At 51.7% G+C, this 144,179-nt stretch overlaps 1 protein-coding gene and 1 long non-coding RNA gene across 8 annotated transcripts; both read right to left on the minus strand.

Annotated features, from left to right (window-relative positions):
* Positions 1-17,986: 17,986 nt before the first annotated feature.
* On the minus strand, positions 17,987-90,050 carry Galnt2 (polypeptide N-acetylgalactosaminyltransferase 2). The gene is made up of 16 exons (XM_052167294.1): positions 89,956-90,050; positions 68,709-68,799; positions 57,408-57,561; positions 40,220-40,318; positions 39,931-39,998; positions 39,656-39,721; positions 36,036-36,157; positions 34,275-34,362; positions 32,478-32,565; positions 31,926-32,029; positions 30,158-30,284; positions 27,576-27,668; positions 27,296-27,379; positions 25,601-25,727; positions 22,464-22,583; positions 17,987-20,340 (listed from the first exon to the last, which is right to left on the minus strand). Exons 1-16 carry the CDS (start codon positions 90,046-90,048, stop codon positions 20,185-20,187), a joined length of 1,680 nt encoding a protein of 559 aa, XP_052023254.1. The 5' UTR covers positions 90,049-90,050; the 3' UTR covers positions 17,987-20,184.
* Positions 90,051-105,730: 15,680 nt separating this feature from the next.
* On the minus strand, positions 105,731-109,473 carry LOC127672087 (uncharacterized). 7 transcript variants are annotated; one of them, XR_007974832.1, is made up of 6 exons: positions 108,482-109,473; positions 107,723-107,798; positions 106,843-106,899; positions 106,691-106,785; positions 105,844-105,919; positions 105,736-105,767 (listed from the first exon to the last, which is right to left on the minus strand). It is a non-coding gene; the product is annotated as an uncharacterized LOC127672087 (long non-coding RNA). The 7 variants fall into 7 exon arrangements; XR_007974828.1 differs by lacking the exons at positions 106,843-106,899; positions 107,723-107,798 and adding exons at positions 106,558-106,614; positions 107,931-108,131 and having other exon boundaries at positions 105,844-105,957; positions 106,710-106,785; positions 108,339-109,473; XR_007974831.1 differs by lacking the exon at positions 106,843-106,899.
* Between the last annotated feature and the right edge of the window lie 34,706 nt (positions 109,474-144,179).

Consider the following 144,179-nt stretch of genomic DNA (forward strand, 5'->3'; position numbering starts at 1 on the left):
CAGATGCAGAATGTCCTCACTCAGCAGGGGCTCTGCGGCGCTCCTTCAGTCAGTCAGTGAGCTGAGGCGTGGCTGGCAGTATGCTGTCCACGCCTTGTCTCTCTGTCCTCCCTCTCCACAAGCACCCTCGCCTGTGGGGGACCCGCGATGCCACAGGTCATAGGCTCAATTCCAGTTTGTGTTGAAGATAACCTTTACTGTTCCCTTAATCAGATCAGAAGCACTTTTACCACATGGAGAAATATATTTTTAATTTGTGATGCTTTTCTACAAGGTCCACTCTTTCTGAGTTCAGGTGTTTCCAACACTTAGGGAGACTAACGAAGGCAATGACATTTTCTTTTCTGTCCAAAACAAGAAAAATAAAAGTCTATTTAGATGTTGGCTGTTAGTAGATGTGGCTTTGTTTCAAAGGTCAGAGTTAGAAAGCTGTTCCCTCGAACTTGCTTTCCGATTGTGTGACCAGGTACGTGTGAGCTGAACTGTTCTTGGAATTTTTGAACCATTGAACAGTTTATAAAAACAAATCAGTTAGGATTTGATGTGTGAATCTATTTATATACACATATATACACATATATGTATGTATTCATGTATGTGTGTATATATATATGAATGAATGGTAGTAGCAGTTCTGGGTGTAGTTATCCAGCCCCACCCCCATTATTTTTAGCCTTGGTTACCTAAGGTGAACTGTGACCCAAAACTACTAAACGGAAAATTCCAGAAATAAACAATCCGTAAATTGTAAGCTTTTATGATAGCACATTGCTACAATTGTATTTTATCGTTAACTTCTTACTGTGCCTAATTAAACTTTATCACAAGAGTGTGTGTAAGGAAGAAACACAGTGTGTAATTCCGGCACCCACAGAGGGTCTTGGGGCTCAGAAATATGTTCCCTGCTGAGGGATGGATAGGAGCTGCTGAGTCTCCCCCAGACTGTGGTGTGCATCTCAGACCAGCAGGTGACGCTGTTTGTGGCTCTGTGGCCACCTGTACTGTAAATAGTGAGCAGATGGAGCTAGTGGGGGAACTGCAGCCTCTGAGGCAGCTGTGAGTTGAAGAACTTTTCTTTTTTCTAGTGAAGGTCAGAATGACATGCGGTATGGGGTTAGAAAGCCTTCTGGACCTAGACCTTGCCTCAACAGAACTGGTAAGAGGCCAGGCGCTGGCTGTTGTTGAACTCACAGCTTCTCTTGGTCCTCAGGCAGACACCGGCTCTTCAGGAATCAGACAACCCCAGTGACCAGGGAGAGGCCCCTGTGTCAGCTTTCCGTCACCAAGGCAAAAGGCTGGTCCGCTTGATTGGAGGATAGTGTTTATTTAGTTCACACTGCACATTGTGCTAGCACTGGTTCTTTCTGCTTTGGGTTGACAGAATTTCTTGACAAGAGGACAAAGATGTGATATCATGACAGCAAGGAAGGAGGGAAAGAGAAAGGAAAGGAGGGCGGATGGAGTCCAGGTCCCAGGGTCCTCTTAAAGGCCACACCCTGTTCCACTAGACATTCTTTAAGGCTTTTCCACCTCCCCGGAGGTGCCACAGACAGAGGAAGATGTCTTCCAACCCCAGCCTTTGAGAGGACACTGAAGATCCGTATAACGGTGGCCCAGGAATTGAATATCGAGAAAGGCTAAGCACAAGGCCCAAATCCTTCCTGCATATCCCACAAACCACCGCTTCCCCACGCCTGGAAGAATACACGGGGCCATTGACACCTCCATATCTCATGGCCAGTGAGGCTTGTCTCCATTTAAGTATGTTCCTCAGGGGATTTCCTTGTTAACCAGGTACAGAGGTGAAAGAATCACACACTCCAGACCCTCCCATTTCGTCAAGGCTCCTGGCTCTCGGGACCCCAAGCGGCTCAGGCTCTGGGGTTGTAGTGTGAGCTCAGCTCAGACGGTAAAAAAAAAAAAAATCTGTGTATTTGCCCCTTTTCTTTCCAGGTTCAGAATCTGGCTGACAAGAGTCACAGTCTGTGACATTGTCTTCTATGGTCACTGGGTCATCTTTGAATACTTAGATGGGTCATCCTAGGCAAAGACTCCCTGGCTGCTAACCAGGAAGGCCAACCACCAAGACGGAATAATCTGTGTGCAGGAGTCCAGATGAACACTACCCCGACACAAGGCCTGAAGGGTTCAGATCTCTCATCTACAGCCAGGCCATGAGGGACCGCTTCCCCGAAGCCCGGCTCAGCACCTGACCATGCGGGCGCAGGACTGTGTATGAGGCAGTCACCACAAGGGCAGGCGGCACTATGGCCACTTCCTGTGAGGCAGGTGGGACAGACCCCACTTCCTGTGGGCTCATCCAGGGTACAGGTCATGTTCTGTTTGTGTGTGGCCTGCTTGCAGTGGGTTAACACAGTTACGGCCTTGCTGAACATCCAAGAAGGTCACAGTGAACAGGAACTGTTGCTGTTAAAACAATGGCTCGAGAAGAGGATGATTTCATTTCCCAGGGTTCTGCTTTTATATTTTATTACAAGAGAACATAAATATTTGTTTTGTTTTGTTTTGTTTTGTTTTCCAGAGTTTCTCTGTATAGCCCTGGCTGTCCTGGAACTCACTCTGTAGACGAGGCTGGCCTCGAACTCAGAAATCCATCTGCCTCTGCCTCCCAAGTGCTGGTATTACAGCCACCACTGCCCGGCGAACATAAGCATTTTAAGGAGGGCTGGAGAGATGGTGTCTTTGTTAGGGTTTTACTGCTGTGAACAGGCACCATGACCAAGGCAACGCTCATAAGGACATTTAGTTGGCACTCGCTTACGGGTCCAGAGGTTCAGTCCATGATCATCAAGGCAGAAGCACCGCAGCGTGCAGCCAGGCTTGGTGTCAAGAGTTCTACACTGTCATCTGAAGGCCAACCAGCTAGGACTAGGGTCTTAAAGCCCACCCCCACAGTGACACACCTACTCCATCAAGGCCACACCTCCTAATAGTGCCACTCCCTGGGTCAAGCACATACAAACCACCACAGATGACTTCATGGTTAAGAACACTTGTTGCTCTTGTAGAGGACCTGGTCCTAGTTCCCAGCACCCCTAGCTCCACCCTCAGTCTCTAGGCCTCCAGCCTCTGCTTCCTGGTCATCCAGGCAATATTGAGCATAGACTCCTTCTTGGGGTGTGGGCCTCAAATTAGACCAGTCATTGGTTGGCCACTTTTATAAGTTCTGAGCCACCATCACCCTAACACACCTTGCATGAGGGAACGGATTTTAGGTAGAAGATTTTGTGGCTGGGTTGGTGTCCCAATCCCACCACTGGTTAGAGAAGATGGTCTGTTCAGGCTCTAGACCATCCATTACTGGGAGTTCTCACTAGGGTCACCCTCGTGGATTCCAGGAAATTTCCTCTGTACTATGTTTTCACATCACCCCCAAATACCCTCCAGTTCCAGTCTTCCCTGTCCCTCCATCCCCCAACCTGATCCCTCCTGTTCACATCCCAGCCCACCCACAAACTCTCTTCTCTGTCTCCTTCCCAGGCAGATCCATGTGTCCCTTCTTGTTTAGCCTCTCTGGGTCTGTGGACTGTAGCATGATTGACATGTGCTTTACAGCTAATGTCCACGTTTAAGTGACCACAGAGCGTGCTCGTCTTTCTTGGTCTGGGTTACCTCACTCAGGATGATTTTTTCCCCTAATTCCATCCATTTGCCTGCATGTCATTTACCTAATGATAATTTCTTTCTTTCTTATGTTGAGGATGAGTACTACTCCATTGTATAAATGTACCACATTTTCTTTATCCATTCTTCAGTTGAGGGACATCTGTGTTGTTTCTGGCTAATTATGAATAAAGCCACTATGAACCTAGGTGGGCAAGTGTCCTTGTGGTAGGAGGGAATGTCTTTTGGGTATATGCCCAGGAGTGGTATGGCTAGGTCTTGAGGTAGATCGATTCCTAATTTTCTGAGGAACCACCATATTGATCTCCGTAGTGGCTGTACAAGTTCGCTCTCCCGCCAGCAACGGAACAGTGTTTCCCTTGTTCCACATCCTCGCCAGCAGGAGCTGTCATGTGTGTTATTGATTTTAGCCATCCTGACAGGTGTAAGATGGAGTCTCAGAGTTTTGAGTTACATTTTCTGTGGTGGCTAAGGGTGCTGAACATTTATTTCTCTAGGTGTTTCTCAGCCATTTGAGATTCCTCTGTTGAGGATTCTCTCTGTTTAGATCTGTACTCTATTTTTAATTGGATTGTTTGGTTTGTTGATGTCTTATTGTTTTTTTTTGTTTTGTTTTGTTTTTTAATTCTCTGTATATTTTGTCTATCAGCCCTCTATCAGATGTGAAATTGGTGGGAATCTTTTCCTAGTCTGTAGGCTGCCATTTTGTCCTACTGATGGTGTCCTTTGCCTTACAGAAGCGTTTCAGTTTCAAGAGGTCCTGTTTGTAATTGTTGAGCTGAGTGTCTGTGCTGTTGCTGTTCTGTACAGGAAGTTGACAGGAAGTCGTCTTCTGTGCCAATGAGTTCAAGGTTCCCCTCTTTCTCTTCTATCAGGTTCAGTGTATCAGGTTTTATGTTGAGGCTTTTGAAGTACTTGGACTTGCATTTTGTACAGGATGACAAATACGGATCTCTTTGCATTCTTCTACATGCAGACATCAGACCAGCAACATTTATTGACAATGCTTTTCCCCCCATTGTATACTTCTGGCTTCTTTACCAAAATTCAGGTGTCCATAGGTATGCAGGTTTATTTCTGGTTCTTTAATTCTATTCCATTGATCCACCTGCCTGTTTCTGTACCAATACCGTGCAGTTTTTATCAGTATTACTCTGTATGCAGTATAGCTTCAGATCAGAGATGATGATACCTCTGGAAGTTCTATTATTGTACAGAATTGTTTTAACTATCCTGGGCTTTTGTTTTTCCATATGAAGTTATGTATTGTTTGTCCAAGGTCTATAAAGAATTGTGTTGGAATTCTGATGGGATTGCATTGAATCTGTAGATTGCTTTTGGTAAGATGGCCATTTTTGCTGTTAATCCTACTGATCTATGAGCATGGGAGATTTTTCCATCTTCTGATATCTTTTTCAATTTCTTTCTTGAAATCTTTCAAGTTTTTATCAAATAAGTCACTGGGTTGGTCAGTTACACCAAGGTATTTTATATTGTTTGTGGCTGTTGTAAAGGGTATTGTTTCCCTGATTTCTTTCTCAGTCAGTTTATTATTTGTATATAGGAGGGCTACTGATTTTTTGAGTTAATCTTGTATCCAGCCACTTTGCTGAAGGTGATTATCAGCTGTAGGAGTTCTCTGGCAGAATTTTGGATGTTGCTTATATATGCTATCATATCATCTGCAAATAATGATACCATGACTTCTTCCGTTCCAAATTTTATCCCCTTGATCTCCTTCAGTTGTCTTATTGTCCAAGCTGGAACTTCAAGCACTATGTTGAATAAACATGGAGAGAGTGGACAGCTTTTTCTTGTTCCTGATTTTAATGGAATTGCTTTGACTTGTCTCCATTTAATTTGATGTTGGCTAAAGGCTCGCCGTAAATCGCCTTTGTCATGTTTAGGTAGAGTCCTTGTATTCCCTACCTAATCTCTCCACATTTTAACATGAAGGGGTGTTGGGTTTTGTCGAAGGCTTTTTCAGCATCTAATGAAACAGTCATGTGCTTTTCTTTCCTTTGGTTTGTTATATGGTAGATTACATTGACTGTTTTTCATATGAGGAACCATCCCTGCATCTCTAGGATGAAGCCTACTTGGTCATGGTAGATAACCTTTTTGATAAAGTTTCTTCAATTCAGTTTGTGAGATTTTTCTTGAGTATTTTTGCATCTGTGTTCATAAGGGAAATTGGTTTGTAATCTTTCTCCGTTGAATTTTGTGTGGTTTGGGGATCGGGGTGCTGTGGCCTCATAAAATGAACCTGGCAATCTTCCTCCTATTTCTGTTTTGTGGAATAATTTGAAGACTATTGGCATTAGGTCATCTTTGAAAGTCCGGTAGAATTTTGTGCCAAAGTCTTCCAATCTTATGGAGGCATTTTTTCCAACTGAGCTTCCATTTTTACAGATGACTTTGACTTGTGTCAAGTTGACATAAAACCAGCCAACGCAATCACCCTAAGTCTAGCCAAGGAAGGTGTCTCAAGGGAGATGCTGGTAAAGGTGGGCCCTTCTGTCATCTGAATCCTCCTTGACATGGGAACTCACCAGGCTCACCTGTGACCTCATTGCTGGCTGGGTTTTATCATCACCTTGATACAAGCTAGTCTTTTGATAAGAGGGACTCCTAATTAAGAAAATGTCTCTATAAAGTTGGTCTGTAGGCAATCAGTGGGATATTATCTTGATTTAATGGTTGATGTGGGAGGGCCCTGCTCACTGAGAGGGGCACTGCCACCCCTGGGCAGGCGGTCTGGGATAGTCTAAGAAAACAGGCTGAGGTACCCAAAGGGGAGCAAGTCAGTGAGCAGCACTCCTCTGAGGTCTCTGCTTCAAGCTTCTGTCTGCAGGTTCCTGCCTTGGATTCTTGCCCTGACTTCTTTCATGATGAATTGTGATCAGGCCAAGTGAGCTGAAATTAAATTTTTCCTCCCCAAGTTGATTTGGTCATGACGTTATATCACAGCAACAGAAGCACTAAGATAGCTTATATAGTATATTATAATATACTTATATATTATTATATATTATATAACATATAGTATATATACAATAATATATATTAATATTATATATTATATGTTAATATATTATATAATTATATTATATCATATTATGATATATAACATAATGCTATATATTATAATATATACTTATTATGTTATCTTTGGGAAGATAATAAAGAAAAAAAACAGGTGTTACATTTTTCATGAAATTGGTCAGCTACTGTTTCTAATGTGCACCCCACTACATGAGCCATCTGGGCACACCTATACTGATTATAGGGCAGGGGCTGTGGGTCCAGTCAGGTGTCATCAGACTCACAGTAAGTCTGCCGAGTGTAAACCGCTGGGTTCAGGCTTTTTTGTTTTGTTTGAACTGTTCATTGATTCTCTCTGCATTTCACACCCTTGGCCTCAGTCCCCACGCATCTCCCCATCCCTCCAGGTTCACCCTCCACCCGTGCAACCTTCCCTACGATGAAAACAAACATTTTAAAGACCTCACCATGTCACGATGCGTCTCACATACCCTTTCCCCAAACAGCTTCTCTGTGCAAATGTTCACTGCAGTGAGTCATTGGTCTGGTTCCAGGCCTCTGGCTTCTGCCCCACCCATCATTCCTGGATTCTCACTTCTCTCAGATCTCCTGATGTTGCCCTGTGTCATGGAGGTCCTGCAACTTTGGTTCTATAGGAGTGTCTCCTTCATGCAGTGTCACCCCAGTTGATCATAGATGGTGTAGATGTTGGGACGCACCAACTCAGAGCCCTGGATCTGGTGGTAGCTGAGTTGGTCAGTCCGCCAGCTCTCCCATGTCACACCAACCTGAGCAAGCTCTCCAGCAATGCCCCGTGAGGGGCGGGGCCAGCTCGCCTACTGTCGTTCCGGAAGGGCCAGCTCTACTGCCTAGGCGAGGTTTGGGGCTGCTCTCCTGAGTTCTACAGCCGGCACAGGGCGGGGTCCTCTCTGCTCAGCCCTCGCAACATGGCCTAGGCAGTAGCCCTGACTACAGACATCCACATGGCCTTTAGTGGTAACAGCCCCCCGCTGCTGCAGGGCCAGGAACCCCGACTTGGCCCTGAGCAGCAGCTTGGGCCACGACCTCACAGTGGCCTCAGTGGCCGCTCCTCACCACTCTGGGGTTTCCAGGTCTTCCTTCTTCATCACATACTCCGTTCTGCTTCTCTTTCTCGTCCATCTCCCCACACTCATCCTCCTAGTGGCACCCGGGGCTCTGGGCATCTGGGGTCATCTCAGGAGTGCTGTGTCCCACCGTGCCACGTGGAACTGGGCGGTAGTTGCCTCAGGACCCTGGACTCAGTTTTATAGAGGATCAAGTAAATACCCTTTCTATAAATTGCCCTGTGCCATTTGGCTTGGAAGTAGCATTTGGGTCTCCAACTTCAGACTCTAGCATTTGTTATAAAATAGTCCTACAAAATCCCAGGTGCTGAATCAAGTTGTCCCCTGACTGTGGCAGCAAGAAAGGAGGTGACATGAGATAGTCTAAGGGGGATGATGCCCCAAGATGTTAGGCTTACTGAGTGTGAATATTTAGACAACCATTTCTCAATAATGATTTTTCCTGATGAGGAAGATGTTGCCTAGAGGTGGGACACGTTACCTTGGCTCACATCGATACCACAGCTCCTAGCTGCAGCCAGAGAGGAGAGGCATTGTGACCACTATTAATCTCATGACATAACTCTCCTCTGCTGCTTTCATTCATTCAACACTGAAAGCACAGCTGCGGCAGATCACTCTGTGCTGTATAAAGGCTGCCGCGGGGTTCTGTAAGGCTTACCTGGGAACTTACAGGTCCCATAGTTTAACCACACACACACAGGTAATATGTGTTACTATTCAACTTTTAAAAAATGATTTCTTCCTCTTTTTAAATTTTATGTGCATTTGGTGTTTTGCTTGCCTGTGTGCTGTGGGAGGGTGTCGGATCCCCTGGAACCGGAGTTATGAACAGTTGTGAGCTGCCATGCGGGTGCTGGGAATTGAACCTGGATCCTCTTGACCAATGAACCATCTCTCCACCCCCTCCCCCCAGCTCTCTTTTATGAAGGGGATGCTGCACTGTAATATCTTCCAAAGTAAACACCGGCTGTCCTCATGAGACCAGTTGTGCCAGTTTGCAAAAGATCTGCAAAGTTGACTTATCGATGTTCCTGTGTCTCATAAGATTGCTAGATGTTTTTTCAGAATGGAAAAGACCCTTGTCTTAAAATGTAAGCATGTTACAAAGGTTACATAAACTTAAGCAAGTTACATGAGCTATATAAAAGTTGAAGTGTAATATATTAATATCAAACGAGCTTAGATCAATAGAGTTGTTGGGCAACTCTGTAACAATCACAAGGACTGGCTTAAAAGGAAAAAGTTATGTCTAATTAGTTTTAATGCCCAAGCGTTATCTAAATATTACATAGCAGTTAAAGTGTAAGGGGTGACTGACCTGGGTTTCCTGTAACCACACTTGGAGACCATATTAACGAGATTAAAGGGAGACTGTTTTCCACCCTGCCCTCCAAGGTCAAGTAGGTCCCAGGGAACTGTGCAAGCATCTCTCAGAATATTCTGTAACCATGGGAGAGCCGCCCGTTCTCTTGTTTATGGAAGCCATGGAGACCCCACCCCACTCTAGCACAAAACAGGGTCCAGTCTATGAATAGGAAAATCAATATGGAGGAAAATGTTCAAGCCAGGCCTTTGACTTAACTCACCTACATGGAAAAACCGATAAATGGTGAGGGTGGTGGGGGTGGGGTGGGAGTGGGGCTCTAGAGGATCCAGAGGCCAGGGGTGAGAGGGAGGGAATAGATTCTCAACTGGCCTTGATTGATTCTGGCCACTGACATGGTCTTAAACGCCCAGCAGGAATGTCTAATCAAAGGCTGAAATGATTGGCTTGCTGACTTAACAGTCCAGGGGGAATCACAAGGCCAGATATTAGATTTCATTGCAGATGAGATGTTCTAGACAATTATTTTCACTAATGAATGCCTTCATATAACTAAATAGGGGGCACTGTAACCTTGTCTTGGTTCAACACTGCAGCCCAGACATGCAGCCAAGAGAGACAGGCCCACTATTGTTTTAAAATAAGCTAACCAACTGGTAAGGCCAGACAAGACACGTGGATGGTCTTACTTCAAGGATTTATTTGGACTGGCCTTCTTCCAGGACCTCACGGACTGGTTAAGTCCCCGTAAAAACCTTGTTCCAACATAGAGATGATCTATTTCTCTGTGGGGCATCTGAGGAAAGACTCACGGACCCCTCAACTTTCTAGTCATAAGGGGATCTAAGGTCTCTAGAGAAAAGGTGCAACCTGAGTTCTAGGTAAACCCAACAGAGCACCTCAACCACCTTCAAGATTTGGGATCATTGTTCCCTGTACCTGTCTCATAAGAGTCTCCTCTTTCTTGGACCAACACTCCTCCCCTGAGGCGGTGCCCTTTTCAGCAGGCATCACCCCTTCCCCCGACAGCAGTGGCTGTTGACCTCTGAAAAACAGGGATAGAAAGCGTTTGACAGGGAATGTGACAGCAGGTCCCCGAGATTATGCTGGCTCGTTCTCAGGAGACCTTGTGAGAAGAAACAGCTGCAAGGCACCTGGCTGAGTGTCTTAAACAGGATCAACAAAGGATCCTATAAAATGCCCAGCCCATGTCTGGAAAGATGGCTGCTCTTCCAGAGGACCCAACTTCAGCTCCCAGCACCTACCTACATGGTGGCTCACAAACATCTGTAACTCCAACCCCATAGATCTGACTCAGTGTTTTGGCCTCTGTACTAGGCATATGAGATGAACACACACACACACACACACACACACACACACACACACACACACACCACCTGTTGGTATTCTGTCTAAGCTCCACCCCACACTTACCTGGCAACAGCCAGGTATGCCCCGCCCCATAGACCTGGCCCACTATCAAAGGGGCTACTTGCCCCTCCTCTGTCTCATCTCTCTGTCCCTCGTGGGCTCTCCTCCCCTCCCCCCTCCACGTGGTCATGGCCGGCCTCCACTTCTCTACTTATCTACTCTCTATTCTCTACTCTCTCCCTTTCTCCCTCTCTACCTCCACTATACCATTAACTCCATCTTCTGCTCTGAATAAACTCTATTCTATACTATGTCTGTGTGCGTGTGGTCCCTCAGGGGGAAGAGGTGCCCGGGCACAGGCCCACTTAGGCACCCCCTTCCTCCACACCGCCATGCCACACTCTCTAACCCCCCTTCTCTCTTTTTAAGCCCCCTTCAACACCCATACTCATAAAAACATCCCAAGCCAGAGCCCTTCCTATCCAAAGGGATAATGCTAAAGCTGCTCTCTCTGTGCCTTGGACTTCTGTCTTTCCTGGATGTTCATTTCTTTGTCCGTCACACACACACACACACACACACACACACCAGCGCGCTACACCACGAGTCAGGGACACCAGCCCCCTCCTCCTTCCTCCCTCTAGCTCAGATCTCAGGTCTGCAACCTCATCTGTCCTCCACAGGAGTAAAATCAGAGTGGTCCTTGTGTATCAAAGACTTCCTGGGGTAGATACACCCCGAAGGAGAGGAGACCTTGAAGTTAGGTGGGCTGGTGGGATTTGTTTACAAATCCAGAGTCCCAGCCTTCCTACCGTGGTTACTAAGCTCTGGTCATATTTTACAGTGGCATAGGCTTTTGAGGGCTGATTTAGTCCCTTCCATCATTTCTTCCTTCCTTCCTTCCTTCCTTCCTTCCTTCCTTCCTTCCTTCCTTCCTTCCTTCCTTCCTTCCTTCCTTCCTTCCTTCCTTCCTTCCTGTTGTTGTTACAGTGATGTGCTCAAAGCTAGGTCGCTTTGTAAAGTTTAATTTTGGCTCACTATTCCAATGTCAGAGCCCAGGTGTGCCACCTAGTGGTAGTTTGTTGCTGGCAGCATCTGGCCAGTTCCCAGCTGTCCCACGGAGACAAGGGATGGCCTGTAGCCAGTCTTTTTTTTAATAAAAGTTACCAGGATTCAGTCAGGAGCACCACCCTGATGACTTCTCCTAATCCAAATCCCCCTTCCAAAGCCCTGGATGGATGACAGTCAGACTAAAGTCCTGTCTTAAAGCCTCCCAGTGGGTGCTGAATTTCAACACATAGTTAGGCATGGCGGAACACACCTGTCATCCCAGAGCATGCGTGCATGTGTATATTACATGTGTGCATGTGTATGTGGTGAAAGGAATTTTACTTTGTTGTGAGTCTGAGGATAGCCTGGGCTATCCAGGTCAGAAGTAAGACGGGGTGAGGGTACAGAGCACATCCAAGGCACAGCTGGGGCTCATGGGAACACTTGGCAGTGGCTGGCTTGAGATGGAGGACCGCCACAACCTGTCATTAAACAAAGACACTTAGCACCACCGAATCCCAGACCTTGAGGTATACGGATACTCACCAGCAGAGAGGAGAAAACCAGATCTCTCTCTCGACCAGAGTGCTAACAGTAAAAGCTGAGGCTGGGGACACATGGGTTGTCACGCACCGTCACCGGGCTGAGGCACTGTGACAGGTCAGGAGGGAGGTGCTACTTCACAAGCTTTTGTGCCTGGAGCAAACCTTTTGTGACCCTGGCAAATTCGGGGCCAATACCTCTGAGCTGCCCACAGGGACGCTCCTGAGCCCAAAGTGTTGGAAACAGTTCTGCAGGGCAAGAGAGTGCAGAGACCGAGTCTGCTAGCTCGGTGGAAGATGAGTGGGTGTTAGATGATCCCACCACACCCACCCAAGGAGCCCCCCTCGGTGTCTGTACCAGGTGCTAATAATAGGAGGATGTGGCCCCCACAATCAGGTCTGATTCTGTGCAGGCACAGGGAAGCTGGGAGGAGGTGAGGGAGGGTTCCTTTATGTTCTCGTGCAGCCAAGCAGAACGTCTGAAGATCTTGAAAAGGAGTCATGGAGGCCAAATCAAGACTATGGCCTCTAAGGACATTAGAATATAGGTTATCCAAGAATCCTGGCATGGGTGGACTGAACTGGGGCTGGTTGAGGGGCAGGTTTAGGGGCAGGTTTAGGTGCAGTTGTCTAACCTCAAAAGTGTCAGAATAACCAACAGCAACAGATCTGACAGCCTGAACTTACCTGGATCCCATGAGCTCCCAAACCTAGTTTTTTGCTTTTTCTTTCCTGGGACATGTCCCCAGCTCTGGTTGAGGATGTTCCTGGTCTGGCCAGCAGAGGGAAGCAGAACCTCAAGTTACCACAAAACAGACCAAATAGTGTTGTGGTGGACTGGGGTGTGTGGGTAGCTCTGATTAAAGAAGACACAGCCCAACGTAAGACACAACCCCATGTAAGACACAACCCCACGTGAGATCAGCAACAACACAGTTACTGGGACTGACAGGGTGACTGGGCAGGGAAGGGATGACAGAGGGCTGGGACTAACAGAGTCACCAGACAGGGATGGAAGAGGGCTGCAGCGCCTCACAGTCCTTCACCTGGTCACGTGTCTGGATTTGTGAGGTACTGAGATACTTGAGGGGTCCCTAGTGCTATACCATATTTTCCAGTAGAGGATAAGCTCACAGTGTGCATGAAGGACAGTTGGGTCTTGGAGAGGGGGAGAGGTGGTAGGTTGTCCTCCCCCACCCCCAGCTCTAATGGGAGCCCACTGTGGAGAAGAGTAGCAGGGTAGCCTTGTGACTGGGCGAGCTGAGCCAGGATCCCAGGCTCCTAGTGGGGGTGTGAGGATGCTTACAGAAGGCGGGCCATGGAAGGGCCCATGGCACTGGCAAGGGGCTGCCTGAGCCTCCTGTCCTGTCTTCTCCCTCAGCTGCCCTTGCATATGCCCTTCAGGGCGTGGTCACCCCAGTGGCAGCTACAAACCAAAAGGAGGGAGTTGCATTGCGTGGCCAGGAGAGCTGTGGTCATGACCCAGAGGCCTGGTCTGTGATCTCTGGCCTCTGTGAAGCCCAGTGCCACCGTGAGGTTACCACCTGGGTATCAGACAGCTTGTTTGTGTGAGGGGAACTATGTGGTACCCCACCGAGCACAAACTGAGCCTTTCCTAGGGCATGTGGGTGACCGTTAGGATATCCAGAAGGAAGGAACCATTCATCTTCCCAGACACGATCCACCAGTCGTTCCTTCTTGTTCTTGAGTTAACAGTTTGACTCAAGGACATACCAGAGAGACCTGCAGCACGCCCTTCACTCCCGGCCTTGGCTTCTCTGCTTCTTGGGCAATGTTTGTTATCAACATGCTGTTTTTTGAGGTGAGGTCCCAGGCTGATCTGGAAATCATGATGTAACCAAAGATGACCTCCGGATGCCTGATGCACCTGCCTCTGTCTCAAGTTCTGGAATTATCAGTATTTGTCACCAAACCCGCTGATTTTTCAAAATGAGAGAAGTAGTGAAATTCAGTCTGGTGTGTGAGGCCCATCCTGCAGGCCTGAGCAGTTCTTTGGTTTTTGAAGAAACCCTTGACAGAAATGTCTGTCGCTCTGGCATGCTGGGCAGGAGTCCTGCTGTCCTGGCGGGGGAGGGGTGGGGAAGGGTATATGCAAATGTTTCCTGGGTGAAGGGTGGTTCATCATCAGGGTACTGTTTTCCCCACCTCAGGAGCACGAGAGACAATGCCCTAATGAGAGTGACAGAGCTTTGGGAGGGGGACAGAAAACGCTCATCTGCAAAACCACCATCTTAAGGAGTGGCAGAGTGCGTCCTCAGACAGAGAAGCAGGCCCCGCTCATCTCCGTCAGGAAGCTCCACTCTCAGGACCAAACCATTTCTCAAAGGCCTTGCCTTGGGGATGAGGTTTAAACATGTGGATTTAGGGGGGGCATGCAGTTCCTGGCTGATGGCCTCTTCTGGGTCCCTGGTGTGACCTGTCGTGACACAGTGACAGGTATGGTGTCTAACCGGTGCATTCATGGTTGACTCTGGCTCCCAGGCTGAAACCCACCCTTCCGGCTCTAATTCCTCGGGGTCCCCAAGCACATGATGCTAATTACTGATGGATTCCAAACCGATAGGGAGGGGAATAGGAGTCCAGGTGCTGCCCACGCCGCTCCTCAGGAAGCCCCAGAGCCACAAGGTTCTGGAAAGTTCTCTGGCCCTTTCCTACTCCCGACAGCCCTACCTCATCCTTACCTATTCCTTACAGGGGTCTGGCATCTCCTCAGACTTGTCTAAGTTCTTATGAGCTGTTCTTCTGGGGTCCCTGCCACTTAGCACTGCAAGGAATCCTGGCCTGTCTCTACCTCCTGGGCTTACTGCTAGGCTGCGGTCCTCCATGTAGCGAACTTGATTTTGCATTTAGCAATATTTCTGCCTGTCCTTACACCTCTGATGCCTCTGTCTCTGTATGCAGCCTGCTCATTGGGTAAAAGCTGCAAGGTTGTCCAGTTTGCTTAAGAGCATATTCAATAGCGATTCAATGTCTCCAGTGGGAAGTTCATGGGGGTCACAGCTCTGTCTTCGCTCCCTGGAGGGCTATTAGGTGTAACACAGGGTCACAATGCCCTCCTCACCTCTCCCGTGATGCCCCTCTTGCAAATGAGCACAGGGTTCCCATTGTGGACTGGCTTAAGGGGTGGTTCTAGTGTGCAAGGGGCAGGTATAGAGTGCAAGGGGTGGGTATAATATGCAAGGAGTGGGTCTAGTGTGCAAGGGGCAGGTCTAGTGTGCAAAGGGTGGGTCTAATGTGCAAGCCCAAACAAACTGAGGCTTCTTTGTCCCCACTCTCTCCTCAGAATCCCCAAGCCTCCTCTAATGCTCTCCAGCCCTTGAGAGCTGCCATGTCTTAGCTGTTACAAAGGGACTGCTTGCCCTGGTCTCTCCTGGGGGACTGCCATCTTCTCATGACCTTTTGTCACACAGAGCACCACACTGAGCCCTCCCCCGCCCCAGAACAGGCTCAGGCTCAGTCTCGGAGCTGGTGCCTGCCTCATGTGGCCTATGCAAACCACCCAGGTTCATGGCTGGTCTGCTAGAGCTGTCCCAGTGCCGAAACGGGAAAAACATCGTGGGTTGTGACAATTAGAGACAAAAGATCCCCCAGGGCTGGCCAGGCCTAGCCAGTGTCACCGAGGGAACTCCATGTCCCTTTCTGTCCACCCACTCCTGCCTCTCAAGCCTTTCCTTTGTTCCTGAGTGGCACCCAGGTGACATGTGATAACTCAGTGTAAAGACTGGACTCTCTCCCTGCTGTGTCCATAGCCGGAGTTAGGCCCAAGCCCTGCACCTGCTACACACACACTGTAACATGGCCAAGGGATGCTCTCGGTCTCTTCTTAATCCTGGGGTCGTCTTCTCTCTCACCCACCTCACTTTTTATACAGTTCCAAGGTGGAGAGAGGATGACTAACTCTAACCCAGGCCCCTCCCCTGTGCTCCTGGCTTTGTCTGTGGCTGTTCCGAGACCGGCAGAGGAGCCTTTAAATCTCTCCTTGCTCAGCTGCCCACCTGCCTGCAGCACCTGCAGGTGGCACTCACTGGAGTCAGGGATTCCCAGACAGACCACGTTCCATACAGGCAGCTTCTCTGATGGTGGAGATGGAGAGTTCCAGCTCCCCAGAGCTCACCCTTCTGTTCTGCCAGAGCCACAGGATGACTAAATGGTGTCATCTTACAGAGGACAGTTGTTCCCACTTGATCTGTCACTCTCAGGCCAGTTTCTGCTCTTGCACCCAGGCAAGAGAATCTAATTCTCCACAGTGGGTGCTGAGATGCCGGTGTCCTGTCAGCCACAAGGGGGCGCTCATGAGGGCCCTCTGAGCCTCAGACTGGGAGAAGGCACATCCACCTGAGACTATTTTGTTCTATCATGACTGTAGCTTGCAGACAGCCGGCACTGTTTTTCTTTTTTAAAATCGGCTACTTTTATTCCACCCATTATTACAGATTTCCATCCACTCTGCGTCCACTGCGGCTTTGGAATCACACACAATAATAAGGAAACAACACGCTACCTAGCGTGCTGAAAATAAGCAGGTCACTGTGTCTTTGGTGTGACTGGCTGACTTCTTTGTGGCCCACTGCAATGTGTCTTATATTTGAAACCCTCCTGAGAACCCTGAGCGGCGCCCAGCAGGTACCAGAGGTGCCAAGGGTAGGGGGAGGAAGGGGCTTAGTAGGCCAGCAGCTACCATCTCAAAACCATTCTCACGGTTCCATCTATCCTACGGAGGTTCAAACCCTTCCAACATGGGAACCTTTCAAACGGTCCAGGAGGCTGTGTGGCTCAGCAAACAGTTCCTTTTCTAGTCCCTGACAAGGTCACACAAGGGGAGTTGCCCATCTGCTTCCCAAACTCCTGAGACCCACGTCCTGCCTCTAGGCAAGGGGCCTCATCTAGGAGCAGCATGACTCATGGTCAGAGGTGGGACTTGGGAGCAGGCAGTTTGTTCGACACTGAGCTGAAATCCAGTCTCTGTTATGAGACAGTGAGCATGTACATCTGTACTACGTGTAGGTGGCCAGGATCCAAGAGAGCTCTCCTGCTCAAGGGTAACAGGGGCCTTCTGGGACATCCTTTGGCAAGCCAAGGGCTCCTCCCATGACTTGCAAGGCACACGCCTTTCTGGGCCTCACTGAAATACCCAAAGAGAAACCACCCATGGCCACCCCTTCACAAAGCTCAGCACAGCAGTTGGCTCTAAGTCTCACTACCAGAGGGGCCTCCTGACTACCCATCCTGCAACCCTCCTCCTAGATCCCAGGCTAGACCGTTTAGAAATGCAGTTTAGAGTCCCTTCAGATACTCCAAGGTCCCGGGACATTGCCAAGTTTGAAATTACTGCCTTTGTCTCTCAGACAGAGAGACAGATTTTTAGTGTCTCACATAATGAAGTGAACGCAGTGGTCTGAGATGGTTCAGACATTTCCTGGCCTGTCCCTTCAACTGTCTTATCATGATCCAAACTGTAAGACAAGCACTGGTATCTATTTCCCTGGACACCTAGCCCGTCACATGGAGGTGTGGTAGAAGACATGTACAAGGCCAGGATGGGTGGGGGAGCCCCAGATGGCTGCTGGGCAGGAATGTGCGTTTTAAATACTTAAGTCTGGTACCTAGAGAGCGCGGGCCAAGTCTTGAGAGCAGGGTGCACAGGGTCAGGGCAGGTTTAGGCAGCGCATGGCAGGGGCTGCAGGCGTCTGGCACAGCCCAACCGTGCCACGCTGCAAACAGTTGTCATGACTACAGCAGACCCAGGAGGCACAGCATTAGGGATGTGTTTTAAGGGGTCGATGGGAAATGCCAGTGCAGGCAGAAGCAAGACCTTGATCCCAGCCCTCCGCCTGGTCACACACCTTGTAGAGACCAAGAGAGACGGCAGCTGAGCATTATCTATAAAGTATCTTCTCTTTATTTAAGTTAAACAATTTCAAGGATGGTTTCCATCTATAAAATGGACAAAGTACAAGCTCTGTACAGCAGTTTCTTTTTTTTTTCTTAAAAATCAATTGGAAAAAAAATTACCAAACTATATTTTGAATTTGCAAAACGTACTCACAGACACCATCATTTTCCACTTCACGGAGACTCAAGGACCACCACAGAAGACAGCCACCTTTGCCTGTGTGCACCCAGGGCTCCTGGGAGGGTGGGATAGCCCAGATGACTACAAAGCAGTACAAGCTCGGCGAGTCACTTTGGCACACCGTCATGTATGTAAACACGGCTCACCGATGGCCTTGCCCAGACCCCCTCTGCTTGGAGCTGGGTTGAGTTGGCACCCTGGTGGCCAGACAATCAGATGGTACAAAGGTGATGAGGCCACAGGGTGGGGTAGGGTGCACGTGTGTTTGGGACAGCCCATGTTGTCTCACATCTGCGGAGTCACTCTGATAGAAGCAGTGCAAAGGTGTCAGGGTTGGCAGCAGACTCCTGCCTCGGCCTTGACAGCTCTGCACCTGTACCTGGGAGTGACAGTCCCCAGAGCCTACTTTGGAAGGTGGACATGATGGACTTAATTAGGCATGTGGGCACCCTGTTACAATGTATCTTTTGTTGGTTGCTTGGCAGGGGTAAAAAGACAAAGGGTCAGCACCTGGCCAGGCCTTCTCCGAGGTCCGTGGTCATGGTGAGTACACACATGGAGCTCAAGAAGAAACCAGCCGCGCCCCCAGCCACGCCCCCAGCTGCGCCCCCTTCTGGAGCAGGTGGGAGGCCCAGCACGCTGCTGTGGGCCCTCTGAGACACCTGAGATGAGCATGTATGATGCTGACAGCCCACCAGGTGTCACTTCCCGTGTCTAGGTCACCTCTGTGGCTGACACACGCCTAGGACCTCTGTGTGAGCGCACGGGTCTTGTGACCTGAACTCTCCCCACAATTCCTGCAGTAGTGTGAGGGTGTTACCCACACCAGGGCTGTGGACAGGTGGGGTCCGCCCACAGGCTGAAGGGCTGCTCTTCCCTGCGCTGCTGGCAGCTGAGTACTGAAGACCCGACACACAGGGTCTTAAACCACTGAGCCTAGGGATAGCATGTGACAGCTGTCCAGTGTCCCTGGTCTGTCACAAGGCAGTAGGGTCCTGCTGGCTCACATTAGTCAGAAGGTGTGGGGTTGAGTTTTCCTAAAGAAAAGAAATCTAATTTTAAAAGAAAACCCAAAGCAATAGTTGCCAAAAGAGGTGACCTATTTAGGTTTACAGGTGACACTGGGCACAAAGCAGACTTTCTAACCCAGCTGCAATCCCCTCGCTGAAGTTAAAGATGGATGCTTGTGGGTGGGGCCGTGGTTTGGGGGCGCCCCTACTGGAAGAGCAGCATGGGCCAGCTGGTGCGGCTCCAGAGGCAGAGATGCGCCTTTGCTCTGGAAGCGCAGGCCCCTCTGCATGGCTGCGCTGCGGGGCTCGCAAGATGACGTAGGGAAAGCGTAGGGAACGGACCACGATTCTCTTTATATCCATCTATTTAGTGTCCCGCCATAGGAAAGTTCACGTTCAAATACAGCAAGAATGTCGACGGAAGAGGCACGTGGCTGGGAGACCAGCCGAGCCCAGGGACAGACAAGGAAAGGTCAGCTTTGTGGAAATCATTTTTTTTTTCCTTAGACAGGGTCTTGCCTGCCTCAGCCTCCTGAGTGATGGAATTACAGGCACTGGCCACCATGCCTGGTTCACGCACATGATTTTGAACAGGTTAAAAAACAAAAAACCAAAACCACACTGGAGATTGGTGGGTGTTTGCTGTGAGGGCGCGAGGCCCGCTCCCTCTGTCCTCACTATAGACACGATTACTGCTCGTCCACTGGATCCGGCCAGCACTGGGCTGCTCCTCTGCTGGGGTGTGAGCAGAAGGCAGACAGTGGGAGGCAGAGGGTGCCAGCCTTGGGAGGGACCCTCTGTCCCGAGCCCCGGGGGCTCATTTCCTCTTCGGCACAGCTGTCACCCAGCTCATGCCTCACTGAAGACGTAAGACTTTCAGACCATGATGGAACACTGAGGTATATAGTTTTGCGGAAAGTTTCAGAAACATAATTATGTGATCACCACACTGGGCCGGTGTGCGGGTGGACGGCGGGGCCCTCGGGGCCTCTTACTGCTGCAGGTTGAGTGAGAACTTCCACTGCTGTGACAGGGCGGGGCCGCACACCTCCACACTCAGGCCCCCGCTCTTGGCGGTGCGGCTGTCCAGGCACAGGTTGCTGCCCACGTGTCGCAGTTTGGAGTTGCCTTCGATCTGCTCCCACTTCTGCAACAGAGAAGCATGGGGAGGGGGGGGAGTTTAGGGCAGCGCAGGGGCTGCAGGCTACTCTTGGGCACACACCCGATATCTCCACCCGCTTTCTCTCTGCTCCTGAGTCCCCGGGCCGCATCCTTCACATGTCTCTCTTGGAGTGCCTGCTACCGCCACGATGCTCCTCCGAATGCTAGCACACTCGGACCGGCCATAGCCAGCAAGTCCACCAATGCACTGGTGCCATGCACAAAGACCTAACGGCCGCAAGAAGTCCGAGACACCCTGACCCTGTTGTTCAGCAAGCGATAGAAACATCCTAAACATTTACGCTTGCCCCTCAGTCTCCCCACAGCTCCTCTTTCATTAACAGGGTCTGAGGCTCTAATGTTCTATACACGCACTGAGGTTCCTTGGAGTATTTCTGAAAACCCCACTGACACGGTGAAATTAGTGTTTCTCACTCTTGCCCCGCCCTCCCCTTTTGGCCGTGCAAATGCACACATACATGTGCCTGGAAGTTCAATGTTCCCACTGGCCAGATAGCGCCTGCGGTGCCACAGAGGCAGGCCAAGGGGGCAGCAAAGCAGGACCCGAGGCTGATCTGCTGCCAGTGTGTGTGTGCACGCACAGCTCTCTCAGCCCTCGGGATATTCCCCACCTGCTCATCAGATGCCAAGTGTGGAAGTCAGGGGCGGTCACCCTGAGAGGCTCTGCCACCCGCCGCCTCCCTTCCTCCCTCCCGGTCTCCGCTGCTGTCAGTTTTCTGGTGTGCCCTCCATTGTCATGGAAAGCATGCCTAGAGTCTGACAAAGCGTGTGGAGAGAACATACTCTGATTCTGGCTCCTGGGGTGGGGCTGTCTGTCACGTGTCAAAGCATCCATTAGACAGAGGATGCTAAGACAACAATGGAGTCCCTCCCAGCTGTCCCCGGAAGGTGGTCTCGACACTCAGTGTGGTGGGTTTACTGGAGCAGCGCCCTCACATCCCCACAGCTGGGGGCTGGAGTCTGTCCTCGTCACCTAGGACCAGTGCAGCCTTCGTGTCTTAGAAGCTCAGTTTAGGACCAACAGAACATGGGGTGGGCATTTCTATCTCCTCTTCCTTCTTCAGGATTAATAGACCAGATAAAAGTCTTACTTGACCGCCATCTTATGGCCGAAAGGCCTGGCTGTGTTCTAGGTGGGTCCAGGGCACAGTGGCCTTCCTGGTCCAACAGTTACAATCTTATTCTATGGGGTCTGACTCAAGTTATACAACTGCACTAACAGGTGTTTAGAGGGCGAACACAGGGTGGGCTGGGGAGCAGGGACACGGCACTCAGCTATGGGCACGAAGATTTAGGGATGGACTGGGGAGACAGGACCCTTGGCAAACACTTCTCTGACACCTAGGATCTAAATAGGAACCAGATGCTGACTGTGGCCCATACCACTGACTGCTAGGTGGTGGTGGGCAGGGAAGCTGGGCCTGTTTCTGTTTGTGCAGTAAGGCGGACAGAAGGACACTGAGCCGTGGCTCTGGTGGCCCTCGTGTCTCAGTTTCCCCTTACATTTGTCTTCTGGGGAGGGACTGTGGGAAGACGAGCTACACTTCCCTGTGGTGAGTTAGAAGGGACTGTTAAATTGTCTGCACTGTGATTGTTACCCTAGAGTTCAGAGGAGTGGTTTATCCAAGATCCCCAGAGAATATGCCAGACAGAACCAGCTTCCAAGGCTTATAGCAAGCTCTGGTCCATGGAAGATGCAACATACACAGAGGCTCCTCAACTCTTACCAGGGTTAAGACGCTGATCTCACTGGGAGCTTGGAGTAAGCCAAGTGTCACACACACACCCCTGCCCCCCAGTGCTCAGTCATGCAGCCCAAGGCAGCTCTGGGAGCTGAGGAGGTTGCTGTGGCCCTGAACCTCAGGGAAAACATCATAGTATATAACTGCCAGCCATGGAGAAGATCAGAGTCAGAGTCCAAAGTTCACTTTCAGTAGAATACAGTCACTCTGCAGCTAAGTCTCTGTTCACCCAGGCTCACCTCACTAACCATTCAGATTAGAATTTTTGTAAAGTTAAGCAGGAGAACAAGCAATATATCAAGGACGTAATTTCACATAGACCGCTCTGCGGCACCCTCGGACGCACCTGTCTGCTGTCGTTTTCCCGGCAGCCCTGCAGCCTGATGAGCGACCCGGGGGAACGGTCCACCACAGTAAGGCATAGGTCCATGTGCTTCACAGACTTCTCCTTTGTCAAGGCCCATTCCTGGGAAGAGACCACAAGTCAGGGTAAGTCGGAGCCAGCCGGATGCTCCCAGCTGAGGGACAGAGCTATACCTGGCTGCTGGGCTGGCCTTGGTAACCGTTACGTTTTGGTGGGAAGTGCGCTTGCACAGGTGCGCCCTGGCTGGCAGGCCTGTTCTGGGAGGCTGGGGAAGTGCGGGCCTCAGCTGCAGGCCACGCTGACGAGTCCAGCTGTGACTAGCACACTGTGATGTGCAAGTTAGGGATCTGGTCAGTTGATGGCTCTGACCCACAAGTCCTCCTGTATCATTCTGGAATGACTCTGCTTTGGAAACAGACTTATGAATGTAGGTTGAGTCTGTGAAAACTCCACAAATGATACATTGTAGCTTTCGGCAAATACCTACATGGCTGAAGTCTGCAGGAGCCTGCTACTGGTACAAAGTCCTCGGACTCTGCAGGAACCGTTTAGGCATCAACACACAGCATGGCTCCTCCTAACTGGATTCTCGCCATGTGCAGAACTGTCTCAAGCCTTTGCACAAGAGCTGCATAGGTGTGTGTGTGTGTGTGTGTGTGTGTACATGCATTGCAGCAAGAAAATTGGGTCAGAGTGCATTTAAATATCCTTGCCTGTGCTTTTAGCAACCCAAACACATGCATGTGTACACAGAGGACAGGGCTGTCAACTGCATCTTTGAATACCACACAAGATCAGTCTTGGAAGACTGGGGAAGAGAGGAAGTGACACGCTATGAGCGGCAGTGGCCGGGTAGAAGGTCCCATGTATGGCCAGAAGGCAGGGCTTCCTAAAGTCACTTCAGAACCTGATCCTTAAGGGTCTAGCCACCCACACAGGGCCTCCAGGATCCAGAAATGGAGGCCTCAGTGAGCCCAGCATCCCACAGGGGCGCTGAGCTGCCCAGGCCTTGGGGCTTCTATCTCTTCTCTGGCTCCGCGGCCCTCTGTGTCCCTCAGAAGGGAAAACAGAAGGTGCGTGAATGTAGTAGTCTGTGAGGGCTACAGAGACTGCCACAGGCCAGGGGTGATGAGCCAGCTGTCTGCCGACGGCGAGACACTGAAACCCAAACGAGACACAACTCGCACTGCACGGCTGCCACTGGGATGTGAGGGCTCCTGACTCTCTGAGAAGTGCAGAAGGGGTGTGTGTGTGGGGGGGCAGAAAGGTGGGGATAGGGGACTGGAAGGGTAGAAACACTGGGAGTCACGGAAGAGAGAGGGGGCAGAGGTTGGAGAAAGGATCCAGTGAGCCCGGAGGCAGGATGGCCCTGACAACCGACCTTGCTGTCCGCATCCCTGCGGGGAATGGGACTGTTCCTCTGCCGGTGTACATTAGCAGGAAGTTACTCGCAGAGACGCCTGTACTTTGCATCACTGGGGTAGGCCCTTCTGAAATAGGCCTCACTTTCTGTCCACTGTCTGCTTCCAGATTGTGGACACAAGGTGGCCGGCGTCCTCATCCTCCCATGCCCGGATGTACCTCGCGGGACGAGTCAGAAGGACCCTCCTCTCTCAAGCTGGTCTGTCACCACAGTGAAGGGGAGCTTATCTATAATCTGTCTGCTCTATTCAGTGTGTTTCCTTCCAGATGTGCCAGGGTGTGGAGGTGCAACCCGGTGTCCCTGGGCCACAGCTGGAGACACACCTGCTTGTGGACAGGAGAGTCACGGGGACCTCTGAGCACCAAGGGTCTAGACTGTCTTCATAGGACGAGTGTGGGAAGATAGGTCATGGCTGGCCAGGAGGGTCACGTGGATTCTGTGTACTTCGTTATTTTAAAATGGATAACACATGGCCAGGTGGTGGTGGCACACGCCTTTAATCCCAGCACTTGGGAGGCAGAGGCAGGCAGATTTCTGAGTTCGAAGCCAGCCTGGTCTACAAAGTGAGTTCCAGGACAACCAGGGCTACACAGAGAAATCCTGTCTCAAACACACACACACAAATGGATAAAACTTCAGAAACTTGATTTGGCTCAGCAGACAGTAGAGCTGACCAGCTTGTGCTGGTCCTTTAGCAAAATTTGTAAAATATCTAAGAAAAGCTCCTAGGAGCTGCCATCCTTAAAAAAAAGTGTGGCCACTGATTCTTTCATTTCCTACGTGCTGCTGAGGCTTAGCAGGAAACCAGCAGTGCATTGCGCTGCTTAAAGTCAGGAAGGTTGGTCCCTATCCAGGTAGCACCTGACCCAGAAAGCAGAGGGGACTCGGTCATGGCAGAGATACCCGCTGGTGTCACCTATGCCTCTAGGTCCTCTTCAAGCACTGGAATGTCAACCACTAGCCACACATGGCAGCCTGAATTTATATTCAGTAGTTAAATAAGACTGAAGACTTAATTCACATAGGCACATCTTTAAGGGCTCATGTGCGGCAGACAGTGGTGGCTCACACCTTTAATCCCAGCACTCGGGAAGCAGAGGCAGGCGGATTTCTGAGTTCAAGGCTAGCCTGGCCTACAGAGTGAGTTCCAGGACAGCCAGGGCTACACAGAGAAACCCTGTCTCAAACAAGAAGAGCTCATGTGCACAGGTGCCTGCTAGCTGTAGTTCTACAGCATTTCTAGTACTGAGGAGGGGCTCATGGACCCCAGCCGGCCTGTGGGGTGAAGTATCCCTGGGTGAGTGGTATGAACTGTGCCAATCACCAAGTCTGCCAAGGATCAGAATCCAACCCCTGCTGGTCTTCACCACCGGGCCCCTAACCTGAGGAGACTGAAGTTGGGCACGCACTAAGCAGGGACCCATCGGGGACAAACACGGGTGTGAATGCAGGCCCAGCACACGGTAGTGGATTCAGCAGGGATGGCGGAGCTGGCGGGAAGTCGTAGCCTAAACAACTGGTGCTGATGCTACCTACCTCAGTATTTCCCTCCCCAGCGCAGCACAGCCCACAGCAGAGGAGCCCGCAGTTCAAGGTGTCCTTCAGTATCTGCAACATCCCCGCTGGTTCTGAGGCTGCTGGCGGGGCCAGGGCTTTCTATGGAGCCCACAGGGGTCTTCAACTGCTCGCCACCTACCTGGTTTCCTCCAGCGTTGTGACACTCATAAATTCCAACAACTCCATCCGCGAAGTGTCCCAAGGTGTCCAGGCAGTTGGTCCCCTGCTGTAAGGCCCCAAAAGCTATGTCCTGGTGGTCTGGAACCCTGAAAGTCATTCATTGTAAGAGCCAAGGCCACCTCCTCAGCCCCGTGCTTCCTGTTCACCATGGCCTCTGCACAGGGTCTCAGATTAGAAACAGAGGACAGCTTCGTGGCCCCCCCCCCCACACACACACATGATGTGGCCCCAGCCTCTGGATTCCTAACTCTTTAAGACTGTTAAGTGGGCCAGGTTACGATGGCACATGCCTGTAATTCCAGCGTTCAGAAGGCTGAGGGAGGATTTGTGTGAGAGTTTGAGGGTAGCGAGGGGCGGGGCGGGGGGAATTTAAAAAAAAAAAAAACCGCCCTGCAAACCCAGTGGTGGCGCTGGGCCGCTGCGGACTCTCCTGCCCTGTTAGGCCTCAGTCTCGCTCTGGCACCAACACTGGCGGTTACAACCCTGTTGTTCCAGCAGGGTCCTGCAAGATCCTCTCGCTTCCACCCAAATCCCACACGCCAAATGGTCGCCAGCTCTCCGCTATCAGTGGACCCACATTCCAGTAATCAAGTAAATCAAAACTCTTAAGGCTTAATTAGCCAAACAGATTTATGTATCTTATAAACACAATTACAAGATGCTGTAAAAGCCTTATCCCAACATCTCTAATCTTTTAAAAACACCAAAAAAAGTCTGAAGCCATCTTGATTCTTTGACCTCCCATGCGTGTTCCTCTCCCACTCCTAGCTCCGCCCCCTATTTTCCCGTCCAATCACAGACCCTCTCTGCCCTGATGTAATGTTACAGGAAATTTCGTGTAACATTTGAGGCCAGCTTGGGCCACAGAGTGAACCTTCCCCGCCTGGCCCCTCCATCTCAAAACAACGATGGTAAATGGGAGAATTACTAACAAGTTGGACTGTTGGCTGTCCCTTAGAAAGCCACTCATGGGTTACAGCTGGCTCTTCATATTTCTCAACAGACAAGGCCTTGCCCAGTAGGGCCCAGCCTGCGGGATTTGCTAGGTGTCCAGTGTACACAAATGGGGTGTACAGGGGGGTTGGGTGTAGGAAGGGGACAAGAGCCTGGACTCACCCTTGAAAGGCACTGGCTGTGGTCTCCTGATAAAGGGCCATACTCTAAACCCTCAACTGGTTCCCCTGTGTGGAAATGATGAAATGGGAGGGTCCCTCAGGATGAGAACAACCTGTGGCCAGAGGCTGGCTGCTCCTCCACTGAAGCCATTGGTGCCCTCAGGACAGAGCTGCTGCCAGCTTACAGGAAGAGCAGTTGGGGAACAGCTCAGCAGAGGGAGGCTGTCACTCACACTTCAGTAGGAGCTGGGGCGCCATCACTGCTAATGCTACTCTGCACTAAGAAGGCAGGAGCAGCTGTGAGGAGAGGACAGTGTGCTTGTGGGGAGATAGCCTCAGTCTCGCTAGTCCACCTCTTAATAGGGGACAAACCAAATCGGGGGCTTCGGGGTTCTCCCAGGCTCACATGGAGCAAGGGTAACTGCGCAGGGGGCATCTGTGGGGCGGGAGCGTGTGCTCCCCCTAGCGGCCGGCTCCCAGCAAGCATGAAGCCTCTGTGGCCTCCTTGGTCACAAAGTGCACTCAGGCCCAGGACTTACCTCAGCTCCGGGTAGACGTTGTCCAGGTACCACTTGAAGGGCTTGCAGCCCAGCTTTTTCCTGAGCTCCAGCCTGCTCTGAATACTGGAGAAAGAAGATACACTCATTCCTGAATGCTGGGGAGAATAGGGGAGCCTCAGGTGCCGGGGCCGGCTCACCTCCCACCAGGACATGCTGGCACACAATGGAGGCCCCTGGTGACACTGCCAGGTCCCCACTAGGTCAGGGTGGCTATCCCCACCTCTCCCGGGGTCCCCATGAGAGGACGGGCGGCACTCACTTCCCATAGGGCACGTTGCGTGCGGAAGGCACCGCTGCGTAGTAGAAATGTTTGTACTCATCCATCCAGACCTCAGCTGCCCGGCGCGTGTTCCTGTAAACAAAGCCGTCCTGAGCTGTAACTCCCATCCTGTCCCCGGAGTCACCTGTCCCTGTCCATCTGCCAGAGTGTGAGTAAGGACGGTGCCACGGCGTGGTGCAGTCGCAGCCGCCTCAGGGTCCGTGGGAAGTGCTTACCTGAAGCAGCATCACTCAGCATGCGTCAACCCCGAGCAGGACTGACATCCTGCTGCACCTCGGAGAAGGCACTAGTGGAGACCACGGCATGAGACTCTGGCCACCCCAGCCTTCCACAGCGCGCATGGATATGGCACCAGTGGCATGCTGGGAAAGTGAAGTGGGTTCCCCTAACTCCCTCTGCCCCCCCTGTAGATTGGAAACGACTGCATAGAGAAGCGGGAGCCTCTTGCCCCAAGTCTGGGGAGGCCCGCTGTCCTCAGCTCTAGTGAGTAAGGAGAGCTGCGTCCGTGACAGGAAGGGCCACTGTGAGCATGGGTAGCCACAGACCCTCTGCTCAGGTGAGGGGAGACATGGCCCGCCATGCCTTTCCAAGATGAACGAAGCAGGCAGTGGTCACCCTGGAGGTAAATCATTTTCTCTGCAGTAAGGTCTTTTAGATGCCGAACCTGTCACACTGTCTGAGCTGTAATTACTAAATCCATTTCCACCTGAGGCCTCCGTCTTCCCCATAAAGTGACAAATATTCCTGTTGTCCCCGGATGGGGGAGGGGCAGACTGCTGCCATGGAGACAGGATACTGTAAATGTGCTCATCCTTGGGTTCCTGGTGCTAACCCCAGAAATTTACCTCAAGGTTCACAACCAGGACTGACATACATGTGGAAATGCCCTCATTTCAGTTTATAATGGAAAAGCTAGTAGCCCTGTGGGTGGCTGTGGAGCACACCCTCACAGCCGTGTAGGTCTGAGCACGGAGAAGCGCCCAGATGACTGACACAGACCTCTGGTTCCGGAGTGTCTGTGAGGAGCGGACTGATGAGGTCCAGAAGCTGACTGGCCACCTCCCTAGGCAGAGAGAAAATCCGGCCGCAATACTGAGGGGTGGTGAAAGGTAGGGGGTGGAGCCACGCCCACAAGGCCATCCCTGCCCCCCATGTCCCACCTGCCGTGCAGTGAGCAGCCTCTGAACATGACACTACCACCCGCTTCTGTCTAAACAGGTCCAGAAACAGTCAAGTGACCATGGATGGAGCCTGTGACAGCCCGGGATGGCCAAGAAAACCCCACCTCAGCAGCCTGGACTCTTGTGCTGCTTACACAGTGAGCTCTGTGTCCTCAGTTTATCAAACCAGTCCCTCTGCCTGTCCCAATTAGCCCAAGTTCTCGTCCTCATGGTGCTGCCCAAATGAGCGGTCTTAGGGGTTTTGCTGTCTGCTCCCTCAAAGGTCCAATTCCACGCCGTCTGCCCTGTGAGGTCTGACTAACAGGCTTTTGGTTTTTTAAGACAGAGCCTTGCCGGGTGGTGGTGCTGCACACCTTTAATCCCAGGACTTGGGAGGCAGAAACAGGCAGATTTCTGAGTTCGAGGCCAGCCTGGTCTACAGAGTGAGTTCCAGGACAGCCAGGGCTACACAGAGAAACCCTGTCTCAAAAAAAAACAAAAAACAAAAAAACAAAAAAACAAAAAAACCAAAAAATTGAGCCTCACTGTGTAGACTTCAAACTCACAGACATCCACCTGCTTCTGCCTTCTGAGCGTGGGGATAGAAGGCGTGTGCTACAATGTTAGAACTGGAAAAAATTCCCAGGACAAACCGTGTTAGACCAGGACCAGGCAGCCTTCCTGTTTTGGTTTGTTCCCTTACATCTGGTGCCCGTCGGTAATCGATCGGTTAGGAGCCTTGATGTCTTCTGGCTCGAGTGCTGTGTGACCTGCTTTCTGATACGGTTTCCGTGTCTGCTCTCCAGAGCTCAGGCTCAAACTGAGCTGCGTCAGGTGACAGTGAGGGGCAGGAGCCTGAAGCCGTGGCTGGGCCATGGGTCTCTGTTGTCACCAGACTGGAACTGTTCCTCTGCGCCTCATCCTCACCTCTTACCCTTCACTATGTGGGGCATCGGGACGGCCCTTGCCAGGGGTTGACACCTTGAGTCCCAGATGTGTCAGCACCCGGACAGTTAGCCAGCAATGCTGCATCTTATAATAACCCAACAGTGGCACGTTTACTGCAGTACGTGATGGGCGAATGCAACCCTGTTCTTCTAGGCACTGTGAGTGGCGCTGCAGCACAAACCCAGGCTCTCCCTTTGACATATCTGTGAGCACCCCATGGTAGTCTTTCCCTGATGTCCCAGTTAGGATAACTCCAGCTATCACCCTCCCCGGCTGCAACCCCTCCGCCATGATGTCTTCCTGAGACATCTCTCACTGGAATCGCATCTGGCATGCTAGCCACGGTTCCCTTCTTTAGCTGAGGGTAGTGCCTATCAAGGGGCACTGTCCCCACACGATTCCAGGGTCCTCTGAGCAGACAGTAGACATCTGGTCTGGCCTTTTGCTTCTTACCGGGCGAAGACAGTGCCACTGCCACCAGGGAATGTGTAGGGGTGCTGCTTCCGGAACACGTGACCCACACGGCTGCACGGGATGATCTCCAGGCTGCCACCACACTGCCACACTCGGAATGAGATCTCTGATAGGAAGGGGAGTTGGCAACCATCAGAACTCATAGCTGCTGTGCCCATGGTTAGCCACCTACCACGGGGAAACCCAGAGGGCGGGGGTGGGGTGGGGTGTGTGCAGGTGTGCATGCATGCATGTGCGTGCATGCTGCTCCAGAGCAGGACCTGGAGCTTTTATAGAGGAGACACTGGATGCACCCTGGACAGGCCACCTCCACAGCACACCCAACACTGAACATGCATGGAAAAGCACTGTGGGACAAGAGGTCTCCCAACGATGACTCTTGGTGTGAGAGCAGACGCCTCCCAGACTAAGAACACATACATCCCAGCACTGTTGGCTGGAGATGTGTGCACAGACCACGTTCCTCCACGCTACTTCCTGTAAACTGACCGAGTACCAGGTTGTACTGGGCTTCCCTTCATGGAAAAAAGAGTCCCCGACTGTTTCTCTCATGTGTCAGCAGGTCCGGATGTCAACCAAGTTCCCAGGGTACTGACAGGGACAGTCCCCTGCCCTAACCTTAGCAAGACACACAGGAGGCTGGCTATGTCTGTCAGTCTGTGCTCTCAGGTCCCTGAGATGTGGCCACCTGAGACCATGACACACGCTGGCCCACTGGGTGCCTCCAGCCATTGGAACCTTTCAGGTTCCCTACCTCAAAGCCTTTCTCACTCACAAAACTTCTCCCAAGCCCACCCAGGCCCACCGCCGCACTGAAACTCGAAAAGGAGACGGGCTCTCCCGCCCTCCCTTCTCCGCACAGAGCCGGGGCTGGAATCGGCTTTCATCACACTGGGCAGAGCCGTCCTACCAGATGAAACGTCTCCACCAACTTCAGCTTCAAAGGACACATTCACACAACAGGCTAGCTGAAGCTGCTCTTTTAAGCCAACAGAAGCTATCAAAGTCTCTGTCACAAGAAAACCCACTCGAAGTGACAGCGATGTGCTTGCCCTCCTTGTCCTGGCCCCCTCTCCTCCCAGGGCACACCTGCGTAAGGACGAAGGAAACTAAACTCTTGATAGTGAGGGGAGTCAGCTCTGAATGACAAGCACTTGAAATCAAAGGCGTCAGGCGTCGGGAGACAGAACGAGCTAAGTAGGGCCTTTTCATCCATCACGAGGCACTTGAGGCACCTGCCTGTGCAGACCGCCACCCGGAAAGGGCCCGTGTCTCATTTCTGGGCAAACATGGGCCATTAAAAAAATAATTTTAAAAGTGGTGGAGAAGGGTCTGAATACCAGAGCGCATCCATGTGACATGCATGATGGCACGTGACACGCATGATGGCATGTGACATGCATGATGGCATGTGACACGCATGATTGCATTCAGTAGAAACAGCAGCTGCCCGACACCATTAGCATCCTACTGTTAACCAGAGCCGTGCAAATGGCTTATTGCTCAGATTTGGAGGCATGTATTCAGAACCCCCAGGTCAAAGGAGGTGACAGCATCTGGTGTCTGCGGGGATGACCTGACAGGAGGCACATGTCTTACTGCCATCCCCGTGGTCAGGTGTGGGCGCACACACGTAGGAGGTGGTTGTCCACTGAGAGGCTGGCTGCTCTGGGCCTCCCTAGATGCTGACGTGACACCCTGCCTCCCACACTTTACCCTGAGCAGGGCGGGGGCAGGACGCACATACCCAAGTTCTCTCCTCCCCACACATCCATCATCATGTCGTACTTCCCCAGCTCTTCGAAATAGAGCTTGTCCATCACGAAGAGGCCGCCAGCGATCATCGGGGTTCTGAAAAGATGGGGGAACGAGGGCAAGGTTAGACCACACCACAGGCTGGACCTCTGTCCTCTGCTGTCCTCAAGGGGCCTTTCATTCCCCAACTGACCTCTAGTCACCCGTGGGCCCCATAGCGGCTGGGACTCTTGGTTTTTACATGCCCCAGCTTACAAGGTAATCCTAAGAACTGCAGAAGTAACACTGAAGGCCACAGCATAAGGTTCCATTCTGCTACAGATAACATTACACCACAAACAGCAGCCAACACAGACCCAGCAGCGATGCCTTGTAAGTGTCTGAGGAAAAGCTCCTAAATTCCCTCACCGTGTGACCTGGTGGCAGGTACTGGCCTTGAGGAGAGGCCAGGGACCCAGAGGGTGGGAGGCCCAGGGCCCCGCGTCCTAGAAGCGCACTGCAGCAGGGGCTGGAGCCTGGGCTCTCTGCAATAGGCGGCACTTACTTTATAGGGGCAACTGGGTTCCCCTGCCGGGATCTCCTCTGCTCTGGTGTCATGTAATCCCACTTGAACACCAAGTTCCAGTCAAAACCTGCCAGCCCAGAAAAGAACAGCAATAAGAGGGGACAGTCGCTCGCACCTGGCTGTCCCACCCTAGTAGCTGACAGTGAGCACATGTGGATAGAACTCACTGCCAACCAACCAACCAACCAACCAACCAACCAACCAACCAACCAACCAACCAACTGAAATGAGAAAAGAGGGAGCGGGGGAACAGGGAGGAAGTGGGGGAGAACTGGGGGCCTGGTGGGTATGAATCACAGTGAAATCTTCCCAGCCCTCCAAAGCAAACAGAGCTATGAGTTTTTCCTCTAAAAACCCCAAAATACAGGTGTGTCTGTGTGTGGTTACATGCACACGGGTGCTGGTGTCCATGGAGTCAGAAGAGAGAGCTGGAGCCTTTGGAGCTGGAGTTACAGGTCGCCTGATCTGAGTGTTAGGAACTGCACTCTGACTCTGCGAGCCAGCTTTCCTGTCCCTCTAACCTTTTTATATATATATTTTTTTAATTTTGATCTAGGGTATAGCTATATAGCCCAGGTTGGTGTAGAACTTGTAGCAGTTCTCCTGCCTTGGCCCCTGAGTTCTGGGACTGCACACATGTGCCACCATGCCTGGCTGGAATTTTCTAATCTTCAAATGTAAGAACAAGTGTGAAACATGGGGGACTGGTGTCTGTTTGATACCACTGCACCCACGAGGGCTGTGCACACAAGCCAGAGGACCTGGGAACCAGTCAGAGCTAGATGAATCAGAATTGACTCCCAGGACCACAGTGCAGCACGGAGCACCTCTGTGGGACCCATGGTTCTTTAGACCTGGGCCAGGACCTTTAAAACTGCTCCCACAATGACCTAAGATCTTACATGCTGAGTCTCAGGGTGCAGGCCTGTAATCCTAGCAGTGTTCATGAGATGCTAAGGCAGGAAGAGCTTGGGTTCTAGGCTACCTTAGCTCCCTAGACCTCCCTACCCCTTGCCATTTGTGAGTTAGGGGCTAGACTAGGGTACAGTATAACCTGCTCCATCTTGTGTGTGGCAGTGACTCCACAGTAATGTCTAGAAGCACTGGACGCTCAACAATTCTTAAGCGGTGGAGAAGCTGATCCCTGGAGGGGGACCAGGAGGCAACATTTGTAGGCTGTGTGGCCCTACAAGACACTGGTCCATTCACACAAAGGCCACCCAGTGGTGAAGCAGGCTGTGGTTGGGCAGCTGGAGAGGGAGGGCCAGCGTCCAAGCTTGAGCACAAAGGTAGGACTGGTGCCTGGTGGGTGGGCCGGGAGGGGCCAGCAGCAGGGTGGCAAACTGGCAGGCTGGCTGGGCACGTAGGCTACGAGAGGAGGCCTGGCCCTGGCAGAGGACACAGAGACAGGTTCCAGGCCCAGTCAGCCTGTCCTTGGCTCTACCGGGTGTCTCAGGCCCTGCCTCTTGCTGGTCTCACTGGAGCCTCTCAGCCAGTCCACCAGTGGGTAGAGGCTGCTCGGCTCCAGTCCCGGGGTATCCCAGATTCTCCCGGGCTTTAGTAGCAGCTCCGGAAGAGAGGAGGAGGCGGGAGGGAGGGTAGGGAGTCAGGCTGGTATAGCCAGGGAGCAGGGCCAGTCCTTCCTGTGTGGTACCAGCCAGAGCCCACACCACAGAGCTCTGCTTTCTCTGTCACTACTGACATGGGACAGCCACGGGCAAAAGCCCAGCCAGCCAGAACAAGCCAGCAGGCGGACCAATCAAAGCCAACACCTACCACCCTTGAGGTCAGCAGAGGCGCCCACGTACTGGAAGTTGTCCATGTTAATGACATCGATAATGGGGGATACGACCCGGGTCCTGTCCTGAGAGGGACAAAGAAAGAAGAGAGACTTGTCACAACACCAGCAAAGACAGAGCTGCCATCCCAACGGACACCACTGTCCCAAGGTATGCAGGGTGGTGGCATGAGAGGGGACAGCGGACTGGACACTTCCGCTGCCCATTCTCCCAGTCACAGACCCGGGCTGTGCAGTGGCCCTGAGTCCTGAATTTCAACCGTGTGTGGATCTCGGTGTCACAGAACTAAGCTCAGCCGCGTCCTGCCTGTCACCCTCCCATGAGCTGCACCAGGGAAGCTCAGGAATGAACTCACGGCTGAAGTGTCTATACTACAAAGCCAGGAGCAGTTTCTGGGTGCAGGTGGCGTGAGGGGAAGGGGGTGTCATCACCTCACGGCAGCTGACTGGAGTTTCCATTTTGGAACTCAACTCCTCTGTTATTGTTCTGAGCACGGCTTCCTCCCACTGTGGGACTGTGGGGGAGCAAACCTGAGGCCTCCCACCTCCTCCAGCCTTCCTCCTCAGCCCCCTGCCTCATGCGGACTTCGGACTTCGTGAGAGAGAGGGCGGGTGGCCTTTGAGTTCCTTAGAGAATGCTTGTTAGCCGAAGGGCCCGTAAGTTCAGCCACGGGATGAGCAGCGCTCAGAAGCAGTCAGAAGGGCATTACAGAGCCACACCCAGCCTGCTTGCAGGCTGATGGGGAGTCGCGGGCCACGGAGAGCAGAGCAACCCTCCAGCCCACCTCCCTGGCCCCATCAGGCTGGCCTTGGACAGGCGAGATTAGTCCACTTTGCATTCCTTCTGACAAGAAGAGAATCACAGGAGCCCATCCTGCTGGCCCGCTCCCGCCTCAGCTGGCCAAGCTGGGGGTCACATGGCAGGGACAGGGGGGCACCAGAGAGTATGTGAAGGGCCCAGCTGAGGGCTCAGCGGTAACCCTGCCTCCTGTGTGACCCCTGAAGCCCGGTCTCCTCACTTATCAGGTAAGGGAGAGCACCTAGTGTGCCACCCGAGCCCAGGAAGGGCAGAGGTGGGACCTCTAGCAGCCTTTGGTGGCTCAGAACTTTGTGACTTGCCGTTGCCATGTGCTACGGTGGCAGGCGAGCGTCTCATCCTGTTTCCTTCACTGCCCCCAGGGAAGCACTCTCATAGCAGCAAGGAAAGAAAGTCAATAAGACAAAGAGAGGGCAAGAAAAATAACACTGGGCTAAACACAGTACCAGTGTGGACACTTCCGGAAGGCAGAATGTGCCTGAGCACAGCCAAAGGTCACGTGACAAGCCCGCCAGGGCATGCTGCTAGTTTGTTTGCTTCTCTTTTGCTGGCATAGAGCAGCCGGCTAGTCTGTCCTTAACCAGGGCAGAGGAGCAGCACAGCAGCCAACCAGGCCTCCTCCCCGATGGCCCAGCACAAGGCACTCTTGCCAACGGCTATCCTGCTAGCTACATATCTTCCCGTGTGCACAGGTGTGTGTGTGTGTGTGTGTGTGTGTGTGTGTGTGTGTGTGTGTGGCAGGCCACCTGTCTTGCCAGGCTTCTGACAGCTCCACAGAAGCTGTCCTCTTTGGTTGCAGTAAAAGTTCTATACCTATGGGTCATCGTGAAACAATGTCTGGGCATCACATCCTTCCTTAGCGACAAAAAACCCCACAGCCAGTGAGTGTGCGCAGCACACCCTCTGTGGGACGGAGGCTCACCTCAGCAACCCGCTCCAAGAGTGGCTCCAGCCACCGCTCGTTACACTCGCAGTGACTGTCTAGGAAGGTCAGGACCTTGGCCTGGGCAGCGTCGGCGCCCCGAACCCGAGAGCGCATTAGACCTGTGGGGATAATTCAAAGTGCATGAGGGGTGGGAGCTCTACCTGAGAGCGAGCCTGGCACAGCCAGCAGTCCGTGCCCAGTCACAGAGGAGCCGTACATCAGCTCAGCAGTCACTGGGATAGATCCCGGCAGGACCTCTAACTGCTCAACTGGTGAAGGGATAGATAACCTCCCCAAGGCTACTGCCCCTCTTCCTTCATCTAACAGAAGTCACCCTTGTCAAATACCCAGAGGGTGACTCCGAAGCTCCCTGTTGTTACAGCTCCAGGTCCCTGCTTGGCTGGGACAGGAAAGGCACCACTCTACACCGAGAGCTAATGTGCCAGGTCTGGTGCTCCTGCAACCGCATCACAATCAGCTTTGTCTTCAGACAACAGGGCATCATGTCAGACCCCAGTGTGGCTGTGATGCAAAATCAGGGTCCTTTTTGGCCCCATTCTGTACGAACTGCTTGTGATCAGTCACAACAGGTACTTCACGAACAGTCTTATCATCAGCAATGGACTGAGCCTAGAAGACACTCTTCACCTGGGCAGGATGCGGATCCTTACGATGAGAAAGGACGAGTATTTTAAATTCCTTTATATACAAGAAAAATGGATTTTGAATGACTTTTATCAACTGTATTGTACATCAGGGCAAAAAGATGAGATCTCCAACTCCAAGACACCCAAACCCTTGCTCAGGAGACCGCTACCATTGTAGAGCTGAACATAAGTGGGAACTGTCTGAAAGGGCTTCCGAGAAGTCACTCAAAGAGGAACTTGAAGGGATTCGATGCCTGGCCAGACAGTAGGAAGGGCGGAGTGAGGCCCGGGGCTGCATGGCTTCCCTCTCCTCCCAGAGCGCCCTCCCCTCTGCTGCAGCTCAGTCCTTTCAGCTTGAGGTGTCAGCAGACCAAGGGTAGGACTTCTGTTGTGGTTGGAAAGGGAGAGAAGGCCCCCAATCTGGTGACAAGGCCCGGAAGCCTGTGGCTGACAACTCCTGGCTTGGGTGGCCACAGGAGCAGAGCAGCCAAAGGACGGCCATGGCCAGGAGCCGAGAGGCCTTAGCTGCTCTCTGCTCCAGCGGACACAGGGTTTGGGATTTGAGCCTTGCCAAGCAAAGTCTGGAAAACAACACCTCTGCCCTCCTACAGAAATCACAGAAGGATGACAGAACACAACTGTGTGGAAATAAGGGATCTGCCCAAAATGCATGAGTGCAGAGTCCAGAGGAGCACTTTCGTCATGCGGGGATCCAAGTCCTCAGTGTCTGGCTGAGATATTAAGCCCACCCCTCTGCACACAAGCTCACATGTTAAAGCCTTGGTCCCACCTGGTGGTGCCGAGACATGATGGACAGTAAGGCTTCCTTCTCAAACCTGCTGGCACTGTGGCAGACGGAGCTGTAGGGAAGTAGGTAGGGCCCAGCTGGAGGACACCGGTCAGTAGAAGGGCACAACTGCCAAGCCCCATCTCTTCCCTGCTCCCTCGGTGCCATGAGGTGAGCATCCCCGCTCCACTACAGTCTTCTACACCGCGGGGTTGGCCCTGACCTCAGGCCTAGATGACAGGACCAAGACCGAGAGCCCTAAGCTAGAAGTCAGACAAGCCTCTCCCTCTATGTCGATGCTCCTTCCCTCAGCATTCCGTCTCAGGGGAAGAACACAGCTGGTAACTGCACTTCTCTGAATATCCAAGGTTAACCTTCCCCAGAGAAAGATGAACCGATTCAGACTATCTACAAAACATCATCATACACTGAAACATCAAGAAGACGAGGGGGGTGGGGTGGGAGAATGTGGACCACACCCAAGGGGGAAGAAGTCCTCAACTGAAAGTCACCTGAGCTGACTCAGATGTCAGAATTAAGAGATGAAGATTTTCAAATGGCCACGACTGTGTTCGAGAAGTCATGGGAAATGATGGTGTCGATGAGTGAACGGGTGAAAACTTCAGCAGAAGAGTCAAACGGATATTCCAAAACTGAAAAGTGAAACGATCTCCAACGGGAACCTTACTGAGTGATCTTCAAGGCAGAGTGGAGCTGGCAGGAGGGCCCGGGAGCTGGGCACAGTCAACAGAACTAGATCTCCCGGGGAATTGAAACAAAATATAAGGAGTGGAAAGCCTTACGTGTCTGAGGCAACAGGGAGTGGCCCCGAGGACACGATGGCACCGCTTCCTGAGTCTGCGGCATCAAGGTAAGCATCACACGGATGCTGGCCAACTTCAGGCGGGATAAGTGTAACGAGGGCCAGGAGGATCAAATCTGACTGTGGGGACAGGGACTCAGGAGGGCTGCCGGTGCCCAAAGCCTGTCACGTGCAAGGGACAACAGCGCATATTATGACTACGTTCTGAAGGAAACAGCTGGAAAAAAGCATTCTCTGTTCAGAAGATTGAGGTTCTGCTCCCAACACCATGTGCAACTTTAGTTCTAGGGACTCGGGTATTCTAGCCACCGAGGACGGACAGGGACACTCACACACACGCACGCACGCACGCACGCACGCGCGCGCGCACACACACACACACACACACACACACACGAGCGCACGCACACACGCGCACACACACACACACACACACACACACACACGAGCGCATGCACGCATGCGCACACACACACACACGGGAGTTATAGACAGCTGTGAGCTGCCCATAGGTACGGGACTGGAACCTGGGTCTTCTCGGAGAGCAGCCAGTGCTCTCTTGACCGTTGAGCCAGCTCTCAGTCCCACTGGCCTGTCTGCTAAGTACCAAGTTTTCTATCTGACCAAGCATCTCCAGCATATATGACCACTGGATCCTCATCAGATCACTGCTGACCAAGCATCCTATGACCGCCAGATCTTCAGCAGACACTGCTGACCACCAACCACAGTACAAACGATCTGACACTACAGCAGAGGCTCCTCCGCTCTACTGTGACTTGTCTAATGTCCCCACCAATATATTTGCTTAGTACCGACTTGTGACTTTGTACTTGTGACTAGGTTCATGGCCCCTCTTCCAGTGCACGAGCCAATTGGAACAATCTGACTCTGTGTTTCTAGGCCACAAAATTTGTATTTGATTCAGAATAAAGCATTTCTTTTCTTCCCTCTGGAGCAAGAGAGTGTATTGCACTAACACAGAGGCTGGCATGTAATGGTTGGTCTTGACTGTCAACCTGACAGGATTCAGAATCACCATGGAGACCGACATCTGGGTATGTCTGAGAAGAATTTTCTAAGGTCAAAAGTGGATGGTAGCATCTCACGTGCTGGGGGCTCTGGGCTGTGTAAGGGGCCGTGAGCCGAGGCCCACGCTCATCTCTGTCTGCCCGCTGTGGGCCCACTGTGACCAACCGCCCCACGTTCCCGCCACCATGGTGGACTGCATCCCTGGAACTGTGAGCCAAAATAAACACTTTTTTCTTTAAATTGCATTTGTCACACCAATGAGAAAGCACTGCACGAGCACAGACAGACAAGCTGCCTCCCAAGCAGGGAGCGAGAGGGACTTTCTTACCCTCTCTCCGGTCGTTTCTGAGGACCCGCACCTTCTCGATCTTCCCCAAGAGAGCCCCATCCTCAGCTAAGGAGAGAAAAGAGCAGAGAAGAGTGAACACTGACTCTACACAGGGCTCTAGGCTGGAAGGCCACACACTTGGTCACCTAGGCAAAGTCCTTCCCCCAGGGTCTCTGGAGGACGTCTCCTCCCTGCCCTAGGTGCCTGCTCCCCTCCAGACTGCGTTAGGTCACTCCTCTCAGACACCCCAAACCAGGAAGGCTGACGAAACTCACGGTCATTGCTGTAGTCATCCACCAGGATTATCTCCTTGATGAGGTGAGGTGGACTCCTCTTGAGGACACTGAGGAAAGACACAGGGACAGAGCCTTGTAAGGGCTGAGTTCTGTTTGGAGTCTCCTCTCTCTTTTGGTCCCCAGCCTTGGCTAGAGGAGCCAATAGCTACCCCATGCTTGGCAGCTGATGTCCTTGTCTGAAGTCCCAGTTGATGCACCTGAGATGCAGCTGTCATCAGAATCCACAAACACTTCCCATGAGACGCTGGGAAATCTCTGTTGGCCTCACCTGACCACCGTCCGCAGCAGGGCCGACCTGGCTTCATTGTGGAACGTGATCACCACGCTGGTGGCTGGCAGGTCCACTCGCCACTGCTTGCGCTGACACCTGAGGAGGAAGAGAGACGGGCCCTGTGAACAATGAACAATGGACACAGGTGGCAATGACGGATCTTCCCTGCTTGACAAGCAGAACGATTGCCAAGACCGAGAGACTGCGGTTGGCCTGCCAGCTGTGGGAGGCTTTGGCATAGATGGGGCATATGGAAGCAGAAGATACCACCAGGTTCTGCTTACAGACGAGGGAGTTGTGCAAGCTGTATGAAGTGAGAACAGATTTCTAACATGTAAGACACGTGTTCTAAAGCAGCGAAATCCTCCCACTTTCAGACAGACACTCCTCAGCCGCAAGCCTGCCTTAGTTCTCAGCATTTTTTTTTTCTGGGGGACCGACGCCAGCCATTGCTTTTTTTCCTCACCTTGTGCTTTGCCTGCAACAGGCTACATGCTGCTTGGGTGATTGGCTCTCACAGTATCAAAGGACCCCACCACCTGCCGTCCTTCATACTGCCTGCCAGGCCTCCTCCCAGTAACCTGGTAGCAGAGGAGCAGGCTGTGTTCTGGAAGCCGGACTGCAGGAGGGCAGGCACATTAGGACTGTCTCAAGCATAGACAGGGTCTTCAGAACCTAGGCCTTCAAAGGCAGCAAGCCAGTGAAGACCAGTTAAAAGCCATGCTTCTTCCAATGAGGATGCTCAAGTATAACATGGCCAAAGCACCCAGTCAAGTAGGACCCGGATCAGCAGAACTCATGTGAGGACTCTTCCAGGCCACTCTGGGGAAGCTGGCGGAGAGCAGTGTCCCTGACTCTCTACACAATCCCCCTAGGAGGGTGAAGAACTTGTCAGAGCCTTGGGAGACTGTTGGCTGTGTCTGAGTGTAGCCAGAGTCCTGAGTAGCCAACGGTGATGGTGATGTTAGTGACACCAGACTGAGGAGGAGCCCTGCAGAGCAGCCGGGCTGGCAGGGTGTACTGAATCAAGGGCAGAACCCGCAAATCCAGCCCCTGCCCCTGGGACCCTCCTTGTCATCTATCTCTTCAGGTGGCAGAGCCTTCCACGGTTCCATACACTGAAGTCTCAGTTTACCCTGCAGCTCGTCGGATCCCCCGATTAGTATTTATCTTGAATGGAAATTGGTGGGAAAGGCGCCAGTTAGGGCTCAACAGTCAACTGCTGAGCAGTGAGCCAGACGCTGGCACAGCAGCAGGGAGGTGTGGAGAGGGCAGCACTGAGACGAAGCGCTTCCCCAGGACTGATAAGCCCAGCCCTGCAGACTGTGCGCACCAGCAAGAAAAGCAGCACAATTATAAAGCAATTAGGCTGCAATTGCAGAAGGGGCGTCTTTGGTTAATTTTAGTCATTATAGTACGTTCTTTTTAATTAATCACACACACAAAAAAATTGTACAGCAGTTGTTTTTGTGGGGAGTCAGTGACCGAATTCTACAGTTAGCATCTGATCGCGCTGTAGACGAGCCTTCATGGATAAGCCCATTGGTAAACATTAGCAGGAAGGGAGCTTGAAGAAGAATCTATCAAGTTTCAGTTGTAAACAAATCACCAAATGATGTCACTGTCAAGAGGCCGATCTGTAATGCTGTGAGGGGGAGGGCTCCGTGCTCCAGGCTCAGCACCTTCTGGAGCCAGGAGTGACAGAGCCAGCAGACCCTGACTCTCGCAGGGCTGAGTTGAAGGTGAGAAGATAGGGTAGCATTTTTCACTCTCAGATTGCTGGATTCCAGGGCGATCCAATCATGCCCTGGTCTCTCATTTTCCTGCCTCTGCAGGAAGCGCATCTTCCAGGAGCTTTTGGAAGTCTCCTGGGGCTCCAGAAGCATTTGCTGGAACAAGCATGCAGCTGCTTCCCACCATCTTATTAAAACTCCTCTGCATATTCATAAGGCTCTAAGCTCCAGGTCTGGGCGATCAAGAGCATCAGTGGAAGCCCATCCTTAAAGGAAGAGGGGTAACTGGTTCAAGCCGAAGGATCTCACACCCACCCCATGGGTGGATGGGTGGTGTGAGTGTATGCACAGATCCAGACAAGCCTCACACTCAACCCAGATGGGGCCCCGGGGGAACCGCTCTAAAAAGAAAAGCAATTAATATTGCATTTAAAGAGCCTTACTTGGCCTTGTCAGCCACTCTTTGCTGCTCTAGAGGCTGTGGGAGACAGGGTGGCAGCTGCTGTAGTCAGGGTGCTTCTTCCCAGCCAAGCAGGCCTGAGAGCTGACAGCAAGAGAATGCAACAGCTGGATTCTCTTCTCCCAGACACATGTGGAGGCCCACTCTGGGCCTGGTTCACTTAAGGCTCCAAAGACATGGTACTGACATTGTCATTCTGCAAGCTTCCTGTCCATTAAAATGGCAACTTAACAAGCCAGACACATAAAGATATATTCTCTTTCTCTCTCTCTCTCTCTCTCTCTCTCTCTCTCTCTCTCTCTCTCACACACACACACACACACACACAGGAAAACAATATCAAATATACTCAGCAGGTTGTATTTATATACATTTGTGTGTATGTGTGTAAAAATAATGAGAAAGAGGCCATGGATTTGAGAGAGGACATGGGAGGGTTAGGGAAACTACATAAATACAATGTATCCTGCCTCTCCAGGATGCGCCTCCCACTTCACAAACACAAAGGTCTTTCATCCTCTTGGCTTTACTTTTTCTCCAGCAAATCAAAGCTCCCCCTGACTCCCAGGGACAGACAGATGCTACAGACATACAGTGAATGATCCTAAATGCTGTCGGGTCATTTGTAGAGATTACATGTCACTGTGGCCAGTCCTTGACATGGTGTGGCCTTACCAGTCCTGGCATCCATGGCCACACATGGGCCATCACAGGGGTGAAGCTGAGGACACACAGGAAGAAACTGGACAGAACATGTCACACACGTCCTAGCAACAATAAGGTCAGAAGGGTGCTGAGGGTCCCTGGGCTTCTGTGCAGGCAAACTCACCTCACGTGACACTACAGAGGTTTGATAGGACCGCCCCCCAAAGACTCGTGTGTTTGAATATGCTTGGCTGAGGGAGTGGCACTATTAGGAGGTGTGGCCTTGCTGGAGTAGGTGTGGCCTTGTTGGAGGATGTTGTGTCCCTGTGGGGTGGGCTCTGAGGCCCTCCTGGCAGCTACCTGAAAGACAGCAATCTTCTCCCGTTTGCCTTCAGAACAAGATGTAGAACTCTTGGCTCCTTCTCCAGCACCATGCCTGCCTGAATGCTGCCATGTTCCCGCCTTGATGATAATGGAGGGAACCTCTGAGGCTGTAAGCCAGCTCCAGTTAAATGCTGTCCTTATAAGAGCTGCCTTGGTCATGTTGTCTCTTCTCAACAATGGAAACCCCTAATTAAGACAGATGTCAGGACATTAGTAATGTAGCTCTCTGGTTCATATAGGGACAGTGACAAGCACTGGGGGGGGGGAGGGGGGCCTTCACTGTGGTCCTCTCAGCTCACAGGCAACAGTTACCACCCTTTCAGGTCCTTCCCAACCCCCACGGTCAGGGGAGGGAACTGCTACCTCAGCCTTGGTGCTCTGTCACTCCTAGGCATGCTCTGTAACTCATCACACACATAAAAGGCATACATCCTGAGCAACAGTGTATCAACCTCAGTGGACTAGTCACACAGATAAAAGGCGTACAGACACATTCCTGAACAACACTGTATCAAGCTCCGTGGACTCAGCTGATGCAGAGGACACAGAGTCGTTGCTTGCCTGGCAACAGAGCTTTGCCACACAAACCTGCTGTGTTCCATCGTTGCACTGTGGAGGTTCCCACCTAGGAGCAGACACGCCTCCCTTGCTTACTCTCCATTAAGGGGCAAGGAGCACCAGGTAACCCCGTACTGAGTCACTCCAAGCTCTTATCCATTGTGGTCCCCACTGGACGGAGCTTCGCTCGCAGCTGGTCTCATTCCGCTGCAAACCCAAGGTCACGTGACCTCTTAATTCTCACCTTCCGAGAGCTGAGACAGCAGGTGTGTGCTGCTATGCCCAGCTTGTGTCTTCTATTTCTCTAGTGGTTTTGGTAATATTTTCCTAGAGAAATATCCATTCCATTTACATTTCTTTTCATAGACATGTACCCACAATTGTCTTAGCTGCTTTGGGTGTCTCATGTACACACGACCTATCCGAGTTTTCTGGTTTTGTTAAAGATCCTCGGGGTGCATCTGAGACAAGCTGCACACAGTCCTCTGTGTTTTCTCTGGTTTTCTTACTTTGCCTCCCTCCTGCACTTCCTTCTGCTTCAGGGTTATCCTGTGTTTATGCCACCTTGACTTGGAATAGACTAGGCTACCCCATATAAGGAACAAAATTGACCTAAATGAATTTAGTCCTCGTATGGAGATGTGGGGAGTTCTACTCTGCCAAGAGGAATTGGGAACAGGGAGCAGCCCACAAAGACAGTGGGATGTGTCCTGCTCTGTCCTGAGTGGAGGTCTGTTCCTGCTGCTGAGGTGGGAAAATAAGACATCTGGGAGCCCCGTGGCTGCTTCGATTTCTGCCTTTGCTACTCACTTGACCTGTGAGTCTCCACAGCGTGCTAACAGTCAGAAGTCTCAAAAATCCGAAGAACTTTAAGGTAGATCCTTCTGCTTCCCAGCTGGTGCGGGCAATGCAGTGAGGGCTATGAACACCAGAACACTGGGATGCAGGCCCTGAGCAGAGGCGGTAGCTCACTGGAAGCCTGAACCCCTCCCTCTCCCATCCCTTCTGCTGCTCTTCTGACCCACAGTTCCTCTCAGCTGGGGGGAAGACAGGTCTGTCATCTCAGAGGCCGCTGTGGCAATTGATACAATGTTTCCAAAGTGTCTGGAACAGCTATCTAACCTGTTGTGTGGTCCCAGTGCTTGCCAAGCTGGAGCTAGAAACACCTTCCCCACTCCGGAGTTGGCATCCAGGGTGGGCAGCTGCTGGAAGACTACGGACAGCTGACCACCACAGCCTGACCCAGCCAGGGGGTACCAGGCTCACACACGGAGCTGCATCACGTGCAGGTGCCTGGCTCTGCTGAACACTGATTGTAACCTGTAACCTGAACAAGCGGGTCAGGCAAAAATCCCCAGGCTGTCCTGAAGCAGCTAGCTACCCTTAGACTCATTTTTAAAAACTATTTCTAAAGTTTTCATATACACATGTATTTGTGCTAAGTCTGTTTCCCACATACCTCCTCCTCCCTTCCCAAGAGCCTCCTCTGTTCTAACCTAGACAGTTTCATTTCTACCTTCGTGTCATAAATACATACATGATTTTATGTATCTATATAAAGTCTAGGATCCGCAAATGAGAGAAAGCGGGTGATGTCTGTCATTTTGAGATTGGCTTATTCACCTAATATGATTGCATCAATTTTCCTACAAATGGCATGACAGCTACTTCTTTACAGCTGAAGACAATCCCCGTTTCCTTGCCTTTCCCTAAGCTGGTGGCACCTGGCCTGTCTCTGTAACATGGCTGCTGTGACCAGGGCTGCAGTAAATATCAATGTGCAAGAGTGTGTCTGTGTGATCTTGAATGTCCTCTAGGAAAATGCCCCGAGTGGTGGGGCTCAGTCGTCAGAAGATTTGGTTTTGTGGTTTTTCTGAGAGACCTCTACACTGTGTGAAGAGATGCTATTCCCGGCTGAAGCGTACTGCAGAAACAGAGTCCCTGCCTCTGAGCACAGCCAACAGCACACATGGCAGACCTAGCCACAGTCAGATACGCAGCTTGGGCTTGCCGGAAACAGCCCCACCCCATCCCTACCTGGGCTAGATGCATATCTCAAGCTCTGCCCAGCAAAACAGCACAGGCAGCTCCACATTTCCAGGTGGTTGCTATGGAATCTTCTAGAAGCCTAGGTGAACTTCTGAATTAGAAATAGAGGCAGACGTCAAAAAATAGTTAAAAGAACCAAAGTAGCTATTATATAATTCTTGTTTAACCAAAATGTTCTTTAGTGACCCTCCCAACAGCAAGGGCAGGACATCCAGGCCCCAGCTGGCTCCTAGCCAGCCCTGATACATACCCAGACTGCCCTGGGTCTTCTAACGCCAGAGAGAGGAACCCTAAAATACTTAATGATCTTTGCATGCTGCTCTAAATTTAAGCTCCTTAAGGTCTGGCTGCCATGGCCTGCCAAGCCCTACACTCTGGGTTTGTTTGTCTGGTGTCACCATTGTTAACCTAAAACAGCTTTCTCATACCCTGCAGTCCTGGCACCACATACTGCAAACATAAAAGGAGCCAAGTTCAAAACCACAGCACTCATTACCCCACGACTCAAGGTGCAGCCTGCCTCACTGGCTGCCCTGCCTCGGAGCGCTCCGTGCCCTTGGGAGGCCAAGGGTTCAGAAGAAAGCACACACGGGGCGGTAGCCTGGCCCAGCACACTTCAGGCTGGACAGCTGTGAGGCGGTGCCCGCTCACAGGAAGTCTGAACCTGTGTGATCTGCAAGCTGAGCTGTCGCGCGAGGTGGTGAAACTCTTTCATCAGGACCATCACCTACTCTCCACAGCCTTCCATTTTTAACAAAAACTTTGAGACAGTAACAGCCTTAGACAGCGCTGTGGGCTCTTCCTTAATCTCCCTCAGAACAACTCACCAGCAGTGTGCACTTGCCTCTGAGCTGGAGCCATTTCTGGGAGTCAAAGCAAGAACTAACTGTCCTTTAGACCATTCCTCCTAATGGCAGGGCTCTCCCAGGAGTTCAGCTGCAGAGCAGCCAACAGGAACCGCAACACACTCTTGCCTTGCTTGACCAGATGCCGGCTTTTCCTCAGCTGCAGACACCCTCCAACTCCAGCTCCACACATGGGATGGCCCAGTTCTGCCTTCCACAGAGCCACCCATGCCTCCGGTGGCTCCACTCCTCTGGCATCCAAGTGGCTAAGTTCCAGGGCAACCTTCCCAGGAATTGTCTGGGTGAGTGGCTTCTTTCCCTCCCATGCTTATCTCTTCCAGGCCAGACGCCAGAGCCTCAGAGCTCTGGTGGCTCTCCTCCCTACATGGAGCTGATGGGCGAGAGCAGAGTTCTGCCCAGCAGGCCGTCTGGGAACTTCTGACTACAGTCGTGTCTTTGATGTTCTGGTCTTGACACACAGGTCAGCTGACAACTGCAGGCTGTGTCGGATCCTCTGTTTTCAGAGGTAAAGAACAGGCAGGTGTTTAATCCCTAGGTGTGTGGAGGTGGCCGTGAAGCAGAGAGCTGTCACCGTCCATGTTGCGGACAGGACACAAACACTACCCATTTCTTCGGGCAGCACCTGTGAGCTCTTGGCGCTTACCACTAAGCTTGGTGACCAGAGTTCAATCCCTGGGACCCCTGCAGTGGAAGAGCCACCCCCTCAAGCTGTCCTCTGACTTCTGTGCACGCATTAGCATGTGTGCACCTACACACAAATAAAACAGAAAAGACGTAACCAAATTTAAAAAATGTGAAGATGTAATAAGTTAGGGAACAAAACAGGAGGAAGTATAAAACTACTCAGCACCAGTGCAGTTTTAGACTTGTGTGAACAACACTGCAGATGAAAATCTTTCCACACATGCGAGTGTCTATGCAGCGCCTCAGAGGCTAGGAGAGGGCATCGGATACCCTGGAGCCTTGTGAGCCTCCTGACGTGGGCGCTGGGAATGAAATCTGCATCCTCTCAAGAGACATATGTGAGACCTCTGCACTCTGCAGGTTAGAATCTCTGGGAAGATGACTACAGGGCGCTGGAGGGGTGGCTCAGTGATACAGGGCACCGGCTGCTCTCCCAGACGACTGGGGATAAATTCCCAGCACTCATGTGACGGCTCCCAAGCCCACAGCCATGTGGAGGTCCAGTTCCAGGGTATCTGAATGTTGGGCCTACAGTGGCTCAGCCCTCACAGTGGTACACAGACACATGTGTGGGCATGATACCCATACACATAACATTTAAAAAAACCACAAAAAATTAAGATGACTGTAATAATCTATCCCTCAGATCTCAAACAGAAAAGAAAGGGGGTAGGGCAGAGACAAGCATATGTGCGCCTCATTAAAAAACGGGCACAGTTTTATTCTTAGTATTGAACCAGTACTGGTCTAATTACTACTCTTGCTAAAAATGGCAACTAGTTGAGTTATAAGTAGAAAACAAACTCTGTCAATCAACTAGAGGGACAAAATAAAGCAAGGAGCAGCTAGTAAAAAAAAAAATACTGTGTCTACATCCGAGATCCAGGGGTCTACAGGAAGGAGGGGGAGGCCGGGAACATGGAGTCCTTCCCTCGGCTACCCCATGGCTGCCTTGTAAGCAGCGCAGGTTCTCCTCAGGGGCCTTCTGTGTCCTTAGAGCCAAATGAACTTTCACCTTCAGAGCTGATCCAGTCTCAGGTACTCTGAAACAAGATGCAGACTCAGGGTAAAACAGAAAACCTAAACATGCAAGGAAACTAAACGGCAGGGTCGCGCTGCTGTGTCCACTACTGACAAGGCCCAGGCAGAAGAATGGCGACCTTAAGGTCGGGCTGGGCTACAGAATGGGAAATCTAGTGAGCTCTGTTTCAAAATTAAAAGTGAAAATAGGGACTGGAGATGTGGCTCAGCGGGAGAATGCTGGCCTGGTGTGAGCAAACCGTGGCCAAGCCCCAGTACAGTGTAAAAAACAAAAGGAAGGAACTTAAAGCAGCCTGTCCCTGTCACGCAGGCCGAATCGTGTGGCAAAGTGATTATGTTACACAATGGGTAAGTTTACATTCCTTCCCGCATGGCAGATTATGGTGCTGCAGTCGGCTACACAGATGCTCTTAGACATCAGCAGAAGCCTGTGACGACACAGACGCAAGTGTCCAGACGTCAGGAGGATCCAAGTTTCCAGCGCAGCCAACCAGGCTGCTGCAGCAGGTCTGGTCTGCACTGTGAGGCAGCTCTGGGTACTTTAAAACCATGCTAAACACACCCAGGAAACATGTGAGTAAGGAGACGGAGGCTGAGGGCATGGCTCCATCAGTAAAGCACTTCACACAAGCGTGAGAACCTGAGTTCACTTCCCAGAACACAGAGAAACGCCAGGCGCAGGCAGCCCCAGCACTGCAGGGCAGAGGGCAGAGACAGGCAGTTTGAGGAGCTCGAGCTGGCTAGCCTAATCAACGCGCTGCAGGCGAAGCGAGAGACCCCATCTCGACAATAAAGTGGAGAATAATAGAATAATAAAGGAAGAGACCCTGCCTCTGGCCAATCTAAGTTGAACACAGGTATATATGTGCGTGCACAGACACATACATGTGCACATGTGTGCACGCACGCGCACATGTGCGCGTGCGCGCACACACACACACAGTACAGACAGGAAGACATGGCCCTGCAAGCAGGCATGTTCTTGCTGCCCCCACTTGCTTAGCTTAAACAGATCTGATTCTCAGTTCCTTCATCGATACGACACAGGAACAATAATGAGTGCGCCCACTTTCTAAGGCTGCTGTGGGAGCCAAGTGGGAAAAATGTGTGTGATGTTCTTTAGAAACATCTGCAGCACGATCCTCAGCTACAGAGAGCCAGTGGCGGTGATGCCAAGGCCGCAGGTAAGAACATCATGCAGCTGTAACATCTGGCTTCTGAATGGTAAGGGGTGCGGGGAAGAAATCCAAAGACTTAAGTTTAAACTGATAGGAAGAAAATAAAATTCCTACAATTGTGAAGCTGTCGCCTAAACACGCACAAGGTTAAAAGAGGAAAGTCAGAGCAGAACTCCAGACAAGTGGGAAACAGCAATATTTTGGTTATTTTAGAGTAGGCTTAAAAATAGCTGAAACGGTAACACTACACTTCACAAGACAAGAACGCAAGAGACTCAGGCACGCTGCAGCCGAGCTCTCGGTGCTCATGGGGTGGGTATGTGGGAGGATCCTAGGGGGCAGCGGTCCCCCAATGCACAGGTGCTACGGAACTTTCCAGAAAGAGGTGAACGAACATGTATTCACCCCGGATGGAGGACTGGTGGAGAGCCAGAGAGTTCAGAGGTAGGCAACAAGAACTTCCTGAAAGCGATGCAACTGAAGAGATCTCCACCCTCTTCAACTGTTAGCTGCTCATGGAGCTTGGCAAGCTCCCCCAGAGAATATTAAAAGCCCGATCTTGTGAGGGTGAACACAGTGGCTGTGATTTCAAGGTGACGAAGTTCATGTGAGGACCCGAGGGCAGCTCTGCGGAGGGACACACACAAAGTAGTGTAAACAGAACCGAGTGGGTGAGCAGGGCTTCCCCTTCCACTGTGGGCAAACCGAAGACAAATCAGAGCTCTCTCCACAAGGATGAGACAGGAGGGAGGAAAGAAGACCCGCTTCTCCACATGGCGAGAGATGGAAGTTTCAGGACTTCTGGAGACCTCTGCGTAGGCACACAGCACGGTCTTCTGGAAAGAAAGACTCTCCAGACATCTTCAGGTAACAGAAAAGGCCAGCACATGCCAACGTCATGTCACATGTAATCTTAGAGGCCATCAAAAGATTAGCATGACTGAAGTAGTCACAGGTGTGGCTGGTGTTCACGGGAGAAAAGACACACGCCTTCTCCCTCCGGACATTTCAGTCATTTCAGCCATGAAACTGGAGGAGGAAGGCCAGGCGCTGGCCTCACAAAGTCTGACTCAGAAACCTAACTGCAAATGAAGCGGCAGCCTCCATCAGCCTAGAGTGTAGGCCTTACATAGGATAAACGTTGGGACTTTGTCAGAACCAAGCAACACACTGCTCTTTCAAGTTATATTTTCTTTCAAATCAGTGAGCAAAAGACATTATTAAAAAAATATTCACCCAACATGGTCAGCACGAATGAAAGAAAGGGAGTCCTGGTCTACCCCCAGAGAGCTGCAGCATGAGCATAAACTGGGGGCACAAAGCCACGCAGAGTGGACGCTACAGCCACAAAAAGACCCCGGGGACTGCTTCCCACGTGAGGCCTAGAGGCAGATGGGTGCCGGGTTTCCCTGGCAGCGAGCAGCAGCTGGATGGAAGACAAGTCAGGAGGGGCGGCCTTCAGAGGCTGCGAGTGCGTCTTCGCTTTCTGGTGTGGTTTCGTTTTTTTGCTTTTTTAGAAAACACAACAGATGTACCTACTTTAAAGAAAAATACACTCTCAAAATAATTATTTAAGAGGCAGTCTAAGAAACCAGAAGTGTTTAAAGAAAGGAGGACAAAGGGAGTTTGCAACACAAGGCTGTTCCACATGAGATGTGACGATCCAGCTCGGGTCTGCCCGAGAGACATCCAGCAGTGGTGGCGGCTGCCAGCACACTTGTCCCCGATATTGTGTTTGCCGTTATCTTACCCTGATTCCTGTGGGTTGGCACCACTAAGACCAAGCATGAGACAGAAGCAAACCCTCAAGTGAGGACATAGAGCTTCTGCCTGAGGATACCACTGTGTGCCAGCCTCCAGGGAGTGCGTCATGACAGAGGAAACTGGGGTCCTGGGTGGCGAGGCACTCTGCTGGTGGCCAGAGAGCCAGTACCCCAGTCACAGAAACAGCCAGTAGCAGGTAGCCGGCAAGGTAGACCTCAGGGTAACCTCCAAACCACAGCTTTCCTAGTGGCTGTGGCCCCTCTGGAGGTGATGCTGGATGTATCCTTCGTCACTGCTCCGCCTCTTCTTGGCACCTAGTAAGGACCCAGTGCCCCCCTCGGCTACATCACATCAGAAAGAAAGAGCCATGGTGGAGAGCTCTTTGCATGTTTGGTAATAAATTCTGATCTGATCTTAATGCATGAGAAGGGCCTGGAGCGCAGGAGCAGTGGGAGGCCCGTGTGTCTGCGGCGTCCTATCACACACATACCATGTCCTCTCTGCCACCCATGCCAGACACACCAGCCCTGGGAGGAACGAGCAGGCGCATGGGCAAGCCCGGGCACCACGGCTCGTGGCATACATATTCCACAGGAAGTTCGACCCTTCTACCTTCTGCCGCCCTCGCCTGGAGCACACAGCACCCAAGGTGGTGCCAGCCTGGAGTGGAAACCAGCTCCTCTCCAGACAGCAAACCCACAGGGCCTGATCTGTGACCCTCTAGAACAGAAAGACACTTCTCTACCCTGGCAAGCACTGGCGTTCTGTGACTGTGGCACAAATGGCAATACCGGGGACAGGCATGGCATAAATAGAGAGGACAAGCCAATGACCGTACAACATGCCTCTGGAACGTATTTCCCTGTACAAGTGCACAGGTATGCACACACTCATGCACACAGTATACATGTGTATGCACATACCTTCTGGCCACACCAGCTTCCTGTGGTTGATTGGTTGGATACCATTAGGGTAAATGGCTATTATTGTAAAAGTCTGCACTTTTAAATTTTCAGACTGAAGTGGGGGCTCTGGGCAACCATGGGGTCCCATCCCTAAGATCCAGTGTCTCCAGAGCACATGGTTTGCAACAGAGGACGGGATCATTCATTAATCAATGTCCTTGACTATGGTCCAGCAAGAGACGCCATAACACGTGACCAAGCGTGGAATTTAGGCCAAATGGCCCAGAAGGGCCTCATGCTATTCTGCCTACACTATGTGAAGCTTTTCCATCGCAAAGACAAATGAGCAGGGCCTGGCGGTGTATATCTATAAGTCCAGATACTCAGGAGGCAGAGGGTTCCCAAGTTTAAGGCCCGCCTGAGCTATAGAGTGAGTTCAAAAATCAGTCAAGGTAAGTTGGTGAGGCCCTGTCTCAAAATAAAAGGTAAAAAGAGGTCTGGAGGTGAACCCTAGTGAGGGGCACTTGCCTAGCATGTATAAGCCCCCAGGTTCAATTCCAGCATTGCGAACCCGCATTCCCTCAGGGGCTCCTCCGTGACGGCGAAGTGAAGGCTTTCAAATGGGCAGCTGACGGGAGGACAGCCTGGATTGACCTCATTTATCCGGCCAGCCTGCTGAGTCTGTTTTCCCTGCTCTGATTCCCTCAGTAGTAGGCAGGTCATGGTTTCAAAGGTATTTCCTTAAACTGTTTTTCTGTTGATCTGCTGCAGAACGGGCCACTTAGCAATGCAGCTACACAGCATACCCAGGGTCAGTCCTCGAGGTTGGCGTGGCGTGCCACATAAGTCAAGAACAAAGCTTCCCAGAGCACAGCCTGGTCAACTCAAGCTGATTCACACAAGCCGCTGGTCACAGGACAGCAATGACCGACACCGGCGCAGGAGCCAGGGGTTCACAAGCCTTTCTGTATTTCCACAGATGTCCGAGCTTACTGACAGCCAAGGGACAGTCATGGTTATACTGTGACTGCTCTGCAGATAAAAGCCCAGGGCTAGAGGTCATCTCCACCGCGGTCTGAGAGTAACAAGTGACAGAACTACTAACAGAGTCATGCTGTCCGTCCCCACATCTACGCCATTCCATACCATGCTCATGACACTTCTGCTCAGGGTGAAATGCAGGACCTGTGAATTTTCGGCTAAATTAGAATGCTAAAGCAAACACTCAGGTGTTCCTCTGCATTCAGAGACAATAAACTTCTTTGCTCTGGACAAAACTACTCACAGAAGGAGGAAGGCAGAAGGCAGGGAAGGGAAGGGATGCATAAACCGCCTTGGAAGTGCTGGAGAGACTGCGGACAGTCAGATGCAGAGAGAGTAGGGCCGGCCCTCCTGCTGCCCCCACCCACCCTTTACTACCAAGGCAATGGCTTTGTGCAGAGGAGGCCAGGACCCAAATCAGTTGCTGATGACAATGGGACTGAGATTAGGGTGGCAATCCTAGGAGCTGCTTCCTAAAAGAAGAAAGACCTGGAAACTTCAGACCGCTCCCACCCAACAGAAACCCAGCCCGTGGTTCAGTTCTGCATGGCACAAAAGTGATCTGCCTGTTGTCTGCAAAGCATCTCCTCGGGAGATGGAAATCAGGGATAGCCTTCGACTATCTCTGCACCTACTCACGACCAGAATATGGCCATTCTATATGTTCTCTGTCTACAGAAGGATTTCAAGCAGACTTAGTACATGCAGGAGTCACTGAGCAGGAAACAGGTTTACATGGAGACAGGAATAAAAAATAAGAACATAAGAGCGCAGAGGGCCAGTGGGAATGCTGATCAAGAATATGACGAGGGGCTTGGAGGGAGAGGAGGGGCTCATGAGGGCGGCAGAGGGGGTTACAGGCACTCAGACCCTTCAAACCCCAAACAGGCTCAGGTCACAGAAGGCAATTCCACACGTTCTTACAAATTACTAAAACGTAAACACAGAGAAGTATCTTAAAGTGCAGCTGTAAGCAAAGACAAACTGCCCCATAAAGAACAAGTCACAGGGCTGGAGAGATGGCTCAGCGGATAAGAGCACTGGCTGCTCTTCCAAAGGTCATGAGTTCAGTTCCACATGGTGGCTCACAACCATCTGCAATGGGATCCGATGCCCTCTTCTGGTGTGTCTGAACACAGTGACAGTGTACTCACATATACATAAACAAATCTTAAAAAAAATAAATAAAAAGAACAAGTCACAGTCAATCTTCGCTAGGAACAGTGGAAGCACAGTGACTGAGAACAGAGAAAGACGCAGAAGCAACGGCCACCCATCCAAGAGTTCTGTACTCTCAGCTGGTACTGGGGCGCACCTCAGAAAGGAACTGAAACACACCAATAGGATCTACTGCCTTGAGCTGGTGCCAAGAGGAGCCATTCTGAACGATTATGGGACACAGAGGGACAAGAGGCCCAGGCTGGACGGGGAGGCACAAGGAGTAAGGATGGGAAAAAAGGCTTGCTATGAAGGTATTTGCTGAAAGTTCTCTCTCTCTCTCTCTCTCTCTCTCTCTCTCTCTCTGTGTGTGTGTGTGTGTGTGTGTGTATGCACATGTGTATAAGGAAAGATGGGGTGGCGAGGTCAAAATATAACAAGCATTCCCTCAGCTTGAACTCCGCTAGTTTATCAAAGCTGAACCTTAGCTGGTAAGAGAAACACCCAGAGGCGGAGCAGGAGAGGAGGGCACAGCAAGCGGCACACCTTGAGACACCGGCCTTAAACTCAGTTCTCCAGAGCACAACGGCATGTGCAAGAACTAAATGTCCTCCCACAAGACAGAGCTTGGCAGGACAGACAGAGAGAGGTCCAGAAGTGAGGCAGAGGCTCCGTCATACACATCACACAGAAGCTTGAGAATGTGTAGAGGAAGAAAGGCCAACGATGGAGAGACTTCATGTGATATCCCCACCGGAGAGGTGACACCTGCCAACGATAGCACGTTAGGCCAGCAGCACGCACTTAAGACGTTGAAGACCAAGGGTCCTCTGGCTCCTCAGCCACTCTGGGGTTACACTGCCCTCACCCAGGTCTTAAGCCTCACAGTGGAAAATCACGGGTCTCACAGGCCTCAATCTGCGCTGGCGAGCGGGTTCCTGTGGCAGTCCCCTCTTGGCATTAGCCACGTTTACTCGACAGAATAACCGTAGAGTTGGGGCTATGACCAGTCCTGGCCAGGCCCTCTCAGAACATGGCCAATGTTGACGACCCAGGCACAACAAGCATGCCAACACCCAACCAACCTACAACACCCTGCTGGAAGCTAGTGACACCTCAGGAGTGTACAGTCCTCAAGGGATGCAGATGTGAGCTCTGTTCACAGCCAGACCTTCTGAGGGGTTTGTCAGATCTCTCAGAGCGCCGGAGCTGAGCAACCGTGCTGTGCAAACTGAGCAAAGATCATGGCGTCCCTGCTCTAGGAACCTTAGGGAGCTGAAACGAAAGCCTGATGCCTCCCACTGACACCATGAGACGGATTCCCGGGGCTGCCGCGCGTGAGCAGTCAGTGCCTGTCAGGATTTAATTTACCCCAATCCACCCAATAGGGAAAGCCCCCACCACGGCGTCAACACAGCAAAGGAGGCTGACACAGACCGGGCAGAGACCAATCTATCCTGGGAGGAATAATCAAAAATTAGTTTGGACAGTCATTCCAAAAATACTGAAAGAAAATCCATCTGCAGAGTTTGAGGGAATTCTAGAAGCTCACAGGGGAGGCAGCAGCTCAGAACCCAGCCCCATGCCGACAAGCCCCACACCACGCCCTTTCCTGCTCAAAGGAGATGGAGCCACAGTGAGACCTCAGTGGGAGAGCCAGCCAGCACCAGCTGGTGACAAAGCTCAACGATCCCACGGGGCTCAAACTTCGGTCATCTCAAATGGCCAGCTGACATTGTGCCCGGCCGCTGAGCTCTACCCCGAGGCTGGAGCCCCGGATTAGTTACTTTTCTCACTTCTATGATTAAAAGGAAAAGTCTGGCAACGTGAAGAAATTAGGGTGTGCTCTGGCTCGCAGCGCTAAGCGCAGTTTACCATGGCGGGGCAGGCCTGCGGCAGAAACACGAGGTAGCTGCTCACCTAACATCTGTCAGGAAGTGAAGAGAGAGGCTAGCTTCCTGTTTTTATTCGCCCTGGGACCCCAGCTCACACTGGGATGTGAGACATGAGGTGGGACCCACGTCAACTAACAAATACGGCCAGAGCCTCGTCTGTCTCCGAGGTGAAGATATTCCTGTCAGGTTGACAATCCCTGGCCCTTCTGGCTTTCCATCAGCACCCTGTCCAGTGCCTCTGCTGCATCTCTGGGACATAAAGACACCTGTGGGGGAGATGGCCAAGGCTGTGGCCCCCCTTTCCTTGTAAGCAGTAACAGAAGAGTCTCCAGTGTCTGAGAATGCCTTGAGCCGGGCTCGGTGGAGTCAGGGTGCCCCTCCCCCCCCAGTCCTGAGATCCTGAGGAGCGTGCAGACGGCCCTTCTCCACAGTGTCAGGAGTACAGTACTATCTCCTGTCCTCCTGCCTCCTGCCCCCTCCCAGCTCTGCTGAGACTGTAGTTAAATCTCTTCTCTGGTTTCCAGAATATTCCCAACTACAGCTGGCCCAGTAAGAGGAAGTCAGATTTTCTTCCTTCCAAGACTGTGTCAGTGTTTTTTATGAGTGCAGCTTAAAAATCCCAAGAGCCCAGCAAGCACAAGGCCCATCCAGCTTTCTCCTTCTGATTCCTCTGCTGGCCAACAGCCTGCCGCCTCTGCAGACGGCCAAGAGCCATGAGCCCCACTTCAGGATCTTCCCCGCTTTGACCACACACACCACCTGGGTGGGGATCCAAAGCTGCGTGGAGAGGCCCTCCAGCTCTTCACGCGCCCGGAGAGACTTACTGGTCGTGCCGGGTGTCCGGGATGCTCCTGTCCATGTGTAGCTTGTCACTCTCCACCTGATTGAACTTGTTGCGTGCGTAGGGGTCCTGCCCGGAGCGAACCATCGTACCGCCAACATACGCCTCCTGGTTGAAGTCTGGCCACCGGACTTTGCCTGGAAAAAGAGGGGTGGGACAAGTGGGCATGAGACCAGAGTGTCCCCAGAGACGGCAGTAAGTGTTAGGTCGAGCAGCAGTGGCTTTGGCTTGTTCGCAGGATGACGACTGTAATCCAGAGTAGCGAGGGGCCCTGAACATTGTCACATGGAAGCTGAGACTCTGCAAGACAGGAGTGAGAACCTAGAGCTTGGGCTTCATCCAGTGCCCCCAAGACAGAGTTCTCAGTCTGTCTGTCTGTCTACCTTCACGGCGATTTTGGTCATGCCCCCAAAGCATCCCAGGCAGGCAAGGGAAACAATGTGTGTATATAAATAAGTAATGAAGGACTCCACTGTGCAGTGAGGCAGCACCAGGATAACTGTTTGGACTGCTGGCGTCAGAGCAGGGCTACCTGAGATGGTGCTGAGGGTGTTCGGCAGCAGCTGGGGCGCGGGAGTGAGCTGCTCTAGGCCTCCTCCTACAGATGGAGGGTCCAGGTAAGTCAGCAGCTGAGGTGAGCAGTGGGAGGGAAGGTGGGTGCCAGACTCACACCACCCCGCGTGCTGTCTGTTCTTTTAGTTGGTTGGTTTCGAGACGCTCAGGCTCTCCTCAAACTCACTAGGAACTAAGGGCGATGCCCCTGCCACCGTGCCCAGCTCTGACGTCTGTTCTTTGACCTCACTAGAACTGTCACATTCTCCCCTCTTTCCTCCCTGTGAAGAGGGTCCCAAGCTGCTAAGCACCACTGGGCTATGGTCATTCATTGCTCATTCCTGCAACAGCCTGGGCATGCAATACACCTAAAATGTTTCTTCCCCGAATCCCACTGCTGTCAGCAGATCACTAGCCATCAGGAGAGGGGCACATCCTAAGACAGGACATTTGTACAGCCTCCTGTGAGGCCTCCTTAGGAGTACTCTCTGCAGCTGTGAGGATGCCTGGCCCTGTGGAGAAGTGAACTGTGTAGCTGTCAGAAACCCCAGCGTGACAGACAGGACCTAGTCATTCCTCATATGCAGGCCTGCTCTTGGGGAGAAGGCTCTAGAACAGCCTGCCCATCCCCCAGACATTCATCAGTCAGTCTTACTTCAGCTCCTTCCTGTTGGCACTTTCCCTAGAGTCACGAGTCCTATGCCTTCTCTAGGCATGACACGTAGTCATGGAGAGGGTTTTATGTGGTACATCAGACCACGAGGCTGCAGGGCGTCTCACACGCTTGCCTCGGCGTCTCTGAGGCACTGCTCACAGACTGGTATCATGCTGCTCCAAAGGCGCAGATGAGCAAGGCAGGCTCACGTCTGGCCTCACTGAAGTGTTCATGTTCTGAGGATCAGGGAGACAGACTAGGGAGCAGAGAGCTCCACAGAAGTCTGCAGTGAGGTCAGGAGCTCTGTGATACCTTGATCAACGCCATGACGCTCCAGCCGCTCCTCCCCTGGACCATGGCCATCTATCTCAGCTGGACATACAGGTCCACCTTGCTATGAAGTTGGCATGAAGTCACAGGACCGTAAGTATCAATTCCTTTCAGAAGGAACGCCACAGGGGGCTGCAGATGCATTTAGCCGTGACACGGTGACACACATCATGTCAGCCCTCAGAAGCTGAGAGGCGTTCCTACAAATGGCTAGAGCCTCACAGTTAACACTTGTCCTCAGCAGAGGGAGGGAGGGCACAGGTGCAGGCGATGTTTTCATGTGGGTGTGACAGAAAATTGACTTCATCATCTAATAATGGTTCGAAACCCATAATCTGAAAAACACTGGGCTCAGGAATGTTGTAGAAATTGGTCTGTATCATGCAGAATTGTCAGGTTGGAGACTCCTGGGGCAGAGACTGCAGAAAACAGAGCAGAAAAGATAGGCTCCAGCTTGTCTCTCCGTTGGTCTCTACTCCAGCCTGGCCCATCTCCTCTAAGCGAGACCCACACCTGAGCCCAGCCCACACAGACAGGCAGGCAGCCAGGTACAGAGAGCGGAGAACCATGCAGAACAAGTCACGGGCTGGGACAATGAGCGAGTCCTGGTATTTACAGGCCACGTGCACTTCTAACATCTTAAAGTTTTCCATTTGAGAAATTTCAGAATTTTAGAAGTTTCAGAAAAATTATCAATCTTATGATAGGTTAAGAAGAGGATTAAGGAAAAATCTCCAGTCACCAGTCAGTGCCCAACTCCCCGAAGCCCCACCTTGGGCTAACGGAAAATCCTGAGATAATATTCCACAGGATTATTAGGTGCGTGCCCAGACATCGTGAGAACCACGGGGCACGTCACCAGAGCCGGTTGCGGGGCAGGTATCCCCGCCCCCCCCCCCAGGCCAGTGGTGTGAGAGCACGCATCAGCAGGATTGCTTCTCTCAGGTGTGCCCTTCCAGCTGAGCTGTGCGCTGCTGCGGATGTTGAGACAAGCCATAAACATGAGGCGCTGCCGGGAGTGGGGGCACACGCCTTTAGTCCCAGCACTTGGGAGGCAGAGGCAGGTGGAGCTCTGTGAGTCTGAGACCAGCCTGGTCTACAAAAGGAGTCCAGGACAGCCAGGGCTGTTACACACAAAAACCCAGTCTTAGAGAGACGGGGGAGAGGTGTGCTGCAGTGACTTACAGCCTCCGCCTCCAGGAAGGGCGGGCGTGTCCTTACCCAAGCCTCAGGCAGCCCGCAGGGTCCCTGCCTCTCTTCAAACTGTGCACAGCCAGACCTAGGCCACGTTGAAGACCACACCCTCTGAGGAGCACTGGCCCTGAAGTTCCCATCCACTCTGGTATTTCGATCCAGTCTCCCACTCCCTGTAAGGTGGGATGAGAATCCCTTGGTCAGAGCCCTGGCCACCTGGCTCTTCCTGTCAGCATCCTAGGTACCCAACGTGTCACAGACCCTGCCAATCACTGCTTTACTACCATGGTCTCACCCTGGACCAAGCAGCTGAAGCTAAATGTGACTTGGAAGAGCACGGCTTCACACTGGCACTCACTCTCCTGCTGCAGCAGACCAGGAAAGACCGCCAACTGGCAGTAGGGGAGCAGGAAGTCTACGACCAAAGCCTAGGCTCTCCCAGATAAAAACAACTGCCTACACAGACCTGGAAGCTCCTGTAAGGCTGTCCCCAGGTAGGTGGGATGGGGAGGGGTAGCCTTCCTCTCCTGTCCACTCACTGCTGTGCTGGCTCTGATGGCCAATGGAGGCTAACAGTAAGAGGATGCTGGAATGCCCTGCCCTTGCCCATCCTTCCCAATCCACAGATCACAGTCATGGAAACAGCAGCTCGGAGTGAGGAAAGGGTGAGCCTGGACCACCAACTGTCCTTGGAAGACCAGCGATGTGTCCCCGTGGGCCATAAAGAGGTGGCCCTAGGGATGGTGCTGTCAGGAGGACACCCCCACCTTTGTCTTCTAGCCATTCTATGCTAATTCCTGTCCTGGCTGTCTACCCTCAGGCCACCCACAGCTTCCTCTACTCTTTACCCACAATGACTCCCTCAGAGGCCTCCTGACATTCAGACTGCAGGTCTGGCCTGAGTTCCGGACTCCAACTAAATGTCTTAGACGTGGCTGGGCTGCAGAGGCTTCTCCGCTCCAGATCCTCCTGTGGGGCTCATGAGTCACACCTCTGGCTGTGATGCTTGGACTCCCCAGTTCAGGGCAAGGACTTCCCACATCACCTGCCCTTGGCCTGCTACAGAGGAATAGAGGTCCTGGGATGCTATCTACCCAGCTCTGGGCTTGGGTTACCAGGATGGAGGCCTCCTCAGGGCAGAGGAAAGTTGATATCAAGTTTCTAACAATTCATCTACAATCAGGAGGTGCCAGCCTTTACAAGACTCGTATTAATATATGTTAATTTAAAATAATGTAGATTTCTTTGTAAAATTTTTGTTTTTATTAAACCCCATCCTTGAAAGAACAATTGCATCAATCTATGATGAATTTTCACAGAACTGAGATGGCCAGGTGTATGTATGAAACCAGGCACTGAATGACACATGCACTTTAGAGACTTTGGGGAGCAAAGGCGGGGTGCCCCGCACATGCTCCTGAGGATGGGTGCATGCTTGGCCACCACAGGTGTCTGCAATAAACAGGAGCCTGCAAGTCAGGGGCTCTGGGTTTGGCACAGACGTCGACTCCCCAACAGAGGCAGCTCAAGCAAATGCCAGCCCCCTGGACAACCTGTGTGGAGTGGAACTACCTTCTCCTGGGACAGCACAGGAAAGCAAGCAAGGGACAACCCCAGACAGGGGCCTGTGCTCTGAAGACCCTCAACTCCATGGCTGATCTTAAACTGAATATCTCTATGTGGCAGATCGTCACCGTGGGGAACTTCTCTTTCAATAAAGCATCCTAAAATAGCTCATTATTAGGGATGAAAAAGCTGGAAATTCAAAGCAATGAAAAGTACCTCATCAAAAGATCTAAGGAACTGCCAGGTGTTCCAGGAGAGACGCACAGAGCTGGTTGAGAATTACCGATATCGAATGACCAGTTTCACAGCAGTGGACAGGAGGCAGCCGCTCCACATCCATGAGGCTTTTCCCAGCTCCAAACCTTCATGAGTGACTCTCCAAAGAGTCTTCTCTAACTTGTGCAGGGTTCTTTTGCTTGTAGGTTTGTTTTGGGGATGGGGTCTATGTAGCCCAGGCTAGCCTGGAGTCCATTTTCCCTCTTAAGCCCTCTACAGAAGCAGTAACATTTATTCCAGGGTCCTCACTCAACACTGCCTCCACCTACTTCAGTCATCCCCAGAAACCAGTATGCCGAAAACCCTGCTCCCAGAGGACAACCCCTGGGAGCACATCAGAGTGCAGGATCCCTTACTGTGAACATCCTACTTCTGCAGGGACTGTGGCTGTCCCCAGTGTGTGAGTGAGTGGTTCTGGGAGCCTGGTGGCTCCTCAGTTGGGCATTCAGCAGTTGTGGGCAGTAACTGGAAGGAACTGGCCTAACCCCAAAGCTGGTGGACATCAGAAGAAAACAAAATTACAGACCACATTTTTCCATGAACATATGCAAAAGTCCTCAACAAAACATTAGCAAATTAAATCAGGCAATGTACAAAAGAATTCCACTCTATAGGTGGGACTTGAAATCGTTATGCATGGTTGGCTGGACAAATAATAATCAAGGAAGTATATACATAACCACATCAAATGATGCAGAAAAGTCCCCTCACAAAACCCAACACTCCTTCAGGACAGAAACTCCCAGCAAACCAAGTAATGTCTGACACAAATCCACAGCTCAAATATGAGGACTCAACTGTCTCACTGATGAGAAACAAGGCGAGAGGCTCATCCCCTTTCATACTGTACCAAAAATCCTAGTGAATATAGCAAGATGAGAACTGAGAAGAAAAGCTACATGGATGGAAAGAAACAAAACCATCTGTGTTAAAAAAAAAAAAAAAACCAAAGTGCTTATTTGTATATAAAGTATCAAAGAAGCCACAACAAATTATCTAGAGGTGATTTCAGCAAGAGAGTGGTACTAGAGAGAGGTTGTGTCACTGTGTATCAGCACTGAACAAAGTATAAAAAAGAATCACAGTATCATCTACACTGGAACTCCCCAAAAGGAGATCTTCAATTTCAATCTGGACAACTATGCATCAGAGCTGTATGGAGGACACTACGAAGCTTTGATGAAAGATACCAGAGAAAAACGGGGTAAGCAGCCATATCCGCCAAATCTGTGAGCAGGGAGCGCATCTCTGTCAAAAGTTGCAATAATTACGGTTTGGGTAAAATACAGAAATACATTAACTGATCTGAATAAAACTCCAGAAATACACACTCACAGTCAGCTGACTTTTGACAAAGGAAAGATAACAGAGGAAAAGTCCACTGTGGAAAGATGATAAAGCGCAAATTAAGTCAACATTCGTTCAAATTCCTTATATTCTGATGACAGAACTCACGTTCCTGTATGATGAGACAAGTGACAGTTTAAATCAGCATTAATAGACCCCATGAAATGCAAGTCTGCGTTGTTTAATGAATGACAGTATGTCATGGTTAAATATGTCCACTCATCTTTACATTCCTGGTATCTAGGATGAAAAAGAAATCTTTAAATATACATCTGATGTTGGTAATAGCTTCTTTGTATATTTTTCTTTAGAAAACACCTACACATTTAATTTTATCATTTTGCCCCCAAACTACAGATCTGTTCCATTTTTCTAACTTTTTTTTGGAATGGGGAACAACATTAATAAAGATTAGAGACTATTGAAAGGAAACGCTTTGCCTTCCATAATACAAGTAGTAATTGGACCAAAACAACCAACCAGCCAGCCAACCAACCAGCCAACCTATTAACCACCAACCAACCAACCACCCACCAACCAGCCAACCTATCAACCAGCCAACCAGTCATCTAGCTAACATACCAAACAGCCAACCTACCAACCACCAACCTACCAATCAGCCAACCTACCAACCATCAACCTACCAACCAGTCGACCTACCAACCACCAATCTACCAACCACCAATCTACCAACCACCAACCTACCAAACAGCCAACCTACCAACCACCAATCTACCAACCACCAACCTACCAAACAGCCAACCTACCCTAACAGGCATTGGTTGTTTAACCTGAGCACCCAGCAGGCTAACTGAGAGTGGCAGCTTCTTACCCTTCACGCAGCTCACATCCACAGCAGCTCTGCAGACATATGAATACACACATTCTGATGCTGGTAGGCTGTAGCATTCTTCCTGGGGCTGTTATCACTGGGAAGCAGCATAGCTACTGATTTATACACACTGTATCCAACTAGCAACCTACTTAAGGCAGCCATTGCAAGGGAGGGTTTAACTGCAGGGAAGATTTAACACTCTAGAGCCAGACAGCCCGTTTGTGTGTATACACGTATGTATGCATGCATGTGTGTACATAGACAACTACACACATATTCCCACAATCTTCTAATTTTTAGCCCTCCAAAACATTTTTTATTTTGTGCAAACATCTAAACAGTCTATCATTTAAGTCAAAGAGTTTGAATTAAGAAAAGTCATAAAATGGGCTTATATTTATCCAAAAGCATTTCGCATATTACTGTTTTGCCTTATTCTAAACTTTAACATGACTTTTTTTAAAAAAATTATTTTATATATGTGGGTATACTGTAGCTGTCTTCAGACACACCAGAAGAGGGAGTCAGATCCCACTACAGATGGTTGTGAGCCACCATGTGGCTGCTGAGAATCAAACTCAGGGCCTCTGGAAGAGCAGTCAGAGTTACCTGCTGAGCCATCTCCCCAGCTCCCCACCACACCATGATGCTTAAGTATGGGCATCGCATCCCTGATACCGAGAAAAAACTCATCTCTAATGACAAACACAAGTTTTCAGAGAAAAACTGAAGTATCACACTGGATCCCTGCTGTCTGAAACACTGTTTCCATTAGCAGCTTCAAAATGCAGGAATGGGAAGTAAAATGAAGGAGAAAAAACTGCAGCTTACGAACATTAAAACATCCAAAAAGCAATTTCATGTTTTAGAATCAAGAACAGTGGTCCCCCTTGGGGGTTGAACCTCCCTTTCCCTGGAATCAAATATCAGATATCATGGTTATTGGATATTTACATTACAACTTGTAACAGTAGCAAAATTACAGTTATGAAGTAGCAATGAAATAATTTGATGGTTGGGGTCATAGCATTAGGAAGGTTGAAAACCACTGGTCCAAAGCAACTCATCTGGAACTTTAAAGAAATAAGCTTCAGTTTATTCACAGCATCTGGCCCAAGCAGAGTTCGGGGGCCAGGACTCCGCTTGCTGCCGGTCAGATCCACCCGCTAGTCTCTGACGGAAGCCAGTGGTTAAGGACACACTCGTATCTGTCTTCTTCTTCGTGGCAATGGAGACTGAACTGCTTCTAAGGCACCCTCATAACCATTCTGGTTCTCTCGACCCTGGAGAAAGGTGCTTTCAGCGTGCATCCAGTTTAACAAATCTCACGGCTTCAGTCTCCATCCAAGCAAACAAAGCTCTGTACTCACAGACTCAGCGCTGAAGGAGGCAGCACAAGATATTTTATCAGATAAGCTAGGAATTGCTGAAGACGGCTCCTTCGTTGCTTCCTTCACTGGGATTTGAACTAGAGCTACTCAGCTTGACAGCTTCTTCTCGCTGAAGGTCCTCTTCCTTTTCCTCCAGGGTCTCAATGTCATGCCTCTGTCTGTCTGTCTGTCTGTCTGTCTCTTTCCCTTCCTCCCTTCCTTTATTCTGGATGTTCTGGAACTCTCTCTGTAGACCACACTGTCCTTCAATTCAGAGAACAGCTTGGCTCTGCATCCTGAGCGCAGGGGTTGAATGTGTGCACCACCACCACCCAGCAACAGAGTAAACTTTCAACAGCCCACACTCATAACCAGATCAATTCAGGAGTCTAGACGGATACCTCCCATCTTTCACACAAACTAACTCCAAGGGGGCCTTAGACATAAATAAGATTCTAGGAGGCAACACACAAACGCCTCATGTCTACAGACAGCATCATCTCTCCGTCCCTTAGTCTCCTCAGCCACTCTCCAATCCCTGTATCTGAAACTCAGTGTCTAAAACCCTAGGAGACCCCGCCCTGCTGGCCCTCGCTGGGGGCGATGGGGAACACCTTGTCTCGTGACGTTTTCTCTTCTACAATTATAAAACCTCACAGAATCTCCTCCATGGTGGACAATGTCACGGAGGGCCACCCAACCCATGTTCCTAGGCAGGGCTCACGCATTTAGAATCAGCCGCTGCTTGTTCCCTTTGGAACAGAAGCTAGGTTTTGGATTATCAGTATTTATATAGTGGCTTTATTCTCGACTGCTAAAACTCAGAAGCAACCAAGACACCATTCAGCAAGTGAATGCAAAAATAAGCTGTGGTACAGCCAGGCAGTGGACTGCCATCCAATGCTCCAGGCAGTGGACTGTCACCCAGTGCTCCAGGCAGTGGACTGTCACCCAGTGCTCCAGGCAGTGGACTGCCATCCAGTGCTCCAGGCAGTGGACTGCCATCCAGTGCTCCAGGCAGTGGACTGCCATCCAGTGCTCCAGGCAGTGGACTGCCATCCAGTGCTCCAGGCAGTGGACTGCCATCCAGTGCTCCAGGCAGTGGACTGCCATCCAGTGCTCCAGGCAGTGGACTGCCATCCAGTGCTCCAGGCAGTGGACTGCCATCCAGTGCTCCAGGCAGTGGACTGCCATCCAGTGCTCCAGGCAGTGGACTGCCATCCAGTGCTCCAGGCAGTGGACTGCCATCCAGTGCTCCAGGCAGTGGACTGTCATCCAGTGCTCCAGGCAGTGGACTGCCATCCAGTGCTCCAGGCAGTGGACTGCCATCCAGTGCTCCAGGCAGTGGACTGCCATCCAGTGCTCCAGGCAGTGGACTGCCATCCAGTGCTCCAGGCAGTGGACTGCCATCCAGTGCTCCAGGCAGTGGACTGCCATCCAGTGCTCCAGGCAGTGGACTGCCATCCAGTGCTCCAGGCAGTGGACTGCCATCCAGTGCTCCAGCCAGTGGACTGCCATCCAGTGCTCCAGGCAGTGGACTGTCATCCAGTGCTCCAGGCAGTGGACTGTCATCCAGTGCTCCAGGCAGTGGACTGTCATCCAGTGCTCCAGGCAGTGGACTGTCATCCAGTGCTCCAGGCAGTGGACTGCCATCCAGTGCTCCAGCCAGTGGACTGCCATCCAGTGCTCCAGGCAGTGGACTGTCATCCAGTGCTCCAGGCAGTGGACTGTCATCCAGTGCTCCAGGCAGTGGACTGCCATCCAGTGCTCCAGGCAGTGCACTGCCATCCAGTGCTCCAGGCAGTGGACTGTCATCCAATGCTCCAGGCAGTGGACTGCCATCCGGTGCTCCAGGCAGTGGACTGTCATCCAGTGCTCCAGGCAGTGGACTGTCATCCAGTGCTAGAACTTGGCCAGTTAGGGCTGGAGGGGGTGCAGTGGTTACGAGAGCACGTTGTTTTTGCAGAGGACTGGAGCTGAGCTTTCACATCACTTCCTGTGGCTTACAAAACCAAGGGACCTGACACCTTCGTCCTGCCTCTACAGGCCTCCACATACATGTGTACATACAAAATAAAACGAGAAAATAAGCCTAAAGAAAAGAGCATAACTAGCCATAGAAACATGAAGTGACTCGAGGTGCGTATTAGTAAGTGGATGCACCGGTCTGTAGACACGGATCCAATCGTATGCCGTGCCAGAAAAGGCAGTGCAGAACAATAAGATGTGGGACTTGGCAGGGGATGGGAGAGGCAGGGGACCAGGCAGAGCACAGGAGCCTCCAGGACAGTCACTCCACTCTGACACTCAATGGATCTCTGTCACAAGTTTGTCAGAACTCACAGGATGTGGGGCAGATGTCTCGAGCAGATAAGATCACCCATGCAGGCGAAGGGACCGACACGGCAAGTCAGCCAGTCATCCAACGCATGCCAGCAACTCCAGCTCCGCGAAGGGCAGACTGGAGAGTCGCTGGGGCTCGCTGAGAAAACGTAGGCAACTAAGAGAAGACCCCGCCTCAAAGGAACAGGTTGGGAGTGACAGAGGACAATGTTCTCTTCTGACCACTTGCACATGCACTCGCCCTCCTTCCCCATGTGTGCACACACGCATGTGCACACACACATGCACACACACATGCACACACACACACACACACGCACGCACACACTCAGGTGCACACGCACGCACACGCACAGGCACACACAGAGTGTGCCCTACCACCAAGCATGACCCTCACTGTGGACTCTGGTGGTGACCCTGATCTAATGTAGTTCACAGCCCATTCCCATGTCCCACTCTGGTGAGGAGTTACAGACAGGCAGTGAGGAGCCGCGTGTCATGTGAACATTCTGCATCTTTTGCCAACTTTGCTATGAACCTAAAACTCTTTAACAACAACAACAAAAAATCAAGTCAACTTGAAATTTTTTTTATGACCTGGAATTTCAGACCCTGTTGTTTACACTTTACTCTGTTTCTTTTTTTCAGTAAATTCTGCTGACCACACATCAAGGTCCGGACGGGAAACGCCAAAGTGTGTTCTCAGGTCGCATCCAGCATTCACTCTCTGCCCCAAGCCACGGCTCCTAGCACTATAGGGAGACCATTGACAATTAGGAGGGCCTCGAGAGACCAGCTCCAGTTCAGACACGGTACCTGGAGGGAGGGTCTCCACACCCTGTGCCTTCTCGTCTCTGCTGTGGTGAAGGTCCTTCTTTTTAATGGAGTCGATGTCATTCCAGTCACCCTGGAGAAACAAGGACACAGAGTGAGTCATCTGGTTCTGTGGCTCACTCTCAGCTTCTCCACTTCACAGTGGTTTTGCGATGCCATCCCGCTGGGGACCTCAGCAGTGAGCGCTACCACTGTAAGGCAGTCCCCATAATCACCCAGACATCTGGACTATGCTCTAGGGAGAAAGTGTGGGACAATCTCTGCACGGCTCCAGTGAGGACCGTAGCAGCCATGTGCCGAGCACAGCACTGTCGCAGTGGCTGAGTCATGGAACCAGGGCTCCTGGGAAATCTCAAAGGTCTGGGCCCTCTGAGCTCCCAAGACGTCAAAGGGCACATTACTCCTTCTGCTGGCATACCAGGAACTCGAAGGGGACTGCTGGGGAGCCAGCCAAGCTCTGGGGGAATTTATCCCGCCCATCTGGGCAAGTAATCGGCTGTCATTCATCAACATTAAATCAAACTAAACAACAGCCCCACAGTTTAATGCATGTTCTGCCCCCTTCAAGCTGATTGCTCTGAATGAGAAGCATTTCCGTGCATCACCCAAACAGGAGAGCTCCATGGACCCAGCCCTGGGGAAGGCAGCTTCCTGCAGGTGAGGATCCTGGCAGTAGGATCCTTCCCCTTCCCTGGCAGCCCAGCCTGCTCCCCATGTAGCTGTGTGTGCAGTGATGGACGGAAGAAAGATTTCCTCCCAGTGTCCCTTGCTCTGACCGTAATCTGCATTTAAGGGAAGCCACCCTGTTCTCGGCCCCTCCTCTCTCTGCAGCCTTTCCTTCCTCCCTTGGCTTCTGCAGTATAGAGATATGGCTGGTTTATCATGGGAAGGGTGTGTAAGGTGGTGGGATGGGGGAAGTGAGCAGAGGGCGTAGGGGTGGGGAGACGCTAACGATGGGCACTGACCCCCTTGCTCCGAACCACGTTGTGGACGGGCCACCGAGCCAACGCTTCTCCGCCTGCTCGGACTCCCAGCACTCTTTGCTCCACACAGTGACAAATGTTTGAACGTGCATCTGGACCCTATTTACAATTTTTCTCGCAGCCAGAAGATTCTAAAACGAACCTTGTAATCAGCTCTTCTGATTATTGCGTTATAAATAAACTTTCAACCCACCATTGGTGATGATTGTGCAGTGACCCTAGAAACACAGCAGACTGTGGCTTTGCAATGAAGGGAACGATGTTAGAAACTAAAACAGCCAGCTCTGGCCCGGCAGGGCTGCACAGTGCTATCTTTTAATTAAGAGCCCACTTCTATTTCATAGCTGGTTTGTCAGATTTTCTGACTAATAATACTTCCCTCCCACCAGGGCTTCCGACCTCTCCAATACTCTGGCTCCCGGATCAGCGATTTCACCTTGAACAAGATCGAATGTCGAGGCATTCTCCGGAGCTGGTGGCTCCAGTCAAGCCCTGGTCTGTGGCAGTCACAGAATCAACATATTCAGGTCAACTCTCAAAACACACATTCTCCCCACACAGCCTGAGCCTGAGTGTGGGGTGGTAGGCAGGGTCCAGTCAGTGATAATAGGTCGCTACTCACTAAGCTTAAAACTGGGAGGCCAGGGGAGCTGCTGCGAGCCCGTGGCCCGCGTTCCTGCCATTTGGTGGCCTTCACAGTAGCACGTGGCATTCAAGACCCCCAGGTCCTCTGTGGCCCCAGGGACTGTCTCACATCCCTTTGTGTGCCCTCGGCTGTGTGTACCCTCGGCTGTGTGTACCCTCGGCTGTGTGTACCCTCGGCTGTGTGGTGCCCTCGGTGTGGGTGAACGTCTAAGGATGAACGTAGCTATTCACACGCTCTGCCCTCACTGGTCCCGCCATTCCCATGACTGCTTTGAGACTCCTGCATCTACAGAGCTTAACAATCCATCTAGACCAGCAGTACTGTTGAAAATGTCCTAATGCTCCATGTGGTAAAGCCCCGGGCTCAGAGCCCATGGATCTAGGCTGGGGACCAGCGCTGTGCTTCTCCTGCGATGAGGAAGGAAGACAGAGTCTGCCTAGTGGCAGGTCTGTGCTCGTGGGGTGGAGGCAGTAAACACATGGCTTCTGCCATGTTTGTAACGGGCACAAAAATATTCCTCTGGAAGGAAAGAGAAAATAAACAGGCTGTTTTAAATCTCCCCTTTTGAAACACATTTTGCTGGTGTTAAATCATTTCAGCTACGAGACCATATGGTCAGGCACAGAACAAGTCCCCAAAATACTCCCGAATGTTGGGTTCTTCAGTGTCACCTGTCAGCGCCATTTAGACTGTTCAGCAATTATCACCAGGGCTGAGCAGAACAGTGGCACTTGAGTTTATAAAAAGCCGGGTCGCCAGATTCTGAAAGAGGCTTACTCAGATGCCCAAACCCACTGAGGTACCATTCAGTCTGAAGCCAGGCTGTCAGAGCAGAACAGCTCCCAGCTACAGACCACACTGCTCATAGCAAGTTTTTCCACCAAGGGACCCAAAGGGATGCAGGGACTGCCGGTTACTTCTGAGTCCTTGGGGTAGGTGATTCAACCATGGTGGAGCAGAAGAAAACCCACAGGTTCCCCCAGGTGACAGCGCTCCCCCAGGTGACAGGGCTCCCCCAGGTGACAGCGCTCCCCCAGGTGACAGCGCTCCCCCAGGTGACAGCGCTCCCCCAGGTGACAGGGCTCCCCCAGGTGACAGGGCTCCCCCAGGTGACAGGGCTCCCCCAGGTGACAGCGCTCCCCCAGGTGACAGGGCTCCCCAGGTGACAGGGCTCCCCAGGTGACAGGGCTCCCCAGGTGACAGGGCTCCCCCAGGTGACAGGGCTCCCCCAGGTGACAGCGCTCCCCCAGGTGACAGCGCTCCCCCAGGTGACAGGGCAGTGCACCTGTTGCTCACTGGGTCAGAGCCTCACTTTCACTGCTCGCTACTCTTCTCGTTGTTGTGACCAAACACCCAACATGCAGCCACGTAAGGGAAAAGGACTGACTCTGGCTTGTGGTTTTAGCGGATATGGTCCGTCACGGCAGGGGAGGCACAGCTGGGGCAGCCTGTGGCCATGGGAGATGAGAACAGAAGACTGGGGAGCAGACACAGGCCAGAAAGGCTGTGCCACAGCCCCCAGGCCTGCTATAGAGATGTACTTCATCGTCTCCCAAAATTCTTACAACCTCCCAAAGTAGTGCACCAAAACACCCACCGGACCAGACAGCGTGTTTCTAATCTACCGAGAAGGGGGCACCCAGAGTCTGGGAGAGACCCCTAACCCCCACATGAGAATCACACCACATTACAGGTTTCCCCAAGACGGCCTCAGCAACACTGATCCCTCTGCCTCCGAAAGCAATTGGGCTTCCCTTGTGAGTTCAAGGCCTGTCAGGAGCACAGGTTGGATTGAAGATGAGAGGCGCTTCTCCTCCCCATCGCTGGCCGCTGAGGAGCAGCTCAGCACCTGAGGTGGGCTTCACGGATCCCTCGGATCCACAGATCTTCTTAGAAGCTGCTTGCACCGCGTGCACAGTGGAAAGCAGTGGATCTTCCTGGGGACATACGTAGGTCCTGCCGTACAGGGATGGCACTGGGACACATCTGAAGAACAGGAAGAGCCCACCACAGACTCCCCAACCCATGCTGACAGCACTAGAACCTTCACTTGGCTAAGAGCCTGAAGACATGAAGGTGTGAGAGTCAAGAGTTGACAGAGGAAATGAAAACCCAGTTCTGAGACTTGGACTTCATCCCAATGGCTGCTCTTACTCAACCCAACAGCTGGTCTGAAACTCGATCACACTCTCAAGAGCGGAACCTGGCTGGGGTCTGAGAGGTCTCAGACAACCTCGAGATGCTGCTCCACCCAGAGATGCTCACTGCACCAAGCAGCTCGTAGAGCTCTGTCCTGCTCAGGTGTGAGTTAGTGTGCTCTGTACACACTCAGCTGACCACAAGGCACAGAGGCATGTGACGACAAAGGTCATCTGTGTGTTTATCTCACTATGTGTGCTCACGAGAAAGCTGCTGAGAGGTATCAGGAGCACTCGGCCCTCTGGAGCACTGTACCGGTGCTCCACCATGGAACCTCACACACACACACACACACACACACATCTGGCATGATACCCTGCACGCTCAGCACCCATAGGCCATCAAAGCTCTTCTGTCCAAAGGCTCTCGGCTACATGCAAGAGCAATGACTACCAGCAACCCAGTCCGCCGGGAGCAGTCCACTAGGGCTCCTGAGACTCAGTGGGGAAGACTGGACCTATGCTGCTCTGTCTGTCACCTCAGGCGACTGGCTGCACTACTTGAGGATCAAAGGTGCTACAGGTCCTTGGTGCAATGCCACCTTGCTCCCAGTAGAAGCCACCAACTACATAGTGTTTTGTCACAGCCTGGCTTTGTCTGAGTAGATCTGTGGACTGAGTGTGACCTTAAAGAGCATCTCCTGGGGAAGGCTACATGCTAGCTCTAGGTGTCAGGCTACCAGCCCGGGAGCCTGAGGGCAGGAGTTAGACACTAAAAGAAAATGTGGCCTTACACAACCTGAACCCAAATACACACTCCTCATGACTCATTACACCTGGGCGTGTGTTTGGGCAGAGGTAAGTGAATAAACAAGAACTCTGATTAATAAAATACCTACAGCCGGGCAGTGGTGGCTCATGTCTTTACTCCTAGCACTTGGGAGGCAGAGGCAGGCGGATTTCTGAGTTCGGGGCCAGCAGGGTCTACAGAGTGAGTTCCAGGACAGCCAGGGCTACACAGAGAAACCCTGTCTTGAAAAAATGAAAACAAAATCAACACAACAAAATAAGACACCCACATTGGCATCCTATGTATGAAGGAACTGAATGAGAAATACACAGGAATTCCACACAATATTCATAATGTTCTCCAAATCTAAAGTTTTAAAAATTACAAGTAAAATGCTCACACAAAGCATTTCCCTTTTCATAAGGGAAAGTGGCTCCTAGGCCAGTACCTGCCATCTATTTATTTCAGGGGGAGAGAGGTCCTGGACATTCCGAATGGCAGCTCTGAGGGTTCTTGCCCCCAGTCCCCTTTAAGGAAGCGAAGATAGAAATCTCTTGGGAAAATTAGTCAATGTGTCAAGACAGATAAGTCAGCCATAGCAGACATGAGGGAAGAGTCCTGGAGTGACCTATTTCACACTGCATCCCTCCTTCTAAGGGCAGCTGGTGTCCCCTAACCATGGCCAACAACATCTGCAGGAGCCTGGTGTGAGGACAGCACAGGTAAGCGGCTCACATGCAGCATGACCTCACTCTGGATTCTGAGTAGGAGTGTGAGAGCCATGGGAACCAATCCAGCTGTCCTGTTCCCATGGGAACCAATCCAGCTGTCCTGTTCCCAGAGGCAGAGGCAGGGGCCTCAGGATAGAAAGTCAGTGAAGTGTGTGGGCGAACTGGGTGCGACCTGGGTGTGGCATCCACATCCATTCCCTGCCTATAAATGGAGATCCTGCTTGAGCAGCGGTGTGGACCACCCCCTCTTGGCCCTGGTTCTGCTTGTGCTGGGCTTCTGGCTCCAGCCGAAGCAGATCCCCTCACATTACAGAAGGGAAGCATGTCAAGAGCATGACTAGAAAATGTCTTCCACATGAAAGGGAGTGGTTTTTAGCAAATGCTTTTCCCTGTGACTCATACTAGTCGATCACATTTTAAAATAAAGTAAAACTTCCGAACAGATAACAGGAAAGTGGTGGAAAAGCTCAGCAGTCAGAGAGCACTCTACAGTGTACAGCCAAGGATGAGGGTACAGCAGAGGGCAGCAGAGCAGGAGACGGGGCTCCCTGGATGGTGTGTGTCTGTAGCTTGCACATCACTACCTAGCACTTCACACCACGCTGCCTCCTGCCCTATCCACCACCAGAAGTTTGTCTCTGTCCATGTCAGCCTCGAACACCCACAAGGCAGGTCCACTATATCTTGGATGGTCAGGTCACATGAAGCCACCATGAACCCTGGTGGCCCTACAGAAGACACCTTCTTCAGAGTATCCAGGGCTTTCCCTATCAGTGTATCTGGATCAGGGAAGCAGAGTGGCTAGCTCAACACAGCTCTTGGAGCAGAACCAGCATCTTCCAGTTGGGGTCCCAGTTGGGGTCCCAGCTGGGACAAAAGGGGGAGACCTTAGGCTATCACATCTCATCAGCCTCAACTAGCACAGCTAAATCTGCTACCTCACCCTATCTGGTCGCCATTTTACTAAACACAGTCTTCATTCACAATGCATCTGTGGTTTGCTGGCCTCATTTTCCTGATAGTGGAAGTACAAGGTGAGATGTAACAATAAGGCAGCTGCTACAATGTTGCCACAATATAACAGTGAAGTGACTGCTACAATGTAACAATAAGGTACCCACCACGATATGACAATAAGGTAACTGCTACAATGTAACAATAAGGTAACTGCTACAATGTAACAGCAGAAGTAGGATCTACCATACCTGATCCAAAGGCTGCCTCCCTGGAGTGCGGAACCTGCAGTAGCTACCCTGGCTCAGTATTTGCATGTCCCCTAAGGAAAGTGATCAGTGAACCCCAACCCTGAAGACAGGCACAGCTCTTTCTAGGCCCTGAGACTGGGCTTCACTCCCCTCCCAGATCTACTCAAGGGCTTCTGCAGAGTTATCACAATGAACTAATTCCAAACACACATTCGATGCGTAAATACTAAAGCATTACTTATACAAGTAGAGAAGAAACTTAAAATATTCTCCACTAAGCAGTTAATTTATGTTGCACTCCCTTAAGAGGATATTATGCATTCATTAAAAATTATAATGATAAAGACCACATCAAATATGCAAAATGCTTATGTTAAGCAGGAGACCAAATTTTATGTACACAATAAAACAACTATCTAAAAATACACATCCATATGGACCAGCCTGGAATGAGACAGAAAGGCTCATGCTGGCTTAGAATGCTGGGTGGTGTTTCCACTTCTCCAACTCTTCCATGTTCTTAAATCAGTCTCCTGAATAATTTTTAACCGCAGCACAAATATGTCATGGGTAGAATCATAACTCTACATGGTGCTCAGAATCACTGAAGCAGCAGCCGAGCTGGCCAGGCCTGACCTAAGCTGCCAACAGTGCCTGGCTAGACAGCTGTTTGCAGAAATGCTGCAGGTCTGGGCTCTGCTCCTCAGCTGCAGTCCACCCAGTGGCCCAGAATCCAAAGGTCCCCAGGAATTCAGGTGAGTATTCAGAAATATCCCTGCAGCCTAGACTTGAGCAATGCCGTCTGTCTCTACGTCTTTTTGGTAAACACCACTTTCCATATTAAATCTATTTTCTTGAAAAAAACTGGCCAAGGAGAAGCCAAAGTAATCTTGTGAGAATATAGTCATTACCATGAGCACACAGCCATGGCTGGACTAAGCATCAGGGGACCCTGGGCACCAATGTCCTGTGAGCACACAGCTACTGCTGGACTGTTAGGAGAACATCAGACTGTGATGTCTTCATAGGAGGCTGGCCACGTGCACAGAAAGCCAGATGTTCCCACTAGACGCCACATCAGCATTTCGGTGAGACAGAGGACACTGGCCTCCTGAAGCTGAGGCTTCCTGTGGACATCCCACCTGCTGAGGCTCTCAAGCTCTCGGGTGCCCTGAAGTCCGTGATCTTCACACATCTGTAAAGCAGTACCAGCATCCCATTCAAAAGAGAAGAAAACTGAGGCCCAAATGATGGCATTCAGGGCCAACACTGTACACATCACTGAAACGATGGCTGCCTGGGGCAGTCTGCCAGCTCTCTCTGCTCTCAGGGACAGTCCTGGGACAAACTGGCTGACCAGATACATGGTCCCCCTCTGGCACATGCTAGCGTAGGCTGGTCCACAGCTGCTCTGACAGCATAGGGTCCTGGCCATCCCTGCTCATGATTTTCAGAACTTTGGACCTACTCCCTCCAGTCTTAAAGGCCACCTCTGTGGTGGTCACACACGCCACGTTTGATCCTCATGAGGCACCAGAGTGACTCCCTACATGTCGCTTGCTCTTCAGTGAACTTAAGTTCCCTCCCCAGGCCCATAGCTACAGGAGTCGTGTTTTCATCTATGGTGACAAGGGCGTGGGGGAATGACACACATGACAGAATCAGAGGAACGTGGACAAAACCCAAGGAGCAGAAGCCACAGGCCCACACTCTATTGCTCAAATGAAGCCAGGAGCCTCTTACCCACGATCTGATGCCTGGCATTACATCCTGATACCTGTCACGCAGAACACTGGTGTGCAGCCATAGGTTGCAGGGGGTAGAAATGGTCACGGGTTTTTGCCCTCCCTCCCGGGTGAGAAGCTGGATGCGGCCTCGTGGGCACTGTGGCAGACAACAGCTGGCCCTCAAGCACAGGCAGGTCCCAGACCATCAGACTTTTCTAGAGTGAAGGCCAGTGCCACCCACACAGCTTGAGCCGGCAGCTCTGATGTGGCTGCTACGCTCTTCTGTAAATATGGGGACCCAGGAGAGTGAGTGCACATGGAGGCTGATAAGTCTTCCGTGTCGACGCCGTCTCTCATGTAAGAGGCCACCCTGAGCTGCCGGAGTCCAAGCTGTGTTGTGTTGTACTGGCGACCTTGACACCTTCCCTTAGCTTACTCTCTTGCTAGCGAATGCAGATAAAGGCATCACCTAAGACTCCAACAACCTCTAGGTACCACATCTACAATACACCACATGGCAGTAATACCAAGTAATACCCAACTCCAAGGGGAACACTCCTTCTTGTGGCATGGAGGTGAGGGAGACCCATCAGGTTGGTGGTGGTCCTGGGAGACACTGGGCACCTGGTGGGTGAACACTGGATTCTAGAGACATCCACTCAGCCTCCCCCATGTCTTAGAAGGTTGTGCCCTTTCCAGAGGCAGGCATTAGGCTCTGACCATTAGGATCCCATCAAGAGCCAGCCACGCTGGCCACGCCCCATCCAGTGTGTTGTTGTTCAAGAGAGAGGAAGCCAGCCTGCTTACAGGCAGGTAAGTGACCTCACAGTTTCTCTCCAGAATGACTGATATATTTGGCCACCTTCCACGTATAACCATAAGCTCATCACATCGAATAACAGTCTACCTCTTGGGAACCAGAAAGACACTGGGCAGAGTGGCATCCCGAGATCACGGTACCCCATTCCCTGGATGAGGCCTCAGGGACCAATCAAGAAGCAGAGTGATTCCCCCTCTCCCATTAGGGAGTCTGGTGGATCTCAACCTAACCAGATGACATCCCGAAGGGCTTCTTCAGACTGCAGGAAGGCGGAGCAAGAACAAAGAGAGACGCGAAGCAAGCAGAGAAGTTCCCACCAGGCTCACTGAAGTCCTGATTCCTGCCTTTTCCTGATGCTTCTAGTGAGCTCCAGGAAGTACTGAACATTTTGGCCTCAGAGATGGGAAGTCACAGTCACCAGAGAAGAGCAACTGGTGACAGAGTGTGGGCAAGAGTAAAGAGCTCTCGGGTGACAGCTCAGGGCAACAGCCACAGTATGGGGCCTTAGTGCCCCACCCAGATCCAGTGAGGTCAGAGGGTGCCCTGTTTCATCCACTCAGCCCCCACACACAGAGCAGCCCCCTGGCCAGCCTGCCCTGTGGCTCACAGACACCTGTAGGAGAGAGCCTGGCCTCCCAGGCCTGAAGCAAAGGCTGGTCCTCCTCATCCTTCTGTTCACACCTGTGTAACAATCTACCTTGCCCATAGGCTTGCCAACAGGCTGATGGCGGTCCACCTTTATCTGTAGGCAGCTGCAGTTAAAGGACTTCCTAGAAAACAGCAGATGTGGCTGCAGGTGCTGGTTCACAACCTGACTTGGGTATGTATGACCTGGACACCTTGGCAGGCCTCACCCTGTAACCACTGGGAGCTGCCCAATATGGGCAAGGAAGCAGATACTCCCAAGGGAGTTTGCATACATTACCCTCTCTCTACTACACCCAGCCCCAGGACATGCTAGTCTCACACACACACACACACACACACACACACACACACACACACACACACACCACCCAAAGGGGGTTAGGCCTCCCTGCATTTCAAGTCAATAGCCAGCTACCTCCAGTTGTCAGTCACTGTTACACAGCTGCAGGCTGCCCCGGGCACTGTGCTAGTCCACTGTCACAGCCATGCAGCTGCAGGCTGTCCAGGGTACTGTGCTAGCCTCCTCCCGCAACCAGCAGATGGTGCCCTCTTACCCAGCAGAGGGCTTCCATACAAAGGGAGAACTTGATCTCTGAGACAGGGTCTCTTGGTGACTTAGAGCTTGCCCAGCAGGCCAAGCAGATCCCAGCAATGACAAGGATTACAAGCATGAGCCGGCACACCCAGCCTGTTCATACCGGTCCAGGGAGCCCAGCTTCTCTTGCCTGCAGAGCAGGCACTCTACGTACCAGGCCATCTCCTCAGGCCTCGTGATGTTGTGACGGACCAGAATGTTCTGCATGGCCCGGAACCCATCCCCTGGATGTTATTTCTTTGGAACCTGATCTGGGGTTATAAATCCTCTTTCCCTCAGAAATGGAGTTTCATAGAAAACCGTAGGCCTCACAAAGCCATGCTCTGCTCATAACTGGGAGAGTTCTAACAGTCCCACAGAGAAAACTCTGTGTGGCTAAACATATAACATTTTGGGGGAAGGGAGACACTTATCCCCAAATACCAATCTTTTAAAAGTATATGGAACAGTTGAGAATTTATCTTAACCTCTGAACTAAGTCATCCTGAAAAGCTGCCTGCTGGGTTATATTCTAATTTTCAATTTTTGGCAGTGCTGGCAGTGACCCCTGGGAGTGAGAGGCTATGACCTCAGAGGCCTGTGTCCTATGGGTCACAGCAGAAACCAAGATTCTGACTCGAGAGTAGGAATCTGCTGGCACAACCCAACTTCCCTGCAGAACCTCAGGAACCGCACAGTGCTGTCTACACTACAGAGAGAAGCATGCTCCCTCCCCAGGGCCTGCGCTCAAAGCTGGGCAGAACTCCAGCCTGCCCAGAAGGGTCTTTGTGTTAGAAACAAAACCCCAGACAACAGCCCAACCAGCTAAGGCTGCAGGTCTGCACGCTGAGGGTGTAGTCTATGTGGTTCCACTTTAATCTACAACCCAGAAGCTATCACGTGAATCTGGAGATATCCTGAAAGGACCCCAGTCTGAGAGGCTCAGTTTGATCTTTCATAGCTCTGGGCATCCAAGACCTAGGGGTCACAGGGCTGGCTCCTCTGGGGCTGAGAGGTCTGCTCCAGGCCCCTCCCCCTACGCCTGCGGGTGGCCTCGTCCCCATATCCTCTCAGGGCCTCCTCTGTGTGTCCCTGTACCCACGGTGTCCCTTTTATAAGGACACCAGTCACACTGGCTTAGGGCCACCTTAACGACCTCATTGCAACTAGACTTCTTCAAAGACCCTGACACCAAATATAGCCCCATCCTGAGGCCCTGGGGATTAAGACTCTGGCCCACATTTTCATTTGGGAGAATAGTGCATACTGCCCCAGAGATTTTCTTGAGGGAGGGGACAGCGTATGTGAAAAGGAGGCCCCAGGGGCCCCCTTGGCTTGGGCTCCCTTCCCATCCTCAGTGGCTTGATCTTAAAAGGCCTGGCGATTTTGGCTGTGGACCAGCCCTGGGAGGGCAGGTGCAGAGGCCAGCAAGTGCGAGGGACCGCGTCTCTTCTCTGTGTAAGTGCGCCCCCCACAGAGAAGAACATAGCCCCATGTGACTGAGGCTCTCTATCCGTTTGATTTCTGCCAGGGCTGAACAGTGAAGTATTTAAGATGTTCTGGATACAATTTTCAGCTTCAGGATGAGGTGAGTTCTTGGCCCAAGAGCTCCACAGACAGCCACTATTCAGCTCTGAGTCCCAAGAAGCTAATCTGACAGAGACTTATTATTCTCTTCAAATAATGGATGAGAAAGAACCCATTTTGTTGTCTTTAATAAGTTAGACACTCAGGCAGACAGACCACACAATAAATCTGCATACGTGCGTAAGAGGGGCTGGGCACCGGGGCTTTTATTAACGTATCAATTCCAGACACAAGGCAGAGGCCAAGTAAATGCAAACCAAGGCCTCTGGGGAGCCAGGGCCTCTGCCTAACTCAGCCCCTGTGGTTGGCCCTGCTGGGAGGCCCCAAGAACAATGGCTGTAATCCATCTCCCAGGGGTGGGGACCAGCCCAGACAGCCTGAGCTCGTGGGTCTGACAAAAGGAACCTCAGACACAGACTCTGGCGGTGAAGACTCAAGAGAGCAGGCAGGGGGAGAGCAGGCAGGGGGGAGAGCAGGCAGGGGAGGGCTGGAAGGGGCCTTCGCTCTGGTGATTGGTGGGTCTAGAAGTCCTCAGACAAAATGGGATGTTGTTTGTCACAAGGCTAGAACAGCAAGGCCTTTGTAAGGCCTGCTTCTATACGGAACGGGCTGTGGCTCTTTCTGTTTTGTTTTCTTTGGCCCCTTTGATGTGTAGAAATATGTATACAACAGAAGAAGAAAGAAAAGCCAAGTCAAGCCCTTATGGGTTCAAGGATGAGCTTCAAGCTGGACCGGTCCTGTACGCCTTTGTAGGAACATCAGGACAGCCACAGAAACACCCTGTGGTGAAGAACTGACATTGGGGCTTCTGCTGTGTCTGTCCCAGGCAGGGCACAGTATGTTTCTCTTAATTACATCATTTAATTTTAGACCATTTAGAGATTCGAAAGACAGTCAATACTAAGATGCTTCACACATGAAAAGCAGGCACCTTTTCCTCAGCCCAGCGACTGTGGAGGCAGCAGGCACGGAGCAAGAGGGGATGTGCTAAGCCTGATGGGGAGGAAGGTCCAGGAAGAACAAAGAGTCCTCCTGGGGGGTCCGTGGAGTAGCGCCCTGTATCCCTGGAAGGCAGGGGACCTGAGAGACCAGGCCCAGAGACAGACCCACAGGCAAGGGAACCAGATGGCCTGGCTCTGACCACCCATCTCCCTGAACCCTCCAGACTTCCCACCAGACTCACCCATGGAGGACTCTCCTCGCCCACTTTACGCACAGACTGCTCTAGGTTTGCAGTTTCAGGAGCTACTGGGGCTACAACTGTCAACTGGAAAACTTGGCCCGGGCGGGTGTCTGGATGGCAGGTGAGGTTCCTGCCCGACATCAGGTGGAGTGAAGCTGGGGGGGGGGGCATGCCAGAATCAGGGAGCAAGGGAGCAGAGGCCCTGGGAGTGATCCCTCCCAGCCTCTGTTCACAGGAGAAGCCGCCATGAACTATGGACTCTGTTGTCATCCCTGTAGTCAGTGTGGTGGGCACAGGGCCAAGCCAGGAAGCTCTGAGCACATTCTTCCAGGGCCACTTTACAGGAGTTCTGCCTGGTAGGGAGACTGTTGCTTTACCGAGGTACTGTACCACAAGCTGTCTCCATGGCAACCTGTGCTGACATTCCTGAAGTGGGCATCATCTGGAGTCTCCTGGGGCACCAGGGTGGACACACAGACCACTACCCTGTCTCGGATCTAACATGCAGGGCTGTATCAACAGGGTGTGTCAACCAGGATGGACACACAGACTGCCCCCTGTCTCGGATCTAACATGCAGGGCTGTATCAACAGGTGGAAGCCAGGACCTATGAGGCAGTAGGAAGTTCTGTGAGGACTCGGCCCCACTGGTCCTCTATCAGCAAGACATCCTAAAGACCCTGAAAGTTTCAGGGGACAGAGGACTAGAGAGGTTAAAGGATACATACAGGTAGACAGACAGCCTCCAGGACAGGACTACTGCAAGTCACCTAGGCCCTGTACAGGCTCCACAGGGGAGCAGAGCCACCACCTGCTCCCCGATAGCTGCAGAGCCCTGTGGCCACCCTTGGGCAGAGTGCACAGCTCATCACAGCATAACCAGGGCAGATTCCTAGACAAGACGGTCAACACTGCAGGCCAGACTAACCTGAACTCCCATTAATCTTCCTACCTCGGCCTACCGAGTGCTGGGATTACAGGAGCAAGCCGTCACAGGTGACTTCAGGGTGGGGTTTCAGGATCTTGCATTGGCAGGGAAGCCTGCTCAAGGGCACACGTGAGTGGTAGCAAACCCCCAAAGGTGCCCTGCTGGAACACCCCCAAAGGTGCCCTGCTGGGATACCCCAAAGGTGCCCTGCTGGGATACCCCCAAATGTGCCCGCCCTGCTGGAATACCCCCAAAGGTGCCCACCCTGCAGGAACACCCCCAAAGGTGCCCGCCCTGCTGGAACACCCCCAAAGGTGCCCGCCCTGCTAGGATACCCCCAAAGGTGCCCGCCCTGACGTGGAGGAAAGCTGGGCAGTGTTCACGCTCACACACAGCTCTGCTCCAGCGCCTCACCCTGGACAGGAAGTTGCCCCGTGTGCTCATCAGTCACCTTGGGTAAGCATATCTGGGGCCAGGTGCAATGTGTGAGTTCCTGTCACTCACGTGCCATCAGGCTCTCTTTCCAGTCCTCCTAATCAAGGACCTGCAACTGTACCAAACACACCAGACTCCAGCACATGCCCTTCTGGGGCTCGCCCCAGAATCACTACAGAAACAGAAAGCGACTTAGTTCAGAAGTCTCCGCACCTTTGAGGCAAGAAGTTCAGTGGTATGCCAAGGCAGAGTTACCTCTGGAATACATATACTACAGCCTAGGAACAAGATGGCAGCCCTCTCTTCACCTCCGTGTGAGCTAACATGCCAAACCTGACACTTCACCACCCAAGCCAGCCCTGCCAGAAAGAGCGGGGCTCCAGCAAGCGGCAGAGGCAGCTGCAGTCACTGCTGCCACAGAGGAAAGCGCCGTTCACACCCAGGGGGAAGTCACAAGCCTGGGGAAGCAGATGGCGGTGAACACGCATGGGTGAGAGCAGCCGCCACCCCGGGGCTCCACACCGACACCCATGACAGCAAGGGAAAGGAGCAGCAGCCTGTTATCTTATTAGAGTCCAGTTCCAAACAGCAGAGGGGATGCTGTCTTCCCAGTTCCTGGCCGAGGAAAAGGAAAGGGAATGAGCTTATTTTAGCCCAGCGGAGACCCATGAGCTTCCAGGGGTCAACAGGACAGACAGAGCCAAGAGCAGCAGGGACAGACACCGGGCACCGCACTGTCCTGGATCACGGCAGATGCTCAGGCCTTCCCCACTGGCCTCACTCGGTACACGGAAGGGCGCCGGGTGTGCACGCTGGAATAGATTTCCAGAGCACGGGATGAGAGGCATGCAAGTGGGGGGGCAGTGTCCTCGGGGATTAACTCACGCAGAGGCCTCTTTCAAATGAAGAAGAATGAGACTCGGCTGGCAGAGTGCCTGACTAGATGCCTGACCAGAAGCCCCGGGTTCAGGCTCTAGCACGACAGACGTAAGCCGGGAGCAGTGGTGCGCACCTGTGATCCCAGCCTCTCCATGGTAGAGGCAGGAGGATTGCAAGCTCAAAGTCACCGTTGGCTACACAGTGAGAGGCCAGCCTGAGCTACGAGACCCTGGGTCAAAACACATACACACACACACACACACACACACAGAGAGAGAGAGAGAGAGAGAGAGAGAGAGAGAGAGAATGGGCAAGTCTACAGGGAGCTGATGATGCCAGAGAAATGGTCGCCACAGTCGCCGCTCTGTCTGCAGTGACTCTGTCTGCAGTGACTCTGTCTGCAGTGACTCTGTCTGCAGTGACAGCCCTCGGCCTGTGCACCCATACCACAGCCACACAAAAAGGTTGTGGGCACAGAGCTCCGAAATCCGTAGCGGGACACTGAAGTCCAGGCTCAGCAAAGCAGCGGAGGGTTTTAGCATCCCAGGGAATGCTGACTCTCAGAAATTACAAACACACTATACAGGGAAACCCAGGCTGGTTCAGACACCACACACCCGGCTCCACCCATGGAAGCCAAATCTTACATCGCTACCCATACTCAGCAGCTGCCTGGGCTACACTCGCTCTGTGCATCCACTTCATCCATGAGGGGCAGGCCACTCAAGGTTAACCCACCCGTCCCAGCAGTCAATGACAAAGCCAACTGGGAGGTCCCTAACCACTGAACCACACAGTCTCTGCCCAGGAAACGTTGACTCACCTTAAAGACTGATATGTGAGCACTGCATTCAGACCCGTGTGGCACGTGGTTCCATAAGCCCAATCTGGCTAAGGGGCAGTCATAAGAAGAAGAGGCCTTTGCTGAGCTCCCAGACCCCATTGATGGAGTATCCCACTGACAAAGAATACTGTTACACAGACATCTACCTTGCCAGGAGCTGGAGGTGCCTCATGCCTAACATCAGCTTTGAGAAAAACAGACTGTCTCAGTTTGCCTCTTCATCTAGACATTCTCAAGGATGTGCAGAATTTATGACCACAAAACTTGCCTCAGATCTGTTCAGAACCCCAGTGCCCAGCACATATGCTTTTCCCAGTTACAACGTCAGAACCACCTCCCCTCAGCAAACGCAAGTGGGCCCAACCATGCCGGAGTGCAAACCATCTCTATCCACGAGTAAAACCGCCTTTACTGTGATGACTTGGTTCACAGGAGATGCAGGGCACAAGTGTAGGAGAGAGAACTAACTGGTCAGGGGGAGAGGAGACACCCTTGTCTGACTGGTGTCTGCAGAACCTTCTCCCCCAGGCCCCGCCTACAGCAGTGCCTGCCTCCAAGTGCAGCTCACCTCAGGCTGAGCAGGGTGCCCAGGCCGTCCCTGTCTGACAGGCAGAGGACACTGTATAGTTACCCCAGGAAGGCCCAGGAAGACGGGACAATCTGGTGGAAGAAGAGCCAGGCGGTATTGACTGTGGAATTACATATCCCCAGCCCAGTGTCCATTAGCATGCAGAGTGTGCATTTCCACAGCACAGTACTATCCATCCCGAAAAGGAGGCCAATCTGACACATGCTGTGGCAGGTGAACCCTAAAGATGTTGGTCAGCAAAACACTCCTCAAAAAAGGACAGTGTGTCCACCGCATGAGGCTTGCTCAGTCAGAGAGCTCGGAAGGACAAGCAGAGTCCATGGGGGAACCAGAGTAATGACAGAGAGACAAGTATGAGTGTGACCAATGCCAGAAACTGCACACTTAAAGATGGGTGATATGGTCTGTGTGTGCTGTCCCACAACTTACACACATACACACACACACACACACGTGTACATGTATGTGCATGCACACATGCATTCACATACAGTGTGCGTACACACACACAGTGCACCTGTGAACACATGCACACACAGACACATATATACACACAGTGCACTTGTGAACACATGCACACAGACACATGTACACACGCAGTGCACCTGTGAACACATGCACACACAGACACATACACACACACAGTATACCTGAAAGCACGCACACACAAGCACACACATGCATGCACATGCACACATACATACACTCACACAGTATACCTGTGAGCACACAGTGTACCTATGAACGTGCACGCATGCGTTGGTCAGCAAAACACTCCTCAGAAAAGGACAGTGTGTCCACCGCATGAGGCTTGCTCAGTCACAGAGCTGGGAAGGACAAGCAGAGTCCATGGGGGAACCAGAGTAATGACAGAGTGACAAGTATGAGTGTGACCAATGCCAGAAACTGCACACTTAAAGACAGGTGATATGGTCTGTGTGTGCTGTCCCACAACTTACACACACACACACACAAACACACACACAAGCACACCAGAGCTGGATGTACCAGAGCCAGCGCAGTTCACAACCATGCGCCCTAAAGATAATAAGGTCTCTCTTCCTCCAGATGTAATATTCGGTACCCACACTTCTAAGACAAATCAGCTCTTTCCAGTCTCCTGGAGTGGCCTAATTCCTGTTCACTCCAGCTTCTGGAAACCACAGATTCCCCAGGTAGCAAAATCAGAAGCCTCCCCATCCATACTCCAAGACATTCCTGTCCAGCCTGTGGTCTGCCCAGGCACATGCGTATTTCAAGAAAAATTACAACTGCTTGGTGACGTGATCAGAGACAGCAGAGCCTCACATGGGTCTTACTTTTCTCCCTTCGGCACTGTCTTCTGTAAAGGAAGACCTGGGCACTGAACCAGGCGGCGTGAGGGCACACAGCGCTCTAAATTCACCTCAGTTGCTATTCTCAATGACTTACCACTGGGTGACCATGGATGACTATTAGGGCAGGGTTAGAAGGATGCAAAAGGAGAGAGGCTGTGTAACCACAACCAACAGAGTGCAGAGAGGAGGAAGGGAATTGTGATTCATGTGGGAAAGCCCTCACCTGGGACCCGGCCACAGCAGGACACGGTGGGGGGGCGGTGGGGGGGGGGCGGCAGCATTGCTGATTCCAAATCTCTAAAGAACAGGAAGTGCCTTCAAATGGGACACCACAGTCGCTATGTTCCTATTACCCCTGAAGGGCAGAGACCAGTCACAGCTACCTGGGCACTCTGTGCAGAGGTGACGGCCGTGGATGGCATGCCAGAACCAAGCATTGCCAGGATGGAAACAAACATCTGATCCTTGGCTGAACCTCTTGGCCTCACACTGTTTACTGACAGAATATCGTCTACACACACTGCTTTCTCGCAACTGCCTACAATGTGAGCAAAGGATCCACCAGACCTCCCTGTTCCCTGCCCTCCACACAGCCCCCAATCCTCCTTGAGGGCCCACTGAGGAGGAAAACAGCCGAGGACAGGAGGTCTGGGGGAATGGCCTCCTGGGATGGATTAGTCACGTGGTCTCTAAGTGATGCTAGTCTGATGTGTCTTCCTGGTGCCTTCCAACATACAAAGCTATGTATGATGAACCCGTGAATCAGAGTCACAGGCCTCCAGAGCTTAAACTCATGCTGAGTGGATATTTCCACAATGACTAAAACAACCCTGTTCTCACAAACCTCGGTCTCCGTGCTCCGCTCGAAACCTGGGCTGTTTCCCAGCATTGCTGCGTTGCTGAGAAAAGTAGGCTCTCTTTCAACCTGCTTCCACAGCATAGGTCACGGAGGTGAGTGGGTGTATCGCCTCCAGGCCTGGTGCAGCGGGCCATGGACTCCACATCCACTGCCGAGGGGGAGAAGGCTTGGAAGCCTGCGTCATGCTGTGCTGATCCAGCCCAGGTCCTGGCCACATCCTGGCTTGTGAGGCACAGAGGTTGGACAGGGAAGCACAGAGGGAAGACAGCGGGCTTCCCACGGCCACCAGCACACCTCAGACGCAGTGATGGAACCGGGTACTTTCACCCAGTGTCCTCAGCTCGGTGCTGGGAACAGGGGTGACAGACAGGACAGTGCCCAGGAAAATGATGGCAGGGTCTCCCAGGACAGTAACCCCGGCAGCACAGCTAACACTGGGCTCTGCTCCTGCACAAGGTGTCACATGCAAGCAGGGACAAGGAAGGGGGAAGGCAAGGGACGAGTGGGTACACGTTCCTGTGACATCATCACTAAAGAAAAGCCAAGGAGGAAAAGGTGAGAAGGATTCATGAGGGATCAGAATGGGCTGTGTTCTAAATCCCCACGCTCTTCCGGAACTCGGGGGAACAGACGTCTCACTTTTCTTCACGAAAGCCAATAGAAGCTGAACCACACTCAGCCTCGCTCCTGAGCCAGAGGCAGGTTTCCCTTCTCTCTTCCTCAGTGTGGGCTGAGTTATATACAGTACGAGCCCATCCTGAGGGCTGTGGCAGGACAGACGCGGCTGCCCAGGTCGGTCCTGATGCTGCATTGGGAAAAGGAAGACTCCACGGTGCGAGATTCCCATCTACTTGGGAAGATCAGGCTCTCCTCTGGTCACACCCTTGAAGGGACTTGGACAGAGGCCAGCAAGCCTGTGGCCCCAGGGACAAGAGGCACAGCGGGGCACTAGGCCCTGAAGCAGTGGGATATCTCCTGACACTCCCTGCAGACTTCCTGGGGGAAGAACGAGCCCTGCCTGTGTCAGGCTCCCAGGAGGCCTAGCACAGCCAGACAATTAGGAGCCACCCAGGGCCCAGGTGTCTCCAAAACGCTCTGCATGACAACCCCAGCAAAGCCTGGGGACCTCAAAGGAAAAGGGATCAGAAACAAGCCAGGTAGGGAAGGATCTGCCTTTGGTTTGAAAAAAGTTTCCTTTCTAAGAAAGGACCCCAACCCTTCTTGATAGCTGACACTACACCACCACTCCCTTATTTAGGCCCAAGACCTCACCAGCCCTGCCAAACCCCAAGTGGAGACACAGGTAGTCACAGCCTGGCCAGAACCAGCTGGAGGGATCCAGACCTAGTTTTTCAAGCTTTCCCAAGACCCTGTGACCTCTGGGGCAGCGAGAACTGCTTGGGAGCAGGGTTAGCCACAGAGCACCCTCCCTCTCATCAACCAAGCCCTTGCCTCTCTGCACAACCTGCCGCCACCCTGACCAGAGATTCAGGCCCCAACACCCAACCATGGCCCATCCTCTTCCTCTTTGGGTCCTCAAGTCTTCTGACCTGGTCTGCCATTTTGCTGTCTCATGAACTAATGAAGTGACTTGGCCAGGGTCCACCAATCTTGACTTTGAACACACAGGAACCATTGCTGACACATCCATATCTACTTGAATATCAATTCCAAAGTCAGCCATAGTCCCCGGAGGCCCAGCTGCACAGGAGCTCCCACCTGCCTGTCCCACTCTGCTTAGGACCTCCCTATTCAGAGAGGCATGCGACCTGTATGGCTGCCTTTCTAGTAAAAGCCAAATGGCTGTGTCGACTCTGGTCTCCTGAGGTACCTCACCTCACGGTGGGGTTAAATGGCTTCTAGATCCTCCGCAGCTAAGTGCAAGCCCGGTGTTAGCTTAAATTATGGCATCGCAGCAACTCGGGTGCTGATCCCAGGGAAAACAAGAGCAGCCCTGTGATCAAACAGCATTAACGACGACATACACTGCACAGCATACAGAGCACGTGGGAGTCACGTGGTCCCCGGAGCCAACGCAATGAGATTTATTATAGGGTTGAGGGTGGGGGCACTCAAGTGTCTCCAGACAGTTAAGAGGTTTCTAAGTATAAACAACCCTCAGACTGCTGAGGTAGCTTGGATGAGAACTGCTCCACAGGTGCCTATGTTTGATCCTTGGTTCCCATTGGTGGAACTGTGTGGGAAGGTCAGGAGGCGTGGCCTCGTTAGGTGTGGCCTCATTGGGAGGCGTGGCCTCGTTAGAGAGGTGTGTCCCCAGGGGTGGGCTCAGAGGGTCAGCCTAGGCACCAACCCCTACCTCCACTTACCTCCTGGTCGTGGTCCCGACATGTAAGTTCTCGGCTACCGCTCCACTGCCATGCCTGCCTGCCTGCCGCCATGCTTCCTGCCTTGACGGTCATGAACTGTACTACCTTCTGTAACTGTGAGCTCCAAGTCAGATGTTTTCTTTCATAAGCTGCCTTGGTCGTGATTCTATTCCTGTTCACAGGACAGAAAAGTAACTAAGACAACCGTGGTGGACAAAGGCCACCAGACGCCGCTCTGCCCTGACTCCCACTTCACAGGTAGGAATGCAAAGGCCATCCAGACCTGTTCCCTAGGCTCTCACCACATTCTGGGGTTGCAATCACTCCTGTTCTGTGGAATCCCAACAAGCAGCTGGTCTCTGCCCTCAGGCAGCCACAGAGGAAACACCCTTCCGCCAAGCCTTGGGCCAAGGACAGTGTGTGCCTCTTTAAACCCAAGGCTGTGACACCAAGTGATTACACAGTGCAGGAACCTGCCGGTGTTCGGAGTGTGCACTACAGGACTCCTGTGCTCGCGGCTTCCCTCTCAGAGTTCCGTGTCTGTACTCACTGCTAGGTAGGAAGCAGGCAACAGAACGGGAGAGATGGGCCCTGAACAGCAGCAGCCCCGGCATGCCCACACTCAGATTCTGGCTTTGATTCCTGGCGACATCATCTATTTTGAGCATGAGACGAACTTGCTAATTCCAAATGAGCCAGCTTAAAGGCAGACTACAGACGAACAGCAAGCACACTGGGCACAGGGAAGCGCCCCAAACATCCGCACTTCCCAGGGACTTGAGCAGAAGCACAGGACCAGCTCATATGGGCTGCAAGCCTCAGAAAGGGGTCTTGCTGGAGACATCTCCTGATTCCAACACATGCCAGGGTAGGCAGCTGTGACCATGCAAGGCCACTAGCTATCCCTGGGGGCTCCTCATGAGCTGAGAAGATGACTCAGCCGGAAGAGTTTGAATCCCAGAATTCATGAAAAAAAAAAGTCAGGCTGGTGGCCAATGCCTGCCGCCCCAGTGCGGGGAGGTGGAGACAGGCAGATTCCAGAGGCTTGCTGCTCAACACAAGCTCCAGGTCCCAGTGAGACCCTGTCAACAAACAAAGTGGTACTGTCTAGTTCCTCTAGTGTAGAGGAAACCACACCCCTGCTTCCATGTGCATACCCACAGACCCACCCACAGTCAGTGACAGGCACAGAGAAAGGAGCAAGGCGTGGGAAACAGCGGCACCTGTGGCTTAGAACTAACTCCACAGACACTAGAAAGAATTCGGTGGCTGGGCCTTCACCCAAGCAGCTGCAGGGACGGCAAGAAGAGCTGCACGTGTGGGGAGCGTCCGCTCCACTGCGCCGACATCCGCATCGCAGCATGTGCTGGGGCTGCCAGACTCACAGGGCGCCGCAGTGAGGACCTCCGTCTGAACTCATCGACACGACTCCTGTTTCGGGCCACGTAAGCAGTGCTGCAGTACCGAGGAATGAGTTACAGCACCAATAATTCACACCTCAAAAAGGCTCCCACACCCAGCAGCGTGCACGGGGCAGACAACAAATCGTTCTGACGGAGGCTAAACAGAGCGCATCGCCCAGGAACATCACAGCCTGCCCCGAGGAGCTCAAATACATGCCATTCTTCAAAATAGAAGGGCCTTTCATCATGAATTTTAAATCAAACTATTGACAAGCTCCCAGAGACTAAGGAGAGCCTGGCATGTGAGGAGAGGTATTGACACATTGGATCAGCTGGGCAGAGCTCACAGTGGGATGCGAGGGGAGCCTCTCAACCCTGTAGGAGACCCTCTTCCCAAATAGGAGGAGCCTGCAGCCCTGCCTCAATCCTCAACAGGAGGCCTCTGCTTACCAAATCTTCCCAGACTCCTGTACAGTACAAAATAGTTCCATCTACCTTAAGGAGTAGGAGACTACGTCTGCACTCCCACCACCAGGATCTGAACCTGCCATCAAGCTATGGCTGCAGGGATGCCTTGTATGTTGTCCAAAGTTCTGAGGGGCAGAGGGCTGATCTGCAGAGTACCAGACAGTGACCTCTGCTACAGAGAGAACAGCTGCCCCAGGACCTACAATGTGAGAGCCAGAATTATGCCTGTTCAGAGGCCACGCCTTCCACAGCAGGAAGCGCCACTCCTCCTCTAATTAAACACATTTTCCCCCTTCCCAGAGTATACTTCACACCCGCTCCTCTCCAGAGCTCAGGGTTCCCAACTGCTCTCAGCTGGCTTCAGGCATGCAAGCAGCAAACACAGCCCCATCCATCTGACCCTGTACCCTGGGGAGGGCGGAGAGGTCTCTGTTCCTCTTGCTGAACACCTTGCATGCCAACCTGCACCTGAACCAGCGGTTTCATAGCGTGTGAACACCTCCCGCACCAACCTGCACCTGACAAGTGGTTTCATAGCGTGTGTAGGCATGTGACTCCATCTGGTTGAGCACCAGAGAGGCCACCATGCCACCCAGCACCTGCCAGCTTGGTGCCTGAAACAAGGAAGTAGGGAAACAACGAGGAAAGAGAGATGAAACCTCTTCTAGAAGGTGAGCCACGTACGCCCAGCCTTGGAGACACACACACAGAGCAAATGTCAGTGCCAAGAGCAGTTTCTCCATTTAGACTGAAGCTGGGCACCTGGTTCTAAGCTCTGGTGTCATCGGACACTTCGCCCCCTACTCTTTACACCCAAACAGTGTTCTCCAGCTGAGGCAGCTACTGATCCTCTTACTGCTCATCAAAACCCACAACCTTACAAGACCAAGCCCTGGACAGACTCAGGCTTAGGCTCTGTCAGCACATCTGACGCTCCCGATTGGTGTAACAAACACAGCCCAAGACTGAACACAGGACCTTGGCTCAAAGGCTCCTGATCCTGCTCAGCAAGCCCTTCTTCTCCTTATTCCATCTGCCTTCGATTTAAAACATGTTATACTCTCGAACTCTCCAAACCGCTGGCGCTCTCAGAGGGGACCTGCAGACCTTGAGGTAGACTCGAGCAGTGCCTGCTGCTGCTGCTTCAGCTCCTCCTGTGCCGTGTCTTCCTCCATGACACACAGGCTAGAGACTCATACCCAGCAGCTTGCAGGCTCCGTTTGACCTCTGACCCCCTAATGGCTTCTGTCCTTTCCTCCACCGCAGTCCCAGGCTGCCAGCAGACGTGACCAGGGTCAAATGCTCAGGACAGAGAAGGTTGGCTCAGGACACAACAGGTTATGGGTTACAGGCGGATAACCTCAGCCAGGAGGGCAACAGCTAGGAGTCTGGCTGAGAACAGTTCACACGGACAGCAGAAGAGTGATCTCCTAGTGTGGACAGCAGGCTGTGTCTAGCCACCTGGCCCCAGACCTTAACTAGCCTGTCCACCCCCCAACCAAAATAGCCTGGGTACTTGAGAATAGGACCAGACACTCAGACCCACCCGTGTTCTATCCTGTAACAGAGTGAACCCCACCTGATGAGACCTGAGTGCAGACCGCACAACTCTGGCACCACTGTGACTGCAGACACCATTCGAAGACTTCATGCCAAAGGAAGCAGGGGCTTCTGATCACATCCCAGCTCCAAGGACCTGAAGGAACTGAGCGTGTTCTGAACCACTGAGAAGGCATGTCCTCTGAAGAAGGCCACACACTGGCAGCAGGGACGGCTCCTGTCACGTCCCACCATGGTTGCTTCTGAGCATGACTCATGACATGGGCAGAGTTTGGAAGAAGTCCTGCTCACAGTTTTTTCAGCGTCTTCGTGGTATGCAGTATGTGACAAGGAGAAACACTGGCTTGTTACACGGCAGGAGTGACACAGCTGGGGTCATAGCTCCTTTAGCTCTTGGGTGCTGGTGTCTTCCTCTTCCCTGTCTCGTTGTATGAGACAAAGTTAGAAACAGAAATAATGGAAAAAAACTCCAAGAAGTACCTGGCCGGCCTTGGGCTTCATTTGACTCCATCTGAATCAGAGCTTGACAGTATGTGGCTCTGGTGACAGTCACTGTGTTTGTTTGGGTTTTGTTTCGTTTTGTTTGTTGGTTGGTTGGTTTTAGACAGGGTCTCACTATATAAGTTTAGCCAGTCTCGAAGTCATTAGGTTGAGGTCAACATGAGACCAGGTTGGCCTCAAACTCAAGAGTTCAGCCATCCCATGCCTCTCAAATGCTGAGATTAAAGGTGTTTGCCACCACACCCACCTATCTCTGCAGCTTAAAGCTAAGGCAGCTTGTGAGGAGGTCAGAGGATAGGGAGCAGAAATTCTTTCATCATTGAAGACTGGACCACGCAGAGAAGGTCATGGGGGGGGTGCGGGGGCGAGTTCACCGCAGAACCAGAATAACAAAGAAACTATAATGGCATGATGTTTTTATTTTCAGAATGCCCAGTGGTAGGGTTTATGACTTGGTTTCATATCGTGCCTGTCAAGTGTGCAGGCCATTTTCAGAGCTAAGAGTCTAACAAAACTGTGACCACAAGGCTAATGTAGAACAAACCCAAAAATAGCAGTTAAAAAACTTCTGAGAGGCTAGAACACGACGCAGTTGACAGAGCACTTGCCTAGCACGTATGAACCCCTGGGTTCCATTCCCAGCACTGCATAAACAGGGGATGGTGGCAGAAGCTGTAATTCTAGCACTTGGTAGCTGGAAGAAGTAGGATCAGAAGTTCAAAGTCACCCTCAGCTGTAAAGCAAATTCAAGATCAACTTGGGATACAAGACTGGGGTGGGGGCGGGGGGTATATATCTATGACCTGCCATGCAGGAAACGAACACAGCCCTCCTGTTGCTTTATAAACAATGCATTTTTTCCTTCCATAAACAGAAGAAAATCAGGAAAAGAAGTCTATTGAACAAAGTAAGGTTTTGCTGCTGGAGGTCTCCACAGGCCTCCACCATGAGAATGTCACTGGGAAGAAGAAGAAAAGGCAGGACCAGAAGCCAGGGGTGCAATCGACAAGGCTCAGATGTCTGAAGCTCACTGTGTGAGTCACACGCTCAGGCAGGATGGTGTGAGTCATTAATCGTCAGACCCCGGAACGCCGCCCGCAAAGACCCAAGCATCAGCGACGCCCACTGTGGTGAGTCCTAAGCAGTGCACCGTGTTGGTGCCGTCAGCCGTGTGGTGGAAGCTCCCAAGAGAGAGATGGCCCTGAAACTAAAATCGTGGCTACTTCCATCAAAGGCATGTTCATTGTTGGAAAGTCCAAGAGCCATGGACACAGGGCAGTCAAGCTTGGTAACTTCTTTTTGACCAGAAAGTCACAGAGGAAGAAAACAAGCCAAGCCAAACAACTAAAACTCCAACCTGCTCTGAACGGGACAGCATCAGTCAAGACAAGAGGCAGAGCCATGCCCGCAACAGTGTCCTTGGAGATCCACACCTCGGCAAAGGCACACGCTGCCCAGTCCTCTGACTTCATAGCTACCTCCTGACGAGTCGTCCCTGGACACACCTACCCAGCGCAAGCCCAAATGAGCTGCTACCGATGAGAGACATTGAGAGACGTGGGGCATCTCAGCCAACCAAGATGACTGCGAACAACAGCCTATAGAGACAAGATGCCAGGTTCTGGGCACAGATGCCAACACTTAGGAGTGTGGCAGACATAAATATTCATCATATGTGTGCAGAGCCCCCCCCCAACATGCACACGCACACGCACACACACAAGCACATACCGTGGATTCATCGCTTATTCATCAGCATTACCCTCAATACGAATAACAAATTCGTGTTAATAATAGCAGAGACCTTTAAAAATGCTCTGGAGGAAACCACATCCACATGCCCATGCGCACACTCCTGCATGCTGACTGTACAACCATGACTCTCCTACTCTCAAGAGGAAAACTGTGTTAAGAAGTACGGCTAGAGTAAAGGAAAATGAAATCATCGACTTCGCAGGTAAACGGATGTTACCAAGAATGACTGTATTGAGTGAGGCAGCTCAGACTCATAAGGACAAAGGTTACAAGTTCTCTCTCGGCAGAGCTCCTGGCTCCAAATTCTCTGATGTGAGTTCTGGAGTAACTCCAGAAACCAGGAAAGGAGAGCGACCCATTGCCAGGTGGAGGTAGGAGCAAGAGAGGGGACTGGCAGGGTACAGGCGACCTGAGGGGGGAAAGGAGCAGCTCTACTTAGGGAGGAGGGAGACGAATACAGAAGGAGGGGTACAAAAAAAATGACAGCAAGGGTGTCTGAAAAAATTGTAGGGAATCTACCTAAAACACCTAACACCCCTCTTCCTATCCCCCCCCCGTGTGTGTGTGTGTGTATGTGTGTGTGTGTATGTGTGTGTGTGTGTGTAAAATAGTTTACATGAAGTTGTTCCATCTGAGTTGACAATGCTTCTCCCTGGAGCCCAAGATCACCTAACAAAAACCCCAGCAGCAGGCCTTTTACTCCCCGAACATTACAGGCCATTGCTACTGCACCCGAGAAGTGGAAGGTAGGTAAGTCCCTATTGCTGGAGACACCACCACACTTCAGACACAGGGAGCCCTGAACCAGGACTGACCTGAAACAGCCCTCCTTGAGGACTAGTACTCAGGTACCAGAAGGCGCCATGAAAGCTTTTAAAGGGCGGAGCCAACCAACAGTCCTACCCAGCTACAACACACAGAAACCAACAGTCCTACCCAGCTACGACACACAGAAACCAACAGTCCTACCCAGCTACGACACACAGAAACCACAGCTAGCATGGCGCACCGATCCTAAGGAGACAGCAGTGGCATGGATTACCTTGGTAGTAACCAGTAGCTCTTTAAATTGGCTTAAGACCTATTCAGCAAGAGAGAAATCATGCCTAGTGCTGAAAACCTAGCCAACTACCAGAACTAGTGAAGACATGGCTCTTGGAGAACCTGCTACTGTATAACCCATCATAATCCCTTCATACATTCTGAATATTCCTTGTACCCACAGTTAAATATAGTCAGTGTCCTTTACCAAGGAAACTTCTCTGTGTGATAGATGAAGACTATTATAGGAAACCACAACCAATCAAAATGCAGAGTAGTAGAGCCCAGTCCTGATGGATACATACATCTACAATGTAACTTCTGCCTAAGGTTCAAGAATCATTGCAGAAAAGAGGCCAGAAGGACTATAAGAGCCAGGGGAATGGGGACTTTGCTGTGAGGTTGTGTCTCCTAGGAATGTCAGAAGCGACACCCATAGTCTCACCAACAGAACTGCCTGTGCCTGAGCTGACAAGAACAACAGATAAGCTGAAGTGAATGGGGTGGGGCACAGGGCCTCAACCTACACAAAGAACTGTCGGGGATGAGGAAAGCTGAGAGCAGGAGAGACAATCCTCCCCAGGGAGGAGCACGCCAACTGGCAATCCAATACCAAATGGTCAGCCCTGAAAACACACACAGGCAACAAAACACGACTGAGCAGGTTCTATTTATGTGTTTTCGAATATACACAATAATGATGAACAAAAAAGGCCACAAACTTGAAAGGGAACAAGAAGGAGTAGATGCGAGGGTTTGGAAGGAATGAAAGGGAATGAAGAAATAATGTAACTACATTATAATCTCAAAATGAAAACAATGTTGAAGATGTCCAGCTAGAAACAGCAGGCAGAGGAAAGAGCAGCAGGGGCAGAAGCAGGCACAAAGAGCAGTCTCTACCCGCCAGCCTCAGGCTTGTTACCAGCCTCTAACCCTCCATCTAGCAAAGAGCAAGCGCCTTTGATGGAAAGCTGTATAGCCTGCTTTTCCAACTAACAGCAGATCAGGTTCCCCAATTGAAGAAATGTGCCCAAGAGAAGCAGCACCCTCTATGCACCACGGATGGAAGTACTATGTTAAAAGTCTGTGAGGAATACCACACTCCACAATTCCCACAACCACCATCATTTGCTCCACAAATGTTCAGGAGGCCACCATTCTGCTCAGGAACTCAGGTGCATGCTTGGTCACAGGCCCAGGTCTGAATTCAGCATCCCTTTTCTGATTTTGCTAGTTCCTCTCACCGTGGGTGTCTTAGTGAGAGGCATCATGACCATGACAACTCTTTTTTTTTTTTTTTTGGAAAGCCTCTTTTTATTTATTTTTTTATTCGATATAATTTATTTACATTTCAAATGATTTCCCCTTTTCTAGCCCCCCCACTCTCCGAAAGTCCCGTAAGCCCCCTTCTCTTCCCCTGTCCTCCCTCCCACCCCTGACCATGACTACTCTTATAAAGGAAAATATTTAATAGGGTCTGGCTTACAGTTTCCAAGGTTGAGTCCATTATCATCATGATGAGAAGCACAGTGGTGTGCAGACAGACATGGTGCTGGAAAGATAGCTTAGAGTATTACATCTGAATCAACAGGCAACATGAAGAGAGAAACACTGGGCCTGGCTGAAGCCTCAAAATCCACCCTTAGTGACACACTTCCTCCAACAAGGCCACACCCCCTCCAAGGCCACACCTCTTCCAACAAGGCCACACCTCCTCCAAGGCCACACCCCCTCCAAGGCCACACCTCTTCCAACAAGGCCACACCTCCTCCAAGGCAACACCCCCTCCAAGGTCACACCTCCTCCAACAAGGCCACACCTCCTCCAAGGCAACACCCCCTCCAAGGCAACACCTCCTCCAACAAGGCCACACCTCCTCCAAGGCAACACCCCCTCCAAGGTCACACCTCCTCCAACAAGGCCACACCTCTTCCAACAAGGCCACACCTCCTCCAAGGCAACACCCCCTCCAAGGCCACACCTCCTCCAACAAGGCCACACCTCCTAATAGTGCTGCTCCTTATGAGCCTACTGGAGCCACTTCATTCAAACCACCACAGTGTCAGCCAGTTCTTGTCACATGAAGCTTATGAGGACGCTGAACTCCTAGAGCTGTCAAGAGGCTCAAGCCTTGGATATATATAAACAATGACTAGTGCAAATGATGGCTCTCGATCTCTCCCTGTGACTCTCCTCTGGAGGAGGGGCAGACACGTGAAGAGGCAGTCACCCACCTTCAGGAAAAGAAACACCTGTCAAGACTAGAGTGTACACTAGTATCCAGCAGCAAAACAAAGCCTGCCACATTTATCCTTGCCAGGACTCCTGTCTAGCGAGCCAGCACTGGCCAGCACCTCCTTACCAAGATGAAAACTGACAGAAAGGCCCCAGAACTGAAGCAACAGTCACCACAAACATGAAAGAGAGAGAGAAAGGCCCAACAAGCAGGCAGATGGGTTGGCACTGGGCTATCTATACAGATTTGGTTCTGTTAGCATCTGTTCTAAGCCAGGAGAGCTAGCCCACAGGTGCTACGCCAGTAGAATTCCAAGTGGGATCCAAGGATCTGCCTGAATCCTGTGGCACTTGTGGATTCCCAGGGAGCACGCAGCAGGCATGTAGAGGACCACAACGCTGGATGAAAGAAAAGAAGCAAAGGCAACAGCTGGCCTGGTGCCCAGGAGGACACAGGTAAGTCCATGCGGCTACCACCTGTGTCTCGTGGCCCTGGGAATGATCACAGGAGACACAACACAGGGCAACTGCAGCGGGTGATTAATTCTCAGAGATGCTCCCAGAGGCTTTGGAGAGGAAGCTGAGGTCTTTAACTAGCCCGAAAGTGTTTAACAGTTTCCTCCTAGATTGAAACATTCTAGCCTGCAGGGAAGCTCTTTAAACAGAAGAGTAAACAACTAAAAGTAGTTTCAGAAAATACCAGAAAATGACCAGATTCTCTGGGTCCCTCCCTGATAGAGTAAGCAATAGAAGCTGAGCTGCAAAGACAGCTCTGGACCAGACGAGCAGCTTAAAGCAGAAACCAGCTGAGCTGCCTGGCCGAGAGTTAGGCCAACGGAAGAACCTAGAAAACTCACTCTCTAACCCGTGGAGCTGCCTGCAGGCAATGCAGTGTGCTCCAGGTTCCCAGCCTTATGGGCTGCCATCCTGTAAGTAACCCCAGTAAAACATCAGTTCACCAACCTGGACTTCCGTGTGCTTTGGTCCGTTGTGTGTCCCATATGTGGGGTGAGTGTTGCATCTTTCCACTCCAGGAAAAGGTCTGTACCATACAGATCTTCATTTGTAAGCCCTTTAGCCTAAACGACTCAGCCAGTAAAGGCACTTGCTGTGCAAGTCTGATGACCTGAGTTCATCCCCAAAACACATACAAAGGTAGACAGAGAGAAGTGACTCACAACATTACACACACACACACACACACACACACACAGTGCCCCAACCATAATATACTCACTTATACAAGAATAAGAAGGGGCTGAGGAGATGGTTCCTTAGGTTAGAGCACGGGCTGCTCTTCCAGAGGACCCTGGTTCAATTCCCAACCTTTACATGGTTCACAACCATCTGTAACTCTAAGGGTCCTCCAACACCCTCTTACCATCACAGGCGCCAGGAACACATGTAGTACAGACATACATGTAGGCAAAATACCCATACACATAAGGTAAGATAAAAAGAAAATTTTAAAGCTGAGGAAGCCATTGGAAATTTTACTGTAACTGAAGAGTAGAAGGTGGACAGCATCAGCCGGGCCGGTGTGGGTGGTGACCAGGGGGACCTGAGCCTGGGAAGACGTTTGGAAAGCGGCTTGTGTGAGCAGAAGAGCTAAAGGGGACAGTCAGGGAGAGGACCCCCTGAGGAACAGGGCTGTGGTCTCTAGGAGACCATGGGAGAACACGGGCTCCAAGCCTGTCTCGTGACTGTGAGCCACAGGGCTTGGTGTTCAGCTGGCATAGAGACATCGCGACACAGGGAGGGAGGGGCCTGGATTCTATTAGAGACAGAGTTCCGATGGGTGGAGGCACCATGTGAAACGGCAAGAGGCTCAGAGGCCAGCCCTTTCCGGGATGAAGAGCATGACCGCTAACTACCCTGGGCACAGGTCAAAGTCACGGGTACAAAACCTGACCTGCTCTGACAGACACCCACTGGGAGTCAGGGGAGACCAGTTCACACCCCTCCTGCAGTCGTGTGAGACAACTGCGACTGCCTCATGCCTGCTTTGGGGGTGCAGCAGGTCTAGCACTGAGGCCAGGAGCCCAGCCCGAGCTACCTGGGCCCGACTCTGGACACTGCCCCTCAGGCTTCCCAGCCCTCCTGAAAGGGAAGGGCAGGGCAGCAGCAAATGTCAGCCACACCCGCTGGCGGTGCTCAGAACAGTCTGTAGAAGGGACAGTGGGCCAGGTAGGAAGACGTGTCAGGCCACGGAGCAGTCCAGCATGCTCTTCACGGTGTGCAGGGCTCCCTGTTCAACAGGAGTCTCCTGCCTCACAGCAGAGGCAAGGCAGCCAGGTCAGGGGGGTAAAAACCTGGGCATGAACCCACTGCAGCCCTGAACCTAAGAAATTTACATTTGGATAATTCCCCCATGGGGGTGGGAGGCGTGCGGGGGTTGGGAGGGGAGTTCTGAGGCCACAAGGCAACACAGGAGACAGGCAGGCTAAACTGCCCCAGCCAGGCATGGCAGGAAACTGATAGAAATATGATCTTGACAGAGGTCTAACCACCTGTCACAGCCTGAGAACCTGACGGCCAGGGCCAGAGTGGAGCAGGTCAGGACCTACAACTGTAGCTGAAGTTAGCTTTGTACCAAAAGGAAGGCCGTGTGTACCCCGCCTGTCTTAGAATGGGGCAGAGACCCAGGCCTAGTTAGCACAAGGTTGATGGCCTCATGCCCGACGTGTAAGGGCACCCAGGCCTCTGTGCACTGCCTCTCTCTGTGACTCAGGCATCGGCCCGCGCTGCCTTCACTCGCGCTGCTGAGTGTGAAAGGCACAGGACAACTTGCGTCCGTGCAAACGCTGAGACCTGGGCCCCTTCCGCACTCTGGGCTGCACATCATATGCTAGCCCTCCCCAAGGGCCCCACCCAGGGACAGTGACTTCTTCCATCCCACCAGGCATAATGTGCCTGTGCCCTGCTCCCTGGGCCTCTGAAGACAAGATCTCAACCGTGAACACCTGACACAGGAAAGGCCTGCAGGCAGCACCAGAGGCCAGAGACCTTTCTGGCTCTTAGCCACCTTGGTAAGGATTGCCCTATTAACTGCTCAACGCATCACACAGCTGCTGTGCCAATCTCACAAACAGGCTGTACTCGTGCTGCTTTGCGGCTTCACGGTGTTCACATCTGGACCACAGCAGGCCAGCCACAGCCTCTCCCCACACAGCCAGGCATGGCAGCTGTACCCTGTGGCTACAGACACAGCCTAGCTGCAAGCGCCATGCAAACCAGGTTACTGAGCTGTGGAAGAGGCGTGGTGGAAGAGAGCAGGCTGGAAGAACAGAGCCCATCCTGCTGCCCGTGCAGAGTGGAGTGGCTGCTCTGGGTATCTCAGGAATTGTCCCAACAAACCTGTGCCGTGGCTTAGAGCTCTGCTTCTCTGGCCAACCAGGTGGGGTGGATGCCTCCTCATGCCAGAAGCACCTTAGACAGTATGCTCACCATGATCCCGTAGAGGGAGCGCAGACCTTGGTGCCGTCACATCACTCCAGAACTCTGGCTTCCTGGGTGTGGTCTTAGTGCAGACAGGCAGCAGAATCCAGATCAGAATCCAGAATGCAGGCAGAGCTTCCCCGAGCCCATGAGGACAGCCTGCCTTCTGGATGCTTGTTCAGTGTGAGTGTTCATCCTCGCGCACAGCCCAGGAGCAGACCGGGCCCATCCTGGGCCTCACGAGCTTCCTGCCCCGGGTACCCCAGAGGAGGCTCAACAGTACAGCGTGCCTCCACACACAGAGGACCCTGACACTCTCCTTACTTGAACTGCCCTCAAGCCTGAAAAGAAGCTCAAAGGTCCCTGTTTAACTCGTGTAAGAAAGAACAAATCCCAGCCCAGAAAGGGCCCTCTCAGAGCAGAGTACCCTACCACCTGTGCTGACCACCCCGCCCTGCCCCGCCCCACCTCTCTCCCTCCACCACATCCTAGCGATTCAGGCTAAGGACAAATATCATGCATAGGAGCAAAATGCTTTTCTACCTGAGACTCTGAAAACAGAACTGACATGCTGACGCCTTATGTCGCAGACCTGTCCGTCACCAGCTTGTCACATCTGCGTGGCACACACTCCCTTTGCAGATGGGCCACAGCAGAAGCCAGTATTAAACTGGGCTCGTGGGTTTCCTCGAGGAGGCTCAGTCCAGACTGAGAAGCTGAACTGGGGACAGACAGATACAAGAGCTACACAGAAAGCACCTCCACAGAAAAAGTGGCAGCACCACTGATCTGGGCACGGAACCAGGCCACCAGGCTGCGGTGGCCCAGGCTGACTCTAGGTCCTAGTTCCTGGCCGCCTTCTTCCTCTCAGTGAGGCGAGATGCCCTCCTACCCCGAGCCCTTCCTCCTCAGCTTGCTCCTGCCCTGGGTTGTTGTCACTTGTAACCAAGAGGCACTAAAAGGGAGAGACACCCAAAACAGAGCTAAGGGAGCCTGCCAGCCTGTACATCCTGGCTTTGGGGAGCAGGGAGGCAGTACAGCCTGCAGCCAGCCCCGGGTCCAGAGCCCCAGATTCAGGTGACCCGGCCTTTCCCCCACAGGAAGGTCTTCCATTCTTCAGCTTGCATAAATTTCCTGAGTGAAACAGTTTTCATTTTAAGAGGCTTTAGTTCCAGGCAGCCTGACAATTAATTTAATCCAACAAGCTAATCAAACCGAGAAGCATAACAGCAAACATTTCCATTCGAGCGCAGGCGCTGGGACTGAATGGGGTGGAGGTGGGGAGGCAGGACTAAAGGATCCCTGGTGATTTCTGCAGGAAGAGAAAGTTGGCTCAGGTCGGCTTGCTAGGCTGTCTCTGGGGAGTTCACCTGGAATGTTAGTACATGCATGCAAACACATGTCACATACACATATGAATGAGTATACACAAATAGGCATGTACCATGTGTGCCATATTACCTGTAAAACATGTTACTAGGGTATATTGTGGATGCACATGAAATACATGAACATGTGTTTGAGCACAAATGGGAGTAATGAACATGTATGCATACATGTATGTAAATGCACCAATGTGTGCCACATGTGACTAGCCACAAACATATATGCTCATACACAAACATAAACACATTTCCTCATGGAACCAAATGCAAATGCATGTTTAGTGTGCATGTGTTTGTGAATGTTCACAGTACATACATGTCTACACGTATGCATCCCCACAAGCCAAGCATGGCTACTCCTGCTTCACTATATTTTTCCTGGTATAGGTTTATACTTATGGAAGGATCCTGAGTCCTCAAAGGTCTGGCAGGGATCCTGCAGTCCTTCCTAGCTGTCTAAGTCAGTAATGATATCCTCGTCACTTTCAATTCATAGTCAATACAACCACATCTCTAGGGTTACTTTGCCACAGAAGTCTCCAGGAAAATATGTTGAGGATAAAAATACCAGAGAAAGTATAGCTGATTGGGAATGTCAGGCCCAAATACATGAGTACTCGAAACCCAATAAATAAGAATACCTGAGAACTGACCACACAGCCTCAGCATATGCCCAGCGCTGTGTTCTCATCCCGCACCTGTGCTTTCATCCATGTCTCATCCTGCACCTGTGCTCTCATCCATGCTCTCATCCCGCACCTGTGCTCTCATCCGTGCTCTCATCCCGCACCTGTGCTCTCATCCCACACCTGTGCTCTCATCCCACACCTGTGCTCTCATCCTGCACCTGTGCTCTCATCCCACACCTGTGCTCTCATCCCACACCTGTGCTCTCATCCCACACTGGGCTCTCATCCCACACCTGTGCTCTCATCCCACACTGGGCTCTCATCCCACACCTGTGCTCTCATCCCACGCTGGGCTCTCATCCCACACCTGTGCTCTCATCCCACACTGGGCTCTCATCCCACACCTGTGCTCTCATCCCACGCTGGGCTCTCATCCCACACCTGTGCTCTCATCCTGCACCTGGGCTCTCATCCCACACCTGTGCTCTCATCCCACACTGGGCTCTCATCCCACACCTGTGCTCTCATCCCGCACCTGTGCTCTCATCCCACGCTGGGCTCTCATCCCACACCTGTGCTCTCATCCTGCACCTGTGCTCTCATCCCACACCTGTGCTCTCATCCTGCACCTGTGCTCTCATCCCACACCTGTGCTCTCATCCCACACCTGTGCTCTCATCCCACACTGGGCTCTCATCCCACACCTGTGCTCTCATCCCACACCTGTGCTCTCATCCCACACTGGGCTCTCATCCCACACCTGTGCTCTCATCCCACGCTGGGCTCTCATCCCACACCTGTGCTCTCATCCCACACCTGTGCTCTCATCCCACACCTGTGCTCTCATCCCGCACCTGTGCTCTCATCCCACACCTGTGCTCTCATCCCACACTGGGCTCTCATCCCACACCTGTGCTCTCATCCCACACCTGTGCTCTCATCCCGCACCTGTGCTCTCATCCCACACCTGTGCTCTCATCCCACACTGGGCTCTCATCCCACACTGGGCTCTCATCCCACACCTGTGCTCTCATCCCACACTGGGCTCTCATCCCACACCTGTGCTCTCATCCCACACCTGTGCTCTCATCCCACACTGGGCTCTCATCCCACACCTGTGCTCTCATCCCACGCTGGGCTCTCATCCCACACCTGTGCTCTCATCCCACACCTGTGCTCTCATCCCACACCTGTGCTCTCATCCCACACCTGTGCTCTCATCCCACACCTGTGCTCTCATCCCGCACCTGTGCTCTCATCCCACACTGGGCTCTCATCCCACACCTGTGCTCTCATCCCACGCTGGGCTCTCATCCCACACCTGTGCTCTCATCCCACACCTGTGCTCTCATCCCACACCTGTGCTCTCATCCCGCACCTGTGCTCTCATCCCGCACCTGTGCTCTCATCCCACACCTGTGCTCTCATCCCGCACCTGTGCTCTCATCCCACACCTGTGCTCTCATCCCACACCTGTGCTCTCATCCCACACCTGTGCTCTCATCCCGCACCTGTGCTCTCATCCCGCACCTGTGCTCTCATCCCGCACCTGTGCTCTCATCCCACACCTGTGCTCTCATCCCGCACCTGTGCTCTCATCCCACACCTGTGCTCTCATCCCACACCTGTGCTCTCATCCCACACTGGGCTCTCATCCCACACCTCTGCTCTCATCCCACGCTGGGCTCTCATCCCACACCTGTGCTCTCATCCTGCACCTGTGCTCTCATCCCACACCTGTGCTCTCATCCCACACTGGGCTCTCATCCCACACCTGTGCTCTCATCCCACACCTGTGCTCTCATCCCGCACCTGTGCTCTCATCCCACACCTGTGCTCTCATCCCACACCTGTGCTCTCATCCCACACTGGGCTCTCATCCCACACCTGTGCTCTCATCCCACGCTGGGCTCTCATCCCACACCTGTGCTCTCATCCCACGCTGGGCTCTCATCCCACACCTGTGCTCTCATCCCGCACCTGTGCTCTCATCCCACACCTGTGCTCTCATCCCACACCTGTGCTCTCATCCCGCACCTGTGCTCTCATCCCACACCTGTGCTCTCATCCCGCACCTGTGCTCTCATCCCACACTGGGCTCTCATCCCACACCTGTGCTCTCATCCCACGCTGGGCTCTCATCCCACACCTGTGCTCTCATCCCACACCTGTGCTCTCATCCCACACCTGTGCTCTCATCCCGCACCTGTGCTCTCATCCCGCACCTGTGCTCTCATCCCACACCTGTGCTCTCATCCCGCACCTGTGCTCTCATCCCACACCTGTGCTCTCATCCCACACCTGTGCTCTCATCCCACACCTGTGCTCTCATCCCGCACCTGTGCTCTCATCCCGCACCTGTGCTCTCATCCCGCACCTGTGCTCTCATCCCGCACCTGTGCTCTCATCCCGCACCTGTGCTCTCATCCTGTACCTGTGCTCTCATCCTGTACCTGTGCTCTCATCCCACACCTGTGCTCTCATCCCGCACCTGTGCTCTCATCCCGCACCTGTGCTCTCATCCCGCACCTGTGCTCTCATCCCACACCTGTGCTCTCATCCCACACCTGTGCTCTCATCCCACACCTGTGCTCTCATCCCACACTGGGCTCTCATCCCACACCTGTGCTCTCATCCCACGCTGGGCTCTCATCCCACACCTGTGCTCTCATCCCACGCTGGGCTCTCATCCCACACCTGTGCTCTCATCCCGCACCTGTGCTCTCATCCCACACCTGTGCTCTCATCCCACACCTGTGCTCTCATCCCGCACCTGTGCTCTCATCCCACACCTGTGCTCTCATCCCGCACCTGTGCTCTCATCCCACACTGGGCTCTCATCCCACACCTGTGCTCTCATCCCACGCTGGGCTCTCATCCCACACCTGTGCTCTCATCCCACACCTGTGCTCTCATCCCACACCTGTGCTCTCATCCCGCACCTGTGCTCTCATCCCACACCTGTGCTCTCATCCATGCTCTCATCCTGTACCTGTGCTCTCATCCCGCACCTGTGCTCTCATCCTGTACCTGTGCTCTCATCCCACACCTGTGCTCTCATCCCGAACCTGTGCTCTCATCCCGCACCTGTGCTCTCATCCCACACCTGTGCTCTCATCCCACACCTGTGCTCTCATCCCACACTGGGCTCTCATCCCACACCTGTGCTCTCATCCCACACCTGTGCTCTCATCCCACACCTGTGCTCTCATCCCACACCTGTGCTCTCATCCCGCACCTGTGCTCTCATCCCACACCTGTGCTCTCATCCCACACCTGTGCTCTCATCCCGCACCTGTGCTCTCATCCCGCACCTGTGCTCTCATCCCGCACCTGTGCTCTCATCCCACACCTGTGCTCTCATCCCGCACCTGTGCTCTCATCCCGCACCTGTGCTCTCATCCCGCACCTGTGCTCTCATCCCGCACCTGTGCTCTCATCCCACACCTGTGCTCTCATCCCACACCTGTGCTCTCATCCCACACCTGTGCTCTCATCCCACACCTGTGCTCTCATCCCACACTGGGCTCTCATCCCACACCTGTGCTCTCATCCCACACCTGTGCTCTCATCCCGCACCTGTGCTCTCATCCCGCACCTGTGCTCTCATCCCACACCTGTGCTCTCATCCCACACTGGGCTCTCATCCCACACCTGTGCTCTCATCCCGCACCTGTGCTCTCATCCCACACCTGTGCTCTCATCCCGCACCTGTGCTCTCATCCCACACCTGTGCTCTCATCCATGCTCTCATCCCACACCTGTGCTCTCATCCCACACCTGTGCTCTCATCCCACACTGGGCTCTCATCCCACACCTGTGCTCTCATCCCACACCTGTGCTCTCATCCCACACCTGTGCTCTCATCCCACACCTGTGCTCTCATCCCACACCTGTGCTCTCATCCCACACTGGGCTCTCATCCCACACCTGTGCTCTCATCCCGCACCTGTGCTCTCATCCCACACCTGTGCTCTCATCCATGCTCTCATCCCACACCTGTGCTCTCATCCCGCACCTGTGCTCTCATCCCACACTGGGCTCTCATCCCACACCTGTGCTCTCATCCCACACTGGGCTCTCATCCCGCACCTGTGCTCTCATCCCACACCTGTGCTCTCATCCCGCACCTGTGCTCTCATCCCGCACCTGTGCTCTCATCCCGCACCTGTGCTCTCATCCCGCACCTGTGCTCTCATCCCACACTGGGCTCTCTCGCAAAGCCAGTCAGCCCACTTAGTGTCACATGTGGAACAGAGTACAGAGGTCAGGCATGAACACAACAGGACTGTGTCCTGCCCTGGAATGACATGGGCTTCCCAGTCCTTGGTGTTAGTGACAGCCATTGTGATTTAGACAAAAGCGGCCTTCAATGCTGTCTCATCATCAGGGCACACTGTTGACAGGGATGCATTTCACCCCAACACATGGCAAAAACACAACAGGAAGGGAGGCAGGAATCACAAAAATTAAAACCACCAAAATGTCTTCTCAGTGACTTATAAGCTGAATTGAGATAGAAGGGGGCATGCTTGAGGAAAACACCCTCCTCTTCCTTGACCTGCAACTACGGACTGTCACTCTCAGCAGGCCTGGGACACACAACAGAGTTCTCACTGTTGTCAGTAACATACAGGAAGGACACACAGAAACAGGACCACAGGCCCTGCTCCCACAGCAGCAAGCACCAATAACCGAAAGGATTATCATCTGCCCCCAGCCACTTCCTAAAAGGTGGGCTCCCGCCGCTCTAGCACACATCTCTGTGGGCGCTGGCGCCTCCCTCCTCTCCAGTCACCCCAGCCATAACGACAGCAGCCTGTGCTCAGGGCTTTCTCTGTGGCCCATCCGTGGCCTCTGTCCTCCACACAGACCTCACCACCCAAACCACATCCCCCTTCCTCTCTGCTCTCTTCAAACACACCTCCTGCTTCTTCCTGACATCACTAGCCTCCTCTGGGAAGCCGTTCCCATCCCACAAGGCCACAGTGTGTCTGAGAAGCTTCCTGCTCGCTCTTCGTGTGTCAAAAAGCCGTTACTATCAACGACAGAGCCAAGTGCAGCCTTTCTAGGTTCCTTAAAACAGTGTCAAGCTGGTGACAGGTATGGTATACAATCATGTTATTCCAGCATTTGGAAGGTGAAAGGTGGAGGCAGGAGATTTAAGGATAGCACCAGCCGCATAAACCCCAACCTGGGCTACCTATCACAAATAAATAAATAAATAAATAAATAAATAAAAGTGCTTGCTATGAAAGCAGAGGGCCTGTGTAAATACCCAGAACCCACACTGAGCAAGACTGCAGATGCCCTGACAGGCGCGAAAACATGGATCCTGGGAGCTCACTGCTCAGACAGCCTAACCCAAGCAGCAAGCTTCAGATTCAGTACAAGACCCTGTCTCAAAAGCTAAGGTGGAAAACAATAGGAGAAGACACCCACATCCTCTCTCCTGGCCTCTGCCTGCTCATACATGCCTGCACACCTCCATACGCACATGCATACACACATAACATACACACGTGCATACATGCATAGAGACACAACATCAAAATTAAAAGAAAACAAAACAAATACAATGTTCTGTGTGGACAATGCGGAGGCACAGAGCTATAGGATTAGCATCCCAGAACACCTGGACTAGCAAGCAAACGCAGCAAACTGAGGGGTGGCTGTGGCTGAGCAGTCTGGGATCTGAGGAAACCTCACTGTCTCTCAGCAACCAACTTCCTGTCTCACATCCCCTCCCACCCCCAGCATGAGGACTGCTGTTGGCAGACTCCCCTTGACCTGACCAGTCTAGGGCACTGAAGTTCCCCGCATGCTCTGCTAGCTGATAGATGCTGACAGGCAGCACCAGGGGCCACTGGATGGCAGCAGCCCTGTGCTGGGGTAGGAAGGATAAATAGTGGAGGTCAAGACACCCTCAGCGCACATGGGAGGCTTCCTGCTGCTCCCCAGGATCCAGAATGGAAGCACCCAGAAAACTTCAGTGACCACAATAACAACTAGAATCTTCAGCAGTACGGGGCACCATGGGTGCTTCAGATGTGGTGCATATGGACACTGCCAAGCTCTTTAGAGCGGAGAGCAAGAAGAGTTGGGGGCCCAGGGGTCAGACTTGAAGCCCACCAGAGAAGAAGGGAGGGTTCCTGGCTACAAGACTGCAAGTGACCACACCCAATGAGACACTGGTCTCGAGTTGTAGGGCCATCTGTCCCGTGCTACAGGCACCTGAGGCAAGAAATTGGGGGGGGGGGGGGGCGGTGAAGCTGTAGGAGGGCACAAGGGGGCTTCTCGCCACTCAGTGAGGGAGCAAGAGAGCGACAGAGAACCACAGAAGGCAGGGACCCCGCACCGCTCAGGCTTCCCACCCCAGCCAGTGGTCCAGCCTCAGGAGGCTTTGCTGATCCAGTGCTAACCTCCTAGGCCATCCAGACTCGCTGAGGAGAGAGACGGGCGAAGTGGGTAGGTGGGCAGCTGCTGGGGACAGTGTGTGAGAAAGCTCCTCAGCAGCAGAGGGGCACCTGGCCGCTGCACGCTCGCAGTGTGCCTCAGCTTGCCCTCTCCCGTCCTGTGTCCTCCTTGTGTATATACTTCCTCAAATGTATCTAGTCTCACTCATCATATGCAGAACTCACATGTGCCAGGCGCATAAAGATGTCACCTTCGAAAGTAAGGAAGAGGGGAGAGACTTTAGTAGAGCCTGCTGGAAAGTGGGAGGGCTTGGGTTCAGTCCCTGCGTGGAAGAGATGGATCAAAGGCTGCAGGGATCACTCAGTGGTTGGGGACACGTGCTGCTCTTGCGGAGGCTTGACTTCAATTCCCAGCACCCATGTTGTGTGGCTTGAAACCATCTTCAGCTCCAGGGGATCCAATTCTCTCTGGGGATATCTTTGGGCACCCATACACATATGCATATACGCACACTCACAGGTATGTAACAAGTCACAAGCCCTTCACACGTACTAGGCAGGTTCCCAGGCCTTAGCCATGGTCCCCTCCCCTCAGCCAGCCAGTCTGGCCTACTTGGTGAGTTCAGTGCCAGTGAGAGATTGTGCCCTATCCCCACCCAAAAATAGACTGAAAAGATCAGTTGGGGAGTGACTGACATCGGAGAAACAATCTGAGGTTGTCCACACACGTGCACAAATCAGCACACACAAACAAAGGACACATATCCTAGGCTGTCTTCTTCCGGAGTTCTTTCAAGTGTCTGACTGGAACTGTCCTGTGAGGATCACCCCTGCTACCTCACGGGGTAACCGACCTCGCAGAGTTCAGCTGAGCTCCGGCGGGGCAGCCTGACACAGCCAGCCCTCCACGTGGATCTCGGTGCAGCATCCAGTTCTCAGGCAGGCCGGGAGCTCGGCCATGGGGTCTGTCTGAACATTATCCTGGCACCCCGCACAGAGTAGCATTCGCCTTTGTCCCTGCACAAATACAGGGACCCAGGAGACAACTCAGAAACCCAAGCTGAGCTCCTGGCGCGACCATCCCTAAAATGTAGCCTTACCCCTCCATCCCCAAGCGACAGCCACATCCTGCTTCTGTCTTCTCCAACCTTGACTGCCTCAAGTCTAATGAACGCTAGCTATGGCATTTTGTTTCGTTAATAAGAAACAAAAAAGCAGAGTGGAAACTCCTCCTCACCCTGGCAGTGTGGGAGCTCAGTGCTGTGATTCTCCCTTTTTTAATGAATGGCACACATGTACACGTACACACACACACACACATACATACAAACACACACACACACACACACACACACACACGCCAATGACATTTATCTCTGCCCTCCAGACACCAAGTCTGTTCACACTCTAGGAGAGTCTCCCCCCACTGCCAACCAAGCGAGGCACCTCCCTGTAGACCCAAGGCTTCAAATCTCAGCACCACAACTCTGAAAAGGCACAATGTCCCGCAGAGAGCGTCCGAGGAACCCAGGCCTTGCCCTGCTTCAGGGGCTGCTGTCTCCTCTAGTCCCAGGTCCTCAGCAGAACCCTTTGATGCTACCTGACCATGGGAACTAAGGGCTGACAACACTGCCTAGTTAGTATTGCTACCAGAATTAAATGAGAGGATACGCAGGATGGACTTGCCAAAACCGTCCAGACTGGACACCCGCTCCAGCCCCACTGAGGGGAACACAGCAAGCTCATTCCTCACTGGGGCACGGCCACACTGCCCTGCAGCCTGCCTCCTGAGGGTCAGCATAAGTCCCAAGCAATGAGACAAGCACCCCCAGCAGCAGTGGTACTTGAACTCCCTTCCACCATGCCGCAGATGCCTGCATTATTCATCGCTGGCGTGTGGTTCTGTGCCTTGCACAAGTGAAATGGACAGTTCCTGCTGCTTCACAGGGGACTGGAGCTAAACAAAACAGAAAGCTCCAAGCCCAGCACCTCGGGCAGCTGGATTTCCAGGCGACGTGCCAAGCCACTGTCAGTCCCAGCACATGACGGGCCCAGAGCCTCAGGTGCACAGAGACGCGCAGCTCTAAGGCAGGCAGCCTGCCCAGTGTTCCCACCCAGCTCTTTCTCTCACTGAAACCCTCTCACAGTGACAAGTTGCCTCCACAGGCCTGCCCACATTATAAGGGACTTGACATGGTATCCAGAGACATATGGCCTGAGAAGAAACTGTAAGCTAGCATCCAGGAAGCCATGGGCAAACCCTGGAAATGCTACCTCACAGAGTGAGCGCCCAACTGTGTGCAGAAGTAACCAGAGGCTACTGGACTGCTTCAGAGCAGGCAGGCCCCAAGAACAGGCTGAAGAAGGGCATAACCCTCACGGTGTTCATTCCCTATGCTACGGGGGCCTGGGAACTAGGGCCATAGGGGGACGCACGTCTGCTGACTCCTCTGTGGGATCACAGCCCACTGTGCACAGAACACAGGATCAAGTCTCTAGTCAGCCAGATGCTGGCCCTCAGGTTGCTGACAGCAGGGAGTTGAAATGGAAGGAAACCCCTGGGTTCACTGTGCTTCCAGTGCAATGGTTGCAGGGCAGGCAGCCACTAAGAGAGGCATCATGTGTGTGTGTGTGTGAGTGTGTGTGTATGTGTGTGTATTTGTGTGTGTATGTATGTGTGTGTATGAGTATGTGAGTGTGTGTGAATGTGTGTCTGTGAGTGTGTATATGTGTATATTTGTGTGTGAGAGTATGTATGTGTGTGTGTGTGTGTATGAGTGTATGAATGTGTGTGTACGAGTATGTGAGTGTGTGTGAATGTGCGTGAGTGTGTGTGTGTGAAGGGAGCCCCAGGAGTGAGAAGCAAGACCTTTGGGCTGGAATGACAGCCCCGCACCTGAGGCTGCCGCCGGATCTAACAACCTAGCTCATAACGACAGAAAGGCAGTTCTCCAGCCTCCTCCACCATCCACCCTTCAGAGGGCAGTACTTTTATTTTCTAGACTAGCAGTTCTTAGTCTGTGAATCATGACCCCTTTGGCAAACCTCTATCTCCAAAAATATGTACCTTACAATTCACAACATCAAAGTTACAGTTGTGGAGCATCAACCAATGGTTGGGAGCCACCACAACATGAAGCGCTGTATTAAGGACTGCAGAGTTAAGAAGGCCCAGACAGTAGTCCCAGACAGTAGTCCTCCATTGAGGTTTAGAGAGGAACCCACCTGACCTCTCAGGCTTGTGGCCCAAGCAGGTCTGGGGTCTTCATCTGCATCCAAAGGAATCAGGCCTATTCTACCGTCTTTCCTGTGGACAACCCTAACTCTGAGTGAGGGAGAAGCTATGGTTCCTCTGAAGACACTATTGCCAGGGTCGGACTGTAGCCAGGAGGCAGCAGCTGAGAGTAAAGAGCTGGAGGAGGCGGGTACAGCACCCCAAGATCTCACAGGGTGGCTGAACCAGCAGGGTCATTCCAGAATCAGGACCAAATCAGGTCAGAGCCAAATGACTATGTTCTGGGGCCTGGGGCTGGGGAGTTCTGCTTTCAAGCTACCAACCACACATGTTCCTGGAGCCACGTACTAAGCCTTCCAGAGTTTCTTTCACCTTCTCTCTCCCCGGCCCTTGCCTCTCTTCAACCAATCTCAACTGAAAAAATCCTTCTGTTTCTGACTTTGTTTCATTTTGGTCCTGGGGAACTTGTCTTACCGTGCTATGGACTGAACCTCGCACCTCAATAAAGTTACGCAAGCATTCTGCACTGAGTCCCCTCCAGTCTGTCTGTCCTGTTTCACTCTGCTTTGAGACAGGGCCTCCCTACGTCATCCAGGTATCTAGAACTTGCTCTGTAGCCAAGATTAGCCTTGAACTTGTGACCCTCCCATCTTGGCCTCCCAGCTAGCTAGAAATCACAACTGTAAGCCGCCATAGTCAGCATCCTGGAAAAGAAATCCTGGCAGAGAAAATGATGACTGCAGCCAACCATATCTCTCCAGAACCAACCAGAAGACTGGGTTTCCTCCCCAACACCTGAGGTACACATAGAGACCTGAACACCCACTGTCTTGTACAGTTACTATATGCTAACAAGTGTTTTTAAAGAAGGAAACCTGTTGGAGGTCAGGCAAGCCCTTCAACAGGAAGGCACTTCAGTTCTTAACTCCAGCTATTTCTCCCATGAAATGAATCACCTCCTGCAACAGCTGCAAGGGGGCCAGAGCGGCCAGGTCTGACACAGCCAAGGAGGAGGATGCGCACGAAGGTGTCAGTGTGCGGACTGAGGGCTCATGAACATCACAAAACCCTACAACTTCTGGACTCCCTGCCATCCGAGGAAGAATCGCTAAAGAATGAAAGGCCACACCTGCCTTGGCCAGCAGCTGCTTTCTGCACAAGGCTGGGACAGAGGCAAGGTGCCTGCGAGGTCTCCAAGAGCAAACCTAACTTGGTCACGAGACACCTTCTGCGAAGTCTTGGAAGGCCTTAGCAGGACATATGCCACCATACCGCCACTTCCGCCTCATCCCTGCCTATCCCCCTGGCCCACCCTCCCATTGCCCCTCAGAGGAAAGTTCTGGTGCCTATACTGTCAAAGCAGCCAGCTACTTTTAACCTCCACCACCTGAGACTCTGCTGTTGGCCACAGATTCGTCACCTCTGCCAGTGGCCATGAACAAACTGGGAGGTGCGTGGTCTTCCTGCTCCATGCTGAGCCGAAGGGGTCCTGAACTGCAGCTCTCGGGCCGCTCGCAATTGCATCTTGTCAGATCTAGGAATTATTACTACCTACACTATGCAAGCAGTGATATTCTAAGGAATCCAGGCTAGACCCCTGGGGTGTAAACTTCCCAAAGAGTTTACACCACATCTGCCACTCCCCCGCCCCGCCCCCAGAAAAAGTTCCCAGAACTTAAAACTAGAGGTGAATGTCCACTTCAGACTCCTAGCTTCAGACCCCACGTCTCTCTGAAACTGTTGCATGCCTCTGGCAGGAGCTCCCCATGGCTTGTCCTATGCCCACCCTCCAGAAATCAGGCAGAGAGCCAACATGCCAGCGACCAGCGGGAGGCAACAGTGGGCACCGAAGGCACCATAGCAAGCAGGTCCGGGCTGCCGCTGCACAGCGTCACCTGTTCTCTGTTTCTGGTTTTAAAGGCCAAAGCGGCTTGTTCTGGGGGAGGGAAAAGGTGCCTCTTCTAAAAGAACAATCATGTCTGGAGTTTTGTGAGCTGCTCCGACACACAGCTGGCCTTCAGCCCTTCATACACACTGGAGGGCCTGTGCAGGCACCGGCAGGCAAGAATTGTGGTGAGCATTCCTAAAATAGCAAACATTTAGGTGTGAAACATAGACATACACATATACACATAGACACACACACATACATATGCATATGCACATACATACAAGAGCACACACATATATATACACACAGACACATAGACACATACATAGACACACACACACACCACCTCTGCAAACCCTCTACATGTGTCTACATGCAAGTATCGTAGTACCAGGTTCACAGTTGCTGCAAACCTGCGTAAGTTCCACCCACATCCTTTGGACCCATTCAAGAAACACTTAAATACACTCAAAAATCTAGACAACACGGTGTTTGGGCAAGCTGCCTAGAATCATAGCAAATTAAAACTGCTGCCAGGACTAAACTCTTCACTTTTTAATCATTTGCTGAACAGCCTAGTTTTGTAATTCAAACTGGAAGGATCTGGGAACTCATCCACAGGGACGTGGAGCTCTTGCCCAGAGAAGCCTGGGCCTCTGAGGAAGGAAATACACATGAGTTAACTAGTCACCTGTGCAGTGCCCAAGACACCAGACCCAGGGAAAGTGGCTCCGTAGAAGGCAGGTGTCTCAAGAGCACTGCAGGAAGGACAGTAGGGACAGTGCCCTTCCTGCAGACATCAGACACAGAGGGAGGACACGTTAACAGTCTCTGCCATTAGAGGAGCAGAGTGTCCACCCAACTCTGCACAGGCCAGCTTCCCAAATATACCCAGCCACAATGCAGAAGGCTAGAGGCAGCTGTAAAAGTAAAATAAAATACAGTGAAAAATTGGAAGCCCGTGACTAAATGAGCCTGCTGGAGAATTCCAACCTGTCTATGCATCTAGAGTAGACAGACCAGCTAACCCCAGTGTACTGTCTGGTTTTGTGTGTCAACTTGACACAGGCTGGAGTTATCACAGAGAAAGGAGCTTCAGTTGGGGAAATGCCTCCATGAGATCCAGCTGTGGGGCATTTTCTCAATTAGTGATCAAGGGGGAAGGGCCTATCCCCTTGTGGGTGGTGCCATCCCTAAGCGGGTTCTATAGTCTTGGGTTCTATAAGAGAGCAGGCTGAGCAAGCCAGGGGAAGCAAGCCAGTAAGGAACATCCCTCCATGGCCTCTGCATCAGCTCCTGCTTCCTGACCTGCTTGAGTTCCAGTCCTGACCTCCTTTGGTGATGAACAGCAATGTGGAAGTGTAAGCTCAATAAACCCTTTCCTCCCCAACTTGCTTCTTGGTCATGATGTTTGTGCAAGAATAGAAACCCTGACTAAGACACCCAGGATGACTTTGTGCAGTTCACATCATCAGGAAACTGTCACCCACCTCAAATTGGTCTTGGAGTGAATGTCCCTGTGGCTCACCTCACATCATGGTAAGCCATGTACATGGAGTAAATGTTCAACAAACACACACATCCTGCGAATGGATACGGCAAACCTACAAGCTAGCCAGCCTGCATGGAGGAGGTCGAACAAAGAATGCCTCCCCTCCTCATAAATGTCATACTTGGAAGGACAGAATTACATAAAAGAAAGATAAGAGACAAAGAAAACCCGTTCTAAGTAGGCACCACTACTCCTAGAGAAGCCACAGAACTCAGAAATAGCTTCAAACCTCACTCCGTGAACAGTGCCAGACAGTTTAAGCCTGGCTAAGTAGACAGAATAAAAAGTGCCTAAAGTGTCTTGAATTAAACCATAACAAAATGTCTGCTGTAGATATTTACAGAACATACACACATACAGACACAGACACAAATAAGAATGTATTATCTAGTGTTAATATTTATAACTAGCCAATTGATCACCTAGCCATGTAAGTTCCCTATAAACATACTCACACACAGTAACTCATCTGAATCCCTGAAATCCAGATACATAGAGTAACTATTTTGCAGAAGGCAAGCTAAAGATTTACTATATACTTTGCCCTACATCACCAATCCTTCTTGTGTTACTAATATAAGGCACATTGGTACATGCTGCCTTAATTCGCTAAAATAAAGATACTTTAAAATTCCCTAATATAGTAAGGATACAATGTTTTACCTGAATGTGAAACCACAAGAAACAGTGTTACTTATAACAGCCAAAAAGAAACAACCCTAGTTGGTGTCCTCTGTTAGCTGAATAGACAAACACAAGATACTATATTACCTTCTACAATACAGAGCCTAACAAAGGGCCTACCACCAGAGAACCATTTTTTGTTGTTATTGTTGTTACACTTATTTACTTTGTGTGTATTCACTTTAGTTATTTACTTTGTGTGGCTCAGTGGCATGGCACTTGCTTCATACACACAAAGGCCATTGATTTCCAGCACAGCAATCAACAATAATAACCATTTGGCATATATTATTACTTAAGCCATTTATGACCCCTGGGCTAGAATTATGCAATGCCCAATGAGGCCTTTCCCTCTCTGCCACTCTCTGACTTCTCCGTGAACTCTACACTTGGTGTGGTTTTGAAATCCTCACAACAAATGTTACAGTGGGAAGAACCTTTGGTTTGTGTCTTAACAACCACCAGATGCAAGAAGGGCCCACTCACTGTGGGATACACTCCTGGGCAGGAGGATCCATGTGGATCAAACCCAGAGAGAAACGTGACTCCAGGTTCAGCCACCAGGATCACTCAGGGTGACTCACTGCATAGCCACCTCTGAGCAGAGATGAGTCATCATGGAAGCGGAGAAAGGTCCTGGTGAAGAGACAGAAGGGGAAGGAGGCGAGGAAGAGAGGACTGGAAGTGGAAGAGAAAAGCCCAGAAAAGAGCAAGGGTAAGAAAGGCGGGGTACGTAGGGTACATGGAGTGCACAGCAAAGGGGGGGGGGCGAGAGAACAGGAGAGAGGAGAAAGGGAAGAGGGGTGGAGAGGAGGAGGGAGGAGGAGGCGGCCAGCACTCCTCTAGCGACCCTGCCCTGGGTCCGGGATAAGCTGTGCAGTCACACACTCCTGGCCACTTAAGCAGATGAGTAAGCTGCACGGCCAGGCTTCGTTAGTCCTAATCACCACGGAGGAGCGTGTGTTAATATTTCAGCTCAGTAATTAGAACCGTCTTAAAAGAGAGAACTCTTTCAGCTAATGTGGTGGGTGCTTGAATTGGAAGGCTCACACAGCCAACTGCGGTGCTGTCTTACACCAAGAGCATCCAGGCAGCACCAGGCTGGTGGAAACCCCAGTGAGCCCCTGCCATGTCCAGCCAAACAAGGCCCTGCTCTGCTGGGCCTCACCACATCACATGCACACGGACGCTGCAGTCCATCACAGCAGGCAGAGTTCAAGATGTCATTCCCACACACAAGCCACAGACTGGACTGAGCGAAGGTCTGCATCTCAGATCCTTGGGGATTGGGTGGGCTGGAATTCTACTTGGGAGACTGCTAGTCCATCCCAGCACTGGGTCCCTTATCTGCATAAGGCCTCTACCTACCTGGCCCTCCACAGGGCTCCCCTCCCCCATGACAATGGCAGAATGCCTAAGCATGGATTCCCAGCTAGTGACACAGGACAGCCAGACCCGAGGTCACATTCATCGAGACACCAGGCTGTCCACGTTGAGGGGACCCAGGTCTGAGAAGGAGCCCCGGGATCAAGGAGGCAGAATGTGCTATCCCCCAATGCTGCAGACCATACTCCAACATGGAACCAAAGACCACCACCATTGAGGCCAGAACTCCTGCCGCTTGCCTGGGCTGTAGACCCAGCCATCTCAGAATTCACACTGTGAGGAGCAGAGCAGGCAGGATCTGCATCAATACCACCTGTACCCTAGGCAATACCAGAGATCCCTTGGTCCCTGCTGGCAGCTTTTTCTTTGGGAGGAGACAGGGTCAGCAAGAAAGTCTCCCAGGGTTTGGTTTGGTGAGAGACTTTCCTGTGGAGTTTGTTTGTTTTGCAAGGGGCAAAGTTGCTGGCCTGAAACTCACAGAGATCTACCTGCAATCTGCTTTCTGAATGCTTGCATTAAGAGTATTTGTTCAGTCTCTATCTGACCCCTCGTGCCCTGGAGTACCCACATGAGCGGGGCCGTTCTCGGCTCCAGCAGCTGCCGACACTGAACAGCTACCTGACTGGAGACACTGAGAACAATCTGTTGAAAGCACACTCAAGTGGCAAAGTCAGTCTGGAGCGGCAGAGGCAGCTGGGTGATCCTGAGTTCTAGGTATCTCTAAAAGGTGCCCAGCCTCACCTGCATGGTGATCCTGAGTTCTAGGTATCTCTAAAAGGTGCCCAGCCTCACCTGCATGGTGATCCTGAGTTCTAGGTATCTCTAAAAGGTGCCCAGCCTCACCTGCATGGTGATCCTGAGTTCTAGGTATCTCTAAAAGGTGCCCAGCCTCACCTGCATGGTGATCCTGAGTTCTAGGTATCTCTAAAAGGTGCCCAGCCTCACCTGCATGGTGATCCTGAGTTCTAGGTATCTCTAAAAGGTGCCCAGCCTCACCTGCATGGTGATCCTGAGTTCTAGGTATCTCTAAAAGGTGCCCAGCCTCACCTGCATGGTGATCCTGAGTTCTAGGTATCTCTAAAAGGTGCCCAGCCTCACCTGCATGGTGATCCTGAGTTCTAGGTATCTCTAAAAGGTGCCCAGCCTCACCTGCATGGTGATCCTGAGTTCTAGGTATCTCTAAAAGGTGCCCAGCCTCACCTGCATGGCACCACTTGGCCCTAAGCACCTTGGGGAGGGGGCGCTGTTAGCACACATAACACAGAGGGGTTCACGATCCAGAATCTCCTCCCCCCCTGTGAAGGGAAACCCTGAAAGCTGTTTTCTGGCAGTCTGGGCACCTTGGGCAGGCAACAGGCTACATACAAACCAACAGGACACTGCTGCCCCAAGTCAATAATTAATAGCCTAAGGTTTAGAGTTATGAGGCTCCTAAGCCTCTGACTGGTCCGTGGTGATCCGTGCTGCTCACCAAAGCGTCCTTGCTTATTAGAGCCAAGCAGCAGGCAGTAAGCCTGGCCTTGGCCTGAGGCAGAGCCACACAGCAGATGCGGGCGCTTCCTCAAATGAACAGGAGCATCAGCATACCCTCACTCTGCGTCACCCTCCAAGAACAGAGACCAGGACTGTTGTTTGACAATCTTGAACTCAGTATCACCTGAGTCTTATCAAGTTGAAAGGCTACCAAAGACCTCTTCAAGCCAGGCAGTGGTGGCACACGCCTTTAGATTCCAGCACTCAGAGAAGATGGAGGCAGGTGGATCTCTGTGAGTTCAAGACCAGATTGTCTACAACAGGACAGCCAGAGTGGCACAGAAAAAATAATGACTCTTTCCATGGAGCTACCTCGTGGTTTTTGTTTGTTTTTAAAGAAATGTGTACTACTGCCTTTTTTGTTTTGGCTACCCATATACAAGTGTGCTTAACTGAAAGGGCGTCTCTGGCGATGTTGGCTGATATGCCAAAACAAGATGGGTCCTGGAGCCTCCCCGCCCCCCCAGATTGCTGACTGACCTAGGGACAGCATCTATCATACTAGACTGTGCTGAACACTTAACACAGATGAGAAACAGCGCCATTATCAGCCCAGGGACTGCAGAATTCCAGATCTTTTACCAGTTCTGCATCCCACGCTCAGTCCTGTGCCCCGAGTCACATGGGTCCAACCTACAGTTCCTGTTTTTTGAATCTGTATATGAAGCTTTAATTATATTAGGACTATACATGTGTATGATGTGTGTGAGTGAGTGCCCACATGGATATCAGAGAACAACTTTCTTCTCCTTCACCTTGGCTCATGGGAATTAAACTCAAGTGGTGCATGAACACAGGTCCTGTGCACTGTGCTGGTTATGTGCTGTCACTTCTTGTCAACTTGAAACAAACTAGAGTTATCTAGGAAGAGAGACCCTCAATTTAAGAACTGCCTCCATCAGATTTGCCTATGGGGGACATTTTCTTGACTAGTGATCGATGTGGGAGGGCCCAGCCCTCTATGGGCGGGGCCATCTCTGGACAGGTAGACCTGGGTTATATAAGCAGCTATTCCTCTATGGTTAAACTTCAGCTCCTGCTTCAGCTTCCCTTGATGATGGGCTGTGACCTGTGAACTCAGTCAGCCCTTTCGGCACCACACTGCTCCTTCCAGTGCCTTTATACATGAGCAGCCTGGCTGGCTGAGCCCCGAGGTTAACTTGTTCCCTCAGATACCCATCCAGTCTCCCTGAGGCTTAGGAACGTGGCTGGACAGAGGAGAGCATCTCCGAGACACACACCTGTAGTCCCGTCAGGAGGATCAAGTGCAACTCCCTTGAGCGTGAACCATGCTAAATAAGTGGACTGCATCCATACACACTACAGTGTTGGAGAGCAGGTCGCACAATCAGCCAGCATCTAACCAGAACTACACGTAGTTCTCCAACAGAGGGGTCCCATATAAATGGCCACCTGGGTAACACTGGTCAGGTGACTTTTACATTGTGGGGGGAGGGGACAGGTCAACTGCAGAAGCAGCGTCCACCTGGGTATAAGGAAAGTCAGAGAGGTCAGACTGAGCCTCTGCACCCACCCGGCTGGACATTCGAGTTTGCAGTCCTTGGGACAGAGAATGCAGGGTGAGGTGTTCTTTCTCCACAGGTGAGGAGGCTACAGCAGAGGCAATAGGAGCCAAGTTGTCCCTCTTATGTCACCTTCCAGTGGAGGCTGGCAGTGTGCTCGGTGCAGCCCCTGTCACAGCAGGGGCGGATGGGTTTGGGCTAAGAATGACTCTGAGGAAGAGGTATCAGTTCTCCAGGGAAGGAAGGAAGTTCATCAAGACTCCTGTGAGAAGAAGCAACTCTGACACCAGAAGCCAGTAACTGAGTCTTCCAAATCAGAAGACCAGATGCCACGGTAACAGCCCAAGAGCCTGATCGGAGAGCCCCACCCAGCGAGACCCCACCCAGCGAGACTCAGAAAAGCCTCCGGGCTGTTCCACGCCTGACAGCTCTGAAAGAAGCAGAAACCAGCCAAGCTGCCTGGAAGAGGTTTAGGCAGCTCAATCCACTGGCAAACACCTCACAAATACGCCTGCAGTCGAGTTCAGTAGAGTTAATAACAGCGGTGACACAACCTAGCAGAGACATCCAGGCCTCAGCCTCAGCTCAAGTCAGCAGGAGGGACCAGCGGGAACACCAGGAAAAGGTCTCAGTGGTGCCACTCTCAGGGAATAAAGACTGAGACCCACAAGCAGAGCTCTGTCTCCATTACTCCATGGAGTCCTATTTATACCCTCCAAACATCATGTGTCCTCCACGAGCTTTGCCTCAGCCTGGCTCTTGCCTGGGCACATGCATCCAATCAGCCCAAGTCGGGGAAGCAGCAGGAAACTGCAGCACACCACCAGAAGTGACAAATGCAGCTCAACTACACAATGTAAGCCAGACCAATACATGTATATTATTAGCAAAGAATCCTTTATCACGTGTCCTTTCACATGCTTGTTTTAGCAGAGCATCCTCTCCTCTATGTCTGCTTCAGCAGTCAGCCCTAGCCTTTCACACCTGTGTCCACTTTAATGAAATTTCCTTCATATGTTTGCCCCAGCAAAACACCATCCAACCAACTGTCCAAAGAACCCTCAAGTTTCCACTTCATGTTCCTTCCACATTCGATACAGCCTGCTACCTCCCAGGACTACAAGACCACACACACAGATGGGGCAGGAGGACACAGAGCTGGCTGGGAGATGTCAGGAGGAGTGGCTGGAGTCTCAGATGAGGGTCATTATCCAAAACTCCTCCCATCAAGAAAGGTCAACAAACAGGCCCTTTGCAGGTAACCACAGCTGCTCAGGTTAGGACGGCTGCTATGCTGGAAGGACAGTACTACACTGGGCTCTCAGGGGTGAGCTAATGCATTAAGGACCTGGGGTGTGGGAGGCTAGAGGCAGGGGACCTAGGAGAGGGCACCACTCAGAGACATCAGGGTACATCAGATAATCTCAAGAGTGGGCCACCAAGGGTGGGCACCACTGGAGGACCTCAAAGTGGGAGAGTGCAACCAGCCTGTACACCTCTGGGGCTGGAGAGGCAAAGCAAACCAAACCCTGTTCCATAGCCATCAGTCCGCTCACCAAAGCCACCTGTTAGCCTCTGAGGCCTTCGGCTGCCATTGCCCTGGGACACTACACTTTGGCTCATGGAAACACCTTAGGATAGGTCCAACTCAAAACCCAGCCTCACAGATCCAGAGAGTCTCTGTAATAACAGGGACCTTCCTAGACCCAAGACAACCCCAGGTGACCCAAAGAAGGGAGACGGTCCAGGAAGATGGAGCCAGTGGCTGCTCCCGGGAAGCCCCTCTCCAGCAGAAGGGAGAATGAGCACATGAACATGCAGAGGTAGCTGAGGAGCCCCTGCACCCGTGGGCCCCACTGACCCACCACGCCCCTCTTCACTGTGAGCTGTACAGACAGGGACCCAGAGTCACTCAGGGCAACGCGGGGGTGGGTGACGGCTTTCCTAATGCCCGGCATCCTCGCCAGCGCCCAGACTGTGGATTATTCTTTGCTGCAATCATTATGAAGTAAAGTTTGTTAATCTGCAATCCGAGAGTAAATGTGTAAATGTTGAGCCAACTGGCACGACCAGGTCTCTGCCCTGCGGCAGCTGTGCTGCGCTGCCACAATTATCTGTCCGTCTTGCCTGCCGGTCACCCACAGTCTCAAAGGCAAGGAGACGCTGAACTGATGAAGCCAAAAGAACGTTTGCCAATCAGTGCCTTGTGGGAAAGTTTCAGATGGTAACAACTCGAGATGTCGAAATAACCAGTTAACAGTGAGTTTTAAAATTTAATTACATAGCTACACAGTCAAAACACACATCCTGATACAAATTTTCAAAGTCAAGTTACAAGGGATGAAAGGGTGGAATTGGGATAGAACTGAGAAATCCAGCAGGAGTAGTACAGGCTGAGGTCTGTGCACCATGAGGAGTGCAGGCTGAGGTCTGTGCACTGGCTGTCACCGTGGGACATGGCTCTCACCGTGGGACACGGGCTAGCCTGCCATCCTCAGGTGAAGAAGGAACAAGCCAGGTCCTGTCATCTCAGCTCCTCCCACACAGCCCACTGTATTAGACAGCATCCTCATGGTGCAGAGGCTCCAGAGTGTCCTTCCCTGGACGAACGGACCGACGGATGGACGCACATCATTACTCGACTCCCACCTTTAGCACTTAACGCTAACAGCAGCCGTCACAACGCCCAGCATCAGCTGTGTGCACAGCAGGACCAATCCAAACAGTTTATACACACTAACATGCTGCTGCACACGAGAAACTGCTGAGACAGGCAAGAGACAGGCAAAAGACCGAAACCACGCAGAGAAGCTAAGCGACTTCCCTGAGGTCACGGGGCCACCCAGGAAGCAAGAATTCATACGCAGGCAGCCTGGCTCAGGCCCAAGCCCAACACTTTGCTAGATCCTCTTTGACAGTCACACCGGTCCTACAGAGGAACCCAGGGCCAGCTCCAGCGCAGTAGCTAGCTTGTCTCCAACTTCTCCTGTGATGTGGCTTCAGAGTTTCTGTGCCAGCCTCAGTGCGATGATCTCGCCTCAGTGGACAGGTGGCAAAGAAGCTACTGTTTGCAAGCCACTGGGCTGCTCTCAGACGCCACACTGGACCTGCTCCTGGACCCAGGCAGCTTGGGAGGCCAGAACAGGCAAATGGCAGTATGTGCCACCCATGTCCTGTTGGGGACGAAAACTTTAAAAATCAAACACTACTGATATGACGACAGCCCAAGCCAGGAAGGATAGATAGTCCATCCCTTCCTAAAACAAAGGACATCGACTCGTTCACACCATCCTAGGCAGAGGACAGGTGGGTACACTATTCCTTGATGCTACTGCGGATGCTACTGCTCCGCGTTCTTGGTCTCTCTTGGTCAGGAACGAGCCATCCCAGCCCTTGCCTGCCCCCATCCCAGCCCTTGCCTGCCCGGATGAGCTCAGGGGTAAGGCTGCTAAGCTGCAGTCACCACCCTTTCACAGTGCCGGGCTTGGTCCTCAGACCACCCAGGAGCCCAGACACTCCCTCTCTGAGATTTCTGCTCTTCTACTTCAGCAGGTTTGATGGAGGATAAGCAGACCATGGCCCTGTAATCAGCACCCTCCCGGCCTGAAGCTGTGGCTGAGAGGAAGACCTGGTATCTGCACCTGTGAGTCAGGGTCAGATTGAAAACGGGGCCATCCAGTGCTGGATTTCTCAGAAGCCTTATCACAGGCAGCGGTTGAGACCTTAAAACAGCCTGACTTTGCTACTGTGTGACCTAGGTACAGTCTAGTTATGTGTATAAAGGAAAAACTTCCCAGCCCAGTCCTGTTCTAGGCCTATAGCGAAGCAAGACAGATGGCAGAGCTTGGAGCCTTTCAGGAATTACAGTGTCAAGGCTGATACAAATTGAAGTCACCAGGAATTACACCTTACAGAAAATATCACGTCCTATCGAAAATTGCCAGTTACAAATACAAGGCACTATGTGGGACTTCTGCAATAACATCCTGTTGGAGGATCAAAGAGGAGAAATATACATTTATTAATCATCTTCCACTCCAGCTTCCTACCCAGGATAAGGCAGCGTGTTGATGCAGACATGCCGGACAATCAAGAAACCCCCACTGAATGGCCACACCGGCCTTGTTGGGTAAAGGGCTGGGAGCTGCTGACAGCAGCTTAGGTGACAGTGACCTGTGTCTACTGCCACCAAGTGCTCCTAGTGGGGTATCAAAGGCAGAAATCGATCAGCACAAATGGAGAATGTTTTCCTGTCAGGATCTTCCAGGACTTCAAAGCAACACTGATAAAACCTAAGTGTTTCTCATCCACCGAAGGGACGCCTCAAAATACACCAGCTACCTTTTAACGGAAATCTCAGTGTAAGACACAATTGCCCTTCTGCAACCTGGCACCCAAGGAGACCTCTTCCATGGTGAATCCTCCAGCACGTTTTCTGAATGGGTGCACGCTCTTGGCTTCTCTCTGAAATAAGAAGTACACACCCGTCTATCTATCGGGACTCTGAGAACGGAGTAGACAGAAGCCAGCCGCCTCTGTCACAAAGAGGCCCAGGGAACAACTGGGCTCTCATAGATGACAACGAGCAGAGTCCTGACTGGTCCATTCTGAGATGATCCTTGCTTATGGTTGATCATGAGAAATTGGAGTAAGTCTCCCGCAAACCACCCAAGTCTCTATAAGCCAGGCTAGGGCCGCAAAGCATCACCACAGGTTCAACGTCTCAATCCGCTAGACGTATGTCAAAAGCTTAAACAAAAATCCAAAGACAGTGATCCCTAGAAATCCTGTCAGGATGAGACAGAAGCAGACGGCAAAATGGAGGATTCAGCAGGATTCAGGGGAGGCGTGTGGAGTTGGGGGTGGCTAATTATACAACTGCCAAACTGCTTTGAGGCAGAGCCAATGGCCCCTAGCACCTTTACGGTCCCCCTCCCTTGGGAAATACTGTCACTGATGATCCTGGTGACACAATGGATGACTGAGAAAAGCAGACAGAAAGTGGCTGGACTCAGAAAAAGTTTCGGGGATGCCTGACCCCAAATACTCACTTAGGATCTCCTTTGTGTCCATGCACAAGAGGGACACGTAGAAAAATCAATGTCTGATTAAGTCTGAAAGGGCTTTATCGGTGAGTAGAAAATAAAAGTGTTAGATGATAAGAAAGCATGTCATTCAGCTCAGTGGACAGTCCTTTCCTTCCCCGTGCCACACAACTACAGGGCACCTTACAAAGAAGGGAGCCTTGGGGCTGATGCAAAAGGATTCCAGCCGGAGAGAACAGCGTGGTGCCCAGGAGTGAGCTGGGAAGGGGGACTGCCCAGGCAGGGTGGCAGGGGATGGAGGGGAGGTGACCGCTGGAAGCAAAGGTTCAGCAGCAAGTGGGTCAACAGGAAAGCTCAAGGCAATCAGAACAGGACAGCCAGGCCGCAAGGCATCCCACGCTGGGCCAAGCCGCTCTGCAGGATGGCAGCTACACAGTTCCACTGTGAGCGTCAGACTCACCCCACGCCTGACGAAGGAGTGCTTAATTTATAGGCACTTCAAGTCCGAGTCTTTAATTTGCCCAGGGCTCCTCAGGTTCCCATCCCAAGTGATTTAGCTAAGAAAGACCTTTCATCTGAAGCCCGCTGATTTTCCAAAGCAAGAAGTCAAAGGTCACACACCTGGGCACGCCTTCCAGAAAGATATCAGAAGCCTCTATAGCACTCCTGAGCCTTTCTGGGCTAACTGGTAGCCACTCTAGCTCCTTCCTCCACAAGTACCAGGAAGCCAGCAGATAACCACCCCTCCCCCGATACCTGCCCCGAGGACACAGCTGACTCTACAGGAGTCCCTTAGCAACTCCAGGCAGTGAAGTCACAGCTTCAGCTTGCTGTCTACAAACACCTCAGATCCTAGGATCCTGACATGGCCTTCACTACCAAGTGCCACCTCTCCAAAGCAGGGCACCAGCAGGTTCTGGCTCCTGGTTTCTGCCCTCTTGCAACTTTGAGTGCTGAACAACCTCTCCTGCACCTCCAGCTGCTCCTGGGGATGGAGCAGTAATAGACCCTTGACTGCAGAAAGGGTTCAAGACCCGAGACCCATGGATGACTTCCTGAGCTCTGAAAGGTGGGGAAACTCTGTAAATACACGGAAACGGCCACCCTGCCTGCCCCGCTGCATCTCACAGAGTAACTCAGGAATCCAGAGTCTATCCCATGACACAGTCTAGCAAGTCTATCACACACAGAACTACAGGTGTCTCTGGGAACTGAGGACCAAAAGAGACTAAGAGGCCGGCGTGTGGCCGGTGACTTGGCATTCTAACCAGGTACATGTGGTGACTAAGTGAAAAGAAAAGGCCAGACATCCCTGTGAAAGGAGATATACTCTGCTTCCCCAAAGTCACCACCACAGTAAGGGTAAGAACACTGCCAACCAAGGAAGGGGTCTAGGAATCTTGGGGATTCACACCCACATCCTGACAACTGGAAGACCTCAGGAGGCAGATGCCACCACAGCCCAAGTGATTGTCTACCCACAAGCTCTGTGACCCTTGGAGAGCCTCTTGACTTTCCTACCCTTCATTTTCTTCTACAGTGTGACAAAGGCTTTAAGGACACGCATGGCATGCAGTGGGTGCCAGGCAGGTATCTACTAAATTTTAAAACTTAGTAATCACGTACATGCCCCTAAAGGGGGCCCACCACAGACCTCACCGATTGGCTGTTTCCTTCTGAGACAACCACAGAGCTACAGCAGGAAGCAGTCACACGGTTACCAGAACCCTCGGCATGCAGGTCAGTCCTGCTCGATGCCATAGCAGCATCTGGTAGAACCCATGACGGTGCTGCCCCCAGGGAGCGGAGGTTGGCAATGCTGTGAACCTCCCACAGTGGAGAGGGTGGACCCCAAGAAGCTGAAACCCCCAGCCACTGGCCACAGCTAAGACACACAATCTGATGACCCTGATCCAACCGTTTCTGGGCATTCCTTTTCTTTGGGAGACATAGGAGCTGCACACTTTGAAGGAGGCGGCTGGCGAGGTGGTCTTGCTTACTTCACAGGGCGCTTCTAGGAGAAGGAATGAAATGGAAAGGGCCATTCACCAGGATGACAGCCGGCAAGCAAGGATAGGCTGGGCCGTGGGTGACGGGTTTAGCTTGGCCCAAGAGAGTCACTGTCCACTGAAGTTTTGTCGCAGCCTCGGGATGACAGATGGCTCTGAGGGAAGCCAAACTACATCCCCAGAAACGAGAGTTCAAACAAGAGGGCCTGCTTTCCTACGTACCCAGCCCCGGTGAGGCCCGGCTGTCTATGTGGCAGCCTGCTGACACGAAACTCAACCTGTTCAACACGACACACTTTTCCCAGGCGCACACAACCGGACAAGAGTAAGCATGGACGTGCCAGCTTTACAGTCCAAACTGTGCCAGGAGTGTGGGCAGATCCAGACCCGCTCCAGGGCGGGAACCCAAAACACCAAAGGGTCTCAGTAGGTGAGCTGACTGGTGTGGAAGCCCGATCCCCCATGTCCCCCTACGTCACTCCAAATGGGCCCTACTCTCTGGGAAGTGACACAGAAAGGCCTTCTAGACTAAGGTATGCACTCCCAGGGGACCCTCTGAGGCTAGGGTTGGTCCTGAATATAAGGCTCAGGCCAAAGGTCAGGAAGTCTTTCACTCAGACAGATCAAGGTCAAGTTCTGCTGTGGTGGCTTCTCTGGTACATCAGAGTAACAGTGACCATCCAGCCAGGCAAGCAACCTACCTGGCCCGGCCTCTTCTTAAGCTCCTTGGGCAGCCTTTGTGGGAAGCACAGGTTCTTGCATCAAAAGAGACCTCAGCAGGAAGGACCGTGTGGGTAGACAAGCACTTCTGCTCAAAGCAAAGCCAGACCTCAAGTCACTGACAAGAGGTAAGCGTCCCAGTCCCATAACACCTGTTCTGACACAACAGGGAAGTGGGCACAGGAACCCTAGTGGGTGACAGAGCTCACTCTTAGCTGCTCAATGTGGAAAGGGGAACCAGAGGGAGGCTGACCTTCTCAAAAAAATACAGGGGCAGGTAGGCAGGGAAAGACAAGCAATTAGAGCCTGGGGGTGGGGGTGGGCTCTAGGTGCTTAATTAGGACAGTGGCTTAAGTTGAAGAGATGGCTCAGCAGTTAAGAACACCAACTGCCCTTTCAGAGGTCCTGAGTTCAATTCCCAGCAACCACATGGGTTGGAGAGTTGGTTCTGCAGTTAAGAGCACTGACTGCTCTTCCAGAGGTTCTGAGTTCAATTCCCAACAACCACATGGTGGCTCACAACCATCTGTAATGGGATCCAGTATATCTGAAGAGAGCAACGGTGTACTCAAAATAAATAAATCTTTAAGAAAAAAAAAAAGATAGTGGCTACCAGACTGTCTGGCCTGGCTACATACATGACTCCCCTCTGCCTAGCCAGCAAATCTCAGTGTCACCATCAAGCTAAGCCCTCAAACAGGCTACACAGCGAGACAAGGATAAGACCTCAGGGGCGGGCTGGGCCAAGGCCCAGGACTCCCCCTGTGCATTTAGCTGAGCCTGCAGGAGACTGTCTAAGAATTCCCCGGAAATACCTCCAGCCCTCCAGGCCTCTGCCTGAGCCTCCCTGAAGTGACCAGGCGACCCCCACCCAATGACTTGGGGCAGGAGCACCCCAGCAGCCTTGGCTGACATTATGTCAGGGCAGCAGCACAGGAGCTGCATGCATCCCTTTCTTCTCACCATCTCGCACACACCTCTCCTCAGCTATGAAGGGCAGCAAACAACCCCATCCCTTACATCCTGACCCCCCACCCCACCCAAACTAAACTCCCTTTCTTCCAGCATACTGAAAGCCTCAGAAAAGCTCTCCCTGCTCCCAGGGCCTTGCCACCCCCACCCCACGACAGCTCGCCAAAGGCCCTAGCTACTGGTAAACAGGTTCGTTTTCACCTTTGCTGCAGGGTCCGGGGCATAACTCGCTATCTTTCTAGTGTTTGCAGGTCACAATCTGTTTCTAACGTGTTTTCACTCCCCTGGACAGCAACAACAGAATTCTGGAGTAGGGAACATTATTTTCCTTAAGGAGGCTTATCTTACAGGTGTTGATGAGGCTATGCTGGGCTTTCCCTGGCAATCTTCCCACATCTGCCACACCCTCACCATTGTTTGGAGCAGGGTCTCACATAGCCCAGCCTGGCCTAAGCTTGAAGGTGATCCGTAAGAAACCGAGACCAGGAACTCCAGATCCTCCTGCTTCCACCCTAAGTACCAGGGTGACAGGCCTGTGTCATACGTAGTGCAAGCGGCCATTCTTAAATTGCACGCCTATCACTGGTACCCTGCTGACAAGGGTCGGGACCCTGTGTGGCAGTCTCTGGTCAGCCTCAGATAAACCCAGCTATTCCTTCCTCCTAACCATGCATCACGGAAGAGTGGGAAGCCTGGAGCCCATCCTGCCAAGACTCAGGAGAGGCTTCAGTGCACTCACCATCGTGGACTTTCCCCTCACGTCAGGGTGCACGCCTCACCCACTTTGCCTACTGGGAACCCCATGACCATGACATCACCACAGCTGGGTCCAGAGCTGTGACAGGTGTCCCTAGGATTTCCCCACAAATGGCTTATTAACAGAACCCAAGTTTCAGTGCAAACCCTGAAAGAACCTTGCAGATCTGTCCCCCAGGAAGTATGCAAAGAAGACACCAGGGTGCACAGTTTGCCAGAAACAAAGGCTTCACAGGATTCTGGCTCACTCCATTTTCTGGGGCTAGGGGATTTTTCTCTCGTTTCTTTCTTTCCTTCTTTCTGTATCAATTATTGATCACTTACCAATAGCATATAATCCTAAGAAATAAAATTAAAAGAATAAACAAAGCCATGGTATAAGGATGCTACTCTTCCAGTGCTGACAAGAGAATGGAGACACTGAGATGAGCAGCGGCTGAGGAAGTCACTGAGTAAAAGCAAGAAAGCGAGATGTCCCGGGCACCGCTGAGGCCATCGTGCCATCACCATCCACTTGTACACCTAACTACCTCCTCAAGGGGGTAGTGGTTCCCCCCAAGTCACATGAACAAGTGAGCAAGCCAGCTTGCCGTGGAAGCCCTCTACAAGACAGCACAGGCCCAAGTCCCTTCTCTGCTTTTAGAACCTACTGTTCTTCCAATGAGTGTCCCCACCAAAGGTCCCTCTGTGGTTCCAAGAGAAGCCCCTCCCCAATGCTTCCTGCTTAACGGCCAAACACCTATACCCAGAGTCCGTGCAGCAGAGGTGCCAGCTCCCAGGAGGAGCAGTACCTCAAGCTCTTAGGCAGTCCAGGAAGGGACCCTCGGTCTCTCAGCTGAGCTCAGTGAGCTCAGACCGCTCAGACCGGGAACCCTTCCTGTTGCCACACTTCAGCCAGAAGCAGCTTCCTTTCAACAGAAATCCCTTCCCTCCTATGCAGCTCCATCCACTGCCAGCATAGCAGGGCCCCAGGGAAACTTAACATGATTAAAATTTTAAAGCACTTAAGATGCTCAAAGGAAAGGCATTCTTGAAGTGCAAATCATCAGTTTAGGGAGGCAAGGGTAAATATGGCAGGGGGAGATACCTATACAAATGAAATGCAATTTTAAACATTATGCATAAATTGCTTTGACGCGGAGCCTCAGCCCTGCGGAATCCCAGCATCAAGTCCCGGCTTCCCAGCAAACGCTGACAGTTGGTTTTCGGCTCCTTGGTTCATTCAGTCTGTAGTCTGAGGTGAGCTGACTTCCTGGGTTTTGCTAAATGGAGAACAGCAGTTCCCGGAGTTGGTTGTCCAGCAGGCAGGGCACACAGTGCACAGCCTGGTCTGGCTGCTGAAGCAGCAGAAATCTTAACAGGATGCCCTCAGACAATCCCCAAAGCACAGCCCTGAAGCCTGGGGTCCCTTGGGAATAAAACAGCAGAGCATGAAGAACTGAGGCAAAACAAGAGCCTGCTGCGATCGGCACCAAACCTGAGAAGAAATGCTGTCCACTTACCGCTAAAAAAAAAAAAATAAAATAAACTATGGGCTTTCAGAAATGCTGCTCCTTGTACCCTCACACTCATGTTATACACACTAAAGGCATCGCACATTTTCTCTTATCAAGGGGATGACCTAAATGTGGGGAGTCTTCTAGTGTTTAAACCCACTAAGGGATTTAAGGCGGCATTCCACAGTTTGGGGGCATCCTCTGCTTCTCTCAGGATCCACGTTGCTACATAAATGGGAGCACTGCTGAAATTTCAAAATCTACAGGGATTTACACACCACTTCCTTGCTCTGCAGATCATTAAACCATGATACTCAAAGCCAGGACTAACTACATCTTATGGCTGACAACAGAACCCAGGTCCTTATCTGCTTTTTCTATAGGGTCTCCATGAGATCACAAAGAGGTCTTGGGCTTTCTTCACACCTAAAGCTTATACCTCAGAGGCATCCCGAGGTCTTTAATGGGGGAGACCAGCCAACTGCTTGCCAACAGACACCCCCCCCCAGAGGTGGGGTGACATCCCATCCCCGAGAGACTGATGCCCGCAAGTGTCTTTCCACAGACCTGTGCTGATCCAGGGCTTCCTCAATTTGCGTTTTCTTTGTGTGAATGGGAAAAAGCGTTGCCAGCAGCCGGGCTATTCCCAAGGAGAGGGAAGTCTCCTGGGGGGAAGCAACGCTGGTACAAACCACACTTGCTCAGAGTCACCACGGCTCTCAAAAAGCGGCTGCTGCCACCAGCCACACACACTAGCCTTAAAACCTAGCAGGGGCTCCCGACACACCAACAATTCAGAAGGCAGGGCTGAGAGTCAGTGTCCACCCAACACAAGCCAAGCACTGGGAAACACTGTTTCCACTTTCGCTACTGAAAATAAAAACCAATCATGAACCCCTTCCAGAGCCAAAAGACACTTCCTCCTCCCTTCCTCCTTCCCTCCCTCCGTAACAGCGGCTAGGAATAACTTAAAAGATGCCAGAGAAAAAGGGAGTCAGCCATGTGCCTTTGACATTCAGCGTCTGCCTAGGGGTAAAGTCGGCTCATGGACAGTCCATCCTATTCAAGACCCTACCTATCCTTAGCTCCCTCGGCCGTGGTCTACTTCCATTCGGTCTACTTCCATTCTTTTCCGGTGGTGTAGTGTTAGTCAAAATCAAGTAAGGAGGGCTACAAATCTTTGGAAAAGATAACTATATTTTGAAACTCATTAGCTAGTAAAGCATCACAAACCCCTCCGGAGAGATACAACAGCCCAGACAGCACCAACCAAGGCAAGGACCTCGCGCTCCGTATCCACTCGGTACCCAAGCCAAGATGATTGCGGAGAATCAGAACCTGTAAGCTCTAAGTGACCCATGGTTCCCACGGCCTCACCACCGAACCCATCAGAAACACACACCGTGGAGGGACTTGGGGTTAGGAAATGCAAGCCCAAAAGGCTAGGCAGTTCCCGCCGCCGTGAGTGCCAAGAGTCAAAGCGGGCAGTAGCAAGTAGGAGGGCAGGTCTGGTACGTCCTCACTGCCCGGGTCCTGGATGAGGGGGATCAGGCAGAATCACGCCTCTGATCGCTGGAGCACCAGGGTTCCAGCCCGACCAAGATCTCCAAGATCTGGGCGCAAGACACGAGGGTCGCGGGTTCCATTTGAGCAGAATGTGGCTCGGGGAGCACCGGGTCTCGGGTGGCAATGATCCCCCAAGATCCCGGAGCTGGGAGTGGGGCTCCAGGGTGAGCTGGGCGGAGTACGGGGCAGGGAGTCAGGCGGAAGGGTTGTCCCTACGATCCCGGCACAGGGAGTGGAGCGCAGTGTCGCCAACGAGATAACAACCTCCAAGATCCCAGCGCAGGGCGGTACGTGGCTCCGGGTGCCCGCGCCCCGCGTGCGGGAGACAAGTCGCTGCACCCAGAGCCCCGGGTGAGCCGGACAGGGCCGGGGCTCGCGCCGCTAGCCTGAGGGCCCGGAGAAAACTTGAGGCGCGCGTCCGGGCCAGGGTCCCCGCGGCTGCTGCCCCGATCTGGGGAGCACCCTCCGTGCACGGCGCCTCCCCGCCACAGGCCCGGGTCGGCGCACAGGCCTCGCGGCACTCACCTTCCTGCCGGCGCCGCCCCCGCCCGCGGCCAGCGCGGAGCCGCCCCCCGAATACATGTAGTAGGCGATGCCCAGCACCCAGAGCAGCGCGAAGCACAGCAGCATCCGCGAGCGCCGCCGCATCCTCGCTCTGGGCGGCCGCCGGGCAGCCTGGCGGCGCGGCGGGCGGAGCGCGCGGCGGGCGGAGCTCGGGGCGGCGGCGCGGGAAGACGCGGCGCTCGGCGGGCGGCGCTCGGCGCTCGGCGCCCGGCAGGAAGCGGCGGCCCGGCGGCGGGGTCAGGGAGCAAAGGGCGACCAATCGACGCTGAGGGGCGGGCACGGGGGGCGGAGCAGAGTCTCCATGGCAGCAACGCTCCGCCCACTGCGCGTCCCCGGGAGTGGCAGGTGGAGGCAGCGGGCGCGGGCGCGCGGTTCCCCAAAGACCTGGAATGGTCCAGTCTGCAGAGGTCGCCCCGGCCCGCCGTCCATCTCATTTACTATTTGGGCAACAGTGGGTTCTTGGGTTTTTATTTTTGCTTTTTTATTATTTTTATTTTTTTTAAATACAAGGTCTCATTCTATAATCCAGACTCGAACTCACTATCCAGCCCAAGCTCGCCTCAAACTCGCAGCACTCCATTTGCATCAGACTCCTGGGTCTCGGGATAGCAGGCATGCACTGCCCTGCAGTCTACTAAGACAGGGAAGGTAGATTTCAAGGAACTTGCTTGTAAGGCTGACCCTGCCTACTCTTAAGAGAAAAATGGTGATGGTTTTAAATAAACATGAAAAAGAGGGGAGATAGGGGGTAATTTATGTTTCTAAATCTTTTCGGGTTTTTATTGGTTGCTTTCCTCAAGGAGTGAGTTGAGCACAGTAACCCACTTACTTCTCTGACAGCAGCTCTGGTGACTGTAACCTTGTCCGTGCCCTTGTGACTCTCTAAGTCCCTTATCTGGAAAAGAATTTCCAGTACTTGAGAGCCTGCAGGAGAGCAGGAGGAAGGGACTCCCTGGGTGGTAGGTAGTCTGCCCAATCCTCAACAAAGTGCACAGCAAGCCTTGGGCTACTAGGATTCTGAACCTCACCTGAACTTCAGCCTTCTCAGAAGTGAGAAGGAAGAGCCTCTCAATTCCTCCAGACACCCCATTCCTCCAGACACCCCATTCCTCCAGACACCCCATTCCTCCAGACACCCCATTCCACCAGACACCCCATTCCACCAGACACCCCATTCCACCAGACACCCCATCCCTGAAGACACCCCATTCCACCAAACACCCCGTTCCTCCAGACACCCCATCCCTGCAGACACCCCGTCCTTGCAAACGCCCTTCCCAGAAGACAGGTCTGTCACACCATAAGAAGAAGCTCCATTCTAAGCACTAGAATCTGAGCACTGCACTGACCAGGGAAGAGATTTGTAAAATACTGAAGAGATGACAGGCTTGAAAACACCCAGAGTCTTGGGGAAAGTCAGAGAAGTGGCAACAACCTTTGCCCCTCAGAGACCTGGCAGTAAAGGGAGTGAAGAGGAAGCAGGACAAACCCCAAAGAAAAGAGAAGTGCCAACCCTCCCCCAGCACAGCAGCAGCAGCAGCAGCAGCAGCAGCAGCAGCAGCAGCATCTGCTGAAAACTGCAGAGAAAAGAAGAGAAAGTCCCCACCCGGAGCCCTGCCCCCAAATGCTTCCTATCTGAGAAGTCAGAGGATAGCAAAACTGCTACTGCCAAAACAAAACAGAAAAGTAACCATTTTGCTGAGTATGGAAAAGGAATCCCATTTCTTCTGATTATGCTCCCCAACACACAAACATACACCACACACACACACACACACTCTCTCTCTCTCTCTCTCTCTCTCTCTCTCTCACTCACACACATACACACATTGACTGATGGTGGTTGTGTCACCTGTAATCTCAACACTCAGGAGGCTGAGCCAGGAAGATGGCTATAAATGAGAGACAGAGACAGAGAGACAGAGAGATAGAGACAGGCAGACAAACAGAGAGACAGAGAAAGAGAAGAACAAGGAGGAGAAAGTAGAAGGCAAAGAAGATGGGGAAGAAGAAGAGGGGAGGGGAGGGGAAGCAAGAAGAAGAAATGATAATAGTCTGGAGAGATGGCTCAGCAGCTAAAGTGCCCACTGCGAACGTGAGGACCCGGAGTTAGAACCCCAGGAGCCCACCTAAATTGTGGGCAGTCTTGGTAGCCTTCCCATGACACTATGCATGAGAGGTAGAGGCAGGTAGCCTCTAGGGCGAGCTGGCAAGTTCAACAAGCTGAGAACCAGCAAACGTTGTGTAAGTAAAAGACCTTGTTTCAGTCTATAAGGTAGAGAGCTATCAAAGGCCGCACCGCAGATGAACCTCTGGCCTCCACACACACATGTATACATGTATGACATGTCCCCACCCAACAGGAACATGTCAGTTCTGACTTTTGTGTTGCTGTATGAATACATGCACACATACACAATCAAACATGCATATACACATGTGCACACGATGCACACATTGACATGCAAAGAGGGAAGGACGGGAAGGAGGAAAGAAAGGACAGGAAGGGAGGAGACTGAGGATGACAGAAATGAGTAAAAAGGTTCAGAGAGAAGTTGTTGAGGGCCAGGAAAGAGGAGACGAGTCCATTGACTGGGAAATCCCTGAGAAGGAAACTTTAAAAGTAAAACAAAGTTGATGCTAAAATGTTAATATCTGAGCGGTGGCGGCACACACCTTTAACGGCAGCAAGCAGGAGGCAGAGGCAGGCAATCTCTAAATTCAAGACCAACCTGGTCTATTGAGAGAATTCCAGGACAGCCAGGGCTACACAGAGAAACCTTGTCTCAAAACAACACCCTCATCCTGTGCACACACACACCCCAAAAGGTTAATCTCTGCTGGGATATAACTCAGAGCTAAGTTGTTTGTTTGTTTGTTTTGTTTTTATTTTTTGAGACAGAGTTTCTCTGTGTAGCCCTGGCTGTCCTGGAACTCACTCTGTAGACCAGGCTGGCCTCGAACTCAGAAATCTGCCTGCCTCTGCCTCCCAAGTGCTGGGATTAAAGGCGTGCGCCACCACGGCCTGGCTCAAAGCTAAGTTCTTACCTACCATGAGCAAGTCTCTGGATTTGAGCCCAGCATCATCACCACCCTAAAGTCTTTTCCATTTTCATAGATAGCTTTCAACAATTTTCATCTAGAAAATACTCCAGGAGTAAAGGAAATTTCAACATGACATATCAAAGGTGATTTACACACACCTTGGAGAAATGGTATAGAATAACCAAGACATACCTTAGCACTTGTGTTCGATACCTCTTATTTAAACCAGTAGAAGGCCTGGGTGCCTCAGTGCCTCAGTGCCTCAGTGCCTCAGTGCCTCAGGGGATAACTTGCTTGCTGCGCAAGCAAGCGTAAGGAGCTGAGCTCCCCAGACCCACAGGAAGTCCGACCAGGCAGTGCACAACTGGACTCACAGCTGTTCCTCTGATGAGGTGGGAGATGGAGACAGGAGAATTCGGAAAAGGTGGTAGGCCAGTTAGCAACGAAGAAACCCATGACACACACACTTCCACAAACACATATCACACTACACCCACACACCCACACACCCACCCACCCACACACACACACACACACACACACACGAGTGTTACAATTAAAAGGCAAGGAAGACATAAAAATGGAGCAGGCAGGATCACACTTCCTAAGAGAAATGCAAAAAGTAAGGCAGCAAGAAAATGCATTTGCACAGTGTTGAAGGCAAGGGTGCCAACCAAGGACCCACAGCCGCCCCGCAGGCTCGTGGGCTACAGATAAGCAGGTATGAACCAACTGTAAGAGTTTGGAAGCCCCACACTGTAATTTTTTCAAATCCTATTTTTAATGACGGTTCTTAAATACTTTAACGTCCCTTGTAGCCCATCACCCACCAGAGGTAGTGTGAAAGACGGGATATGGGGAAGTGGATCTGTTTAGAAAGGTTCTTTGGAGTAACTCTTGTCTGTGTTGCCTGGAAATGGGCAATTCAGTTCACAAGTCAGCAGCAGCAACTTGACCAGCAGCAAACGCTTCATGGATACACCAGCAGTCTAGTTTAGAAGAGTCAGGATAGCAAACAGAAATCAGCAAAAGTGGCACAGCCTAGCAGAGACACAAGGCCTCAGCCTCTGCACAAGTCAGCAGGAGGGACCAGGAGGAACACTAGCAGAAGTTCTCAGCTGTCCTTCTCTAAAGGAAGCAAGATCAGAAAAGTCTGGTGACCCACAAGTGCTGCACAGCTAGCTCTATAAGCAAGCATAACTCAGCCCCCATCACTGTCCGTCGAGTCCTGTTTATACCCTTCAAACAGCCTGTGTCCTCTGAGTGCTTGCTTAGTACATATGAAGTTCCATCTCAGCTGTATAAGCCATGTGTGGGGACACACATCTACAATCCTAGTACAGGAGGATGGCTGGGCTTACTGGCTGCCAGCTTCGCCCCAGATTTGGTGAGAGACACTGTCTCAAAGAACTAAGGCAGAGAGAATGACAGAGCAGAACACCAGATGAATTCCTCTGGTGGACATGGGACATGTGTGCTTATACCACACACACACACACACACACACACAAATACATACACATACACACACATACACATACATACACACACACATACACACATATATACACACACAAACACACACACACATTTTTAAAAAGTGATTGAACTGGTCAGGTTTGACTACGTGTGTTTTTCAAAAATAGAGATGTCCACAAATGGCAAATTGAAGGAAATTATGTCCATATATGTAGGTGAAGGAAAGATATTCCTGGTATGTAAAAAACTTAAACACTAAGGGGGGGGGGGGGTTCTCTAAGAAATGGGAGAAACTATAAACAATTCCCAGTAATGCTCTAAAAAGAGCCCATAAGTGTGTGCAAAGATGTTAAGTTTCACTCCGTTTCAAATTAAAACTGCAGAGATAGTATTTATCCCCCGACAAACTGGCAAAACCTCAAAAGCTTGACAAAACACTGTCAGCAAGACTATAAAAAAGAATAAGGCAGACTTCTGCAAACAGATACGCAGTGATTTCCAGGACACGCTATGATACAAAAAAAAAAAAAAAAAAAAAAAAAAAAGCAAGTGTCAGAGAGCATTATCATATGCTGTTTTTTTATATATATAAAAATGAAAGAAAATAAGAAAACATAAATATATCTGCTTGTTTGGGTAAAACACACACACTAATGATAAATCAGAAAACAGTAAGATTCATGAGCCAAATCTGGGTAGAGAGAATGTCTCATGACTGTGAACTGCAGCACTTGAAAGCTAAGGCAGGAGGATTGAGGCCAGCCTTGGATACATAGTAAATTCAAGTCCAGCATGGGCTATAGTATGAGACCTTTGTCTCAGCAAGAAAGAAAGAAAAAGATTAGTGAGCCACAAGGACTCCTAGAGAAAGACCCACGCAATGGGAGGAGCAACCTCTCTGAATCTTGTTCTCAGTTTGATAATGATCTACACATTCAAAATAAGAAATGAGGGAGTGTAGCTCAGTGGGCAGAGCGCTCACCTATGCATTCCCTGAGCTCCAGCCCGGCACCACACAAATCAGATTTAGTAGTGCATGCTTGTAATCCCACTACTCTGGAGGTGGAGGCAAGACAAGTGTAAATTCAAGGGCATCCTCTGCTACATAGCAAGTTTGAGGCCATCCTGGGCTACATGAAATCTTGCCTCAAAAAAAGAATTATACAAAGATAAAAATAAAGCACTGGAGAAGAAAAGAAACATAAAAATGAAATCCCAAATCACACATCTGAACTCATCTGCTGCCAGTGAAGAACATAAAGGAACCAAAGAATAAATATTTGTCCTTATTTAGTTTTTGCTGCATAGCTAAGGGTGACCGGGCACTCCTGATCTGTCTGCCGCTGGCTTCTCGAGTTCTAGGATGGTTAGTATGCACCACCATGCCCAACCTTTGTGTAATGTTTAAACGAAGTGCTTGGACTTTATACATCTCAGCCTAGAGAATAAAAGAACTGAAAAGAGTTTTGACCCTTCCTTATATTGTCTTTTTTTTTTTCCTCCAGCGTAATGAGTGTAGAAACTAAACAATTTTATTCATTATGTCATCCAGCAAATTGTAAAGCTGTTGTTTGGGGAATTAGGAATTTCATTATTTGAGAATAGAGAAAGGCAAAGAATGTTCCTACAGACTAGATTCACAGCTAAGGGTGAAATCACTTAACATACATCCACCTTAATATTCAAGCAATGTAAGCATATACATACATACATACATACATACATATGTGTGTTTATGTGTACAGATACAGATTGATACAGATAGATACAGATGCAGATATAGATACATGTGTGTGTATTTAGGTATGCAGATACAGATAGATACAGATATAGATACATATATGTGTATATATACACAGATACAGATAGATACAGATATAGATACATATCTGTGTATATATACACAGATACAGATAGATACAGATATAGATACATATATGTGTATATATACACAGATACAGATAGATACAGATATAGATAGATATATGTGTATATATACACAGATACAGGTAGATACAGATGTAGATACTTATCTGTGTATCTATACACAGATACAGATAGATACAGATGTAGATACATATCTGTGTATCTATACACAGATACATATAGATACAGATGTAGATACATATATGTGTATCTATACACAGATACAGATAGATACAGATGTAGATACATATATGTGTATCTATACACAGATACAGATAGATACAGATGTAGATACATATATGTGTATATATACACAGATACAGATAGATACAGATATAGATACACATATGTGTATCTATACACAGATACAGATAGATACAGATATAGATACACATATGTGTATCTATACACAGATACAGATAGATACAGATATAGATACATATATGTGTATCCATACACAGATACAGATAGATACAGATATAGATACATATATGAGCTTTGGTCAGTGCAGCTAGCAGACATGAGCACACCTCCCACCCTGTAGTAGTGGTTGGTGTTGTCAACGTGACAGACTCTAGAATTACCTCAGAGATCAGCCTCTGGCTGTACCTCTGACTATACCTCTGAGGTATTACTTTGATTACATTAATTGATGCATTAAGACCTATCTTAATTGTAGGCCTCACACCCCCTGGGCAGAAGATCTAGGAGTGTTCATGAAATGGGGAGAGTGAGAGAAGGTACGAGAATGCTTCCAAGCCTCTCTTGCTTCTCGACTCCCTCAAGCTCCTGTTCTGTGCCTTCCTCGCCATGATGGACTGCCACTTGAACTATGAGGCAAATAAGCCCTTCCCCCCTCAAGTCCTTTGTCAGAGTGTATCATCACGGCAACAGGAAGAGACCAAGTTGTGCCCAGAGCTCCACCCCTGAGACCACGCCATGCTCTACTCTAAGCACTGCTTCTCTGGAGAAACTATTGACGCCACACCTGGAGAGTACTGGATGAGTCTGGGATATCTCACTAACAGAAAACCAAGAAAGGCAGGAAAAAAGGAGAGAAGCTAGCATCACAGTGTCAGGATAGCATGGGGGGCAGGTTGCAGTACCAGCCACCCCCACTAAACCTAAGATGCTCCCTTCAAAACATTTTGAAGAAAATCTAAACCTGTGAGCTCACACTGGTCAGGATGCATAAATATGCGGAGAAGAGGGAAGCTGTCTTGATGACGTGGGAAGGAGTGGGGTGTCACCTCTCTAGCAGACACACAGAAGGTGCTGTGGAAATGACTCAGTGGGTAAAGTGCTGCCTGCACTCGCGTGGAGACCTTGTTTGGGATCCGCAGCATCCACACAAAAGGCCTGACACACTAGCACACATCTCTAATCCCAGCGGGAAAACAGAAATAGGAAAATCTAGGGGCTTGCTGTCTAGCCAATCACCATGGTTCAGTGAGAAAACCCTGGCTCAAGAGTTAAGGTGGTGAGGGCTGGAGAGTTGGCTCAGTGGCTAAGTTCATTTGTTTCAGGGACCCAGATGGATTTGCAGCATCCGCGCTGAGATTCACAACCATCTGTAACTCAGCCTGGGGGATCTGGGTACCACGGGTGAGCTTTCCACATTATTGCTGTAACTTCCCTGTAATTTTTAAGGCATTTGCTTTGAAAAGTAGTTGTAGTTGCTGGAGTCTGACAGTTAGCTTCATTTCTTTTCTTTTCTTTTCTTTTCTTTTCTTTTCTTTTCTCTTCTCTTCTTTCTTTCTTTCTTTCTTACATTCATTCTTTTGGTTTTTTGGATTTGGTTTTATTGAGACAGGGTTTCTCTGTATAGCCCTGGATGACCTGGAACTCACTCTGTAGACCAGGCTGGCCTTGAACTCAGAAATTGGCCTGCCTCTGCCTCCCAGAGTGCTGGGATTATAGGCGTGCGCCACCACCGCCCGGCTAGTTAGCTTCATTTCAAGCCGGCAGAACATAGACTGTCCTGTTGTGGACACAGCATTGGGCCTCTACA

Source organism: Apodemus sylvaticus, chromosome 21, assembly GCF_947179515.1.
Source record: "Apodemus sylvaticus chromosome 21, mApoSyl1.1, whole genome shotgun sequence".
NCBI classification, from domain to species: Eukaryota; Metazoa; Chordata; class Mammalia; order Rodentia; family Muridae; genus Apodemus; species Apodemus sylvaticus.

What these genes read in the sequence shown, in the direction of transcription:
- Galnt2 (XM_052167294.1), bottom strand. Translation starts at nt 90,048, where the DNA reads ATGACCGTCAAGGCAGGAAGCATGGCGGCAGGCAGGCAGGCATGGCAG. An exon ending in CAGAAACGACCGGAGAGAGG is followed by an intron (nt 36,158 to 39,655) that starts GTAAGAAAGTCC and finishes TTATCCCCACAG; the next exon opens with GTCTAATGCGCTCTCGGGTT. An exon ending in AACGTCTACCCGGAGCTGAG is followed by an intron (nt 25,728 to 27,295) that starts GTAAGTCCTGGG and finishes AATGACTTTCAG; the next exon opens with GGTTCCAGACCACCAGGACA.